Below are 144,179 nucleotides of genomic sequence, written 5' to 3'. Positions count from 1 at the left end.
AAGAAAACAATTCATGATGTGCTTGGTGTTCCGATTGGTGGATCAAAGATTCAAAGATTTGATTGAAGTGACCCAGACGATCCAATAACAATTTCCTGGAAAAATCAGTTTACAAAAATGAAACAAGGGATCCGATCAGGAGAAGTGGTTGAATATATGAAAGAACACGCAGAAGCTGACAGAATGTTTGTGTTAAATTTTCTTGTTGTTTTTGTAAGTACAATGGCTGAAGGGACGCAGCTTGGAATATGCAACACAAAATTCTTACCATGTATCAAAAGTGAAACAGATGTATCAAAACTAGATTGGTGTGAATATATCTACCAATCTCTACTTCAGAGCAAGGATGGATGGAGCAGAGAACAGTTTTATAACGGGCCATTAACGTTTCTTATTGTAAGTAAATATTTATAAAAAAATTGTTGAATATGATTGTGTAATTATATGATACATAAAAATGTAAAAATGACAAAATTAATTTTTGGATAACAGCTGCTATATTTGGACAGAGTCAAATGTACATGATTTGAATATAAATGCAAGGTGGCAGTGATTGAAAGATGGTCATCTGAAGACATAAAAAAAAGACTTGAAATGGAGATGGAAATGGTGAATTTGGTGAAGGTTTAATAGATGATGACGATGATGATAATGATGAGAGTGAAAATAAGTTGAATGAAGATTGTAATCAAGATTTGGGCCAACTGAATTATGAATGCCTACTAACACCAGATTCTGAACAGGTAAAAATATAGTTTTATTATTTAGTTGATGAATATGAATAATAACATTATTAATATGAATTTAAAAAATATACAGCAATACATCACATGCTTGGAGCTCAGATACGAACATATTATGGAAGAAATTGAAGGAATAAAGAAGGTTTTTGAAACTGCAAATAATATGTTTGGAAAGAGTAAAGAGATTGGTGAATGGAAAACAAAGATTACAAAATTGATTCAAGGAAATGCAAGTCATGAAAATGAAGTAACTGAACCAGTTGATCGAGATATTAAAATTCAAGATGAAGTTGAACCATTTACAGGAATTACAAAGACGGATTTGTATACACTTATGTATGCTGATAACAATACAAATTTGGAATCTAAAGGAAAATAAAAAATGATTGAAGATTCATGCATACCATCTTTTGACCTTGGAATCGACTTCAATTTGGTTCATAGCCCACATCAAGAACAAACCTGGGAAATAGTTGATGCACAACGTGAAATTACTATAATAGAGAATGATTTGTCAACATTCATGTACTGTTTTGTTGATCTACCAACGTAAGTATATATTATAAAAAGTATCAATATGTTTAATATAAATGCATTATAATTATATATTTGAAAATGACTAAATTTGATTTGAATAACAGCAAACAAGTATTCAAATCTGAAAAAGGCAAGGTGCTGAACAGAATTCAGATTGGAAGTTTGCTACACCCATCAAGAATCTCAGTCTCTATTATCGATTGCTGGACATTGATAATAAACCATGAAGAAAAAATGAACAAAACGAGAAAGCATAAAAGACATCTGATGGAGGCTTCAATCTTGGTAAGATACATATAATATATGTTATTTATTTTTATACATACATCAAATGTATACTGTTCTAATATATTTTTTAAATAATACATTGACTGAAGACCGGAGATATGCTGAATGAGAATGGGTACAAACATGAAACCTATATTAAATTAAGGGAAAATGTTATTCGACAATTAACATTGGAGGGCAAAGATTCGACATTTGCTGATACAGAACTGGTAAACTTTATACAAATTTTACATTATATAAAATATAGAAAATTAAATATAGATTATTTATTATTAATGAATAATAAGAACAATGAGAACATACACATACAGCTGACGTTTTGGAAAAATTGAAATTATTCTAGGTGATCATCCCCGTTGTGAAAAATGCAATGAATTTCATAATGTGTTTCAATCTGATGACATCAAAGATTGAGATCTTAGACCATTGCAGATCTGTACACTCAATTGAATTCAAATATGGTTGTTCTCCAAAAGTTTTGGTAAGAAATTATACTAATATGTAAGTTGATATCAACAAACTGTTTGCAGGGAAAAAAATCATAGAAAATTAACTAAGAAAAAAATCAAAGTGCATATATTTTTGTTTTCAAAGTATCTAAAAGAGTTTGGACACGTCAAAGCTGAATTGATCAAATATTCTGAACCGAAATGAAAGATGATGAAATGGGGAACAAGATCAGATAACTTGGGATATTCAGTGTTAATGATGAGGATTATTGAAAGCTACATGGGGGAAGAAAATTATGATTGTGATTTAATGGATGATGAATTACAACTGGATGCTCAAGTTGAAAAACTAAGAAAGAAATATGCAACGAAGATAATTCTTAGTGACAAAAATCTGCTTAAAGAAGAAGTATTCAAAGACATTCAGAGCTTTAATCTTCATAACACCGAAGGAAAAAAAAATTGCTTCGTGAACGCGCAAGAACGGAGAGTTATACCTACTTCCAAAACAAAAAATACTATTAGCAAAAGGTATGATACATCAGATGTAACATCTTCTTTAGTTTTACTAATACTCTCGTAACTCCTTGATTTGTTGTATAAAGATTTATCAATGAAGTTTGGTTTTAGTATGAATATTATGTTTTCAATCTTTTGGTTAGTTGAATAATATCTTTTGGTTAAGAATAATAAAAAAAAATGAACATGTAAAAAAGAATATATGATACATTTTATTATTAAAAGCTAGTATGTTATGAATCTTGTTTAACTTAATGTTAAATGTTATGAATTATGTGTAATGTTTTTTATTTTTTATTTAAAATTATAAAAAAAATATCATTAAATAACTAAACAAAAACATTAAGATACATCCAATTTATCTTTAAAAAGAACGAATATAAAAAAACATAACATATTTAAATAATAAAAAAGAAAAAGGTTAGAATTAGAAATAGAATTTAGAATTGCATTATATATATTATATATTATTTTTTTAACTAATCCCAACAAATATACCAAAACAAGTTCTATTTAAAGAGGAGATTAAAGATTAAAACTCACACATTACTTTCTTTACCAATCTCTCTCTATCAAAAAAGAAAACCCTAGAACCTAAAAATCCAAAAAAAATGAATGTAAACTGAACATCATCCAGCGATTCAGAACAACAAAAAAGAAAGAGAAACAGAGCCTCATCATCAACAGCAGCGCAGTCAGAATATCAACCACCACAACCATCAGTATCACCAACGCGACCACCACAGCAACAAGCACCACGTCTACAACCAGAATCGATACTGCCACGCTCGCCATCACCTTACGTTGTCATCCCACGACTTCCGATTTACATAGATCAAGATTCGGAGAGAGAGAGACTCACATACTTTGTTGGTAAATTGAACAGGGAGAAGTATGCCTACAACAAACTTTATCAAAAGTACAAAAACTCGAGGAAGAAAATGAGCACATACTCCGATTCCTTGTTGATTACAAGAAATACATCGAGAATTTGGATGATTGTGCTTGTATTTGATCTTTTATTGTAGGGTTTTATCTTTTGATATGGTTTAACATAATTCTATATTATCTTTTGCTAGTTGAATCTATGGATTCAAAATTTTACATATGTTCATTGTAAAAAAAAAATATTATATGAATGAATATTTGTTATCTTTTGTTATATTCAGTATTTTAGTCGTACAAAATTTGTTATTTTGTTACATAAAAAAATAGTACTATATTGGTAATAAAAAAAAATAAAGTAAATATTTAATAGTATTAAAAATGTAAAAAACATCAAATGTTTGTTAAAGATTAATATAATTAAGTTGTTAATAAATAATATACATTAAATGTATGTTACCTAATTTAATTAACTTTACTTGTGGAAATATTTGAAATGTGACATGTTATCATTACAAAAAGATTTTTTTCCCTTTCCCAATACATATATGACTGAAAAGGTTTGATAGAGTTGCTGTAGACTGAAAATATTTTCAGAGCATGCTTGTACTATCGAACAACACGTCATAAAAAAAAAATTTAATGTATGTTAATTTTTAAAATAAATAAAAAACGAAACAAATTTCCAATTTTTATATATATATATATATATATTTTTTTGTATTTTTTAACAACCACATTTGCCTATATATACATATACATAACAAATAAAACACACATAAAAACTCACTAAAAAAAAACCTACCTTATTTTATAAACAAACAAGTCAAACGCAATAAAAATGGATTCAAGCATTATACCACCACCAAACTTCATCCATCCAGCAACATTCCCTGAGAAAACAGAAAAAGACAGAGCTTTCATTAAAGAACATCTTGAGAAGGTAAACACAAACATTGCAAAAATGCAAGCACTTTGGAAAAAGATCAAAGAAAAAGAAATCGATATAATCCATTTGAAAGAAATTGTGGAAACCAGTGTCAGTGATTGTTTTGGACCTGATAACTAAGATGATAGTTAAAAGAACAAGTTTAATGTTGAAGTGTATGGTATTTTAAAGGATGTTTTAAGTTTAATATATGTTGTTGAATAAGTTGTATTTCAAAGCATCCTTAATAAGTTGTATTTCAAGGCATCCTTATTTTGAAGGATGTTTTAGTTATGTTAATTATAATGTTGGTTTATGTTATGAATCTTTACTATCTTGTTGTAGTGTTTATATATTTCTATATAGAAAATGTTTTGATACATCAACTGAATGTTAATATTAATCGTACAAAAAAGGATAACATTATAATACATCAAATGTTTGTTAAAAGTTTCATAATTGAATTCATAATTCATAATCTAATTAAAAGAGATTTATAGAAAGAACATTAACGTACATCAAATATTTTAAAAAATGAATTATAAAATTAAAAAAAAAAGGTAAAAATGTTTAAAAGGATGTAAAAAAAGGTATAGTATTTAAAAAAATATATATGTCCAACAAAAAAACTAAAAAAAAATAACTCACGCAACAAGCACCACTAAAGTACGGTATAACCAACTAAAAAACACCCAAAAACACCCAAAAAAATCTAACTCAGGCAAGAAGCACCACTACCGTTTAACCAATCAAAAACCCCCAAAAACACCCCCAAAATTTCAACACTTTGAAAAACATTTCAGTTAAGAAAACCCTAAAAAAAACAACTTCAGACAAACTCCCAGAAAAAGAAGAAGAAAAATGTCGAGTAACAATGACGGAAGCAAAATTGAAGGTATAAAATACAAAATTCCCTTGATTCATTGTTTTTTATTTTCATATATTCTGCAAAAATATAGATAGATAATTCATATACAAAAACTAAAATGACAGCTACAAATTAATCAAACATCAAATGTATTTTATATAACATGCATCAAATGTATGTGTATATATATAAAGATAGATCAAATAGATTATACAAACACACGTACAAATCAAATTCACTGCTATTAGAAAATAAAAATGAAATTAGACTGAAAAACTAGTATTGATTATACGTTAATGAATATTAAAGATGAACACTCTACAATGGACACATCATACAAAATCTGGTGAAACAGGTACCAGATCAAGCAAAAGAAAGTATGCAATATCTGAAATAAGAAAAAAAGCTGCAGAAAAGACACAAGTGGATGAAACAAATGAAGAAGAACAGATACGAACGACTGAGAAACCAACAAAAGAAGTGAATGAACAAGGTTAGATATACAAAAATATTTTTGTTAAAATTATATGAATTTTTTTGATAAACAAAAAATGTATAGATTTAGAATTGTTCAATTATATTAAATATACATTTAATGTATGTTATTAATAATTCCTCATTTAGTGTATGTTAATGATTCATTATTCATTTATAATGACAGAAAGAAATATAAATGTAGAAGAAGAAGAAAATGTATCTGATTCAGATGATATTACGATTATCTCAGAGAAGAAAGGTACAAGGAAAAGAATACCAACAAGATCGAGTACAAGACTGAGAGATTTAAAGAGATTAAAACAGTATAAAGGTAATAAAAAATTTAGAATTGTTAAATTATGTATAGATTTAGCATTGTTGAATTATATAAAAACATACATTTAATGTATGTTATTAAGAATTTTTCATTTCTTTTATATTATTGAAATATGGCAAAGAAAAAATATTAAAAAAAATAACAATTGCAGAAGAACAAATAACAAAGAAAAAAGGCTTGAAGAATCAAAACAATAATAGAAAATAAAAAAATGAAAAGAAGAGAAGAGCATCCTATTAAGATTGAAGAAGAAGAAGAAGAAGAAGAATGATGAGGAGGAGGAGGAGGAGGAGGAGGAGGAGGAGGAGGAGGAGGAGGAGGAGGAGGAGGAGAAGAAGAAGAAGAAGAAGACAACGAAGAAGATAACGATGCATTAGGAGATGAAACATACAAGGTAGCAAGCAAACAAACTAAAAATGAAGAAACACTAAAAACAAGAATGTCTCCAAAATCTTTCTACGAAACTATAAAAGTGTTGAATGAGGATCAAAGACAAGCAGTTACAAGAATTGGTTTTAGACAACTGCTAGAAATGAATTTTTGTGAATTGCCATCGAAGTTAGCATATTTCTGTTTCAAAAAATTTAACTATGAAACAAGCAAGATTGAGTTGCCAAATGGAAATATAAGTATAACAGAGGATAGTCTGCACAAGCTGTTTAGGGTACCCATGGGAAGAAAAAAATAGAAACAAGCATAAGGGTAAGGAAAAGAGAGAAGATGACTAAGATATTTAGAGATCAATACAAAGACAGAAAAATTACCACATCGAGTGTAGCAGAAATGATAAAGGACTCAAATGAAGCTGGATGGAAGTTTATATTAAATTTCTTAGTATTGTTCACAACAACAATGGTTGAAGGAAAGCAAAACACAAATGCCAACCAAACATTTCTGTCCAACATTGAAAATGAAAATCAAATCAAGGAGCTTAATTGGTGTGAATATATTTTAGAGAAATTGAGAGAAGGAACGAAAAACTACAGGGAAAAAACAATGTTTGTTGGAAGCATATCGACATTAATTGTAAGTTTGAAAAATAAATGCTATAATAATATGTTCATACACCTACAGTTTTACATATGACATGTTTTTATCACAGATGCATTATGTCCAATCAACAAGAATTGGAACAATGTATATACCTGATAAAGGTTTGACAATAAGCAAGTGGACATCAGCTATGTTAAAACAAAGAGAAGACAAGGAAAAAAAGCTTGAATTTGGTAATGTCATTGTGATTCTAGAGAGAAGCGTAAACAACGATGGATTAGAAGAAAATGAACCAGCTAAGGTAAGAAATGAAGAATAATAATATATATTTTAAAAGTAATTAATATAAAAAAATAGTTTCTAATATCTACAAATATGTATAGATTTTGATGATCGAATACAATATTGAAGGGAAAGAAGAGGAGCACGCAAGAGAAGAGGTAAAAACAAAAAAATTAAAAAAAAAAAAAATACTTTCTTACCATTATAAAGAAAATTAAAAATAATAACATACATATCATGTACTTTAAACTTGACTAAAATACATCAAAAAATTAAAAAAACAAAAAAACCGCAATTGCAGGAATTTAAAAGGGAATTGAAGAGGGGATATCTACCTGTTGAAAAATATCTCTTTAAAGCTTAAAGAAGCTTTTATCAAATTTCCAAATAGCGTCGAGATTAAGGAAATTTCAAGAAGCCTACGAAGTATTATTCTAGAAATGGGACCAACATGGAGTGAGGAGATGAATCCTACAGAATCAAGTGAAGCAAACAAATATGATGATCAAAATGAAGGAGAAACAGAGACAAAAGACGATATATTTGATGACGTTACTGAAGAAGTTAAAGTAGCATCATCTGTTTTAGAAAGTTTGAAAACAGGATGCTTGAACAAGGAGGATGAAGAAACTAGAAAAGATATTGCAGTTGTTTACAGATCACCATTTAACAAAAGGGAGGTTCATCTCAAACAAAAAGTTGAAATTGAAGAAGCAAACATTTCAAGGTACTTGATGAGCTTAGGAGAAGACAAAAGGTAATGTGATAAAATAAAAAATAGGTTATCATATATTTATCTCAAAAATACTATATTAATGTTCAAATACAACTAATGTATACTAATAGTTTTATATTTTATACAGTTCAACTGTGTACATGAATGAAGAAGAAGAATTCTGTTTTTATGAATGTCTATTGACCTTAATGTACCCAACATGGGTGAGTTCCACTATAATAGACATATGGTCAAGTATACTTAACGGGCAACAAGCTGATGCTGTACCAACAACACCAAAAAGATTTTTCATGCAGACAACTGTCGTGGTAAGTAAACTATATGAAACATATACAAAAAAATTATTGATGAAATCATTTACTAACTTATTTTTAAAAAAAATCATGTAATATAGGGACCGGTTATGTGTAAAGACCCGTCCTAATCCATCCGGACAAAGTCCATATCGCTTATAAACGATTCACAACAGTTGATTACATCGCGAGGTACTTGACCTCTATATGATACATTTTACAAACATTGCTTTCGTTTTTGAAAAGACAATCTTTCATTACATCGAAAATTGACGACAAGCATACCATTTCATAATATATCTAACTATAATTGACTTATTAGTAATCTTGATGAACGCAACGACTCGAATGCAACGTCTTTTAAATTATGTCATAAAATATTCCAAGTAATATCTTTAAAATGAGTAAATGTACAGCGGAAGATTTCTTTCGTACCTGAGAATAAACATGCTTTCAAGTGTCAACCAAAAGGTTGGTGAGTTCATTAGTTTAACATAAATAATCATTTCATAATTTTAATAGACCACAAGATTTCATATTTCCATTTCTCATAAACATACGTCCCATGCATAGAGACAAAAATATCATTCATATGGATTGAACACCTGGTAACCGACATTCACAATATGCATATAAGAATATCCCCATCATTCCGGGATCCTCCTTCGAACATGATATAAATTTTGAAGTACTAAAGCATCTGGTACTTTGGATGGGGCTTGTTGGGCCCGATAGATCTATCTTTAGGATTCGCGTCAATTAGGGTGTCTATTCCCTAATTCTTAGATTACCAGACTTAATAAAAAGGGCATATTCGATTTCGATAATTCAACCATAGAATGTAGTTTCACGTACTTGTGTCTATTTCGTAAAACATTTATAAAGCAGCGCATGTATTCTCAGTCCCAAAAATATATATAGCAAAAGCATTTAAAAAGGGAGCAAATGAAACTCACCATACTGTATTTTGTAGTAAAAATACATATAACGACATTGAACAAGTATAGGGTTGGCCTCGGATTCACGAACCTATATCAATTGTATATCTATTAAAACATAAATAGAACTATCACATAATTTCATTTATATATATATTATTTATATATTTGTAGTTATATAGAATTTATACTAAATTCCATTTAAAACATATACTTTTATTATATCTTAATTTTTATATTATGTGGATTTATTTTGTAAGTATTATTTAAAATAATTAGTATCCATACATTTAGTTATATTAATATATCTATATATATATATATATATATATATATATGATTAGTATTATATTTAAAAATCAATAGTTTGTTACATGTATATATTTATATATAAACATGTTAATAGGTTTGATATATGGTTATATGAGATATTAATATGATTATAATATAGTAATAAGTATATTTTTATATACAAGATATTTATCTGTTAAAAAGTATAGTTTTGATAATACTGATTCTTTTGATAAAACTAATAATAATAATAACTTTATTAATAATGATAATATAATACTAATAATAAAATAATAATGATAATAATAATACTAATAGTATTTATGTTACTAATAATAATAATACTTATCTCAATATTAATAATACTGATAATAATACTAATAATAATTAATGATGTTACTTAATAACAATAACAAAAGAAAAATGATACAATGCTAATATTTATGAGAATAATATTAATTTGTAATATGATAGTAATAATAATACTTATCTTAGTAATAATAATAATAATATTTATTTTTGTATTTATAATCGTAATAATAATATTAGATGATATTTACTACTTGTATTAAAAATAATAATAATAATGATAATAATAATATTTATAACATTAATAATAACACTAATAATAATAACACTAACAATCATGACAATAATAATAATAATAATAATAATAATAATAATAATAATAATAATAATAATAATAATAATAATAATAATAATGATAATGATAATAATAATAATAAGTATCAAATTATACCTTAGAAAGATTAAAAAGAGATTAACCGCCTGGGACGGGGCTCGAACCCGCGACCTCTCGCTCCCCAACAACACTCCCTACCATTCCTCCAGTTTTTGTTTTTCTGATATAAACGGATACCATTTATATATATATCCCGTGTAATTATATTTATCGGCCCAATCACTTTGTTTAATGGACTCAAGTATCACGGCCCATTAACTGTTTCATAAACCCGATTGTTTAGTCCAACATGCCCTACTAATCCACTAGGTTTAATTGTATATATGTTATTTATTTTGGTGGTATACAGCCGTGATAAAAAATCTCAATAATCAAACACGACAGTTTAACTTTACAGCTAATATTTATAAACATAATTGTCGTCCTCCATCTCCTTTAATCGACTTTATTTCATCATCAATCTATCACCACTTTTCTTTGTACAATCATCATCATCATCAATGTCGTGTATCTTTTCTTCATTGCTAAACAGGAATAGAAACAGAAAAATACAATTTGCAACTGCAGCGAATTGCAGTTTCGATGGGTTTGGAGGTTTTGTGTTGGTCTTCAACTAACAACAACAATCACAGTAAGGTATCGATTAAATGGATCCTCGTTGGGTTTCGGTTTGGATTATAGCAGGAAGGTGGTTGTACGTTGAGGGAATGATGGTGATTATTTTCGATAACAATGGTGATTAAAAGTGGTGGTTGAGGTGATAAACGGTGATCGATGGTGATCAAAACTAGATCAATAAATATCATTAGAAGATGACTAGTTGGTGATAGTTGTCGTGGTGGTGGGTTTGGGTCTCGAACAGGAAAAGAAAAATATAATCAATGGTTGTTGATTGTTCAAGCAACGAAGGTTTTGTTGCAGGTGGGTTGTGCTTAAATGGGTTTTGTTGGGTTGTGGTTTCGATGGTTTTCAAGTTTATAGTTTGGGTTTAACAATATAGAACAGAACACGAGTTCAATAATGGATAACAGACAAATTCGTAGGTTGTCAATGGTTGGTGAAATAAGAATTAAGGTGGTTGTTTGTTCTAAGGTGGAGGTTATGGGTGTTTGCGTTTAACAAAAAAAAATATAGTTGCATAAAGTAGTAGGCGAACGAACCTTAATTATGAAACAGAAACATGTAGAAGCAATTCAAGGTTGAGCTATTTTGGTTGGTTTAGGGTGGTGAATGGTGGTGATAGGTTTTCTCGGTTCAACAGCATAAGGAGAAGAGGATGATGGAATTGGTGGTGTCGAGTTTATAAAGTAACCAGGGACAACTTATGTTTTTGGTTTGAGAATTAGTAAATGAAGGTAGAAATAAGAATCTGAGTTGTTTACTTGAGGTCGACATACAACAAAAATCAGACAGGGAAAGAAAATATAGAAATTAAATAATTAAAAGCTGATGTTGATTGCAAACGATTTTTGTTCATATTGTGATTGAGATTTGATTTTGGAACAGAATTAGAGATAGTAAAACCAAAAATCAACTACAGCTGATTGAGATGGCAAATGGAATTTGATTCCTAAAGATTTTTCATACGTTAAATATATAAGTATTATTACTAATTAATAATTATAATTTTATTAATAATAATCCAAATATTAACATTATTAATAATATTATTAATAATAATAATAATGATACAAATAATAAGGGTAATGACAATAATAAATCACAATGATAATAACTTTAGTGAATTTGATGGTAATTATAATAATGATAATAATTATTTTAATATTGATCTTAATATTTATATATATATATATATATATATATATATATATATATATATATATATATATATATATATATATATATATCAAATTTCATATTTGTATTTTTAACATGATAATATTAATAACATCAGTATTGATATTAATATTAGAAGTAATAACAATATAACATCTAGATTTAATACATTGATATTACCTATTGTATATTATGTAATATAACTATATATTTTATATTATATAAAATTATATTATCCTATAATAATAGTTATTAATAAGAATCATATATACATATATTAATTAACATCTTATATATATATATATATATATATATATATATATATATATATATATATATATTTATTTATTTACATGCAATTGTTCGTGAATCATCGGGCACAGTCAAAAGGTAATTGATTATATGATCATAGTTTTAAAGTTTTCAAGACTCAACATTACACACTTTGCTTATCGTATCGGAAACATATAAAGATTAAAGTTTAAATTTGGTCGGAAATTCCCGGGTCATCACAGTACCTACCCGTTAAAGAAATTTCGTCCCGAAATTTAAGTGAGGTGGTCATGGCTAACAATAAAAATGTTTTCATGACGAATATGAGTTGATAATTTGAGTTTTATCATCATTGAGTAATATGGATAAAAATAATTCGATTATTCGAAGAGTACGAATGAAGCTATTACAAAAGATTGAAATAGGAAAAGTAAAGATTTGTCTTAACTTTTGACAGAGTTAGGGTTGAATTTAGAAAATAAGGTGCGTCTTAACTTTTGACGTAGTCTGGTTTGAATTCCGGAATTCAAGGGATTTAAAGAAAATCTTCGAAATCTAAAAGATTTGATTCTTCGGCGAGTAAGGAAATTAAGATCTTTATAATTAAATACGGTGATCTGCCTTGATTACTCTGTCTAATATTTCCGTTATAAATCAAACTTTTCCGTTCCATTATTCTCACCATTCCTATACTTTTCTTTCTTAATTCATACATCCAAAAGATTGTGAAAATACTTAATCTAATTCTAATCCTTGATATTTTTCTAATTATCATTTCTGCCATTCTTCTTTTCAATCTTCCACCAGAAGAATCTGTTTACTTCTACTATTACCTTGGGGTGATACTATTCTTAATTATAACGTGTCTTTATATTGCTATTCGTATTAATATCCACAGTTTGTAACCTCCGTGTTGTTATTGGGCTTTATATTTTCTATTATATTTTGGAGCTCTTTGCCTTTTTATTATCTTCTTGACTCCTAGTAATGCGAGTAACGGTCCAAAATTCGTAATTATGGAACTTCGAATGAACTTAATGTTCTAAATAAGAAGAAACGAAATCGCACGATTTGATTTGTCAAATTACCTGAATCACTGAGAATAGAACTATCAAGAATATACTTTCTTGATATGTTCAGAAGTTAAGCAGAATGAAAGAGTTATGTAACAAGGCACGTGATGACGTTATGATCTGTGAATCATCACATTCCATTAGAAACTCAGCATGACTTACTGTAATATAATCACGTAGATCAAGTGTCATTATATTATACTAACTCATGCATCAATTTCCCAACATTACTTCAATAACATTCATATTTTAAGCTTGAAAATTTACAGAATATAGAAACTAACAGTTTCTATATGATGAACACTGATAGCACGAAGAGATTAATGATTTCTGATAAGAATAGTTATAAAAATATATTCAAAAATATCGAGGATATTTATAATGAAAGATACGATAATATCTCGGAATATCTAAGATCAGAGGATGATAGAAACTATTGTCCGCAAGGGTTTAGAGTAAAGAGCAAGATGTTTCGCTAAAGACTTTAGCAGGCATGGAATCGTTTGGATTCTTTGAAGTCAAACTTATTCTTTGTGCTTTGTCCACGGCTTCCTTCATAGTTTTGCATAGTCCGCTTTTCGGTACTAAATTTGTCTATTGAATGTTTCCAATATTCCATTCTTTATCATCAAACTTTTGGTTGTTAAGGTCATTTACAGTTGTCTACGGCTTCTGCTGCTGCATTCAGCTTTTCCAACATTCAGAGTATTGATTTGTAGACTGAGTGCTTTTCAGAATTTCAGAAGGAAAGATCATAATTCTAAGAGATAAATGTTATATGTATACATATAACTATTGCTGTAGACATGCTGCGAGATTTCAAAATACTGATTGCTGATTCCCGGTAATTGGTATGGCAGTACTCGTTACAAGATGCGGATGAGTACATGATAGGGTTTCAATGGATAAATATAGTGATTTATCAGAGAGATTTAAGCCACAGAGTGATGAGGTTACTGATACGTCTGTGGTTATAAAGGTGGATTATAAAAGGTTCCCCGGTAACAATAAAAGAGTTCGCATATATATCAAAGTTATAATAAAGTTATTTCGAATGAAAACTCGAAGTTGTCTTACTGGAGCTGTGACAAAATTGGCTATTTTGAAAAAGAACTGCAGAGTTATTTTGGGTAATAATAACACCAAAGGAATTAGCACAGCTACCTGTTAAACATTTACTCAGTTTTCGAGAGTTTTTCAGTGTATAACTATATGCATAAATCTTTCCTTCTGTAGCTGAAGTGTCGTCGGTTCATCCTCTCGATTGAGGTGTTTTCAAGAATCATGAAAGGTTTGAACGCAGAATGTATTCATGAAGATACAAATGAGGTTTAAGACGAATCAAGTGGCAAACTTGAAGAATTTGTTTAGTTTCATATGTTATAATCAATATTTTAATTCATTTTAATTGTCTAATGTTATTAGTCCACAGTCGATAGTCCACAGTTGACAGTCCAATAATTCATATATAGTTTAATATATAATATTCGAATTAATTAATACGTGTCGTGACCCGTATACGTCTCAGACTCGATCACAACTCAAACTATATATTTTATTGTAGAATCAACCTCAACCCTGTATAGAGAACTCAATCATTACTGCATAAAGAGTGTCTATGGTTATTCCAAATAATATATATAGATGCGTCGATATGATATGTCAAAACCTTGTATACGTGTCCCGATATTTAAAATGCGTAAAATAAATAACAGAAATTAAATGACGGTAAATAAAGTGAGTAAAGTAAATAACAGAAATTAATTGACGATAAATAAAATTGCGATAATTAAATTGCGATAAATAAAATGTAATAAGGAATTAACAGTTAGCTAGGAATAGTTAGCTAGGATTTTGTTAGCGTGGTTTCTTAACAAAATTTCTCATAGTTAATTTGTTTGTTTCTAACAAATTTTATTTTGTCCAATGTTTTTCTTCATTATGCCACTTGTTGGATTCTGATAGATCAAAATCCAAATATGAAATTGAATGAAAATGGTTATTCTGCGGTGAACGGATACGTATATCGGTGGTTGTAAATAGAATAGTCAATGACTGTTGAATCAGATTCGAAGAATGTACAATGTAACTTATTAATATGAAATCTAAATATTCCTCGAGTATTACCTACCCGTTAAAATATTTTTACCATTAACAGTTTGTACGAAAGAATTTTTAAGTACAACCTTTATGAAAATATACTTACATATATATTTTCTTCAGATGTAATCATGGATTTAATGAGTCAATGTGATATTAAACTCATATGGTTTACCGTTAGAACTAGAATACATAATCTCTAAAATATTAAAGATTACATAATTGCTATGTAGAATGAAAATAAATGATGTGTAACGATACATAGAACGAAGATAATCGATGTAAAACGATATGTAGAATGAAGATCATGCTTGGGGTATAGATTGCGATGTTGAGGCATGTGATGTTGAAACTTGGGTTGTTGGTAGTACTGGTGTTGATATTGGTGATACTGTTGGTGCCGGTGATATTGCTGAAGCTGGTACGTTTTGCACCATATTTTCTAAAGTCACTACTCGAGCGCAAAGCTCATTGACTTCTTCTATTATGCCGGGATGAATGTCGGTTCGGACGAGCGAATGAATGAGGTTTAGAGTTTTAGATAGAATATACTCATGGCGAGATATTCGGGAAATGAGGGTGAAAATGGTGTTTCGGACTAGTTCACTGGTAAGTGCTTCGGGTTCTTAGTCAAGAGGTAAATTCGGTTGGTGAAAAGGATCGCCTTCTTCGCGTCTCCATTGATTAAGTCGGCTATGAACCCATCAGATGAATTGGGGGTGACTGATTGATGGATTCATTCTGATGACACCGCTTTTGGAGCTCGAGTGGAAATCCATATCGGAATAGTTGTCGGAATAACTATCGGAATAGCTATCGAAATTTGAGGGACTCGAACTGGGTGAGGGATTCATCTCGTACGATCAGATGAAGTATTTTTGAAAAAAATAGATTATAGGATATAGATTAGTACCCTGCAATACATAATTTACATATACATATATAATACTAAAATCCCATAAGTTATGGAGGAATCTACGAAAAATGACAGGCAAAGTTTACAATAACAGATATGCTAAGATATGAATTAGCAGATATGCTAAGATATGAATTTTTGTCTATACACTAATCATGCAATCAATGCAATAAGATGTATCTAGACTAAGGATGATAAGCAAGTGATTCTCTAAGAATGATAAGCAGGTAATTTTCGACACGAAATGATAAATAAAACTTTTGACATGCAGACACGGTCGAAGTCCAGACTCACTAATGCATCCCAACAACTTCTCAGTCAGACACACTAATGCAGACCTAGTTCGCTAAGACCACCGCTCTGATACCAACTGTAAAGACCCGTCCTAATCCATCCAGATGAAGTCCATATCGCTTATAAATGATTCACAATAGTTGATTACATCGCGAGGTAGTGGACCTCTATATGATACATTTTACAAACATTGCGTTCGTTTTTGAAAAGACAATCTTTCATTACATTGAAAATTGACGACAAGCATACCATTTCATAATATATCTAACTATAATTGACTTATTAGTAATCTTGATGAACGCAACGACTCGAATGCAACGTCTTTTGAATTATGTCATAAAATATTCCAAGTAATATCTTTAAAATGAGCAAATGCACAGCGGAAGATTTCTTTCGTACCTGAGAATAAACATGCTTTCAAGTGTCAACCAAAAGGTTGGTGAGTTCATTAGTTTAACATAAATAATCATTTCATAATTTTAATAGACCACAAGATTTCATATTTCCATTTCTCATAAACATACGTCCCATGCATAGAGACAAAAATATCATTCATATGGATTGAACACCTGGTAACCGACATTCACAATATGCATATAAGAATATCCCCATCATTCCGGGATCCTCCTTCGGACATGATATAAATTTCGAAGTACTAAAGCATCCGGTACTTTGGATGGGGCTTGTTGGCCCGATAGATCTATCTTTAGGATTCGCGTCAATTAGGGTGTCTGTTCCCTAATTCTTAGATTACCAGACTTAATAAAAAGGGCATATTCGATTTCGATAATTCAACCATAGAATGTAGTTTCACGTACTTGTGTCTATTTCGTAAAACATTTATAAAGCAGCGCATGTATTCTCAGTCCCAAAAATATATATAGCAAAAACATTTAAAAAGGGAGCAAATGAAACTCACCATACTGTATTTTGTAGTAAAAATACATATAACGACATTGAACAAGTATAGGGTTGGCCTCGGATTCACGAACCTATATCAATTGTATATCTATTAAAACATAAATAGAATAATTTCATTTATATATATTTTATTTATATATTTGTAGTTATATAGAATTTATACTAAATTCCATTTAAAACCTATACTTTTATTATATCTTAATTTTTATATTATGTGGATTTATTTTGTAAGTATTATTTAAAATAATTAGTATCCATACATTTAGTTATATTAATATATCTATATATATATGATTAGTATTATATTTAAAAATCAATAGTTTGTTACATGTATATATTTATATATAAACATGTGATAATGCTAAAAACGAACATATATTTCATAGCATTATCCCTCAAGAAAGACAAGCTTTTAGTTGCAATTGTTCTATTTACAAGTGATATTCGTTTAAATAATAAAAGGTGAAGACAAAAGACAGATTCGACGAATTGAAGACGCAAACGACCAAAAAGCTCAAAAGTACAAAATACAATCAAAGTGGATCCAATTATTGATGAGAAACGTCTCAAAATTACAAGAGTACAAGACTCGAAATGCAAAGTACAAGATATTAAATTATACGCAAGGACGTTCGAAAATCCGGAACCGGGACCAGAGTCAACTCTCAACGCTCGACGCAACGGACTAAAAATTACAAGTCAACTATGCACATGAATATAATATAATATATAATTAATTCTTAAAATTAATATATATATTATATTATATTATAAAACCGTCGGCAAGCTAGGAGCCAAGCTTGTGTGAGCTGGAATCCACAGCTCCGCACTCGCGGAGCTTATAAAGGCAAAAACCTCCGCACTCGCGGAGGTCAAATAGTATTACGTGGGCCTATAAAAGGCCGAGCATTCGGCCGAAATTTAGACATCTTTTTCTCCTCATTCATCAACGTATATGTATATATATTTATATTTTAATTTTAATTTTAATTTTAATTTCTAATAATAAGGGTATGTTAGCGAATATTGTAAGGGTGTAAGTCGAAATTCTGTCCGTGTAACGCTACGCTATTTTTAATCATTGTAAGTTATGTTCAACCTTTTTAATTTAATGTCTCGTAGCTAAGTTATTATTATGCTTATTTAAAACGAAGTAATCATGATGTTGGGATAAATACTAAAATTGGGTAATTGGGCTTTGTACCATAATTGGGGTTTGGACAAAAAAACGACACTTGTGGAAATTAGACTATGGGCTATTAATGGGCTTTATATTTGTTTAACTAAATGATAGTTTGTTAATTTTAATATAAAGATTTACAATTGGACGTACCTATAAATAATCATATACACTCGATCGGACACGATGGGCGGGATATTTATATGTACGAATAATCGTTCATTTAACCGAACATGGGAATGGATTAATAATTAATAGATTTATTAAAACAAGGGTGAAATTATGTATAAGGACACTTGGCGTAATTGTTAACAAAGTATTAAAACCTTGTTACAGTTTAAGTCCCCAATTAGTTGGAATATTTGACTTCGGGTATAAGGAAAATTTGACGAGGACACTCGCACTTTATATTTATGACTGATGGACTGTTATGGACAAAAACCAGACGGACATATTAAATAATCCAGGACAAAGAACAATTAACCCATGTGAATAAACTAAAATCAACACGTCAAACATCATGATTACGGAAGTTTAAATAAGCATAATTCCTTTATTTTCATATTTAATTGCACTTCTAATTATTGCACTTTTATTTATTGTTATTGTATTTAATTGCACTTTTAATTTTCGTACTCTTTAATTATTATAATTTTATTTTATCGCACTTTTATTTATTCGCAATTTCATTATCGTTATTTACTTTACGCTTTAAATTAAGTCTTTTATTTATTTAATATTTTACATTAGGTTTTAACTGCGACTAAAGTTTTAAAAATCGACAAACCGGTCATTAAACGGTAAAAACCCCCATTTATAATAATAATATTACTTATATATATTTGTATTTTTATAAATTAAAACTAATATAGCGTTAAGCTTTGTTTAAAAGATTTCCCTGCGGAACGAACCGGACTTACTAAAAACTACACTACTGTACGATTAGGTACACTGCCTATAAGTGTTGTAGCAAGATTTAAGTATATCCATTCTATAAATAAATATATATCTTGTGTAAAATTGTATAATATTTAATAGTTTTTCCTAGTAAAATATAAGCTATTTCATATACACCTCGCATAACATCAAGTATTTTTGTCGCCGCTGCCGGGGAACTTAAACGCCGAAAGCGCAATGCTAATGATATAAAAAAATAATAATAATAATATAATTTTGTAAAAGTTTTTATTAAGTCCTTCGTATAAAAATATAAGTTTTTTTTAAATATAAAAATATAAAAATACAAAAAGAGTTTGTTAAAAAAATATATAAAGTTTAAAAAAAAGTATTTTTACTTTTGAGTTTAAAAATAAGTATTTTATTGTTTTATAAAAATATTTAGTTATATTTATATTTTATATATATTTGATAAAACAGAAAAACATAAAAAAAAGTAAAAAGAAAAAAACTGAAACTGTGCAAAAACGAACCCCTTTTCAGCCTAAATTTGACCCTCCGCGACTCGCGGAGCTTTTGAACTGGACCTAACCGCACTCGCGGAGGTCAATCTGACAGGTCAACCTAGGACTGCAATTAATACGAAATTAGGGTTTAATTAATTTAATTATTTAGTTTTTAGGGTTTTATTTAATTAATTAGTTTAGTTATTTATTTAATTTGTATTATTAAGTTATAATTAGTTTAATTAATTTATAAAATTAATAGTTTTATTAAATAAATAATATAAAAATAATATTTTTATAAAAATTGTACTTTTTACAACTTTAAGTATATTTTTATATTTTGTATTTTTTTTTATTTATTCGATTTAGCGTAATATTTGCATTTTTCACTCGTATTTAGTTTTAAATCATAGTATTTGCCATAGTTATTTTTATTTTTAGATTTTTAGGCTTTGCCGTAAAATCCCTTAAGTGCTTTTTCTTTAGACTAAGATTTAGGTGCTTTAGAATTTTGTGACGCTGTTCTAAGTTTTTAGTACCTTTTTAAGATATTGTCATTTGGGATATAGAATTCCTTGTAAGCTTTAATATTTTTAGACGCAACTTTTAATTCTTAGTTTTTAGTTCCTTTTTAAGTTTCGACGCGCTACTTTCTTATTTTTATTTTTTGACGCCTATTATTTTTCAATCTTTTATTTTTTGACGTTTTTCGACGCGCTCTTTTTCTTTCTTATTTCTCGTCATCCTAGTTTTTAGGACTTAGAATTTTCTCTATTTCTTATCTAAATTTCTTTAAATTACGAAAATTTATTTTAAGTGGTTAAATTGATAGACATCAAAATTTTCTGGTTCGTAGTAATAGTTGGATTTGACGTGGACCGGGTTATTGGAGCCAAACAGTACTCAATTATATTGAGACCAAACGAATCCTGCCCCTCTGCTGCATCTTTTTTTTTTTTTTTTGAACGGCTGGTTAGCTGGTTAGACACACTCACACGTTAGGTAGAAACCCGGGATCGAACCTCACAACCATCGTCGGGAATTTCACCCTCACCCGGACTGCTTTGAACACGTGCAGCCCACCTGCATAGACAGAATGCGACTACACGTGTCCTGGATAGCCTGCTGGAAAACCCCCCCCCCCCCCCCCAAGAATCAAACCTGCGCCACTTCAGTGAGAGGTGAACACTGGCCCGCCCCCAAAGGAGCTGATACCACTCAAGCTGATGCCTCGGTGGTGCATCTTTTGGCTATTCGAAACGTGGGCAAAATCAGAAAAGTCTATTAATTGGATAACTTATATAATTTTTCTTTCTTTTTAAAAAACTAATAGGATATTCAGTGAATGCACCGAGCAAAACGTTCACCACCTTTTGTACGTTCACCACCTGTAACTCGATCAAGACATCTAGCAAATATTGTCGCCGTTGATTTTTCTTTAGAATCGTCATCCAGTCGACCAAGTACTCCAATTCAAATTTCCGATAATCCATTTTTTGAACCCGACCTTACAATTGAGAATCCGGAGAATATTCAGGGACAATTTATAGATCCTGAACTATTAATCTTTCCTCCGGAACCACCAATCATTCAAATAGAGATTGTTGAGGAACCAACCATTAAATCAGAATCCTATAGTGATTCAGATTCAACAAATTCAATTATGGAGAATCTGGAACCTTTAAGTATGGAAGACCGAATGAGAGCTAAACGCACTGGCCAAGGTCACGCAATTACTCAGCCTGACATTAATGCGCCAGATTATGAAATCAAAGGACAAATTCTACACATGGTAACTAATCAATGCCAATTTAGTGGTGCGCCGAAGGAAGATCCAAATGAACATCTTCGTACCTTTAATAGGATCTGCACTCTATTTAAAATAAGAGAAGTAGAGGATGAACAGATATATCTCATGTCATTTCCCTGGACTTTAAAGGGAGAAGCCAAAGATTGGTTAGAATCGTTACCTGAAGGGGCAATTGATACATGGGACATTTTAGTTGAAAAATTTCTTAAACAATTCTTTCCGGCATCTAAAGCCGTAAGACTTCAAGGAGAAATTGTTACGTTCACACAGAAGCCAAATGAAACTCTATATGAGGCGTGGACCAGATTTGGAAAGTTATTGAGAGGATGTCCGCAACATGGTTTAGACACCTGTCAAATAGTACAAATATTCTACCAAGGATGCGACATCACTACAAGGAAAGACATCGATATAGCAGCTGGTGGTTCCATTATGAAGAAAACAGAAACTGATGCTTACAAAATTATTGATAACACTGCTTCCCACTCACATGAGTGGCACCAAGAAAAAGATATCTTTAGATCATCTAAAGCAGCTAGAGCCGATTCTAGTCATGACTTAAATTCTATTTCTGCAAAGATAGATGCTGTCGAGAGACGAATGGAAAAGATGACTAAAGATATACACTCAATACGAATTAGTTGTGAGCAGTATGGAGGACCACATTTGACAAAAGATTGTCTCAGTATTGAACTAACAATGGAACAAAGAGAGAATGTTTCATACATAAACCAAAGGCCTGGAAATAATTATCAGAATAATTATCAACTGAAATGTCCCGTTCTTATTGATTAAAAACATTCCATATTAATTGATTTCGTTGCGAGGTTTTGACCTCTATATGAGACGTTTTTCAAAGACTGCATTCATTTTTAAAACAAACTATAACCTTTATTTCATAAATAAAGGTTTAAAAAGCTTTACGTAGATTATCAAATAATGATAATCTAAAATATCCTGTTTACACACGACCATTACATAATGGTTTACAATACAAATATGTTACATCGAAATCAGTTTCTTGAATGCAGTTTTTACACAATATCATACAAACATGAACTCCAAATCTTGTCCTTATTTTAGTATGCAACAGCGGAAGCTCTTAGTATTCACCTGAGAATAAACATGCTTTAAACATCAACAAAAATATTGGTGAGTTATAGGTTTAACCTATATATATCAAATCGTAACAATAGACCACAAGATTTCATATTTCAATACACATCTCATACATAGAGATAAAAATTATTCATATGGTGAACACCTGGTAACCGACATTAACAAGATGCATATATATAAGAATATCCCCATCATTCCGGGACACCCTTCGGATATGATATAAATTTCGAAGTACTAAAGCATCCGGTACTTTGGATGAGGTTTGTTAGGCCCAATAGATCTATCTTTAGGATTCGCGTCAATTAGGGTGTCTGTTCCCTAATTCTTAGATTACCAGACTTAATAAAAAGGGGCATATTCGATTTCGAAAATTCAACCATAGAATGTAGTTTCACGTACTTGTGTCTATTTTGTAAATCATTTATAAAACCTGCATGTATTCTCATCCCAAAAATATTAGATTTTAAAAGTGGGACTATAACTCACTTTCACAGATTTTTACTTCGTCGGGAAGTAAGACTTGGCCACTGGTTGATTCACGAACCTATAACAATATATACATATATATCAAAGTATGTTCAAAATATATTTACAACACTTTTAATATATTTTGATGTTTTAAGTTTATTAAGTCAGCTGTCCTCGTTAGTAACCTACAACTAGTTGTCCACAGTTAGATGTACAGAAATAAATCGATAAATATTATCTTGAATCAATCCACGACCCAGTGTATACGTATCTCAGTATTGATCACAACTCAAACTATATATATTTTGGAATCAACCTCAACCCTGTATAGCTAACTCCAACATTCACATATAGAGTGTCTATGGTTGTTCCGAAATATATATAGATGTGTCGACATGATAGGTTGAAACATTGTATACGTGTCTATGGTATCTCAAGATTACATAATATACAATACAAGTTGATTAAGTTATGGTTGGAATAGATTTGTTACCAATTTTCACGTAGCTAAAATGAGAAAAATTATCCAATCTTGTTTTACCCATAACTTCTTCATTTTAAATCCGTTTTGAGTGAATCAAATTGCTATGGTTTCATATTGAACTCTATTTTATGAATCTAAACAGAAAAAGTATAGGTTTATAGTCGGAAAAATAAGTTACAAGTCGTTTTTGTAAAGGTAGTCATTTCAGTCGAAAGAACGACGTCTAGATGACCATTTTAGAAAACATACTTACACTTTGAGTTTAACCATAATTTTTGGATATAGTTTCATGTTCATAATAAAAATCATTTTCCCATAATAACAACTTTTAAATCAAAGTTTATCATAGTTTTTAATTAACTAACCCAAAACAGCCCGCGGTGTTACTACGACGGCGTAAATCCGGGTTTACGGTGTTTTTCGTGTTTTCAGGTTTTAAATCATTAAGTTAGCATATCATATAGATATAGAACATGTGTTTAGTTGATTTTAAAAGTCAAGTTAGAAGGATTAACTTTTATTTGCGAACAAGTTTAGAATTAACTAAACTATGTTCTAGTGATTACAAGTTTAAATCTTCGAATAAGATAGCTTTATATGTATGAATCGAATGATGTTATGAACATCATTACTACCTCAAGTTCCTTGGATAAACCTACTGGAAATGAGAAAAATAGATCTAGCTTCAAAGGATCCTTGGATGGCTTGAAAGTTCTTGAAGCAGAATCATGACACGAAAACAATTTCAAGTAAGATTTCCACTCGAAATAAGATTGTTATAGTTATAGAAATTGAATTAAAGTTTGAATATGATTATTACCTTGTATTAGAAAGATAACCTACTGTAAGTAACAAAGGTTTCTTGATCTTGGATGATTACTTGGAATGGATTTAGAAAACTTGGAAGTAAACTTGCAATCTTGGAAGTATTCTTGATTTTATGAAACTAGAACTTTTGGAATTTATGAAGAACACTTAGAACTTGAAGATAGAACTTGAGAGAGATCAATTAGATGAAGAAAATTGAAGAATGAAAGTGTTTGTAGGTGTTTTTGGTCGTTGGTGTATGGATTAGATATAAAGGATATGTAATTTTGTTTTCATCTAAATAAGTCATGAATGATTACTCATATTTTTGTAATTTTATGAGATATTTCATGCTAGTTGCCAAATGATGGTTCCCACATGTTCTAGGTGACTCACATGGGCTGCTTAGAGCTGATCATTGGAGTGTATATACCAATAGTACATACATCTAAAAGCTGTGTATTGTACGAGTACGAATACGGGTGCATACGAGTAGATTTGTTGATGAAACTGAACGAGGATGTAATTGTAAGCATTTTTGTTAAGTAGAAGTATTTTGATAAGTGTCTTGAAGTCTTTCAAAAGTGTATGAATACATATTAAAACACTACATGTATATACATTTTAACTGAGTCGTTAAGTCATCGTTAGTCGTTACATGTAAATGTTGTTTTGAAACCTTTAGGTTAACGATCTTGTTGAATGTTGTTAACCCATTATTTATTATAACAAATGAGATGTTAAATTGTTATATTATCATGATATTATGATATATAATATATCTTAGTATGATATATATACAGTTAAATGTCGTTACAACGATAATCGTTACATATATGTCTCGTTTCGAAATCATTAAGTTAGTAGTCTTATTTTTACATATGTATTTCATTGTTAATACACTTAATAATATATTTACTTATCATTTAACATAATTAACCAATTGTATCAATATCTTAATATGATTCATATGTACCTAGTAAGACGTTGTTATAACGATAATCGTTATGTATATCGTTTTTGAGTTTCTTAAATTAATAGTCTCATTTTTATGTATATAACTCATTGTTAAAATACCTAATGAGATACATACTTATAATAAAATCATGTTAACTATATATATAACCATATATATGTCATCGTATAGTTTTTACAAGTTTTAACGTTCGTGAATCACCGGTCAACTTGGGTGGTCAATTGTCTATATGAAACCTATTTCAATTAATCAAGTCTTAACAAGTTTGATTGCTTAACATGTTGGAAACACTTAATCATGTAAATAATAATTTCATTTATATATATATAAACATGGAAAAGTTCGGGTCACTACAGTACCTACCCGTTAAATAAATTTCGTCCCGAAATTTTAAGCAGTTGGAGGTGTTGACGTATCTTCTGGAAATAAATGCGGGTATTTCTTCTTCATCTGATCTTCATGCTCCCAAGTGAACTCGGGTCCTCTACGAGCATTCCATCGAACCTTAACAATCGGTATCTTGTTTTGTTTAAGTCTCTTAACCTCACGATCCATTATTTCGACGGGTTCTTCAATGAATTGAAGTTTTTCATTGATTTGGATTTCGTCCAACGAAATAGTGAGATCTTCTTTAGCAAAACATTTCTTCAAATTTGAGATGTGGAAAGTGTTATGTACAGCCGCGAGTTGTTGAGGTAGCTCTAGTTGGTAAGCTACTGGTCCGACACGATCTATAATCTTGAATGGTCCAATGTACCTTGGATTTAGTTTCCCCCGTTTACCAAATCGAACAACGCCTTTCCAAGGTGAAACCTTAAGCATGACCATTTCTCCAATTTCAAACTCTATATCTTTTCTTTTACTGTCCGCGTAGCTCTTTTGTCGACTCTGGGCGGTTTTCAATCTTTGTTGAATTTGGATGATTTTCTCGGTAGTTTCTTGTATTATCTCCGGACCCGTAATCTGTCTATCCCCCACTTCACTCCAACAAATCGGAGACCTGCACTTTCTACCATAAAGTGCTTCAAACGACGCCATCTCAATGCTTGAATGGTAGCTGTTGTTGTAGGAAAATTCTGCTAACGGTAGATGTCGATCCCAACTGTTTCCGAAATCAATAACACAAGCTCGTAGCATGTCTTCAAGCATTTGTATCGTTCTTTCGCTCTGCCCATCAGTTTGTGGATGATAGGAAGTACTCATGTCTAGACGAGTTCCCAATGCTTGCTGTAATGTCTGCCAGAATCTTGAAATAAATCTGCCATCCCTATCAGAGATAATAGAGATTGGTATTCCATGTCTGGAGACGACTTCCTTCAAATACAGTCGTGCTAACTTCTCTATCTTGTCATCTTCTCTTATTGGCAGGAAGTGTGCTGACTTGGTGAGACGATCAACTATTACCCAAATAGTATCATAACCACTTGCAGTCCTTGGAAATTTAGTAATGAAATCCATGGTAATGTTTTCCCATTTTCATTCCGGGATTTCAGGTTGTTGTAGTAGACCTGATGGTTTCTGATGTTCAGCTTTGACCTTAGAACACGTCAAACATTCTCCTACATATTTAGCAATATCGGCTTTCATACCTGGCCACCAAAAATGTTTCTTAAGATCCTTGTACATCTTCCCCGTTCCAGGATGTATTGAGTACCAGGTTTTATGAGCTTCTCTAAGTACCATTTCTCTCATATCTCCAAATTTTGGTACCCAAATTCTTTCAGCCCTATACCGGGTTCCGTCTTCCCGAAAATTAAGATGCTTCTCCGATCCTTTGGGTATTTCATCCTTTAAATTTCCCTCTTTTAAAACTCCTTGTTTCACCTCCTTTATTTGAGTAGTAAGGTTAGTGTGAATCATTATATTCATAGATTTTACTCAAATAGGTTCTCTGTCCTTTCTGCTCAAGGCGTCGGCTACCACATTTGCCTTCCCCGGGTGGTAACGAATCTCAAAGTCGTAATCATTCAACAATTCAATCCACCTACGCTGCCTCATATTTAGTTGTTTCTGATTAAATATGTGTTGAAGACTTTTTTGGTCGGTATATATAATACTTTTGACCCCATATAAGTAGTGCCTCCAAGTCTTTAATGCAAAAACAACCGCGCCTAATTCCAAATCATGCGTCGTATAATTTTTCTCGTGAATCTTCAATTGTCTAGACGCATAAGCAATCACCTTCGTTCGTTGCATTAATACACAACCGAGACCTTGCTTTGATGCGTCACAATAAATCACAAATTCATCATTCCCTTCAGGCAATGACAATATAGGTGCCGTAGTTAGCTTTTTCTTCAATAACTGAAACGCTTTCTCTTGTTCATCCTTCCATTCAAATTTCTTCCCTTTATGCGTTAATGCAGTCAAGGGTTTTTCTATTCTGGAAAAGTCTTGGATGAACCTTCTGTAGTAACCAGCTAGTCCTAAAAACTGGCGTATGTGTTTCGGAGTTTTCGGGGTTTCCCACTTTTCAACAGTTTCTATCTTTGCCGGATCCACCTTAATACCTTTTTTGTTCACTATGTGACCGAGAAATTGAACTTCTTCCAACCAAAATGCACACTTTGAAAATTTAGCGTACAATTCTTCCTTCCTCAATACTTCTAACACCTTTCTCAAATGTTCACCGTGTTCTTGGTCATTCTTTGAGTAAATAAGTATGTCATCAATGAAAACAATGACAAACTTGTCAAGGTATGGTCCACACACTCGGTTCATAAGGTCCATGAACACAGCTGGTGCATTAGTTAAACCAAACGGCATGACCATAAACTCGTAATGACCGTAACGTGTTCTGAAAGCAGTCTTTGGAATATCATCTTCTTTCACCCGCATTTGATGATACCCGGAACGTAAGTCAATCTTTGAATAAACAGACGAGCCTTGTAGTTGATCAAATAAGTCATCGATTCTTGGTAGTGGGTAGCGGTTCTTGATGGTAAGTTTGTTCAACTCTCGGTAGTCGATACATAACCTGAATGTACCATCTTTATTCTTGACAAACAAAACAGGAGCTCCCCACGGTGATGTGCTTGGTCGAATGAAACCACGCTCTAAAAGTTCTTGTAATTGGCTTTGCAGTTCTTTCATCTCGCTGGGTGCGAGTCTGTAAGGAGAACGAGCTATTGGTGCAGCTCCTGGTACAAGATCTATTTGAAATTCAACGGATCGATGTGGGGGTAATCCCGGTAATTCTTTCGGAAATACATCGGGAAATTCTTTTGCGACGGGAACATCATTGATGCTCTTTTCTTCAGTTTGTACTTTCTCGACGTGTGCTAGAACAGCATAGCAACCTTTTCTTATTAGTTTTTGTGCCTTCAAATTACTAATAAGATGTAGCTTCGTGTTGCCCTTTTCTCCGTACACCATTAAGGGTTTTCCTTTTTCTCGTATAATGCGAATTGCATTTTTGTAACAAACGATCTCTGCTTTCACTTCTTTCAACCAGTCCATACCGATTATCACATCAAAACTCCCTAACTCTACTGGTATCAAGTCAATCTTAAATGTTTCTCTAACCAGTTTAATTTCTCAATTTTGACATATATTATCTGCTGAAATTAATTTACCATTTGCTAATTCGAGTAAAAATTTACTATCCAACGGCGTCAATGGATAACTTAATTTAGCACAAAAATCTCTACTCATATAGCTTCTATCCGCACCCGAATCAAATAAAACGTAAGCAGATTTATTGTCAATAAGAAACGTACCCGTAACAAGCTCCGGGTCTTCCTGTGCCTCTGCCGCATTAATATTGAAAACTCTTCCGCGGCCATGTCCATTCGTGTTCTCCTGGTTTGGGTAATTTCTAATAATGTGGCCCGGTTTTCCACATTTATAACAAACTACATTGGCATAACTTGCTCCGACACTACTTGCTCTGCCATTACTCATTCCGACACCATTTGTTCATTTCGTTCTGTTAACCCCTTTGCCACGCTATGACCATTTCTTTTACACTTGTTGCAAAATTTGGTGCAGAACCCCGAGTGATACTTTTCACACCTTTGGCATAGTTGCTTCTGATTGTTGTTGTTGTTGCGGTTGTTATTGTTGTTGGGATGATTGTTGTAGTTGCTGTTGTTATTGTTGTTGTTGTTGTTGGGCCGTTTGTTGTTGTTGCGATTGATGTTGCGATTGTTGGGATAATTGTTGCGATTATTATTGTAATTGCTTTTATTGTTGTATTGGTGATTCTTATCACCGTTTTCCTCCCACTTTCTTTTGAATTGCTTCACATTGGCCTCTTCAGCCGTCTGTTCTTTAATTCTTTCCTCAATCTGATTACTAGTTTGTGAGCCATTCTACATGCCTGTTGTATGGAGGCGGGCTCGTGTGAACTTATATCTTCTTGGATTCTTTCCGGTAATCCTTTCACAAACGCGTCGATCTTCTCTTCCTCATCTTCAAAAGCTCCCGGACACAATAGGTACAATTCTGTGAATCGTCTTTCGTACGTGGTAATATCAAATCCTTGGGTTCGTAACCCTCTAAGTTCTGTCTTGAGCTTATTGACCTCGGTTCTGGGACGGTACTTCTCGTTCATCAAGTGCTTAAATGCTGACCACGGTAGTGCGTACGCATCATCTTGTCCCACTTGCTCTAGATAGGTATTCCACCATGTTAACGCAGAACCTGTGAAGGTATGCGTAGCGTACTTCACTTTGTCCTCTTCAGTACACTTACTTATGGCAAACACCGATTCGACCTTCTCGGTCCACCGTTTCAATCCGATCGGTCCTTCGGTTCCATCAAATTCCAAAGGTTTGCAGGCAGTGAATTCTTTGTAGGTGCATCCTACACGATTTCCTGTACTGCTAGATCCAAGGTTATTGTTGGTATGTAGCGCAGCCTGTACTGCGGCTATGTTTGAAGCTAGAAAAGTACGGAATTCCTCTTCATTCATATTCACGGTGTGTCGAGTAGTCGGTGCCATTTCCTTCAAAATAGTCAAATGGAACAAGTTAATCATACAGAATATTAAGAGTAGTTAATAGTATTTCGTAGCATAATATGAACTCATTTATAAAAGCTTTTTCTTCATATTAGCATTTTATAAGTTTAAATTCGGGTAGTACCTACCCGTTAAGTTCATACTTAGTAGCTAATATACAATTCAACTACTACAATTCTATATGAAAAACTGATTATAATAATATTTCACGTTCCAACTTTTATACAATATTTTACAAACTTACAATACCGCTTATTTTACATAAAGCATGAAATATAGCACACAATAACTTTGATACAAGATAGTTGTGAAGATAATTCTAGCTAGTACACAAGTCATTCAGCAAAGGCAATAAAGACACGTAATTCATACGTCCAGAAACAAGTCATGCATTCTGGTTTTACTAGGACTACTTCCCATCCTTGGTCTTGTGGAACATAACCGTTATGGCCGTTGATAAGACAGCGTGTTGTAACGTCGTCAAAGGGACGAGGGTTACGTAATGACCAACAGTCTCGTAATAACCTAAAAACCTCATTTCTTACCCCAATTACCGACTCCGTCACTTGTGGAAATGTTTTGTTTAATAGTTGTAGCCCGATGTTCTTTTTCTCACTTTGGTGAGAAGCGAACATTACTAACCCGTAAGCATAGCATGCTTCTTTATGTTGCATGTTAGCCGCTTTTTCTAAATCATGAAGTCCTATATTCGGATACATTGAGTCAAAATAATTTCTTAACCCGTTGCGTAAAATAGCATTTGGGTTCCCCGCAATATATGCGTCAAAGTAAACACATCGTAACTTATGGGTTTCCCAATGTGATATCCCCCATCTTTCAAACGAAAGCCTTTTATAAACCAAGGAATTATTGGAACGTTCTTCGAATGTCTTACAAACTGATTTCGCCTTAAATAGTTGTGCCGAGGAATTCTGACCGACTCTAGACAAGATTTCATCAATCATGTCTCCGGGTAGGTCTCTTAAAATATTGAGTTGACTATCCATTTTGTGTTTTTAAACTGTAAAATAGACAAGAGTTAGAATAATAAAAAAAAATTACTTATTAGTACAAGCAATTTTTACATATATCATAAAGCATAAGCACACTATATTACATATATTACACCACACGAATACAACTATCTTATTCCGACTCGCTCGTTTCTTCTTCTTCGGTTTTGGTTCGTTTTGCCAAGTTTCTAGGGATATATGATGTTCCCCTAATACGAACCGTCGTTTTCCACATTGGTTTAGAAAAACCTGGTGGTTTAGAGGTTCCCGGGTCATTGTTACAACTTAAGGGCTTCGGGGGTTGACGATACATATAAAGTTCATCGGGGTTGGAATTAGATTTCTCTATTTTTATGCCCTTTCCCTTATAATTTTTTTTTGCCTTTTTAAATTCAGTTGGGGTAATTTCTATAACATCATCGGAATTCTCGTCGGAATCCGATTCATCGGAGAATTGGTAATCCTCCCAATATTTTGCTTCCTTGACGGAAACACCATTGACCATAATTAACCTTGGTCGGTTGGTTGAGGATTTTCTTTTACTTAACCGTTTTATTATTTCCCCCACCGGTTCTATTTCCTCCTCCGGTTCCTCCTCTTCCGGTTCTGATTCTTCTTCTGGTTCCGATTCTTCTTCCGGTTCTTCTTCGGGAACTTGTGAATCAGTCCAATATATATTCGACTCTTCGTTATTATTAGGTGAGTCAATGGGATTTGTGCTAGAGGTAGACATCTATCACACAATATCAAACATGTTAAGAGATTAATATATCACATAATATATACATGTTAATAATATATAGTTTCCAACAAAAATGTTAAGCAATCATTTTTTAAAAAAACACGGTCGAAGTCCAGACTCACTAATGCATCCTAACAACTCGATAAGACACACTAATGCAAATTTTCTGGTTCTCTAAGACCAACGCTCGGATACCAACTGAAATGTCCCGTTCTTATTGATTAAAAACGTTCCATATTAATTGATTTCGTTGCGAGGTTTTGACCTCTATATGAGACGTTTTTCAAAGACTGCATTCATTTTTAAAACAAACCATAACCTTTATTTCATAAATGAAGGTTTAAAAAGCTTTACGTAGATTATCAAATAATGATAATCTAAAATATCATGTTTACACACGACCATTACATAATGGTTTACAATACAAATATGTTACATCGAAATCAGTTTCTTGAATGCAGTTTTTACACAATATCATACAAACATGGACTCCAAATCTTGTCCTTATTTTAGTATGCAATAGCGGAAGCTCTTAGTATTCACCTGAGAATAAACATGCTTTAAACGTCAACAAAAATGTTGGTGAGTTATAGGTTTAACCTATATATATCAAATCGTAACAATAGACCACAAGATTTCATATTTCAATACACATCCCATACATAGAGATAAAAATCATTCATATGGTGAACACCTGGTAACCGACATTAACTAGATGCATATATATAAGAATATCCCCATCATTCCGGGACACCCTTCGGATATGATATAAATTTCGAAGTACTAAAGCATCCGGTACTTTGGATGGGCTTTGTTAGGCCCAATAGATCTATCTTTAGGATTCGCGTCAATTAGGGTGTCTGTTCCCTAATTCTTAAATTACCAGACTTAATAAAAATGGGCATATTCGATTTCGATAATTCAACCATAGAATGTAGTTTCACATACTTGTGTCTATTTTGTAAATCATTTATAAAACCTGCATGTATTCTCATCCCAAAAATATTAGATTTTAAAAGTGGGACTATAACTCACTTTCACAGATTTTTACTTCGTCGGGAAGTAAGACTTGACCACTGGTTGATTCACGAACCTATAACAATATATACATATATATCAAAGTATGTTCAAAATATATTTACAACACTTTTAATATATTTTGATGTTTTAAGTTTATTAAGTCAGCTGTCCTCGTTAGTAACCTACAACTAGTTGTCCACAGTTAGATGTACAGAAATAAATCGATAAATATTATCTTGAATCAATCCACGACCCAGTATATACGTAACTCAGTATTGATCACAACTCAAACTATATATATTTTGCAATCAACCTCAACCCTGTATAGCTAACTCCAACATTCACATATAGAGTGTCTATGGTTGTTCCGAAATATATATAGATGTGTCGACATGATAGGTCGAAACATTGTATACGTGTCTATGGTATCTCAAGATTACATAATATACAATACAAGTTGATTAAGTTATGGTTGTAATAGATTTGTTACCAATTTTCACGTAGCTAAAATGAGAAAAATTATCCAATCTTGTTTTACCCATAACTTCTTCATTTTAAATCCGTTTTGAGTGAATCAAATTGCTATGGTTTCATATTGAACTCTATTTTATGAATCTAAACAGAAAAAGTATAGGTTTATAGTCGGAAAAATAAGTTACAAGTCATTTTTTTAAAGGTAGTCATTTCAGTCGAAAGAACGACGTCTAGATGACCATTTTAGAAAACATACTTCCACTTTGAGTTTAACCATAATTTTTGGATATAGTTTCATGTTCATAATAAAAATCATTTTCCCAGAATAACAACTTTTAAATCAAAGTTTATCATAGTTTTTAATTAACTAACCCAAAACAGCCCGCGGTGTTACTACGACGGCGTAAATCCGGTTTTACGGTGTTTTTCGTGTTTCCAGGTTTTAAATAATTAAGTTAGCATATCATATAGATATATAACATGTGTTTAGTTGATTTTAAAAGTCAAGTTAGAAGGATTAACTTTTATTTGCGAACAAGTTTAGAATTAACTAAACTATGTTCTAGTGATTACAAGTTTAAACCTTCGAATAAGATAGCTTTATATGTATGAATCGAATGATGTTATGAACATCATTACTACCTTAAGTTCCTTGGATAAACCTACTGGAAATAAAAAAAATAGATCTAGCTTCAAAGGATCCTTGGATGGCTTGAAAGTTCTTGAAGCAGAATCATGACACGAAAACAATTTCAAGTAAGATTTCCACTCGAAATAAGATTGTTATAGTTATAGAAATTGAATTAAAGTTTGAATATGATTATTACATTGTATTAGAAAGATAACCTACTGTAAGTAACAAAGGTTTCTTGATCTTGGATGATTACTTGGAATGGATTTAGAAAACTTGGAAGTAAACTTGCAATCTTGGAAGTATTCTTGATTTTATGAAACTAGAACTTTTGGAATTTATGAAGAACACTTAGAACTTGAAGATAGAACTTGAGAGAGATCAATTAGATGAAGAAAATTGAAGAATGAAAGTGTTTGTAGGTGTTTTTGGTCGTTGGTGTATGGATTAGATATAAAGGATATGTAATTTTGTTTTCATGTAAATAAGTCATGAATGATTACTCATATTTTTGTAATTTTATGAGATATTTTATGCTAGTTGCCAAATGATGGTTCCCACTCAAATGGGCTGCTAAGAGCTGATCATTGGAGTGTATATACCCATAGTACATACATCTAAAAGATGTGTATTGTACGAGTACGAATACGGGTGCATACGAGTAGAATTGTTGATGAAACTGAACGAGGATGTAATTGTAAGCATTTTTGTTAAGTAGAAGTATTTTGATAAGTGTCTTGAAGTCTTTCAAAAGTGTATGAATACATATTAAAACACTACATGTATATACATTTTAACTGAGTCGTTAAGTCATCGTTAGTCGTTACATGTAAATGTTGTTTTGAAACCTTTAGGTTAACGATCTTGTTGAATGTTGTTAACCCATTATTTATTATAATAAATGAGATGTTAAATTGTTATATTATCATGATATTATGATATATAATATATCTTAGTATGATATATATACAGTTAAATGTCGTTACAACGATAATCGTTACATATATGTCTCGTTTCGAAATCATTAAGTTAGTAGTCTTATTTTTACATATGTATTTCATTGTTAATACACTTAATAATATATTTACTTATCATTTAACATAATTAACCAATTGTATCAATATCTTAATATGATTCATATGTACCTAGTAAGACGTTGTTATAACGATAATCGTTATGTATATCATTTTCGAGTTTCTTAAATTAATACTCTCATTTTTATGTATATAACTCATTGTTAAAATACCTAATGAGATACATACTTATAATAAAATCATGTTAACTATATATATAACCATATATATGTCATCGTATAGTTTTTACAAGTTTTAACGTTCGTGAATCACCGGTCAACTTGGGTGGTCAATTGTCTATATGAAACCTATTTCAATTAATCAAGTCTTAACAAGTTTGATTGCTTAACATGTTAGAAACACTTAATCATGTAAATAATAATTTCATTTAATATATATATATATATATATATATATATATATATATATATATATATATATATATATATATATATATATATATATATATATATATATAACATGGAAAAGTTAGGGTCACTACATCAACCGCCAAGACCAATTTACAATCAAAACCAGAATTATAACCGAAATGTTCCATACAACAACCAACAGGGTCCTAGTAATCAACAAGTATCCAATAATAGTTACCATCAGCAAAGACCTAATTTTCAAAACAAACCACCACAAACCGATGATAAAAAGCCAAATTTCGAAGACATGATGACGAAGCTAGTTGAATCTCAAACACAGTTTTTCACATCTCAGAAACAAACCAACGAACAAAATGCTCAAGCATTTAGAAATCAACAAGCTTCTATTCAAAATCTTGAACAAGAAGTAAGTAACCTAGCAAGGTTAGTAGGTGAAAGAAAATCGGGAAGTCTACCTAGTGATACAAATGCTAACCCCCGGAATGAAACAGCTAAAGCCATTACCACAAGAAGTGGTATTACACTTAAACCACCTGAAATACCTATAATTTCTGATGAAGCTATTCCTACTCCACAAGAACCACAACCTGAACAAGATAAGGAAAAAGAACCCGTAGTTGAAAAAGTTAATGAAGATAACACAGTTAAGGCAAAACCTTATGTTAAACCATACCAACCACCACTTCCTTACCCGAGTAAAATGAGAAAGGAGAGACTTGAAGCCGAGCAATCCAAATTCTTGGATATGTTTAAACAGATAAATGTAAATCTTCCTTTCATTGATGTGATTTCAGGAATGCCTAGATATACTAAATTTCTGAAAGATCTAATCATGAATAGAAAGAAAATGGAAGAACTCTCGGCTGTTACTATGAATGCTAATTGTTCAGCAGTGCTGTTGAATAAGATACCAGAAAAACTATCTGATCCAGGAAGTTTCACAATTCCATGTTTTCTGGGTAGTCTTAGTTCAATAGAAGCATTGGCAGACTTAGGTGCTAGTATAAATTTAATGCCGTATTCACTATACACTAAACTAGACCTTGGAGAATTGAAACCAACACGAATAAGCATACAACTAGCCGATAGATCAGTAAAATATCCTAGAGGGATAATGGAGAACATGCTAGTTAAAGTTGGTACTTTAGTATTTCCAGTAGATTTTGTTGTTCTGGACATGGAAGAAGATTCTCAAGTTCCTCTCATATTAGGAAGACCATTTTTAAACACGGCTAAAGCAATGATAGACGTGTTTGGTAAGAAACTAACCCTAAGTATAGAGGACGAGAGTGTTACCTTTTCAGTTGATAGAGCAATGCAACAACCGCAATCTGCAGATGATACATGTTATTATATTCAAACTATAGAATCACATGCAGAATTGTTAGAAGAATTTCCAGAATTACAAGGAACAGGAGAATGTTCTTTAGGAGAAGGAACTGAACCAATTGATGAAACTGAAATGTTAGCTACACTTATGGCTAATGGATATGAACCAATAACAGAAGAAATTCAAATGCTAAAAGAAGAAGACAGATATCGATATAAATCATCGATAGAAGAACCACCAAAATTAGAGTTAAAGCCACTTCCAAACCATTTGGAATACGCTTATTTACATGGTGAATCTGAATTACCTGTAATAATATCGTCTTCTCTTACTGAAAATGAAAAATCTCAACTCATTTCTGTGCTAAAAGCTCATAAACCAGCTATTGCATGGAAGATTCATGATATTAAAGGAATAAGTCCTTCGTATTGCACACATAAAATCCTTATGGAAGAAGGTCATAAAACGTATGTGCAACGCCAACGAAGACTAAATCCTAATATGCAAGATGTTGTTAAGAAAGAAATTATTAAACTGCTAGATGCAGGTTTAATTTATCCAATTTCTGATAGTCCATGGGTAAGCCCAGTTCAATGCGTGCCTAAGAAGGGTGGCATGACTGTCATCACAAATGAGAAAAATGAGCTTATTCCGACTAGGACTGTAACAGGATGGCGTGTATGTATTGATTATAGAAAATTAAATGACGCCACCAGAAAAGATCACTTTCCCTTACCTTTCATTGATCAAATGTTGGAAAGATTAGCCGAAAATAGTTACTATTGTTTTCTTGATGGTTTTTTCTGATATTTTCAAATTCCAATAGCACCCGAAGACCAAGAGAAAACCACATTCACGTGCCCTTATGGTACTTTTGCTTACACACGCATGCCATTTGGACTTTGCAACGCCCCTGCAACCTTTCAAAGGTGTATGATGGCGATTTTTCACGACATGATAGAAGAATGCATGGAAGTTTTCATGGATGACTTTTCAGTCTTCGGTGATACATTTGAATCATGTCTAGTTAATCTTGAACGAATGCTTATTAGATGTGAACAATCAAATCTAGTTCTTAATTGGGAAAAATGCCATTTCATGGTTAAAGAAGGCATCGTTCTTGGACATAAAATTTCAAAGGAAGGAATTGAAGTGGATAGAGCTAAAGTAGATGTAATTGCTAAACTTCCACATCCCACCAATGTTAGAGGAGTTAGGAGTTTTCTAGGGCATGCCGGTTTTTACCGACGTTTTATAAAAGATTTTTCTAAAATTGCCACTCCTATGAATAAACTCCTAGAAAAGGATGCTCCATTCATCTTTTCAGATGAATGTATCAAATCTTTTAATATTCTTAAAGAGAAACTCACTAATGCACCGATTATGATAACTCCAAATTGGAATTTACCGTTTGAACTTATGTGCGATGCAAGTGATTTTGCAATGGGAGCCGTTTTAGGACAAAGGATTGAAAAACGATTTCAACCTATATATTATGCTAGTAAGATGTTACAAGGAGCACAAACAAATTACACAACTACTGAAAAAAAACTCCTTGCTATTGTCTTTGCTTTTGACAAATTTCGATCATATCTCGTTCTAGCTAAAGCGGTGGTCTATACCGACCATTCTGCTCTTAGATACTTATTTTCGAAACAAGATGCTAAACCACGATTAATCCGTTGGATCTTACTCTTACAAGAGTTTGATATTTAAATCCGAGATAAAATGGGAGCAGAAAATCTCGCCGCTGATCATCTTTCTCGTCTTGAAAATCCCGAATTAGAAGTTCGAAATGAATCGGCCATACAAGATAACTTTCCTGATGAATATCTATTGAAGATAGATTATAATGAAATTCCATGGTTTGCAGACTATGCAAACTACTTAGTATGTGGATTCCTTGAAAAAGGATTATCGTACCAAAAACGAAAGAAATTCTTTAGTGATATAAAACACTATTTCTGGGAAGATCCACATTTGTTTAAAAGTTATCCAGATGGAATAATACGCCGATGTGTATTCGGAGATGAAGCTAGTAAAATCTTAAACCATTGTCATACAGGACCAACTAGAGGGCATTTTGGGCCTCAACTAACAGCAAGAAAAGTTTATGATGCTGGATTCTATTGGCCTACAATTTTCAAAGACGCACACCTTCTTTGCAAATCCTGTGATGCATGTCAAAGGGCCGGAAAAATAAGTCAACGTGATTAAATGCCACAAAATATTATTCAAGTATGTGAAGTATTTGACATTTGGGGTATTGACTTTATGGGTCCATTTCCAAAATCTCATAATAATCTCTATATTCTCGTAGCCATTGATTATGTATCTAAATGGGCGGAAGCACAAGCTCTCCCGACTAACGATGCACGAGTTGTAGTCAACTTTTTAAAACGTCTTTTTGCAAGGTTTGGAGCACCGAAAGCTTTAATAAGTGATCGGGGAACTCATTTTTGTAATAATCAACTTGAGAAAGTTCTTAAAAGATATGGAGTAACTCATAAAATCTCCACTGCTTATCATCCATAAACAAGTGGACAAGTTGAAAATACCAACCGAGCTTTAAAACATATTCTAGAGAAAACTGTAGGATCAAATCCGAAGGAATGGTCCATAAAATTGGAGGATGCACTCTGGGCTTTTAGAACAGCCTACAAAACTCCAATTGGAACCACACCTTTTAGACTCGTTTACGGAAAAGCATGTCATCTTCCAGTAGAAATTGAACATAAAGCATTTTGGGCTTTGAAGACATGTAATCTTGATTTACATGAAGCCGGACGTCTACGATTAAGTCAACTAAACGAATTAGAAGAATTAAGACAAGAAGCATACGAAAATTCATTAATCTATAAGGAAAGAACGAAAAAATGGCATGATAAAAGAATCAGAAGTTCAAAAGAATTTAAAGAAGGAGACAGAGTTCTTCTTTTCAATTCACGATTCAAGCTATTTCCTGGAAAATTGAAATCAAGATGGTCTGGACCATTCATAATCAAAAGAGTTTTCCCGTACGGAACAGTAGAATTGATAAATTCAAATGGGATTGAATTTAAGGTTAATGGTCACAGAGTTAAACATTACATAGATAGTCCGATGGAAGTTGACAACGAAGTTAATCACAATTTCGACACCACAGCTAACTAAGTGTGGGGAGAATCAAGTCTTTAAAGGATAATATGTATTTCTGTTAGAGTTAGATTTTCTGTTTTCATGTAGTTCTCGAAAATGGAACCCGAATGGTCTTTCCCTAGCAGACCCTAAAGAACTAGTCTTCTCCCCCCATTCTGAATTTTTATTTTTTTTAGGTTTTACGAGATGAAGACTTCCTGTGAACTAAACCATGGTCTAATGCTACACGCTTTGATCACTAAACGTAATAATGACACACTTCCAAGTGAAATAGTATCAGTAATCAGAGAAAAATTGGACGGAGTAAGAAAAGAATCCAGATGCGAAAATAATAAGTTACAATTTGGTAAAGGAAAATCAAAATCAACAGCGAAAAGAAGAGCACGACACCTTGAAAGATGTCACAAATGCGGAAAATGGTCACACGAAGGTAAATGTTCAAATAATCAAACCTATTCAAACACCGAATTTGTTACTTTATGCAGAGATGGACCGTTCATATGTTTAGAAAAAAAATGTTAAATGCTCGAGGTTACGCCTATGTAGCCATGGAAAATCAATTAGTCCGACTATCTTATGAATGGGCTAGAGCATATCACTAAGAAATATATTTCACAGGTAAGTTTGTACAGTTTTTATTTTTATTTTTATTTTTAACCTTTTGATAATAAACGCTAATTTGTTCGCTATAAAGTATTAAATTGGTATTCGATAAAATTAGGTCTTGCGACCGAAATTATTGATATCATACAAAAATTTATTACATCACTGCGAAATTTAACGTTTATTCTTAAGGTATAAATATCTTTAATCAATCAACCAAAAATATTTCAAAAATTCGTCATGAGTTAAATTAGGTCATGGAACCGAAATTACTTTACCGAAAAGAGGGGCGCATATTTTTGATAATATTTGATTGATTAAAGTGAGATAAAAGTCAAAAAGATTTTTAATTTTATTTTTACCATGTTTTTAAAATTAATATATAAATATTAAATTAATATTGTGAACTTTTTTTAAAATCAATATATTTAAGTTTGTAAATATTTGAAAATTTTAATATTTTTAATATAAGTTTGTATGTATAAAAACAAAAATATAATATAAGTTTGGTGTGAATTTTTAATTATTAATATGAATTTTCAATTTTATGCATTTTAAAAATAAGTTTGGTGTGAATTTAAAAAAAAAATTTACTTTATTTCGCTAAGTTAAAAATATGATTTTTAAAATTCGTCGTAAGTTGAAGACTGGGTCTTTGAACGAAATTGCTTTACCTGAGGGAGGGACGAGAACTTTTATTATCATTATTTTTAATCTTATTGAATTAAAATATGCCAAACACATTAAAAAACCCAAAAATCTTTGCTTTTAAAACCGTGCTTTGAATTGTGAATTTTAAAATTTTGTCGAAGGACGGACTAGGACATCGATCTGAAACGCCCTCATCCTAAAAAGAAACAAAATTTTAATTTTTAAATTAATTTTATGTTTTATAAAGTTATAAGGTTTTATTAAAAAAAAAAAAAAAAACCACCGCGACTCGCGGAGGTTTAAATGGCCCCACCACCGCACTCGCGGAGGTCAAAAAACCCAGAAAAAAATATAACTGGTCGAACAGACCAGTTTCTTCACCACCATACCCATTTTTCACGAAAAACCCACGAAAAAATCGCCCAAATTCGCAATTTTTCACCATAAATCGTCAAATTTGTTGCTAAAATCACAATGAGGAGACTATTATCAAGGAATTACTCAAGGAAATCGGTAAATTTCTACACCTAAACACCATTTAATCCGAATTTTTAGTGTTCTTGAACAATTTCATGCCTAATTCGATTTTGATGCTTTCTAGTGTAATAATGCTTCAATTGTTTGTGTATTATGTTTGTATAACCTAGATTGATGCTATTTAACATGATTAGAAGCTTTGAACTTCAATTTTTGAATAATCTAGGGTTTGTGTTCTTGAGCAAAATTAGGGCTTTTTGATATAAACAGGTTATGGCCGAATTTTGTTGTTAGTTTATGCTAAATTGAGTAGTGTAACATGTTTAGGTTGCTAAATGATCAAAACTTTGATCCTAAACATGATTTAAAGATTAAAGTGGACTTTTTGAACCAAAATTGCATAAACTTGATTTAATTGATATGAATGTCATGAGGAACTTGTTTAATTGTTATAATGATTGTTTTTGACATGTTTTAAAAGATAAATGCGAAGGAACTTTGTGTACATTTTTGTAAAAGTATATTTGTAAAAGTGTAGAATTGTTAATATTTTGAAAATGTGTATAGAGTTTAATATGGATTAAACATGTCATTGTAATTGTTTAGATTTATGATTTTGCTAAAACTAATGCATATTTGGATGCACAAAAATTGTGTTTGATATATTTTGCAGACTGAAAGGGATGAATCTTCATCCCAGGCTCGCAATGCTCCTCCGGAAGATGCAGATCAACAGGAAATTAATAACCAATACCGACAAGATATGCCTCACCCAATTGTTTCATATTCAAACATTCATGAGGCAGATTTACATCCGAATTTGAGATTTGATAGATATTGGATAGACTATCCAAAATATCAAAAGAACCTGCACAACCTTGTGTCTAATAATGTTGAGGTACCCAGAGTTATAGATTGGGAGTCATTAGAGGTAGTGGAATTGGCCGAGCCAATCAGGGAATTACTTACTCAAATGTATGGTAATTCTACTTTTAGTGATTGGGTACATTTATTCAACATGCGTAGACCTGTATATAGAGAATGGTGTATAGAGTTATTGTGTACTATTGAAATAAATGATCGGGTAGATACTTTAACCGATCGTAGTTTTATTAGATTTTTATTAGGAGGGGAGATGCGCCATATGTCCTTACTAGACATGGCTCGGGCTTTAGGTATATATACGCCCGAGGAGCTAGCATCTTATGATTGCCAGAGGTTAATAGTTTATGGTAGGAGGGTGGATGAGAATTTTGATACAAATGACGTATGGAGTAGGATGACTAGCCATCGCCGATTCCAGGGGGGATTATACTCTTATCTTGATATTGATAGAGCTGAATTAAGAGTAATCCATAGGTTTTTAGCCAATTCAATTACACAACGAGGTAAGAATAAGGAAAAGGTAAATGAACAGGATTTGTTTTACCACATGTGTATTCGAGACCCACATAGTGCTGTAAGTATACCTTTTTGTGTGGGTTATTATTTATTGACTATGGTTAGGGGTATGAGGCATGGTAGCATAATAGGAGGTGGTATATTTATTACTTTAATTGCTGAATATCTCGGTGTGGATAGAAGTCGGGGGGGGGGGGAGATTATTAATGGCAGAACCAGAACCCCACGATAGAATAGATTTGTGTGTTTATCATGGTGCTAAGGTCTTAAAGAAATGAAACAACGCGGCAGCACGTTATGATGGCAGGCATCCACAGGTTGAGAGAGATCAACAGCAAGGTCAACCGGGAGGGGGTAATCCAATGACGGAAATGCAAATTTTTATGGCTCGACACGAGTATGAAATGGCTAGACAAAAAGCATTTCAAGATTGGCAGTATCATCAAAGCCAAATCATAAGTCATTGTACGCACGTAGGTAGAGACTACATTCCTACCGTTATGCCCGAATTTACTCCTTGGACTTTAGAGAGCCGACCACCATATCCTACATATGACCCGGCCCAAGCATTTTACAGCATCTATGGATACGCTTGGGACCCATACTGGAACCATCCTCCTCATCCATAATTTTCTATTTTTGTTTATTTTATTATAATGTTACTAATTCTTAATTTTCTTATTTCTTATTTTATTATTATAATAGCTTTTATAATTTTCTAACTTTATTAGATTTTAATAATTTTTGAATGTGGTGTGAAAACCCAACTTCAAAAATATGTATATATGTGTTTGTAGTTTATCTCATGTACAAAACAGGGTAAAACAGCGCATTTTCAAAGACTGGCATTAAGTTCAGCAAAAGCTATTAATTTTGACGATAAAACGAAAAACAAATGTGATGTACCAACAAACGCAATGAACAAATGATGTGCACCATTTATCATTCAGCAAACAAACGCCAATATGTTTGGAAACTTTGGTAAAATTTAATCATTTTTCTACGCTAATCACCCTCAATAATTTAAATTGTTACTGATTTCTTGCAAATGAGGGCATTGCAAGATCTTAAGTGTGGGAAGGGGTTAAATTCTTTCGGATTTTTAAAATTTTTAACTTAAACACTTGGTTACCATTAAAAATACTAGTAACGTAGTAGTTGTATTAGAATCTAGTGCTCTCTGATAACAAAGAACAGCCATAGTCTTATATACTGACTACCCACTTCTAGTAAAATTTTTCAAAATTTTCAATTAAATGAACTCAAAATCATGTTTATACATATTTATGAAGGATAAAACTAGGTGTTAACACCGAAATTATTGTTACCTCGGAAAGGACATAAACTGAGAAACAAACCAAAATGTTAGAATTCATTTAAAATGGAATAGAGGACAATAAAAAGGCAAATAAAAGAAAATAAAAGCCAAGTGTGGGAAAATTTACCAAGTTATCTTAAACATATGTCACATATTTCTGTAACAAATAATTGAAGATACTTTTGCTTTGGACTAAACTAAACAGTTTTACCTGATTTACTGTAAGAAAGATGGATCTACACGATGAATCAATTCCATCACTTAAAGGAAGTAAAGTCTTCCGAAAAAGAAACGCGCTTCTTGATTTAGGTAATGAAGTTGTCGTCCAGACCAGCTGTAGGTTGACGAAAAATCTAGAAAAGTCATCACTAAAATCAGCAGGAAATCCACGGACCTCAGCATCAAACAGGGTCGCCAAGTGGTCAGACTTATCCTAACCATGAGAGGGTCTGTCTTGTAAAATGGGGAGGATGCCTTGCAAATTAGCTGGATAAGACTAATGAATCAGACCCCCAGAAAGGATAATCTCCTTAAAAGATCAAAAATCAGCTTTTAAGCCTGATATTACTCAATCCTAGAGATTGACCTTAAAGATTGAGAATTACAAACTCATGGAATTCGATGATATCTAAACTCGAGCTTGAACGAGAAAATATTTTGATCAAAATTACAAACCGATTTGTTTTCTGAAAGCCCATTTTCAATGCGTTTATTACCATTGAACGTAAAATCCTGAGAATTCACCTGGAATTCATTAGGTCACCTGAACCAAATCGGGTGTCAACCATAAGAACGGTGGTTGCATAGCATGGTCAAAGACAGGACCTTGTGCCAGACCAGAAAATTATAAGGGTGAGCTTTACTATTGCTCCTACAAAGGATAGTAATTGCGTCCGACACGTTATAGACCATAATTAAAAGCATGTCAGGGGACATTGCCTTAACAGTTGCTTGTTCAACACTTTCCTTTACAACCGGACGGTAGTTTACCGAAAGGTAATATTTGGAGCAAGTATACTGGACGTGTTGCTTTCCCAATACAAGGTTAGAAAGTGGGTGACATAAAATCACAAGTTTTGAGCTAAAATTTTCAAATCTGAAACCCACCAAACCCACAAAAATATTTTGCAAACATCGGTGAAGGGTTATTCCGGAAAACTTATCTAGGGTAAAAGCTAGATTTAATTTACAATAATACTTCCGTTGACAATGCAGTCAAAATAGATACATGATTATGGTTTTGTGAATGCAACATTTTCTTGAATAAAGCATGCAAGACTCCATGCACATAGCTTGTATAACATGTAAGCAAACAGCGGAAGACTTCTAGGGAACCTGAGAATAAACATGCTAACAAGTGTCAACACAAAGGTTGGTGAGTTCATAGTTTTAGAGTTTCGCATAATCTGTATATAAAAGTGGATCACAAGATTTCAGTTGTTTCATCCAGAAACGTTTATCAATAGATTCTACATAACAGAGCACCCTGGTAACTAAGCTTTAACGTTATAATAAGTACCCCTGTTTTAACATACATGCAACCAACATGTACAATACACGCAAATCAACGTGTACTAAACTCAAATAGCATACGTCTGTTTTATAGTTCAGGCTAGGGTTTCTATACCTGGAACAGACGGGGATGTCAAGCCCTATGGATCCATATACAACTACTCGCGCCCACCAGTTCTTATAACTGGCAGTTACTAGTTACCAAAGCTAAGGGATTTTTGGTTCAAACTCAGTGTAGAATTTAGTATGTACTTGTATCCATTGCGTTTAAAGTAAAGTGCATGTATTCTCAGCCCAAAATATAGATTGCAAAAGCAATTAAAAAGGGAGCAATGAAACTCACCTTAGCAGCACATAAAGTTGTTCATCGTAATGTGACCGAAACTCGAAATATTAAATAATCGTAGATCTCAATCTAGAGAACATATATTGGTCAATAAATGTCTATCAAGCTAGGTCAGGTCATAGTGTATCACAATCCTAATGCTCGAGATCGACATACAAAAGTTTATCAAAAGTCATTTCAAAAAGTCATTTTTGACAATAGTTCAACAAAACGAGACGTACCTTGTATAAGGATTCATTTACTCGGTTGGTAATATTCAAAAATCCGTTTTATCAATCTCGTAAACAAGTTGTTTAAATCTTAATTGCAGATTCAAAAGCAATTTCAATTAACGTCAGTCATAATTCAGTTGATCATATCTTTTAATCCGTTCATCGAAACTATTCGGTGTCTAAATGAAAAGTTAATGATTTTTCGCCAGCTTTCCAAAAACATGTATATCATATACCTTTTACCAGTAATATATGTATTTAATTCGTGATTCCTTATAAACTGTTTAACGACGAAATTTAGCATACAAACATGTATAAATATATATACTCGAGCACTAGACATGTATACACTATTAATTTATAAAAGATAAAATATAAATGCTTACGTATCAATATTGTGATTCAATATTTCAGAAAAGTACGTAGACGCAACAGAGATGATAAACATTAGGTTTAACTTGAGAACAATACCCATGAACATTACCCATAACCTCCATAGCTATAACCCATATTTTCCTTAGCTTTAATCCGTTTGAAAACCCATTTTGAAAGTAACACGTTCATAACCTCGTTGTAGTATTTTATGTATAATACTAATAATAAGAATATCTAAAAATACTTATAATAATAATAAGATTAATAATAATAATATTAATATTAATCTTAATAATAATAATAATAATAATAATAATAATAATAATAATAATAATAATAATAATAAATAATAAATAATAAATCTTATACGGAGTAATATAGATAAATATGTGTGTGTGAGAATTAAGCCAGAACTCGATCAATTTATAGAACCTTTTCTGAAAAAGCACCCCATGCGATCGCATGGGATTTGTGCTTCAAGGCCATGCGATCGCATGGCCCTCTGATCCAGCTCACATTCTTTTAACTTCTAGTTTGTCGACATATTTAAATATTAATATAATATATATAATTTAAATTAATTAATTATATATTATATTATATTCCCGTGCATAGTTGATTTGTAATTTTTGTTCCGATAAGTCGTACGACATCACGCAACTTATGTCCCAGTTTCGGTTTTTCGAACGTCCTTTCGTACGCTGAGAAAACTTGTACTTTATGTTTCGTGACTCGTACATTTGTCAAAATATAGTCTTAAATTATCCCTAAATTATTCCACTCAAAGTAGATCTTAATCTTTCGAGTGTATTAGTCATTTACTTCTATAAATCATCTTCTCGTTATCATAGTATATATAATTTTAAATCAAAACGTTTTATAACCAAATTAATATTACATTTTATCATATTATTAAATATATATTTTCAATATTCGTAAACACGTTTTTAAATTACACACCGCAAGTTATTCATATATCTAATTCTAACAGTTAATATTTCTTATTATTGTATGTGTACAAACACTTTAACATTTATTTCGAATATCGTTAAAAATGAATGATTTCCCAAATCAACGTGGACCTTACAACAGAGACCCGTAATAATATCATAATCCTTAAGGGACTCAGTAAATATCTTTTAATTCAATCGTTTAGCATAATCTTTTAACTTCGTAGTTAAATATATCAATCAGATAATCAAAACAATAAGTTTAATGCACAGTATCATATACTCAACACTTTGTTACGTTTTCAAGTTATAGTATGTATCTGTTTACATATAATTGTTCGCGAATCGTTGAGAACAATCGAAGGGTAATTGAATAGTTCAAAATTTTGAGATTCAACTTCATAGACTTTACTTATCGTGTCGGAAATGTTAAAGATTAAGTTTAAATTTGGTCAGAAATTTTCGGGCCGTCACAATATATATATATATATATATATATATATATATATATATATATATATATATATATATATATATATATATATATATATATATATATATATATATATATATATATATATATTAAATTTTAACACTTTTGAAAATCAAAGTAACCAAAATATGCTACTTTTCTTATTTATTTGTTATGAACACGATGAAGATGTTCATGAGTTTATAATAAAAGTTTTGAATATTCATATGGTTTAAGGAGTAAACCATGTAAATTTATATTGTTAATTGTCGTTATTCATGTTTTTGATCATATAAAAGTTATAATAAAAGTTTGTACGTTATGAATACCCATATATATATATATATATATATATATATATATATATATATATATATATATATATATATATATATATATATATATATATATATATATATATATATATATATTTAAGATCTTAACAAGATTAATGATGATGTGTAACCAAATTATGTAGTTTTTCATTAATTTTGTTCATGAAAATAAAAATAAAAATTAAAGAGTTAGGGTTTATTATGAATATCTTCGAATGAACGAAGAACAATATGAAGAACATTTTTTACAAAGTATTACTTTATCTAGTAGGTATAAAAATGTATTTCAATTTGTAATATAACAACGATACATCAATTTCGAAAAACAGCTATATTCGATCATTTTTTGAAAGTGTGTTTAAAGTTTATGTATACAAGGGATTATGACAAATTTGCAATTTTATTCAAAAATTTGGGACAAAATACACTTTTTACAGCAAAATTGCACATATACACCTTAGGTTCAAACATAGTGAAAATGCGAAAAAACTTCGCTGCCCGGACAAAGTTCAATTGCGTTCCCGTGCACTATATTCGAACACGACCTTGTTCGAACCTAGGTTCTTGTTCGAACTTCTCATTACAAACAAAGGGGCTCGAACCTGAACTGGTTCAAACATGTTCGAACCTTTATTTTCTTCTCATTTCGATTGCGTGTTAGCTTATTTGATACAAGTCAACTACAAGACATCTTACACAAGTTTAATCCACTAAACTTTGTAAAGAAATTACACAGATGCTAAACGAATAATGTTAAAGGAAATGTAACAACAAACATACAAGTTAATTATAACTTCTCCTAATTTATGATGATATACCATCTTTGATAAACACCTTTACCAAATTTTTCAAAGTAATATTAAGATAATTAAGTGATGAATAATGATGATAATAATTGGTTGAAAACAAGAAACATTTTGGAACAGTTCCTAAACATACCTTTGAGTTCTGCAAGAATTTTGTGATGAATAATCGAGAACAAAAATTGTAAGTATCCTAAAAATTAAAATAAATAAATAATTAAAATAAATAAATAAATAAATAAATATTAATTTATTAATGATAATAATCTATACATTATAGCATTGGGTTAAAATTATAAATACGCTATATATTTTCACTTTTGTTTCAATTTAGGCTATATACACGATAAATTAGTAGTGTATGTCACATAATTTCAAAAAATATTCTAATGTAGGCTATTGGTGACCGGTTACTTGCTGAACCGGTTAAATTAATTTTTTAACATTTTTTTAATTTTATATGGCTACAAATAAGTTATTACTTTCATTTGTGTTCCAATATAAGCTATATACAAAAATGATTTGTTCCGATTTGTACTATATATACTTTCACTTTTGTTTTTTCATTTTTATTTTATCCGGTTAACAAATTCAATGCTTTTATACTAGCTTACTTTTTACTTTTTGTATATAGTTTATATTGGTAATTTGGTATTTTATTACTATATAGCCTACATTAACTAAAAGTTTATACAAGGTATTTATCTTTTTAACCTATAGCATATTTTGAAGATACAAAAGCGCGGTTACAAATCCTAAACCTAAAATACTTGTGCAAAATCACAATTGCTGCTACTTTCATCAAACACTGCTCGTTTATTTCATCTTCGTTCGTTGCCATTTAAGCCCTAATTTCGAGCGCTAGCACTTTATTGCATTACAAACTTGTTTTCTGATTCGCGCCCTAATTTCAAGCCCAACGAGTCCAGGTCTTCATTTGTTGCGATTTAAACTCCATTCACTGCAATCTGTAAGTGTTTAGAGCTTCAATATGTTGATTCAATTTAATTTTCTCTTGATTGTGGTGTCAGCATTTTAATCTGATTCAATTGATTATGAATAATATAATATTTTTGCTATGTTATTTACATCTGATTCCTTTAGCTTAATTGTTACTTTATCATCTAATTTTTTTAGCTTCATTTTGTTACCATTCAAGCCCTAATATCATCTGTTTCAGCTGTGTGATGTTGATTACCTGAGGTTTTAGTTATCATCTTCTTCAATTTATTTTTATGAGTTTCCATGATGTAATATGTAACTGAAAATATCATTTGTTTTAGCTGTGTGATGTTGATTATGTGAAGACCTAATCCATTTCATATCATTTATCTGTTTCAATTGCTTAAGTGCATTGTAACAACTGAAAATCCTGACAAAGTTAAAGCTGAAAATGTCATGATGTAATATGAAAACTGAAACCGTCATCCGTTTTGTATGTATATTTGTATATGTATCTGTTAGATTAGATGTATTATATTTGTATTATATTGCTTTCTTTCTAGAAACTTGTTCTTGTATATTCACTGACTTTTGCTCTCTAATAGATCAATTTTAGCCTTGCCATTACCTAATGGAGCAGTCACCAGAGAAAACAATCGCTGCCTTTAAAGAAAAAGTGGAAAGAACGATTTACATCGACAACATCTCACCTCACGTTACAAAGTCCGTTTTAGAAACGGCATTTAACCAGTTTGGAACTGTAACCCGTGTCCATTTTATTCCCACATACACCGTGTATGTTTTTTCTGCATTGGTTGAAATGGAGACTAAAAAACAGGCAGATGATATCGCTAACGAGATGAATGACTCTCCTTTCATGGTATCCGGGATGCCAAGGCCCGTCAGGGCAAAAAAGGCCCGGGTTGAAATGTTTATGGATCAACCCAAGGAACGTGTTAACCCGATTATTTGTACCTGGATGGATCCTAACGATCCAAAGTATGAGGCGGCAAAGGCTATTAAAAAACTGACCAAAAGACATGCAGCTGAGGCCGCATTTCTCATGGAGGTAAGTCGTTTAACCTAAGTAATAATATAATTGTTTTAAGCTTGAAAAACAAAACTAGTTTATTCCTCATTTGTATATTGTGAAAGTGAAAAGAATTTAAGCTTATTCCTCATTTGCAGAGACAACTTGCAGAAGAAGGGAATCTGCATTTTCAGCAGAATGTGACGTTGAAAACAAATTACAAGAAGTACGAGCTGATTGATGGGGCACATGGTGATGGAACTATCAAACTATTGGCAGCCCGTTATAAGACAAAATATTAATGACCGTTGACAGGATCTTTTTAGACTGTAAGACATAGAAGTCTTGTACTTTTCCCTTTCTGTAATGATTCGTAACTCCCTAACACTCTAATTTAAAAAGTATCCTTGTAAAAATATGATTTAGGCTGGTTACACCCGTCTAAGATGCATTGATATGCCATTATATTCCGTGTTTTGTACATCTGTGTATATCTCTCATTTGAGTGTGTATGGTAGCTTCATAGCTTATGATTCATTGAGCTTGTCTTCCTACTTGGCTTGTAATTTTTATATTTTGTAGAATGGCCTTAAATCTATCCTGTATACTATTAGCCACCCGAAATGTTAGTCGTTTTAGTTTGCCAGGTCGTCGTTATATATATGTTATAAAAATTGTGTTTGGAGGTAGCTTGATTAGTATTTTCTGATTGTGTGTTTACTTAGTAACTCGAGTTCGATCCTTTCTTTTGTTGTTTTTTTCTCCCAACTATGTTACCACACGTGTGCTTAAATCTTTTTAGATGTGCCCACATGTCCTCTAACGCGTTCTACTTGAATGCAAAGTTTGCACAGGGTATTTCTGTTATATGTTAGGGTTAAGGTTCTTTAGTTTAGTTAGTAATTTATATTTATATTATATTTAATTGCTGACATGATTAAGAGAGTTTAAATGTATTATATTTGTATTGATATTGTTTGTGTCATATCTGAAACTATTAAATGTTGCAAAATTTAGTTGCCTATTTTGCAGTGTGATGCTATATTAGATTGTGGAGGTTAATATATATGCAACCAAGCATTTCTTACAAGTGTTCGATTCATTGTCCTGCGACCCTTGATCTGAAATTTGTGATTTCTTACAAAGTTTATCTGGAAACCTTTCAAACAAGTTTCAAATGTTAAGATTTTCCCCACGCAATCTAGACGATAAGCAACTATTTATGTGTTAGGATTCGTTAATTTTCAATAATCGCCTCGTTAGAAGTTTGGATTGTAACTACTGCTTTCTTTCTAGAAACAATTTGCTATAAATTCGCTGAATTTTGCTCTCTAATATTGACATGTTGTCTCTAATATCACAATTTTAGCTTGCCATTACCTATTGGAACAGTCATGCGTTTAAAGAAAAAGGACGATTTACATTGACAACCCCTCGTATCACGTTACAAAGTCCGTTTTAGAAACGGCTTTAAATCAGTTCGGGACTGTTACCAATATACAGTTTGTTCCCACATACTTCATGTCCTGTCCGGTTATTGCTGCATTGGTAGAAATGCAGACTATAAGACAGGCGGATGATATCGTCAATGAGATGAATGATTCTCCGTTGATGGTATCTGGGATGCCAAGGCCCGTAAGAGCACAAAAGGCTCGGGTCGATATGTTTCATGATTATCAAAAGGAGCAGGTTAGGCTGATTATTTGTCAGTTTATGGATCCTAACGATCCAAAATACGAGGTGGCGAAAAGTTTCAAGAAGCTTACCAAAAGACAGGCTGCTGAGGCCGCATTTTCCACTGAGGTAAGTCGCATTTGCCACTGAGGTAAGTTGTTTAACCTGTTAAACATAACAGTTTTAAGCTTTAATAACAATACTAGTTTGGTTCCACTTATATATTGTATAGGAATATAGGAATAATGTAGAAATAGGAATATACTTTATAATAATAAGTTAATTAACCAAACTGAACTGATTGGAGCTGGTTATGGTGCAGTTTGGGTCAGCTCTTTGTGGTATTTGACATTGAAAACTCTATGCGTAAAGCATATATTATTTAGAGCGGTTAGATTATACTTTTTAAGCCATATTATAATAGAATAGTTGAAAATAGTTGAATTTTTGGCTCTATGATGGTAATCCCGAATGTTTTTCTTTTTTTATTTTACGTTGCGTAGCACACAAAGATTAAATATGTTTGGACGCATTGTATATCATGAAACCGAGAAAATGAAAGCTCATTCCTCATTTGCAGCACGAACTTGCAGTAGAAGAGAAACTGCATAATCAGCAGAACGTGGCGTTCAAAGCAAATTACAAGAAGTACGAGCTGATTGATAGGGTACAACGTGATGGAATTATCGAGCTATTGGCAGACCGTTATAAGACAAGATTTAATAACCTTTGATGGGATCTCTTTAAACTGCAAGACTGGTAAGTTTTGTACTTTTGCCTTTTTGAACTCTTTAATCTGCTTGTCAGTCGCTTCATTGGCCGTGCAAATTATGCTTGTGGTTACACCCATCTATAATGCGTCGTTAAGCCATTATTTGTGCCACGGCATATTGTTGTACTCCATATGAGTTGCTAATCTTCTGTTGTTTGCACATTTGTGTATATTTCTTGTGTTCTGCGGCTTCCTAGCTTCGGTTTCATTGAGCTTTTCCTCCCAGTTGGCTTGTATTTTTCTCTTTTGTAGACTGAACTTAAATGACACACGGAGGACTAAATAGTAATAAACTACTCGTATTCAACGTGTAAATTGCACAGATGTATAGTGTTGGGCCATAAGCCCATAATGTCTTTAGCTGGCCGTATAGGGCTAACTTGTCACTTGGGCCATAATCACTTGGGGCTATGGTTCACGTCGTATGGTGCGTGAAATATGTTAAGAAATTCAACGTAAATTTTGTTTTTGTTTTTCTTTTTTAGTAAGTCCAGCGTGTATATTACATTTGATAAAAAAATTAGTTCTTTTAAAAGATAAGAGTAAGTCTTTTAATAGTTATTCCTATTCCTATTCCTATAAATACAACCTCAAATTTCAAATCACATCCAGTTATCAACTACTATATCTTCTTAATCTGTATAATTATCTTTTGCTTTCGTAAAATGTTGAACAACTTAACAACCTGAAGTACCCGTATCACATTTATAGATCCGCCACTGATCAGAGGCGGAACATAAGGTGTTCCAAAAGGGGCGCCGTCCCCCCTGGATTTAACGGGGAAAAAAAATTTACACTAAAATTTTGTTTTTACCGAAAAATAAGATTTTTTTTAGTGTTTGCCACTGCTGACAATGAAAAATTTATTAAAATTTTAAACTCGTCCACTCTATAGTCGGGTTCAAGTTCCGCCAATGCCACCGATCACATGCAATCTCATGAAACTTTTCCCCAAACAACCTTTAATAGGATCCAATCAAGGCATTTTCGGGTTTGGTCAACTTTATAAACAAATACGCCAACACAATACACAACCCAATGGGCCGGTCAACACAACATAACACAATCTTATACACACAACATTTTCGGTTTGGTCAATTTTATACACAAATACGCCAACACATCACAATCTATTCTATCTTAATTAATATTTTTGCAGAGCAATATTCTTTTTTCACTCTTAGAGAGCTCTCATCGGTTACACCCTGGGGGCTGCCCAGCCATCCGCGCTTTTGAGCGCCGATGGCAGCAAACCGCTCAGGGCTCCGCCCAGGTATCGTCCAGCATACCGTGCTCTCGATATTGTTTTCATAAAATATTTATGGACGAATGAAAAATGAAAAAAGTGACCGTTGGGAATTAAAAAAAAAAAAAAACTAACGGCTACATCTAACGTGACTTCTTTTTTATTTTTTTATTTTTTTCTTTTATAAACTCTATATAAACTACACTCTATTTTCTCATTTTACACAACTCAAATACACTCCATTTCTCTCTTTTAACTCAATTTCGTTCATTGTTACATTTTATACAATCTCCTTTTTTATACCAAACAATGAGTTCCAAAAAAAACCCCAAGCAAAGGCAAATCCAAACAACGCCCTCAAGTTCAAGATCCGAATGCGGTCGTTCGCGACATAATGCAAACGTTGCTTGAACAATCACAAAAAAATACTGGTTTTTTCTCGCTTTGCAAATGCTAATCCATCTAATGCAGTTGTGGGTATGTTTCCAAACGTTCACACTCAACATGGTCAATAACAACAATACTACACTAACCAACAATATCAACAACAATATCCCTACAATATGAACCAACAATCTCAACCATTTCCCATTTTCGCGAACCAACAATCTCAACAACAATCCCAACAAACACCATATTATCCAAGATTTCGTGACGAATCAGATGATGAAGAAGTTGGGGAAATTCCACGCCATGTCGAAGCCGATGTCGAACCAGTGGCCGATGTTCGAGGGAAAAAAGTGAGGTGTCCAAAAAGTTCCTTGGACCGACTTGGAAATTTTTTTTTAGCCGAGCGTTATGTGTATGTTTCCGAACATCCAGATGCGGGAAACGACCAAACTTATAATTCATTTTGGGGTGAAGTTCGAAGACAATACAATTCGTTAGTTTGAAGCTTCTCAACAAGCGGCGACTAAAACCATGGAAAAGCTTTGTGAAGAAAGCGAGACGAGAACAATGTTGAAAAGTTTGAAGCTTCTTTCCAAACCGATATCACGAGACTAGCCTCCCGACGAATATGAAATGATGATGAATTATCGAGCGAGACTTAAGAAAAAATATGCTAAGGAGTTGGCACGTCCGGACGACGATGACAAGTAGTTTATTTTTAGATTTTATTTTTATTTATGCCGCATTTTATTTAAATTATTGTAACATTTGTTTTTTATTTTTAATGAAATTTTAGTTTTATATTAATACCTTTTATGCTTAATTTTAATTATTTAATTGTTTAGAAAAAAATAAAAAGTAATTAAAATATGAAAGAAATGTGTAACTATGGGAGTGTTTAGTCCTGAGAAGGAAGTGCTGATGTGGCGCTGATGTGGCGTCTAGTCATGGAGGACTAAGACAAAACCATTGAGACCTCTATTATAGGCCTGTCAACAAATTTACGAATGGGCTTTTCTTTTAGTATCCTTTACTTTTAGTTACGCAAATTAATTATAACTTCAAAAAATGACTTTTTAATTAAAAGAAAATACAATACAAATTAAATAGCTGATGAATAGTAATGTATGCAATTAGCACATATCGAACTATTCTTTCGCCTTTTACTATAAAAAAAAGGTAAATGGGAACTTCTCATTTACTCTTATTAATTATTTACTCCATTCGTCCTTAATTTATTGTCCAGTATTCTATTTTTAAATGTTTTAAATTATTTTTCTATTTTCATTAAAAAATAAAAATACTGAACTAAAGTTATTTTATGCCATAGAGTATGAATGTAAAACGAAAAATATGTAAAAAGTAAAGGGTAAAGTTATAAAGTTACAATAATGATGTTTTTCGTTTGGTGATAATAAATATGGGGCGGAGGGAGTATTTGTTTTAAGGAGAATGCTAAACGTAGCTCTTAGAGCTACGTTTAATTATACTATATTTAAGTTTTTAAAGCTCCGTTGAATTACTTGTATAACATAAATATTTATTTTTTAATATCGAATTTATTTATATAAGTTTGACATTATTGTCATTCATAGAAACATTTAGCTATAAATATAAAATTAATTTATATATAGAATGCTCTTAAATGTTGTGATGACCCAAAAATTTCTGACTAAATTTAAACTTAATCTTTGTATGATTAACATTTCCGACACGATAAGCAAAGTCTGTAAAACTGAATCTCAAAATTTTTGAATTACTTTTATATATTTAAATACCCTTCGGTTGTTTTCGACGATTCGCGAACAATTATATGTAAATAGATACATATATACTATAACATGAAAAGGTAACAATGTATTAATTGTTTGATACCGTACATTAAACTTATTGGTTTAAATATCTATTCGAATGTATATGATAAGTTGAAATATTTATTATTAAAATTTATTTATAAATAACTTCCAATGTGTATTTAAAAACTGATTTATGTATATTAAAAAGATATATACATATATATAATAAACGATAGTAACATTCGTTTATTGATTCAATTGATATTTAGATAAGTTAACTAAAGCGTTTAAGATGAACCAGTTAAACACTAATTTGCTACAGTGTTTTCAAATTGCCACATTACTCAAAATGCTACAGTGTTTATCATAAATCACTATTTGCTACAGTGAAATTGACTTTGCTACAGTGAATTGCTACAGTAAAATTTGACTTTGCTACAGTAACTTTGCTACAGTAAAACACTATTTTAAAATGTATTTTTAACAAATAACGAGACGATGATTTATAGAAGTAAATGACCAAAATACTCGAAAGTTTAAGATATACTATGAGTGGTATAGTTTATGAATAACTTAAGGCTATATCTTGACAAAGGTACGTGTCACGAAACGTAAAATGCAAGTTTTCTCAGCGTACGAAAGGACATTCGAAAAACCAGAACAGGGACATAAGTCGAGTGATGACGTACGACTTATCGGAACAAAAATTACAAGTCAACTATGCACGTGAATTTAATATAATATATAATTAATTGTTTAAATTATATATATTATATTAATATTTAATTATGTCGACAAGCTAGGAGCCAAAACAATGTGAGCTGTCCCTGGTCCTCATGCGAGTCGCATGGCCAGAAGGCCATTTCCATGCGAGTCGCATGACTCCAGATTTCAGGCCACATCTATAAATTCGAGCGTTTCTCTGATTTTTTTTTATTCATTCTTCATTCTTCCTCCGTATTATTAGTTATATTTATATTATTATTATTATTATTAATAAGATTATTATTAATCTTATTATTTTTTTTTATTAGTGTTATTATTTTTGCGATACAAAAATAATAATGTACATAAAATATTACGACGGAGTGCTGTCCAAGTAATTTTCAAAATGAGTTTTCAAGCAAGCTAGAGCTAAGGAAATTATGGGTTATTGCCAAGGAGGTTATGGGTAATGTTCGGGGGTATTTTTTTGTGAATCAAACCTCGTGTTTATCATCTCCGATGCGTCTACGTGCTTTCCTGCAATATTGTATATCAATATTAAACAGTGAGTTTCATATGATCCCTTTTACCCTTTACATTTTTGGGCTGAGAATACATGCAAATGCTTTATTAACCGATATACAATATTTATATGCGTGAGTTCATTTGATCCCTTTATACATGCGCAGTTTTATAAACTGTTTTACTAAATGAATACAAATACTAAAACTGATTTTGTGTGAGTTTCATAAGATCCCTTTTACTCTCTACATTTTTGGGCTGAGAATACATGCAAATGCTTTATTAACCGATATACAATATTTATATGTGTGAGTTTCATTTGCTCCCTTTTTAATTGCTTTTGCAATATATATTTTTGGGCTGAGAATACATGCACTTTATTTTAAACGCAATGGATACAAGTACATACTAAATTCTACACTGAGTTTGAACCGAAAATCCCTTAGCTTTGGTAACTAGTAACTGCCAGTTATAAGAACTGGTGGGCGCGAGTAGTAGTATATGGATCCATAGGGCTTGATATCCCCTTCCGAGCTAGAGCGCTAGCCTTTTAACGGACGTATGCTATTTGAGAAGCGTACACGTTGGTTTGCGTGTATTATTAAGATGATTATACAGAGGGTACAAATTATATAAACGTTAAAGTTTAGTTACCAGGGTGCTCAATTTTGTAGAACCGATTGATAAACGTTTCGAATGAAACAACTGAAATCTTGTGATCCACCTTTTATGTAAAACCTATTGATAAACGTTTTGAATAAAACAACTGAACTTTTGTAATCCACATTGATATACGGATTATGTGTAATATTAAAACTATGAACTCACCAACCTTTGTGTTGACACTTGAAGCATGTTTATTCTCAGGTTTCTAGAAGTCTTCCGCTGTTTGCTTATACGTGATACAAGATATGTGCTTGGAGTCATACATGCTATATACAAGAAACTTGCATTCACCAAACCATTACCATGTATCTTATTTTGACTGTATTGTCAACAGATGTATTATTGTAAACCATTTAAATGGTGATTGTCTATACGTAGGAATCATCAGATGTTAGAAACCTGGAATTTATATATTCATTTATGAAATACCTTTCAAACGAATACAATGTTACAAAATGTATCACATAGAGGTCAAATACCTCGCAATGAAATCAATGAATGACGTGTTCGTCCATATGGATTTGGAGCGATCGTCACAAATGTATACATTTATCATTTTCCTTATTTCAAAAGGCATGACTCCAAATTTATAATTTTATGTAGATTGAGTTTGAGTCTCCTTCATCGAGCCTTTTTTTTTTTTTTTTTTTTTTTTTTTAACATCAGTTTGGGATCACCCAGGGAGAGTTAACCATCCACGCGTTTATCTCCCGTAATTGCATAACCCGCTCCAAACTACTGTTCCTTCATCGAGTTACTCCTTGACATGTATTAGGTTTGTTATTTTTAACTATCAACACATAAGATCAAAGATAATGGAGTAGGGATGACTATGGATATCTGATCTATTGGATGTTCATCCGATCTATTAAATGGAATGTATATGTTTACGAATTATGTAAAAAAATTAGTAAATCACATATGAGTGACAATTTATCATCCACGAATATATCCATTTATCACTCGAAATACATACATACATACTTACAAAAAATTATACACATATTTACGTATCCTTATACAGACACACTATAAACTCTTAAATGTCAAAAATATAGATGGTGAAGATACAACTATATGACTATTATTAGATTCATATATTTTATATGTCTAATATTATTTGAGTTTTTGTTTCCTTTTATGATCGACATCTAGCAATTAAAATGCTTACTCTAATCAAAATCAATTATAGTAACAATCAAAAGTAGCTCAAAGCATGTGCGAGTAATTACTTATCTTAGTGATTACACATAATATTAGATAATACATGTATATTTACTTATAAACGTAATATATCTTGCTCAAATAATGATAACGGTCACACATTTTTGTGTATTATTTTTATTTAATTATGTTATATTTATATTTGTAAAAAATACTTTAATAGTTTCATTTCATGATGAAAATATCTTATAAAAAAGTAAAAGAGTGGTAAACACTAAAATATCTTATTTTGTAGTACATTTTTTTTTATATTGTAATTTTTATTTTATTTTTAAAATCCGGATAGGGCGGAAAAAAAAGAAAGATTCAGGTGACTTTTTAGACTAAATTAATAGAATAAAATTCTTCTTTTTTTTTTTTTTTTTTTTTTTTTTTTTTTTTGAACAGCGATTGGAATAACCCGAGGGGACTAAACCACCCGTTGCGATCATCTCCCATTTCGACTATGCCGATGCAACGATAATAACTCCGCCCCCATCGCTGCCCAGGAGGAAACTTTGAAACCGATCCAAAGGCACAATCAAGTAAAACCCCCCCTCCCCTTTACCTACAAACGATATGGGAAATGTGCCATGGGTGGATACTTCATGGCAGAGATGAAGTTGTGTTTTTAATATGTATCCAACGGGGGTCGAACTCTTAACCTCCCCTAAAGGAGGCAGACCACCAACTGCTGGACCACATCGACAAACAAAAATAAAATTCTTCTACCTTTTGGTATGATTTTCGGTCAACATAAAAAAATGTAACTATCAAGTTATTTTTGGTTTGTTTACGTTTTTCAAATTACTTTTTAACTAAATATCGTCGGGCAATTAAATTCTATTTTACAAAATTCTTTCTTAATTAATAATTTTTTCTTATGATTGTTAATATTAACTGTTTTAAGTTGGCAATTCTTTTAATCTTTAGAAATTCAAAAATAATACTCCCTCCGTCTCATTTAAAGTGTCCATATTACTATTTTAGGACGTCTCATTTGAACTTTGAAGTGTCCACTTTAATTTTTGACCAGAGGAGGTTATTGTGGAGAGAGAAAGTTTATGATTGGTGGAATATGAAGTTAATGGAATTTTTTAAAACTATATGCAAAAAGTAAGTAGACATTTGTAATGGGACGGAAGGAGTATTATTTTAATTCAAGACACAATTCTAGATATTACTCTCACTCATCACTTTTTTCAAAATAATTTCTTCGTGAAAACACTGGAATTAACGTTTTCACCGCAGGTGGGTTGGTGTGTATTTACGAAGAGTAAAATGTTAAATTTTCCATTTGATGTTTCACAAATACAGCAACAAAAACAAATTTGAATAGCAAATGTGGTATGTGAATGTTTTTTTTTTTTTTTTTTTTTTTTTTTTTTTTTTTTTTTACAATATTGTGCAAGCCCCACATAAATATTTATTCGCATACAAGTATGATTGCTTTTGCCTTTCATGAACATGTATCTTCAGAACGATGCAACGCATCTTAATTTTATTTTGTTGGTTCAACTTCATCGTTCTAAGATAGCACATGTATAGACACAGTTGGTAGCCTTTCGGTATACATATCCAAAATCATAATTAAGATGATTAATTGAATGTTTATCACTTTCCATTATTCTCATCTTGAAAGAAACAATAATAGCAAAAAGTATTAGTGTCAATAGTGAAATATGTTTTGTTTGAATGGTGAATCACTTATGTTCAGTTTATTCTTGTGAGAAAGAAAGTGTTGACCATGTGCTAATTAGTCACAAACATACATACATTGATTCAAAGTTCATGTATGTATGTTAATGTTTCCCCAAATGGCAAATTTTGAAGCAGAGGACAATACCCACTTTGCATAAAAGGAAATACTACAATTTGAACATCAAATGCAACCTAGTTTAAGTGTTCCAAACTTCCATATAACAAGTTTCCACTAATATAAATATGACAAACCACTAGTACCTAATTGCAATGAATTGAGACCAAATGTTTCCATCATGGATAGACGCATCATTCATTGTAACACCCATGTGTTATTGTATTTGCAGTGACGATTTATTGGAATGGACATTTACCAATTCATATATGAGAAAAGCTTTTTTCCTAAATAATTGCTTGTATAAACTACGTACGGAACTTTTTCACTTTTCTTATTCCTTAAAGAAAACATGTTACAAACAAAAACAAAAACAAAAAGTTACAAACTTACCTACCATGTGCCTTGTAATAGTTGTTGATTCACAAGGTAAGCAATTTTTATTTTTCTATTATAGTTATTTCTTCTTTTTGTCAAGGTGTATATGTTGAGTATTGACACTTGTTAATAATAGCAAGTTACTTCATACATACAACACCAAATGCAATAAATTTATTTAATATATAAGATAACAAAAGAACAAATTTAAAATATACAAGAAAATACTCACTTACGCATATACCAGTGGACCCGAATTTTCTGTGAAACAGGAGATCCATGTTTGAATCTTGAAAATGAAAAGATCGAAATAAAATGGGCTCTTGACCGGAGGAGGTGCGGATGTGCACAATAATAATAATAATAATAATCATAATAATAATAATAATAATAATAATAATAATAATAATCTCTTTATATTATAATAACAAAAGTAAAAATAGATCATCTAAAAATTTAGCCACTAATCCTAGCCTTTTATTATCATTAACATCCTTAATCTTAACCATCCAATTTTTTTATTTAAAATTATGACCTCATAATCACCTAACTTAATTGTTTGATTACTTTATTACACTCTTAACACCTTTTCACACACACACACACAGACAAAAATACGTCTAAAAAACACGGGACTTTGAATAATCCTAATATTTAGGAAAACACGCTTCTTTATTGCAATCGCCTCCTCCTACAATCGTCTTCAATCATCTTCAATCGCCTTTAGGAAAACACGCTTCTTTATATGAAGTTGTTTTGTGAAGTTGTTTGTTTTTTGATTTCGTGAAATCAATTGTTGAATTATATTGTCAATTGTGATTTCATCAGATTAGGGTTCTTATATTAGGTTTTTTCCTGTATGAAACTAATAACCTCTTTATATGAACATATTTTGTAGTTTTGATTTGTATGTATTGTATAATTAGTAGAGAATTATTATCTATCTACAATATTATACATCAGCGTTGAGTGTATATTGTTGTGATAAATTTATCAATCTGTATTTTAATTAATTTGTGATTTCGGATATCGTGAAATTAGGGTGATTTCGGATATCGTGAAAGAGGTATGCTTTTGTCTCATTTTGATAACATTGTTTAAGTTTTAAAATCAATCAATGAGTACTTACTTGAAAAAGAAGTGCAGGATGTAGATTGGAGAGCGAAGTTGGCTTTACAGCATGTTCGATCCCTGTTCACAAAAAGGCATGATAATGAAATTTTGTAAAAGTACTGATCCAGATATTATGTTTAATGTCACCTTATATCTTATTATATTTATTTATAATTTATAATTTAGGTTATTGACGTTATCAAGGCTAACACGGATGATTTAGGACCTTTTAGTCTTGATTCTTTTCGGAAAAACAACCTGTCAGCTTCTATTGGAAGATTTCAGGGCAAGAAAATGGGATCGGTAATAAATATGTTCCTGATGAGGATAGTACTTCATTATGCATTTTATGTATTTTAAGGTTGCAAAAATCGCTACTTTGTGTAGTGCTTGGGATATATCTCAAAACCAAGATTAACAAAATTAATCCCAGTCTGAAGGAAGCAAAACGAGCATAAGTGTCGATACATGATTATCAATTTTGGGTGACTCTTATTCAGGATCAGCTGCAACGGGCTGTGATTAATAGAGAAAGAATACGATCTAGACTTGCTACTATTTAAATAACCGAGGTAAAGTAATTCTACATTTTTTTATTTATGAAGAATGTAATGTGATATATTCAATAGGATCTCACAGCTCCCTCTTTACTTGATGTGGCATCTAATATGAATACAAATCAATGTAGGACCTAATTTTAATTTATGTTAACTATTTCATGGTTTATTAATTTCATGGATAGTCTTGCATTGACTGTGTCAGTTTCTATACACTGTAATGTACCTGTAAGATGATGAAGTAAATGAGCTGGTCATCTATTCTTGCAACCTTAACTATATGCAATTCTATGGTTGATATATATATAAAATTTGAAATAGAAAAAAAATTGGTCACTAACTTTTTATTTTTATGATTCTGAATGCAGGATCAATTACTAACTCACCCCTGAACCCCGAAGCAGCAGAACATTAGGATAATCAAGAAGATAGTGCATTGATGGAATAAATATCTTGTGATAGTTGTATCATTATTAAATATTTGTATTTATTATGATTTTGATTTGATTATTATTGTAATTGTATTGTATGTTGTATATGATGTTTTTGCGTTTGCAGAATACAGGTTCGTGGTGGAGATGCTGGTCAAATGGCAAAATCAATAAAGATGTGTTTGTGGGATCCGATTCCATTGTTCAGGTAAATGTTGTTGCAAAATAGATGAGACTTTAGATTTATTTTATTTATTTTACCTGTCATATGAATGTGTTGGGCTTTTATAGTGCAAGTTATGGTTTTTGTGTGGGTAAAAGCTTTTGTAACCCACATGGTAAAATTTATTAGTCTATGTATCGATTTCTCAATTTGTAGTTTTGTACAAGTCTATTAATTTTTTTGTTGACAAGAACTGAATCTTAAAATCTTATTAAGTAGAGAAAGTTTATATTTTAAAGTACATTTATGGACAATTTACCTTCTCTTCTTAAAAAATGGTGGAAATCCAGGAGCTGTTCCACTTCTAAAAACATTCCTTGAGGGTGTAGAGATGACTGAAATAAAATTAACAGATGTAACATCCTCAGACAGGGCTTAGATGTAAGATGACTATTTTGCCCTTAGGCATAATTGTGTGGTTAATTATGCTTTTTATTTTAGTTGAATAGTTTATATTATTTTATTATTTGGTTAAGACCAGTTTGTGACAAGGGTCACAGAACAGGTCCGCTTATTTAATTTGGACTCCGTTAAGGTAGTCAAATTAAGTACGAAAGATATCAGATAATTGGTAAATACCCATGTGTGATGGGGTATGAGATAATAACCCCAATTAAGTGTATTGTGCAGCTTCCTTCTCTCATTTTTCTCCATCTCTCTAGAAAATTCCTAAAACAAAACGTACCCATTTCTTCTTCATTCTCAAACCCTAGATTCTTATTTGGTGTTCTAGAGCTCAAATCTTTTGTATTATCTTGTTCTTTACGATTTACTGAATCTATTGAGGTAAGAATCAAAGTGTTTCAAGCTTTAATCTTTGAGAAAATGAGGTTTTTGTGTTAAGTTTATTAAAAGTGCAATTTGGGTCAAAATGGTTGATTTTGATGTTGTTAGTGTCAAAATCTTGTGGGTTTGTGTTTATTGATGTTTAGTGTACTTGATTTGGTCAGTTTTGAGGTAAGAAACGAGCTCTAGAGCAAGAAATGGCGAATTCTGGGTTAAACCCGTAGCTGTGTTCATCTTCTTCATCAGATGAACACACTAGCCGAGTGTCTCCTGACACTCGACCGACTGTGTAGACGATCGACCGATTGAGTGACACACTAGACCGAGTGTGTCTGAGTTCTGACCTGATGACTTATTATACTCAGTCGACCGTGTGAGAGGACACTCGACCGAGTGTGTGGACACAGTCGACCGACTGTGTGAGTCAGTCGACTGAGTATCTTTGTGGGCAGAATATTTTACTAAGTGTTGATGTCTAGCCTTTATGCTGTCCGTGTGACTTATGATGGTCAGGATGTAAATTCTGAAAATGCATAAGTGTTAGGTGGACTTTTAGTGACACTTTTTATGACTGGTTTTCTGTACTGTGCTGTTTTGTGTTAACGAACAGAAACTAACTTGATTTGCCTTACGTTCAGGTGATAAGGATAAGGAAGCCACTCAGTGATAGATTATCTGAGTTAGTTGCTGGTATTCGGTGAGTGGGTCTATTGTGAAGACCCGAAAATTTTCGACCAAATTTAAACTTAATCTTTGTATGATTTCGATACGATAAGCAAAGTATGTAATGATGAATCTAGAAAATTTGAAACGATGTTCATATATTCAATTGACCTTCGACTGCTCTCGACGATTCACGAACAATTAATTGTAAATAGATATGTGTGTATGTATATATAAATAATAGTTTGAAATATAATTTGAAGTATTATATGTTGTTGTTATTAAAAATTAATTTAATAAAAATAGGATATTATAATAATCATTATTTAAAATATATCTATATATATAAATAAAGTATGTTAAAAATAAATATTAAATGATTGTAATACTCGTTTGATGTTTTGATTGATAATAAACGAGTTAAAAAGAAACTTATGTAATTTTAAAATAAACGGTGATCCGAAAATGAGTTCTATAAATTTTAGGCTTACTAAAAATGTATTTAGAAGCTAATTAATAAATTTTAACACTTTTTATATTTTACCTATAAATGAGAGGGACAATTGATGTAATTTTTATTTATTAAATTAATGATTGAATTTCATACCATAATGACCAAAATAAATAAATATAGTTAATCTAAAAATTTGAGATTTTTCCGAAGACTTTTATCCGCCATCGATTATTAACGGAGCACGAGATATCACCCGTGTAAAGTGTCGACACAAATATTATATATGAATACTAACAACTTCTTTGCACACGTTTTTTTTATTTCTTTAATTATTATTATTATTAACTAATATTATTATATTATTGCTTTATGTATTATAATATATATTATATTTATGCAATCATGCATTTTCCAGTAACCATTCATCTACATTATTACTAATAGTCTACCACTATAGATGGCATCTTAAGATTTGATGTTTGAGGATGAGCAAATTGAAAATAAACGCATTCCACTCCTAATAGTCTATCAATCGGCCCCTTTATTTGTACTCATGACACTTGATATTTTTTTATTGTTAATTTTACACTAAGCATATTTTGACTTTAAAATGATAATATTCGATATCGGTAATAATCACGTGGAACATGAATGTTACATATACACCTGCACACAACCATTAATTGTTTGCTTTAAGTTGCAATACAAACCCACCTCAGTTTTATATATTCGAAGAACACCACAAAACAACTATCCAACACCAATCATCACCATCACCATCATAATGAAACCCTCACATGTTTCCTGTTTCTAAAATGAACCCTTACAACCACGACCATCCTCCCCCTTTCACTCTATCACCTTGATTGCCGATTAACCATATTGTCCATTTGATCACCATGAACGTCACCATAATCAAACCGTCACCCTTGCCACCGTAGACCGCCACCATCCTCTACTAACGCCACCACCCTTGACTCATCACCACCATCTAAACATCATCTCGATCCTTCTCTCTAGCTCTCTCTCTCTCTCTCTCTCTCTCTCTCTTAACCTTGAATCACCACCACCTCCCACGGTGAGCAACCATTTAATCACCATCTTCTTTGTTGTTCGTTCGGACCATAGTATCACCATTGACACCATCGCAACCCACCTTCATCCACCACCGCCATTTTTCTTTTATGTTTCGGTTCCTGCTACAACCGAGACCCACAACACCAGCCACCTTTTCTATCTTCCCTATACTCTTTATCTATCCATCTCCTCTCGGACTTACCCCACCCAATTCTACTCGAATCAACCTTATATCTCGCAACCTCACAGGTTCGTGAATCCGAGGCCAACCCTGCATTGTTCAGTTTAGTCGAATGGATATTTTTACTACAAAATATTGTATTGTGAGTTCATTTGATTCCCTTTTACTCTTTACATTTTTGGGACTGAGAATACATGCGCTTCTTTTACAACTGCTTTATTAAATACTTTTGAAATACATTTTAAACTGCGAATACATGAAATGCTTTTATAAATGTTTGACGAGATAGACACAAGCAAAACATTCCTCGAATGAATTATGTGGACGTGATAATTGCCACCATTGAATTATGTGGACGTGATAATTGCCACAATTGATATGAATATTTTTCCCCTGATTATTATTGCTTAGTAACCTAAGAATTAGGGAACATCACTAATTTTGAGAATTAGTGCACGCCTAATTAACGCGAATCCTAAAGGTAGCTACCGGGTTTAACACCCCCACCCAGAATGTTCACTAGATGGAAGGGTTAGTGGGCGTGGTGTTTAGTACTTCGAAGTTTATATGATTATTATACAGACGAGATGTTCTGTTTTGGGGATATTATTATGCGCATTATATGTTAAGGTCGGTTACCAAGCCAAGCTATGAAAGCAATGAAAAGTGAATGTTATGTATCGAGAGAATGATTTTATACACAGGTAATGTGTATGTTATTTTTGTGCACAAAATATGTGTACGGTTACTAAGATTTATGAAAGATGATTTCGTACACTAGAAATATGTACTGTATTTAAAAGATATCGTATATACATTACAGGTGGGTATAGGATTCGGGCCCATTTGTACCATGCATGATTTAAATCTTGTGGTCTATCAAAATGATGAATTTTATTGTTTTATGATAAACCTATGAACTCACCAACCTTTTGGTTGACACTTGAAAGCATGTTTATTCTCAGGTATGAAAGAAATCTTCCGCTGTGCATTTGCTCATTTTAAAGACATTATTTGGAGTCGATCATTGCAATGGGACCAGATGTTGGTGACTTCGTCCAGATGGATTAGGACGGGGTATGACATGTGGTATCAGAGCGGTGATCTTAGCGAACCAGGTCTTGCATTAGTGTGTCTAACTGATAGTTGTTTAGATGCATTAGTGAGTCTGGACTTCGACCGTGTCTGCATGTCAAAAGTTTTGCTTATCATTTCATGTCGAAAATCTTCTACTTATCATCCTTAGGAAATTGCCTGCTTATTATTCCTTGTCTAGACATATCTTACTGCATTGATTGCATGAATAGTGTATAGACAAATCCATATCTTAGCGTATCTGTTACTGTAGACTTTATCTGACACGTTTCCTTAATTTCCTCCGTAATCTACGGGATCTTCTGTACTATATTAGATATTCTATATACTTAGAATATTATCCGATAACCGAAAATCATTTCATATCAAAAATCCTCTAACTGATCATAAGAGATGGATCCTACACCTAGTTTGGATTCCATTAGTTCCGGAAGCAATTTCGAGATTTGTATTGAAGTAGACTCCGAAGTCAATGAACCCGAAGTGTCTCCACCATTTAGCTATTTTTCTTTCTGGAGGAGATGGGGGTGGGTCCGAGACTTACTCACTCGATGGAGAAATGAAGAAGGCGAGCCCTACCGCGATCCAAACTTACCTCCTAACATCGGAGAAAATGATGTACTCACCGGTGAACCTATGCGCAACACTGTATTCACCCTTCTTGCTAAAGTTTTCCACCTCGAAGGTCGCGTTACTGCAATCTCAGAAAATATTCTACCTCTACTTCCGAATACCAATCGAAGGGGAATATTAGAAGAAGTTAGGGAACTTCGAATTGATAATCAAGATCTATCGAATCAGATGAGTGGATGGATAGAAATGATAGAGGGTAGGATAGAAACCCTGACAAGAATGGTGCGTGATTTACAAGCTATACTTACTACACCAACATCATCACCAACCTCAACACCAACAACACTTGTAGCACCAACATCAACACAAGTACCACCGATAACATAAGCGTCAACATCACACGCCTCAATATCACTATCTGTACTTCGAGTATGATCTTCATTCTACGTATCGTTATACATCATTTATCTTCGTTCGACATGATGGTTATGTAACCACTAATGTTTTAGAGATTATGTACTCTAGTTTAAACCATAAACCAAATGAGTTTAATATCATATTGACTCATTAAATCCATGATTATATCTGAAGAAAATATATATGTACATATATTTTCATAAAGATTGTAATTAAAAATTCTTTTGTACAAAGTGTTAATGGTGAAAATATTTTAACGGGTAGGTAATACCCGAGGAATATTTAGATTTCACATTAATAAGTTACACTGTACATTCTTCCAATCTGATTCAACAGTCATTTACTATGCTACTTACATCCACAGATATACGAATCTGTTCACCGTAGAATAACCATTTTCATTCAGTTTCATGTTTGGATTTTGACCTATCAGAATCCAACAAAGTGGCATAATGAAGAACACATTTGACGAAATAAAAATTTGATAGAAACAAACAAATTAACTATAAAAAAAAATAAAAATTTGTTAAGAATCCACGCTAACTGTTTCCAGCTAACTGTTCCTAGCTAACTGATTACATTTTATTTATCGCAGTTTATTTATCGCAATTTAATTATCGCAATTTAATTATCGCAATTTAATTATCTTAATTTTATTTATCGTCATTTAATTTCTATTATTTATTTTACGCACTTTAAATATCGGGACACGTATACAAGGTTTTGACATATCATATCGACGCAACTATATATATTATTTGGAATAACCATAGACACTCTATATGCAGTAATGCTGGAGTTAGCTATACAGGGTTGAGGTTGATTCTACAATAATATATATACTTTGAGTTGTGATCGAGTCTGAGACATGTACACGGGTCACGATATGTATTAATTAGTTTGAATATTATATATTAAACTATATATGAATGATTGGACTGTTAACTGTGGACTATCGACTGTGGACGAATAATATTGGACAATTAAAAAGAATTAAAATACTGATTATAACATATGAAACTAAATAATTCTTCAAGTTTGCCAATTGATTTCATCTTAAACCTCATTTGTATCTTGACGATTACAATCCGCGTTCAAACCTTTCATGATTCCTGAAAACACCTTAACCGAGAGTATGAACCAACCGCACTTCATCTAAGGAAGAAAAGATTTATGCATATAGTTATGCACCTGAAAAACACTTGGAACCTGAGTAAACGTTTAACACGTATCTGCGCTAGCTTCTTTGGCGTTGTTATTACCGACAATAGCCGTACAATCCCTTTCCAAATTAGCCAATTTTATCACAGCTCCAGCAAATCAACTTCGACTTTTCGTTCGAAACAACCATATTATAACCTTGATATATATGTGCTCTTTTATTGTTACCGGGGAACCTTTTATATTCCACCATATTACCATCAGCGTTTAATCATCTAAAAACACAATTCTCCTGAAACTACCACGGATTGATAACCGATGATTCAGATATCATAGCATTAGATGCAGATGAAACGGAAAAATTGTAGATGGTCTAAACGGCCAAAAGTTTGATAATAAAGAAGGGAGTGTTAGGAGCGCTCGATAGAAAATTTGGTACTGAAAAATAGATTGAGCAAACCATGAAGGAGACCAAGGCCAAATACAAGGACCATACCATATATTCAAAGAAACCAGGTAATTCTGGGTCCGATGAAACCTTCAACGAATATCTTGCTCCATACACATATTAAAATCTTGCAGAAAATCTTTCTCCATTAACCATCGAACTTAGAAATTTCAAAGTATCATCATAAATATCTTCGATATTTCTGAAGATATTTTCATAAATATTCTCGTCCGAAATTATTTATCTCTTCGTGCTATCTACATTACATCATAAAGGAAACTACTTTAGTTTCTAAATTTCTTTAAAATTTGAGTTTGAATTATGAATGATTTTGAAGTAGTGTTGGAAATTGATGCATGAGTTAGTATAATATAATGACACTTGTTCAACGTAATTATATTATAGTAAGTCAGGATGAGTTTCTAATGGAACGTGATGATTCATAGATTATAACATCATCATGTGTCATGGTACACGACTCTTACATTCTACTTCATCTTCAAACATATCAAGAATGTATTTTCTTGATAGTCCTATCTTACTCTTGAATTCTGGTAATTTAACCAATCAAAATCGTGCTATTACAAACTCTCTCTTAGAACATTAGTCATGTTCATTTGAACTTCGTACTTACGAAATTCTGAACCATTATTCGCTTGACTTAAAGTCGGGAAGAGGAAAAACAAAAGGATGGGACTCCAAAATATAAAGGAAACGAAGGGAGTGGATTTATAGTGAAATACCCGATAGAGAAAATCGAGACAGATCACCGCATTTAATTAAAGAGATCCTAATTTCCTCATGTACCGAAGAATCAGATCTTATAGATCTCATAGATTTTCTTTAAATCCCTTGAATTCCAAAAATCTACCGTGACTACGTCAAAAGTTAAATCTCGATCTCAATCTTTTGAGACAGCTTCATTCGTACTCTTCGAGTAATCAAAATATTTCATCTATACTACTCTATGATAATAAAGCTCTAATTTCGTCTTGAAAATATTTTTATTGTTAGCTATGACGACCTCGATCAAATTTCGGGACGAAATTTCTTTAACGGGTAGGTACTGTGACGACCCGGAAATTTCTGACCAAATTTAAACTTAATCTTTGTATGATTTTGATACGATAAGCAAAGTATGTAATGATGAGTCTAGAAAATTTTGAAACGATGTTCATATATTCAATTGACCTTCGACTGCTCTCTACGATTCAGGAACAATTAATTGTAAATAGATATGTGTGTATGTATATATAAATAATAATTCGAAATATAATTTGAAGTATTATATGTTGTTGTTATTAAACATTAATAAAATAAAAATAGGATATTATAATAATCATAACTTAAAATATATCTATATATATAAATAAAGTATGTTAAAAATAAATATTAAATGATGGTAATACTCGTTTGATGTTTCGATTGATAATAAACGAGTTAAAAAGAAACTTATGTAATTTTAAAATAAACGGTGATCCGAAAATGAGTTCTATAAATTTTAGGCTTTCTAAAAATGTATTTAGAAGCTAATTAATAAATTTCAACACTTTTTATATTTTACCTATAAATGAGAGGGACAATTGATGTAATTTTTATTTATTAAATTAATGATTGAATTTCATACCATAATGACCAAAATAAATAAATATAGTTAATCTAAAAATTTGAGATTTTTCCGAAGACTTTTATCCGCCATCGATTATTAACGGAGCACGAGATATCACCCGTGTAAAGTGTCGACACAAATATTATATATGAATACTAACAACTTCTTTTCACACGTTTTTTTTATTTCTTTAATTATTATTATTATTAACTAATATTATTATATTATTGCTTTATGTATTATAATATATATTATATTTATGTAATCATGCATTTTCCAGTAACCATTCATCTACATTATTACTAATAGTCTACCACTATAGATGGCATCTTAAGATTTGATGTTTGAGGATGAGCAAATTGAAAATAAACGCATTCCACTCCTAATAGTCTATCAATCGGCCCCTTTATTTGTACTCATGACACTTGATATTTTTTATTGTTAATTTTACACTAAGCATATTTTGACTTTAAAATGATAATATTCGATATCGACAAAAATCACGTGGAACATGAATGTTACATATACACCTACACACAACCATTAATTGTTTGCTTTAAGTTGCAATACAAACCCACCTCAGTTTTATATATTCGAAGAACACCACAAAACAACTATCTAACACCAATCATCACCATCACCATCATAATGAAACCCTCACATGTTTCCTATTTCTAAAATGAACCCTTACAACCACGACCATCCTCCCCCTTTCACTCTATCACCTTGATTGCCGATTAACCATCTTGTCCATTTGATCACCATGAACGTCACCATAATCAAACCGTCACCCTTGCCACCGTAGACCGCCACCATCCTCTACTAACGCCACCACCCTTGACTCATCACCACCATCTAAACATCATCTCGATCCTTCTCTCTAGCTCTCTCTCTCTCTCTCTCTCTCTCTCTCTCTCTCTCTTTTAACCTTGAATCACCACCACCTCCCACCGTGAGCAACCATTTAATCACCATCTTCTTTGTTGTTCATTCGGACCATAGTATCACCATTGACACCATCGCAACCCACCTTCATCCACCACCACCATTTTTCTTTTATGTTTCGGTTCCTGCTACAACCGAGACCCACAACACCGGCCACCTTTTCTATCTTCCCTATACTCTTTATCTATCCATCTCCTCTCGAACTTACCCCACCCAATTCTACTCGGATCAACCTTATATCTTGTAACCTCACAGGTTCGTGAATCCGAGGCCAACCCTGCATTGTTCAGTTCAGTCGAATGAATATTTTTACTACAAAATATTGTATTGTGAGTTCATTTGATTCCCTTTTACTCTTTACATTTTTGGGACTGAGAATACATGCGCTACTTTTACAACTGCTTTATTAAATGCTTTTGAAATACATTTTGAACTGCGAATACATGAAATTCTTTTATAAATGTTTGACGAGATAGACACAAGCAAAACATTCCTCGAATGAATTATGTGGACGTGATAATTACCACCATTGAATTATGTGGACTTGATAATTGTCATAATTGATATGAATATTTTTCCCCTGATTATTATTGCTTGGTAACCTAAGAATTAGGGAACATCACTAATTTTGAGAATTAGTGCACGCCTAATTGACACGAATCCTAAAGGTAGCTACCGGGTTTAACACCCCCACCCAGAATGTTCACTAGATGGAAGGGTTAGTGGGCATGGTGTTTAGTACTTCGAAGTTTATATGATTATTATACAGACGAGATGTTCTGTTTTAGGGATATTATTATGCGCATTATATGTTAAGGTCGGTTACCAAGCCAAGCTATGAAAGCAATGAAAAATGAATGTTATGTATCGAGAGAATGATTTTATACACAGGTTATGTGTATGTTATTTTTGTGTACAAAATATGTGTACGGTTACTAAGATTTATGAAAGATGATTTCGTACACGAGAAATGTGTACTGTATTTAAAAGATATCACATGTACATTACAGGTGGGTATAGGATTCGGGCCCATTTGTACCATGCAGGATTTAAATCTTGTGGTCTATCAAAGTGATGAATTTTATTGTTTTATGATAAACCTATGAACTCACCATCCTTTTGGTTGACACTTGAAAGCATGTTTATTCTCAGGTATGAAAGAAATCTTCCGCTGTGCATTTGCTCATTTTAAAGACATTATTTGGAGTCGATCATCGCAATGGGACTAGATGTTGGTGACTTCGTCCAGATGGATTAGGACGGGGTGTGACATCTATCTCCGGATAGAGTATTAAGTAGCTGACACGCTACTTGTTCTGACTCTTTATTACTATGTTTATGTTCAGTATGACTACCATGAGTAGTTAGATATTGCCTCACTAGTTAGGACGATTGCATGAATGTATAGCTGTGATCTTATGTGCGCACTGTTAGTTGGACACCAACCGAGGTGTCAAGGTTGGGAACCCACCGAGGCGGTAAGGTAGGGTTGGTGTGAGGTCGACCGTGGTAGCCTGGTCGGGTCTTGATGTTACTGATTGTTCAGTATAGCATAGAAGGACGCATGTGTTGCATCTGGACGGTTATGAAGTGGATTCAGTAAAGCGGACTATCGGTAGACTGTAGCATGATCAGCTAAGTCGTGTGCTCGTACAAGCCGCCGGTCCTCATATTGTCAGTTGTTGTTTTATGCTAGTTCAGGACGTTAGCATATCTGTGACCTTTGCATGTTCAGTTACTTATGCTTAGTCTGTTAGATAGTATCCATTCACTTAGCAGTTGAGCTAATTCCCCCACATTTCCACCCATTGTGTGACGACCCGGAAATTTCCGACCAAATTTAAACTTAATCTTTATATGATTCCGACACGATAAGCAAAGTCTGTAATGTTGAATCTTAAAATTTTGGAACTACATTCATGTAATCAATTAACCTTGGACCGTACCCGACGATTTACTAACATTGATATGTATATAAATATATATATTATATGGTTATATTAATTAAAAATGTTAACAAAGTATTAGATGTATAATACGTTACATGAACATAATTGTTTCAATATATGTTTAATATATTTATCGGCGGAATTAAAAGATAATATCAAATGATTGAATTATCAGATACATTGTGATATGATTACGGGTCTCTGTTGTGAGGTCCACTGTGATTTGAGAAATCTGTTCTTTTTAACGGTATTAAGAAATAATGGTTAAGTGATCTTCAAGTGAGGACAAAGTGTCAATTAACGGGAACTAGATAAGGGTTAGTGGAGTTTCCTGTTCGATTTTCTATATAGGTATTAACTAGTTAACTTTCATATTATTTAGGGTGAAAGTGAAATTTGGGAGTGTAAATAATTAAGAAAATAGATATCGATGTTTTACCGTAAATGATTTCATACGTTCATTTAACCTTTGGACTTTATATCATGCTTCATCAACATTTAGTAATTTAAAAACTTGAAACCTATTATATATAATTTTACTTTTCAAATACGTTTTATGATATAACGATTTCCATTATTTCAACCTTTTTAACAAATTGATTCTTAAATATATATTAGTTTTGGAAAACAAAAGTTATCATATTTATTTGATTTTGTACTAAAACGTTTTCAGCTTAGAAAGAATTTTATTATCAAAACATTTTATAAGATAATTTGTTAATGAATTTTGAAGAACTTAATTAAAGCTTTATATTATAAATTACAAATATATATATATATATGTATATATATATATATATATATATATATATATATATATATATATATATATATATATATATATATATATATATATATATATATATATATATATATATATATATATATATATATATATAGTGTTTCAAAAACATAAATGTGATACGACATAATATTATTCTATTATTTAAAAGAATATAAATGAACTTTGAGATATAACTACTTTTGAAAAACTAAAATATTATATTACTAAATAAATATTTCGATCCTATACAATATGTACAAATGTATATTGAGAATATATATATATATATATATATATATATTACAAGTGATTAAATATAATATTAACTAAATACAAAACATTTTGGATTTAAATTAATCATATGTATACATAATGAGACGTTGATTCATAGGAGCAAATGACCGTAATACTCAAAGGTATAGGTTCCATTTCTTATAATATAAATTATTGGAATATAAGTCAAATTATTGTTAAGGGTACGTGCCACGAAACATAAAGTACTACTTTTCTAAGCGTACGAAAACGCGTTCGAGAAACCAGAACCGGGACATAAATTGAGTGACAACGTACGAGTCATCAGAACAAAAATTACAAACTAACTATGCATGTAAATATTATATAATATATAAATAATTATATAAATTAAATATATTATATATTAAAAATTATAAAATAAAAACCGTCGACAGAAAATGTTAAAAACTAGTGAGTGCTGGCCAGGTAACCCATGCGATCGCATGAGATTTACCCTTCACAGCCATGCGATCGCATGGCAGGGGGAATCAGGACACACCTTTAAAGCTCGATCGTTCTGTGTACTGAATTAATTCATTCTTTCACTCGTTTCTCAGTTTCTCTCAATATATACATATATATAAATTATGAAGTATTATTATTACTAAACTTATGATTATTAGTAATATTAAGAAACGGTCTTAGTAGTATTATTACATACAATACTATGACAAGGTTCTGCTCGCGTGTTTTCAAAACGAGTTTTTCGAGCGGGATAGAGCTAAGGAAATTATGGGTTATGGCTATGGAGGTTATGGGTATTGTTTGGGGGTATAGCTTGTGAGGTCAAACTAGTGTTTATCATCTCCGTTGCGTCTACGTACTTTCCTGCAATATTGAATCACAATATTGATACGTGAGCATTAATATCTTATCTTTTATATATTAAATAGTGTATCCCTGACCAGTGGTCGAGTATATATGTTTATGCATGCTTGTATGCTTAATTTCGTCATTAGATAGTTTTGATGAATCATAAATTTGATACATATGCTACTGAGATAAGGTATATGATATGCATGTCGTTAGAAAGCTGACGAAAAATTAATAACTTTTCATTTAGAAAGCGTATAGTTTCGATGAATGGATTAAAAGATATCGTCAACTGAATTATCATTAATTTTAGTATTATTATTAAAAATGATTATTATTATTACTATCGTCGTTATTATTACTATCTAATAACTAGTATTATTATTATTATTATTTTCATTATCGTTATTAATATATGTATTATCATTAAAATTGTTATTGTTATTATTAATACTATCGTTATTATCACTAAAGGTTATTATTATTATTATTATTATTATTATTATTATTATTATTATTATTATTATTATTATTATTATTATTATTATTATAATTATTAACATTGATATTATGACTGAAATTATCGTTATTATTAAAAATTAACATTTTTATAAAAACTATCATTTTATTATTTTTATCATTATTATTATTAAAATTATTATTAATATTAAAATTAGCACTTTTATTAAAATTATCATTTCTAATAGAATTATTTTTATAACATATTATTATTACTATTCTTATTTTGATAATTATTATATATAGAAAATATTATTATTAAGATAAATTATATTATTTTTTTTACTAATATTAAAGTATCAATACTATCAATTATCATTTAAAATTTATTATTGTTATTAAAACTATCATTCTATTAAAATTATTATTATTATTAAAATTATCATTTTTATTAGAATATATTATCATTAAAAAGTATAAAATTTAAAACTATCGTTTTATCTAAAATTATCGTTACTATCAATTTTATTAATATTATCATTATTATTACCATTATTATTTATATTAAAATACTTTTAATAACATTATCGTTATTATTATTATCATTATTATTATTATTACAAAATAATACAACTTTTACTCATTATTATTATTATTATCAATATTATTTTATCAAATAAATATGTGATACAAAGATATTTTTACCACACGTAATATAATTACATTAATAATACATACCACTATATGTTTATGATTTTTGAGTGAACTATATAAATTTTATTACTCGAGATATATAAAAGTATATTTTTATCATATATAAATTTTATTATAAATTTTTATTTATTAATATATGACTTGTATTATTTACTCTAATAAAATCTGATAAATATAATAAAATATATAAAATGACTATATTTATGTAATATAATAAACATGTTTAGATTTTTAAAGTCATTTTGCTCAAATTGACTTTTGCATGATAATCTCGAGCATTAGGATTGTGATACAATACGGCTTGACCTAAATTGTTAGACAGATATTGACCAACATATAAATATATATATATATACTTAATATAGGTTCGTGAATCCGAGACCAACCATGCACTTGTTCAGTGTCGTCATATGCATAATTGCTATGAAATACAGTATTGTGAGTTTCATTTGCTCCCTTTTTAAATGCTTTTGCAATATATATTTTTGGGACTGAGAATACATGCGTTGCTTTTATAAATGTTTCACGAAATAGACACAAGTAATCGAAACTACATTCTATGGTTGGATTATCGAAATCGAATATCACCCTTTTTAGTCAGGTAATATAAGAATTAGGGAACAGAAACCCTAATTGAAGCGATCCTAAAGATAGATCTATTGGGCCTAACAAACCCCATCCGAGATACGGATGCTTTAGTACTTCGATTTTATCATATCCGATGAGAGTCCCGGAATGATGGGGATATTCTAGACGCGTTTTGTTAATGTCGATTACCAGGTGGTCACCATATGTATGATTTTTATCTCTATGCAGTTTTTGCGAAATGCCTGATATGAGATGATATTTATAAGAAATGGAAATGAAAATCTTGTGGTCTATTAAAATAATGGAAATGAATGTTTATGATAAACTAATGAACTCACCAACCTTTTGGTTGACACTTGAAAGCATGTTTATTCTCAGGTTTGAAAGAAATCTTCCGCTGTGCATTTGCTCATTTTAAAGATATTACTTGGAGTCATTCATGGCATATTTCAAAAGACGTTGCAATCAAGTCATTGTGTTCAATAAAGATTATTATTAAGTAAATGACAGATTAGGTCATTTATAGTTTGGATATTATAAAATGGTATGCATGCCTGTCAACTTTCAATGTAATGAAAGTCTATCTTTTAAAAACGAATGCAATGTTTGTAAAATGTATCATATAGAGGTCAAATACCTCGCAATATAACCATATGTTATTGTGTTCGTCCTTATGGATTTGGACGTGTCGTCTCATGTGGTATCAGAGCGGTGGTCTTAGCGAACCAGGTCTTGCATTAGTATGTCTAACTGATAAATATTAAGATGCATTAATGAGTCTGGACTTCGACCGTGTCTGCATGTCAAAAGTTTTGCTTATGATTTTTGTCGAAAATTACATGCTTATCATCCTTAGTCTAGACACATCTTACTGTAGTGATTGCATGAATAGTGTATAGACAAAATTCATATCTTAGTATATCCGCTAATTCATATCTTAGCATATCTGTTACTGTAAACTTTGTCTGACATATTCCGTAAATTCCTCCGTAATCAATGAAATCTCTTGTTCTATATATATGGATATTCTATGTAATTAGAATACCATCCGATAGCCGAAAATCATTTCATATCGAAAAATCCTTTATTCAATCGTACGAAATGAAACTCGCCACTAGTTCAAGTCCCTCAGATTTCGATATGGAGTTTCACTCGAGCTCCGAAAGCAGTGTTACCGGAATGGATCAACTGATAAGCCATCATCTATTCTGGATGAATTGGGGATGGGTTCGTAGCCTACTTAATCACTGGAGACAAGAAGAAGGTGATCCCTTCCATCCACCACATTGCCCTCTTGGCGATGAACCTGAAGCACTTACCGCCGAACCTGTTCGAGACACCATTTTCTCTCTCATTTCTAGAGTATCTCGTCATGATTATATACTATCTCATATTCTAGATCTTATTCATCCGCTCGTTCAAACCGACAACCACCCCATTGTAATAGAAGAAGTCAATGAGCTTCGCTCTCGGGTAGTGGCTTTAGAGAATATGGTGCAAAAGTTATAAGCACCAGCAGCACCACCGGCATCAACAGTATCACAATTATTAACGCCAACAATACCATTACCACTACCAACCACAACCGCGTCGTAAACCTCAACTTTACAATCTGTCCCACAAGCACCAATGTCATACGCCTTATAGATACAAAGGAATACCAACAACAACAAACGATGAAGTATTAATTCATAACTTCATTGGAGAAACATTCTGTGGTGATTATGTAATCTCCAAAGTGTTAGAGATTATTTATTCAAACCGCAAATCAGATGAATGGTGTCACAACCCCAAATAGGGCCTGGGGTATTTGTGACTAATTATATCAAATCACAGTTGTATAAACGAGATCGACTCTATATGAGACGTTTTATTGAGTTTTGCAGCGGAAGATAAATAGATTACATTGTATTTAAAGCATTAAATGTTCTTTAATTAATATAATATGTAATGAAGACTCCAAGCATAGCAAGCAATCATCATCAAAGCAGCAGATATACAACGGAAGCAATATTTAAGTACCTGAGAATAAACATGCTTAAAAAGTCAACACGAGGTTGAGTGAGTTCATAGGTTTATTATAAATCAATAGTTCAGTATAGTATTAGACCACAAGATCTAAGTTTAAAGTTGATTGATACCCATCATATCAATCTAAAGAGTTGCTGTAGTTTGTAATATCGCGACTAAACCGAATTTTACCCCGAGACACCTTGAACAGTCAGTATCAGTTTGAATCATTATTATGTAACCAAAGACCAGAGGTCAAATGATTTGAGACACCTTGAACAGTCAGTGTCTGTTTGAATTCATAATAACTAAGTTTGCGTTCACCAAGCAATTAACGATATTACGGAAGGGATTTAGCATGACAAAGCACGTATTCAGCATAAAAGTTTGAGTACTTGTGTCTAACATGTAAAATAGTTATAAAAGTTGCGCATGTATTCTCAGCCCAAAAATATAGATAAAAAGGGAGCAAATGAACTCACGATACGATACGATAGTTTGTAGTAAATATGCATAGGATGACACTGAACAAGTGCAGAGTTGACCTCGGATTCACGAACCTATATCAGTTTTATATATATTAAAACATGTAATCGTAATGGAACAATTTCACATATTATAACTTATATTATATATTATATATATATTTAATTTGTCTATATGTATTTAAAATGATAAATATTTATATAGTTATATTAATATATATTTGGTTTGTATTAAAAATACCTAATTTTTTATATATGAATAGTCGTATAACAATTGTTAATATGGTTAATACATACTTATATGTAATATTACTTATAAATACGTTTTTATATACATAATATCTACTTAGTAAAATAATATTAATATTGGTAATCAAAAGTTGTATTTGATTATAAGGGTAATATTAATAATAAAATACTGATAGTAATGATAATTATAACAATAATAATAGTAATAATAATAATAATAATAATAATAATAATAATAATAATAATAATAATACTAGTAGTAAAAATGATAAAAATAATAATTTTTATTGTTTTTAAAATAATAATAATAATAAGTCTTAATCATAATCATAATAGTAATAATAATAATATATATATTAGTGATAACAAAATAATTTAGTAAGAATGATAATAATGGTAATGCTAGTAATTATAATAATATTGGTGGTAATAATAATAATAATTATAATCTTAATAATGATAATAATATTTAAAATGACAATAATAATACTACTAATAATAATATTATTAGATAATACTAATAATTTTTAAATGATTAGTATTTGTAATAATAATAATAATAATAATAATAATAATAATAATAATAATAATAATAATAATAATAATAATAATAATAATAATAAGAAAAACTACCTTCAAATAAGCCCTTAAAAAGAAAAATGCCCCAAGCCAGGCTCGAACCCGTGACCCCTCGCTACCCCGCTAACAAACCATGCCTCTGTTCTTTCATATCTGATTTATATCACTATTAAATTTTATTTAAACTGTTTCTGTGTTTCATTCTTCTTCTTCCTTCTTTTAATCGACCCAAAACCAGAACCCATTCTTACATCGAACTAGTCATTTAAATTAGGATGTATATTCGAAACAGAAACGTATTTATAATTGCTTTAGTTAATTAAAATAGAAAAATAAAATAAAAATATCCTGCTGTTATATCGCGATGAACAAAAAAAAATAGAACTTGATTTTGAAATTAGGACCGATTTAGACAATATTTTCTACATGAACTATGTATTAAATTGTTCCTAAAAAATTCTAAACTCATTAATTTAACCAAAAACATCAACATGACGTCGAATTTCTTGATGAACAATTAGTTGACTTTTAAATTCAAAAACTTTGACTTCAAAATTCGAATTCGATAGGAAGATTTGGGATTTGAAACTTTGTAGGTAGTTTAGGTAGGAGATTTCTAACACAACTGCATTTAAGGTTTTTGAAATGGATTACGAATTCGTGTTTTTGGAAAAATAAAAAGAAACAGAGGTATCGAGCTTGTTAGAAAAATAAATAAATAAATATTTCTGTTTTCGCTTTGTCCGAATAGTAGAGCAAGCAGAGGGTTTTATAATGGTAATTGAATGATTAATCTAACAATCATAATTGATAATTGTGGTTTTGTATCTACGAGTGGTCGACTAGTGTATCGTGAGCAAGCAGCAACAAAAAAAAAAAAAAACAGAAAGAAATATAAAAAAATAAGAGCTGAAAGGGATGTTAACCAGATTTTAGGTATCTGTTTGTATCAATTAATTAGTATTAATAATTAATAATTATATTAATAATAATCCTAATAATAATTATATTAATGATAATAATCCTAATAATAATAATAATTATATTAATAATAATAACAATGAATAATAATGATAATAAAAATAAAATGATAATAATAATTATGAAAATGATAAATTGTGTTAATATAACAATAATGATATTTATAATAATTTTAATAATTTTTGTAATAGTGATAATACTAATAATAATAACATTAATACAAATTATATTAATGATATTAATAATCATTTTAATCATAATAATAATTAATGATAAATGATAATAGTAATAATTTTGATAATAATATTAATAACAATAATAATAATGATATTTCATTATTTTAATATTAATGTTAAGTATTAATACTAATAATATTAATAATATATAAGTAATTATATTAATGATAATGATAATTAATAATAATAATAATTATAATACTGATAATAATAATGATTGTAATTGATATAATTAATGATAATATTGTTTAAAACAATGTTAATAATAATACTAATACGTAATTATTTTCAAATAATTGTTCGTAAATCGTTGGAATTACATAAAAGTTAGGTTTAAATTTTGTCGGAAATTTTTGGGTTGTTATAAATGGATAGAAATAACAGAGAATAGAAACCCTGACAAGAAAGGAGCGTGAATTAAAAACTAGACTTGTTTTACCAGCAGCATCAACAGTACCGTCAACATCGTCAGCATCAGCAGCACTTACAACATCACAAGTTCAACCAGATCCATAATTACCGCAAACATCATCACTAATCAACAATGAGTATATTGTATCAACAAATTATGAAGTATTAACTCACTCCCACTGAAGAATTTATATGTATATCATACATATATAGAGTTTTGAAACCACAATAAATCTTTTCGTACTAAGCTATTACGCGTGAATTTTAAAGAGTAGATACTCCGATAATTCATGTTACTAATATGCTATGATGTACATCCTTCATTAATAACTTAACCATCGTTAGCTACAATATCCGTTTCAACTCGACAAATTCCATTTCATAATAAACCAAGTGTATTATTCAATTATAAGTTTGATTTTACACTTTCATTTTCGATATACTCGAAAATTTCTAAGAATCATCATTCGTGTCTTGCGAAGTTCACAAGAATTTCCACAAACACCAACATCATTCATCGAAGAAATATCAATAGATGAATAATGAAATGGTAATTCATAATTTCATTCAAATAGAAGAAATACTCAGTGAAGATTACGTAACTTCTGAAGTTTTAGGAATTTCTCAATCATAATTCCAACCATAAATCAAATGAGTTTAATGAAATATTAACTTATTAAATCTGTATTACATCTGAAGAGAATATACATATATTTTCATAAAGACTGTAATGCAAATTCTCTTGTACAAAATATTACTTGTGAAACTTTTAACGGGTAGGTAATACCCGAGAGAATATATAAATTCACAATTGATATGTTACATTCTTCGATTCTGATTCAGAAATCATTAACTATACTCACTACTTTCACAACTATACATTCCTTCATAGAAATCAAAACAACCATTCGCATCCAAATTCGATTACATATTCTGATTTTAACAGAACGGAATTCAAAATCGAAATATAACCAATATCATCCCTCTTAAATCCCTACATCTTTCAAAGCTATAATTTGACTTCAAAACTGTGATAGAACATCACTTACATTCATAAAACTCAGAAAAATATTCATGTCGTTCAAAATTCTAGAACATCATATGTATATTGACGATTACAATCTACGTTCAAACTCTTCGTGATTCTTGAAAACCTATCAATTAAGAAACAATCGAGATGATGATCCAACCACATGTTATATACAGTCATGCACCTTGAAAACTCCCAGAACCTAAGTAGAAGTTTAACACAAATCCGTGAGCCATTAGTGTTGTTATTACCGAAAATAACTTTGCAATTTCTCTTCAAAGTAGCCAGTTTTGTCACAACTCCAGTAAGTCAACTTCGACTTTTCAGTCGGACTAGTCTTATTATAACATCGATATATACGTTGCCCTTTCGCCATCGTTACCGGGGAACCTTTTATATTCCACCACATTATCAGCAGATGTACCAGCCACTTCGTTACTCTTTGGCGAAAGCCTCTCCGAAAAATCATTATATGTACTCATTAAAACCCCATCATCTACTCATCTTCATCTTGTAACGATAATTGCCATACCAATTACTGAAAATTAGCAATCAGTATTTCAAATCTAGCAGCAATTCTACGCCAACAGTTATATATATATATATATATATATATATATATATATATATATATATATATATATATATATATATATATATATATATATATGTACGTATAACGTCTATCTTCTAGACTTACATACTTCGAATGTGAAGTTTCTGAAAAACACCCTAAACTGCGAACTAGTTCTCCGAATTTTGGAAAAATGCTGATGAAGCAGCAGAAACTGTAGACAACCGTAACAGTCAAAAGTTTGATGATAAAGAATATTGTGTTGGCAAAGCTCAGAAAAAAGAAGGTTTGGTACTGAAAAACGAATTGAGCAAACTATGAAAGAGGTTGTGGACAAATCACAAAGACAAAAACTACCTTCAAAGAATCCAAATGATTCAGTGTCTGCTGAAGTCTTTAGCGAATACCTTGCTCCTTACTCTAGAACCCTTGCGGACAATATTCTTTATCATCCTCTGATATTAGATATTCTAATATATCATCATATCTTTCATTATAAATGTCCTCGATATCTCTGAAGATATATTCATAACTATTCTTATCTGAGATTATTTATCTCTTCGCGCTATCTGTGTTACATCATAAAAGAAGCTATTTTAGTTTCTAAATTCTGAATCCTTCGAGTTTAAAATATGAATGATTTTGAAGTAGTGATGGAAACTGAAGCATGAGTTAGTATAATATAATGACACTTGATCAACGTGATTATATTATAGTAAGTCATGCTGAGTTTCTAATGGGACATGATGATTCACAGACCATACCGTTATCATGTGCCATGTTACACGACTCTTGTATTCTATTTAAACCTCTAAAAATATCAAGAAAATATTTTCTTGATGATTCAGTATTTTTTGGATATTCTGGTAATTTGACAAATCAAATCACGCTATTACCTTTCCTTTCTACTTTGTATATTATGATCATTCGAAACTATATACATACGAATTCTGGACCATTATTTGCTTGACTTAAAGTCGGGAAGAGGAGACAAAAGCATGGAACTATTAAATATAAAAGAAAATATAAAACCTGACAACAACAAATAAATTACAAATCGTGCCTATCAATACGTATTGCAACGTAAAGGTACGAGAGAATTAAGAACACTATAGCCCCAAGGTAATAATAGAAGAAGATAGATTCCTCCGGTGGAAGATGAAAAAGAAGAATGAAAGATACGATAGCCAGAAAAATATCAAGAATCAGAACTGGATGAAGCATTTTCACAATCTTTTAAAAGTATGAAATGAGGAAGAAGATGTGGGGGTGATGAAAATAATGGAACGGAAGAGGGTGGATTTATAGTGAAATATCAGACAGAGCAATTAAGACAGATTATCGCATTTAATCAAAGAGGATCCTAATTTTCTTAATTACCGAAGAATCAAATCTTATTACGAAGATTTCCTTCGAATCCCTTGATATTCGGAAATCAACCGTGACTACGCCACCGGTTAAGACAAACCTACATTTATTCATTCACTCTTTTGTGATAGCTTCACTTATACTCTTCGCGTAATCGAGTTGTTTTATCAATACTACTCAATGATGATAAAACTCTATTTATCCACACATATTCGTCATGAAAACATTTTTATTGTTAGCCATGATGACCTCGATTAAATTTCGGGACGAAATTTCTTTAACTGGTAGGTACTGTGACGACCCGAAAATTTTCGACCAAATTTAAACTTAATCTTTATATGATTCCGACACGATAAGCAAAGTCTGTAATGTTGAATCTTAAAATTTTGGAACTACGTTCATGTAATCAATTAACCTTTGACCGTGCCCGACGATTCACGAACATTGATATGTATATAAATATATATATTATATGGTTATATTAATTAAAAATGTTAACAAAGTAATAGATGTATAATACGTTACAGGAACATAATTGTTTCAATATATGTTTAATATATTTATCGGCGGAATTAAAGATAATATCAAATGATTGAATTATCAGATACATTGTGATATGATTATGGGTCTCTGTTGTGAGGTCCACTGTGATTTAAGAAATCTGTTCTTTTTAACGGTATTCAGAAATAATGGTTAAGTGATCTTCAAGTGAGGACAAAGTGTCAATTAACGGGAACTAGACAAGGGTTAGTGGAGTTTCCTATTCGATTTCCTATATAGGTATTAACTAGTTAACTTTCATATTATTTAGGGTGAAAGTGAAATTTGGGAGTGTAAATAATTAAGAAAATAGATATCGACGTTTTACCTTAAATGATTTCATACGTTCATTTAACCTTTGGACTTTATATCACGCTTCATTAACATTTAGTAATTTAAAAACTTGAAACCTATTATATATAATTTTACTTTTCAAATACGTTTTATGATATAACGATTTCCATTATTTTAACCTTTTTAACAAAATGATTCTTAAATATATATTAGTTTTGGAAAACAAAAGTTATCATATTTATTTGATTTTGTACTAAAACGTTTTCAGCTTAGAAAGAATTTTATTATCAAAACATTTTATAAGATACTTTGTTAATGAATTTTGAAGAACTTAATTAAAGCTTTATATTATAAATTACATATATATATAGTGTTTCAAAAACGTAAATGTGATACGACATAATATTATTCTATTATTTAAACGAATATAAATGAACTTTGAGATATAACTACTTTTGAAAAATTAAAATATTATATTACTAAATAAATATTTCGATCCTATACAATATGTAAAAATTTATATTGAGAATATATATATATATATATATATATATATATATATATATATATATATATATATATATATATATATATATATATATATATATATATATATATATATATATATAAAATCAAGAGGGAAGCACTTTTTTGGGGGGAAGTGGGGGGAAGTAATTTTTTTTCTTTTTTTTTTACAAAACTTTGTTCACGAACATTATAGATTAGATAAAAATATGAACATTTAAAAAAGACACTTTGTGATGAATGTCATTATTTTGGCGGGAAAACGCTCGAAGAAAAAAATAAAAATATTCAGTGCATTGAATGTTTTGCTGCTAAGTTTTTTTTAAGGGGTTAGAAATTAGGGTTTAGAAATTAGGGGGTTATAAATTAGGGTTTAGCTATTAGGGTTTATAAATTAGGGTTTTGAGTTTAGAAATTAGGGTTTAGGGTTTAGAAATTAGGGTTTAGATTGAATATTTTAACACGAACGGTTTAGAGTTTAGGGTTTTGGGTTGAGGGTTTACTGAGTAAACCCGAAAACCCAAAACCCTAAACCTCAAACCCTAAACTCTAAATCAGGCTAAATTCAAAAAAAAACACTTCACACAAGATGAAAACAAAACGATGCAAATAAACTCAGCAGCAAAACATTCAATGCATTGAATGTTTTAATTTTTTTATTCGAGCATTTTCCCGTCAAAATAATGACATTCATCACAAAGTGTCTTTTTTAAATGTTCATATTTTCATCTAATCTATAATGTTCGTGAACAAAGTTTTTTCAAAAAACGAAAAAAAAAAAAATTATTTGCTTCCCCCTTCCCCCCAAAAAAGTGATATATATATATATATATATATATATATATATATATATATATATATATATATATATATATATATATATATATATTACAAGTGATTAAATATAATATTAACTAGATACAAAACGTTTTGGATTTAAATTAATCATATGTATACATAACGAGACGTCGATTCATAGGAGCAAATGACCATAATACTCAAAGGTATAGGTTCCATTTCTTATAATATAAATTATTGGAATATAAGTCTAATTATTGTTAAGGGTACGTTCCGCGAAACGTAAAGTACTAGTTTTCTAAGCGTACAAAAATGTGTTCGAGAAACCAGAACCGGGACATAAGTCGAGTGACAATGTACGAGTCATCGGAACAAAAATTACAAGCTAACTATGCATGTAAATATTATATAATATATAAATAATTATATAAATTAAATATATTATATATTAAAAATTATAAAATAAAAACCGTCGGCAGAAAATGTTAAAAACTAGTGAGTGCTGGCCAGGTAACCCATGCGATCGCATGGGATTTACCCTTCACAGCCATGCGATCGCATGGCAGGGGGAATCAGGACACACCTTTAAAGCTCGATCGTTCTGTGTACCGAATTAATTCATTCTTTCACTCGTTTCTCAGTTTCTCTCAATATATACATATATATAAATTATGAAATATTATTATTACTAAACTTATGATTATTTTTAATATTAAGAAACGGTCTTAGTAGTATTATTACATACAATACTACGACGAGGTTCTGCTCGCATGTTTTCAAAACGAGTTTTTTGAGCGGGATAGAGCTAAGGAAATTATGGGTTATGGCTATGGAGGTTATGGGTATTGTTTGGGGGTATAACTCGTGAGGTTAAGCTAGTGTTTATCATCTTCGTTGCATCTACGTACTTTCCTGCAATATTGAATCACAATATTGATACGTGAGCATTCATATCTTATCTTTTATATATTAAATAGTGTATCAGTGACTAGTGCTCGAGTATATATGTTTATGCATGCTTGTATGCTTAATTTCGTCGTTAGATAGTTTTGATGAATCATGAATTTGATACATATGCTACTGAGATAAGGTATATGATATGCATGTCGTTAGAAAGCTGACGAAAAATTAATAACTTTTCATTTAGAAAGCGTATGATTTCGATGAATGGATTAAAAGATATCGTCAACTGAATTATCATTAATTTTAGTATTATTACTAAAAATGATTATTATTATTACTATCGTCGTTATTATTACTATCTAATAACTATTATTATTATTGTTGTTATTATTATTATTATTATTATTATTATTATTATTATTATTATTATTATTATTATTATTATTATTATTATTATTATTATTATTATTATTATTATCATTATCGTTATTAATATATGCATTATCATTAAAATTGTTATTGTTATTATTAATACTATCGTTATTATCATTAAAGGTTATTATTATTATTATTATTATTATTATTATTATTATTATTATTATTATTAAAATTATTAACATTGATATTATGACTGAAATTATCGTTATTATTAAAAATTAACATTTTTATAAAAACTATCATTTTATTATTTTTATCATTATTATTATTAAAAGTATCATTAATATTAAAATTAGAACTTTTATTCAAATTATCATTTCTAATAGAAATATCTTTTTTATTATAAAATATTATCATTATTATCATATTAGGATTATTATTATTAAAAATTATTATTTGATAGAATTATTTTTATAACATATTATTATTACTATTCTCATTATGATAATTATTATATATAGTAAATATTATTATTAAGATAAATTATATTTTTTACTAATATTAAAGTATCAATACTATCAATTATCATTTAAAATTTATTATTGTTATTAAAACTATCATTCTATTAAAATTATTATTATTATTATTATTAAAATTATCATTTTTGTTAGAATATATTATCATTAAAAAGTATAGAATTTAAAACTATCGTTTTATCTAAAATTATCGTTACTATCAATTTTATTAGTATTATTAATATCATCATTATTATCATCATTATTATTTATATTAAAATACTTTTAATAACATTATCGTTATTATTATTATCATTATTATTATTACAAAATAATACAACTTTTACTCATTATTATTATTATCAATATTATTTTATCAAATAAATATGTGATACAAAGATATTTTTACCACACGTAATATAATTACGTTAATAATACATACCACTATATTTTTATGATTTTGGAGTGAACTATATAATTTTTATTACTCGAGATATATAAAAGTATATTTTTATCATATATAAATTTTATTATAAATTTTTATTTATTAATATATGACTTGTATTATTTACTCTAATAAAATCTGATAAATATAATAAAATATATAAAATGACTATATTTATGTAATATAAAAAACATGCTTAGATTTTTAAAGTCATTTTGGTCAAATTGACTTTATTGACTTTTGCATGATAATCTCGGGCATTAGGATTGTGGTACACTACGACTTGACCTAAATTGTTAGACAGATATTGACCAACACACACACACACACACACACATATATATATATATATATATATATATATATATATATATATACACACACACACACACTTAATATAGGTTCGTGAATCCGAGGCCAACCCTGCACTTGTTCAGTGCCGTCATATATATAATTGCTACGAAATACAGTATTGTGAGTTTCATTTGCTCCCTTTTTAAATGCTTTTGCAATATATATTTTTGGGACTGAGAATACATGCGTTTCTTTTATAAATGTTTTACGAAATAGACACAAGTAATCGAAACTACATTCTATGGTTGGATTATCGAAATTGAATATCACCCTTTTTAGTCTGGTAATCTAAGAATTTGGGAACAGAAACCCTAATTGACATGAATCCTAAAGATAGATCTATTGGGCGTAACAAACCCCATCCGAGATACAGATGCTTTAGTACTTCGATTTTATCATGTTCGATGAGAGTCCCAGAATGATGGAGATATTCTAGAAGCGTTTTGTTAATGTCGATTACCAAGTGTTCACCATATGAATAATTTTTCTCTCTATGCAGTTTTTGCGAAATGCCTGATATGAGATGATATTTATAAGAAATGGAAATGAAAATCTTGTGGTCTATTAAAATAATGGAAATGAATGTTTATGATAAACTAATGAACTCACCAACCTTTTGGTTGACACTTGAAAGCATGTTTATTCTCAGGTTTGAAAGAAATCTTCCGCTGTGCATTTGCTCATTTTAAAGATATTACTTGGAGTCATTCATGGCATATTTCAAGAGATGTTGCATTCAAGTCATTGAGTTCAATAAAGATTATTATTAAGTAAATGACAGATTAGGTCATTTATAGTTTGGATATTATGAAATGGTATGCATGCCTGTCAACTTTCAATGTAATGAAAGTCTGTCTTTTAAAAACGAATGCAATGTTTGTAAAATATATCATATAGAGGTCAAATACCTTACAATGTAACCATATGTTATTGTATTCGTCCTTATAGATTTGGACGGGTCGTCTCATATTGCAGGTTTAGGTACTGCTGGTTAGAAGGGTGTTACGGACGGGATGAAGATATGTTTGACTATACGCTAAACTCTGATGTTTTCTCTTTTGTACTATTTTATGTAACACCGATGTTTTGAGAAGTTGTAAAGGATGATAACTAGATTGATTTCTTAACTATGGTTTGTGAATATTAAATAAGGTTATTTTGGTAATTAAATGTACTTCCGCTGTGATAAAAAAAAATCAGGGTGTTACAACTTGGTATCAGAGCGTGGTTTAGCAGCAAGTACGTACGCGTATTTGTTCCTAAACCCAAACATGCCAGTGGGATAGAGGCTACGTGAATGTAGGATGTTTGTTCATGTTAGTGTTTAGTAAACTAAGAGTTATCCACTAAGCTTTTGTGCGAGTGTTTTGTAGCACAGATGGCAGATAATAGGGATGCGAACGCTACAAACCCGATCCACCCCAGAACATTCAGTGCTCCAGATGTGGAGGATGAGGCAGAGGTTTACGATGTTGAATATGTGCATGAGCTTGAAAGTAAGTTTAAGGAAGCTCGGGAAAAGATTGCTGAGCTTGAGTTAGCTAGAAATTCGGGTATTGAGGATACACTACTGGGTTTTACCACTGCTTAATCACACACCGTACCACAGATAAACCAGAACCAGTACCAATACCCACTCCAGAATCAATTCCATCAATACGTCATGCCACCACAGAATTACTATCAGTACCAAAATCCCATGATAATGAACCAAGTTCAGCCACCTATATATCACCAATCATTTCCACAACAGCAATTCCAACAACAATACTAGCCACCAAAAAGATGCACCTTTAAACAATTCAGAGATTGTGGACCATCTCCGTTCTCGGGAAGTCCTGACCCAACTGTGACTCTCAATTGGTTACGAGAGGTTGAAAAATCATTTGAGGCTTGTCAGTGTGAGCCAGAATTAAAGGTGACTTATGCGAGTAGTTTATTGAAAGACAGGGCTATGGTGTGGTGGGATTCAGTAATAACAAGTGTTCCTCTAGAACAAGTTCGAATGATCACTTGGGAGCAATTTTACGGAAAGGTATGTGAGCAGTACTGTAATGTGTTTAACATGAACATAATCAAGATGGAGTTTTTGGAGATGCGGATGACGCCGCAGAAGTCAATTGATGAGGTGATTGAGAAATATATGGACAAGTTGAGATTTGCACAACAATGGGTGCCTGATGAACAATCAAGAATCCAGCATTTTGTGAATATGATCTTGCCGGAGTACAGGACTTTTGTGAGGTCAGAACTGATGTTATCTCAGGCTTTTGTGATGGCAAAGATGGTAGAAAGTGGTGTTAGAGCATAAAGAGGTATGAATTTGGGAAACATTATATATCAGGGTAGTCAGGCTACCAGTCAGTCAGGTTCTAAGTCTAAGAAATCTTTTGGGTTTAGACAGAAGGGTAAAGGTAATCAAGCAAGTTCAGGGTCTGGTTCAGGAAGGAGAGAATGGTGTAAAGGTTGCAAGTCTTCTCACAGTGGGCAGTGTTCAGAGGCAACAAGAAGGTGTTTAAGATGTGGTATGGTAGGTCATGAATCTCAGGGGTGTTCCTTCAGGGAGAATGTGTGTTGGAGTTATCATCAACCAGGTCATCATTCAGGAAGTTATCAGGCGTCAAAGGGCGCAAGTTCCGGGGAAGGGTCAGGGGCGCGTTCCGCATCTGTCGGGGGTTCCACGGCCTTAAGTGGACAGAACAGAAAGAACCCTCTGAGTGCGGAAGCCAGGGCCTTTCATATGACAGTGGAGGCCGCAACTAATAATGATGATGTCATAACCGGTATGTTCTTAATTAACTCAATACCTGCTAGAGTATTGTTTGATTCGGGTGAAAATAGGACGTTTATGTCTATAGATTTCTATACTAAGTTAGGGTTACCTGATTCTATGCTGCCTGAGCCTGTTAGAGTAGAGGTAGCTAATGGTAAGACGGTTCCAGTCACCACGTATGTAACGACTCAACCCGTTATCCAACAAAATACGCAGCAAATTTTTTATTTATTTTTATATAACAGAAGGGTGCGCGATGCGCTCCACTGCCTGTGTGGGGCACGCACAAGGCCTGGTCAGCTTCTGTCCTAAATTTCAAATTTTCAATTAAAGATCTCCCACTTCCCGACACTTTTAGACGAAACGATTTTCACAACATATAATATTAGATAAAACTAACACGTTCCAATAACAAAACGAGTTTTAAAACACCGGGCCCACATCGGCCATTTTACGACTTTTGTACAAAATACAAGTTTTAATCCCAATTTACATTTAGACGAGTTAGGACTCTATAACCCAACCCGATACCAAGAGCATAATCCCGGGGACTACCAAATCCCTAATCCGCGTCCGTATATCCAAAAGCTACCCCATCGAGCCCAAGCGCTCCTACGCAACTAGTCTAACAACTAGCTAGCCTCACAACACAATACCTGAAAATGGTAAACAATGAGAGGGGTAAGCTAACGCTTAGTGAGTGCAATAAGTATACACATACATATATAACCTACTTACTTGCAATCACTTACACAATTTACCTCATACACGCTAGCAATATAATTAACATACCATCGCAAAGTATAACGCTAAATCTCCAATACGCAAGCTAGCAACAACAATAACATATAACTCGAACAATATAATATGCTACACTACAACACATAACCATGGTTACCCAAAACACAAAGGGAACGATTCTCGCGAATGAACCGTTAGCCACGCAGACGTCACTAGTATGCATCGCTAGTCCCTTGGGTGGTATCGACGCCCGAACTTATGACCACCCGTTATTCTCAATGTGGTATTGATCGCCCGAACTTAAAACCCACATATCACGCCACACATACATGAGGATATGGTATCGAACGCCCGAACTTTAAAACCCGTATCCCACGCATTACTCATGATAATAAGGTATCGACGCTCGAACTTTAAACCCTTATTACATGAAAAGTACAATGTGGTATCGATCGCCCGAACTTTAAACCCACATTACACCCATACACATGCACATAATGATATGGTATCGAACGCTCGAACTTTAAACCCATATCATAAGTCAACACGATGTGGTATCGCATACCTGAACTTAAAAACCACCTCGCATTTCGTACAAGTAAATACATTACATACACACATGTATAATTATTCCACTCACCTCGAAATGCCCGCACAAGTCATGTATGTAAATCGCCTCCAAACGCAACCGAGCAAACCTTTACCTATAATACGCATATAGATATACACACAATCAACATACATTCTCTACAAGAGAATTCGACTCCAACACCCTTAACCAAGTGTTTCCATCTAACATAACGATCCGCCCATTTAGTCACCTAAAATGGACTTCACCAATTACTACTACGGGTGGTAATTTCGACCCATTCAAATAAGTACAATTTAACCAAAATTATACTTGACACCATTTAACCCAAAATCACTACCCACGATTACTTCATTCAAAAATGTCATTTAACACTTTAACAAAAGCGTTTAACATCCATTTAATCCAAATTAGTGTCATTACCAAATTCGACCCAATCCAATTCACCCATTTTTCCCGAAAACGCCCAAAATCACTAACGGCTAGTGATTATATTTTCAAAACACCAATTAACTCCTAAATCAAGTATTTACACACTTGATTCACCAAAACTTGACTCAAAACTCATTTCGACCCCAAACCAAGTCAATACCCATTTTGACTAGCAAACTTGTTCTTTAAGAACATCAAAATACTAACACGTTATATTCTAGTGATTTAACACCCAAACTATGACAAATACTTCCAAATTCGTCATCAAACCCTAAACCCACAATAATCGGGTTTACTAACACTAGCAATACAACAAAACCCCCAATTTCATGAGGTGGGGTTTAGAACCCCAACAAGCTCAAACCCTAAACAAAACAAGAATCTTACAATTAAATTCGGAATTAGGGCTTACCAAAACTACCAAAACGTAGCCAAGAACAAGATGAACAACTTTAACACCCGAGCATTTGATCGATTCAAGCTTCTTCTTCTCCAAAACCCTAAATCTCTCTCTAGAACTCTCTCTCTCTCTCTCTCTCTAAGATAGATGAGAGTGTTTGTGGATGTGAAAGTGATCCAAAATTGGATCCAAGTCTGATAATAAGGCTACAGATCCGTCCTCAAGTGAAAAGACCAAAAAGCCCTTCATTTAACTCAAAATAGAAAAAGGCAGAAAACTGTCCCAGGTGGGGTGCGCGGCGCGCACCCTTGAATGTGCGCGGCGGGCACTAGGGTCTAAACAGATTCTGAAGTTCAGGGACTGATTCTGACTAATCCTGATTCTGATGTAAATTCTGAAAATGCATAAGTGTTAGGTAGACCTTTTGTGGCGCTTTCTGATGCACACATTTACTGACACTTTCAGGAACATTTTCTGATGCACAAAATTCAGGATCTTACAACGTATGTGTCTGGAGCTAGTATAGAAATTGATAGTAGACCACTTGCTATGTCCTGTTTAGTGTTACCTATCCCTAGTTTCGATGTAGTGTTAGGGTTGAACTAGATGAGCCTACATAAGGCCCACATTAAGTGTGATAAGAAGATTGTGACTTTTTATTTGACCGATGAAACCCGTATTGTGGCCCGAGGAGAACAAAGTGGGTTCAGTTTTCCATTGATCTCTATGATGAAGACGAAGAAGTCACTTTCTAAAGGGTGTGAGTCTTTTATGGCTTATGTTATTGACGCTAAGATAGAGAAGAGATAGGTTATTGATATTCCAGTGGTTTCAGAATTTCCTGAGGTATTTCCTGACGAATTATCGGGTTGCCTCCAATAAGAGAAGTAGAGTATAAGATTGAGTTGGTTCCGGGAACAACTACAGTAGAGAAGGCTCCTTATAGGTTAGCTCCTTCTGAAATCAGAGAGATGATGTCTCAGATACAAGAATTGTTAGACAGAGGGTTTACAAGACCGATTTCCTCGCCGTGGGGTGCGCCGATGTTGTTTGTAAATAAGAAAGACGGTACTCTGAGAATGTGAATAGATTATCGAGAATTGAATAAGAGAACGGTTAAGAATAAGTATCCGTTACCTAGAATCGATGATCTGTTCGATCAGCTTCAGGGTGCGTCATATTTTTCAAAAATAGATCTTAGATCCGGATATCATCAGGTTTGGGTTGCAGAATCAGATATACCAAAGACATCGTTCAGAATGAGATATGGGCATTACGAGTTCTTGGTTATGCCATTTGGGTTGACGAATGCTCCGACAGTCTTCATGGATCTGATGAACAAGGTTTGTAAACCGTATTTAGATCAGTTTGTTATTGTGTTTATCGATGATATATTGGTGTATTCAAAGACAGAGGCCGAACATGCGACACATCTTCGATTAGTGTTGGAGTTATTAAAGAAAGAGCAGTTATACGCTAAGTTCTCGAAGTGTGAGTTTTGGCTTCGAGAGGTGCAGTTTCTGGGTCATGTTATCTGTGAGATAGGCATTAAAGTGGATCCGTCGAAAATAGAAACGGTAATGGGTTGGAATTCACCGAAGACGCCGACAGAAGTTAAGAGTTTCTTAGGTCTTGCGGGTTATTATCGTCGATTTATAAAAGATTTTTCTAAAATAGCGGGTCCGTTGACTAAATTGACTAGAAAAGACGTAAGTTTTCGATGGAGTGACCAACAGGAACAGGCTTTTCAGACGCTCAAATAGTTGTTATGTCAGGCACCAGTGTTAGCATTACCAGAGGGTTCAGACAACTTCGTAGTTTATTGTGATGCGTCAATTGCCGGGTTAGGGTGTGTACTGATGCAGAGAGATAAAGTTATCGCGTACGCTTCTCGTCAGTTAAAGACGCACGAACGTAATTATCCAGTTCATGATTTAGAAATGGCCGCAGTGGTATTTGCATTAAATTTATGGGAACACTACTTATACGGTACAAAGTGTGTAATATGTACAGACCATAAGAGCCTCCAGTATATTTTCACGCAGAAAGAGCTAAATATGTGACAGAGACGGTGGATTGAGCTTATAAAAGATTACGATTGTGAAATAAAGTATCATCCGGGCAAAGCGAATGTTGTTGCTGATGCTTTGAGTCGTAAAAAGACTGTGGAGACCGTGAAATTTATGAGAACCGAAATAGTTTCAGATCTTATTGAAAAGATAAGACACGTTCAAGCCCAAACTTTATTGGAGGAGAATTTAAAGACTAAATTGATGACCAAAATAAAAGACCAATTGACTGCCAATTCTAGAGGACTTAAGACATTTAAGAACCGAATTTGGGTGCCTTTGCTTGGAGATTTAAGGAAATTGATCTTAAATGAAGCGCACAAATCGAGGTTGACTGTCCATCCGGGTAGTACCAAGATGTATAACGACTTGAAACCAATGTATTGGTGGCCAACGATGAAGAAAGATGTTGCTCAATTGGTAGAAAGGTGTCATATTTGTGTTCAAGTTAAAGCTGGACACCAGAAACCCTATGGTTCATTACAGCAGTTGAAAACTCCAGAGTGGAAATGGGATCATATTACGATAGATTTTGTAACCAAATTACCTAGATCTCAGAGAGGTAATGATATGATATGGGTAATTGTTGATCGACTGACGAAGAATGCACACTTTTAGCAACAAAAGAGACAGCTTCGTTGAGTACTTTGGCAGAGTTGTACTTGAAAGAGATAGTTAGTCGATATGGGGTACCATTGTCTATCGTATCCGATAGGGATTCTAGATTTGTGTCTAATTTCTGAAACAGTTTACAGAAAAGTTTGGGAACGAGGGTAAATCTGAGTACAACATATCATCCACAAACCGACAGTCAGAGTGAGCGTACAATACAGACACTAGAGGATATGCTTAGGTCCTGCGTGTTGTATGGTGGTCCGTGGGATATACATCTACCTTTGATCGAGTTCGCCTACAACAATACATACCATTCGAGTATTGGTATGCTGCCTTATGAGATGTTGTATGGTCGCAAATGTAGAACGCCAACTTGTTGGTTAGAAGCCGGTGAGAAATAGTTTGCAGGTCCAGAATTGGTTCAGATAACAGCAGACAAGGTAGCGATAGCATGTGAAAAGTTAAAAGCAGCACGTGACAGACAGAAAATGTATGCTGATCCACTTAGACGTCCGATAAACTTTGAGGAAGGTAATCATGTTTAATTGAAAGTTTCACCATGGAAGGGAGTTATCAGATTTGGTAAGTGAGGTAAGTTAGCTCCAAGGTATATTGGGTCGTTCAAGATTATTCAAAGGTATATTGGACTCCGTTAGGGTAGTAAAATTAAGTACGAAAGATATCAGATAACTGGTAAATACCTGTGTGTGATGGGGTATGGGATAATAACCCCAATTAAGTGTATTGTGCAGCTTCCTTCTCTCATTTTTCTCCATCTCTCTAGAAAATTCCTAAAACAAACCGTACACATTTCTTCTTCATTCTCAAACCCTAGATTCTTATTTGGTGTTCTAGAGCTCAAATCTTTTATATTATCTTGTTCTTTACGATTTACTGAATCTATTGAGGTAAGAATCAAAGTGTTTCAAGCTTTAATCTTTGAGAAAATGAGGTTTTTGTGTTAAGTTTATTAAAAGTGCAATTTGGGTCAAAATAGTTGATTTTGATGTTGTTAGTTTCAAGATCTTGTGGGTTTGTGTTTATTGATGTTTAGTGTACTTGATTTGGTCAGTTTTGAGGTAAGAAATGAGCTCTAGAGCAAGAAATGGTGAATTTTGGGTTAAACCCGAAGCTGTGTTCATCTTCTTCATCGGATGAACACACTCGGCCGAGTGTCTCCTGACACTCGACCGACTGTGTAGACGATCGACCGGTTGAGTGACACACTCGATCGAGTGTGTCTGAGTTCTGACCTGATGACTTATTATACTCAGTCGACCGTGTGAGAGGACACTCAACCGAGTGTGTGGACACAATTGACCGAATGTGTGAGTCAGTTGACCGAGTGTCTTTGTGGGCATAATATTTTACTAGTTGTTGATGTCTAGCCGTTATGCTGTCCGTGTGACTTATGATAATCAGGATGTAAATTCTGAAAATGCATAAGTGTTAGGTGGACTTTTAGTGACACTTTTTATGACTAGTTTTCTGTACTGTGCTGTTTTGTGTTAACGGACATAAACTAACTTGATTTGCCTTATGTTCAGGTGATAAGGATAAGGAAGCCGCTCAGTGATAGATTATCTGAGCTAGTTGCTAGTATTAGGTGAGTGGGTCTATCTCTGGATAGAGTATTAAGTAGCTGACACCGATGTTTTGAGAAGTTGTAAAGGATGATAACTAGATTGATTTCTTAACTATGGTTTGTGAATATTAAATAAGGTTATTTTGGTAATTAAATGTACTTTCGCTGTGATATAAAAAAAATCAGGGTGTTACAACAGAGGTAACATATTCGTGTAGCTCTAAGTTGGCAAAATGAGTAGTTAATTAGGTTCGTTGTTTGAGTCCTTCATGATGGTGTTGCCATTTGGTAGGTCATTTGAAACCTTTTTGTAACACCCTATTTTTCTAAACATGACGCTTGTGGCATCCTACAGAGTCCAAGAATGAGTATTTGATAGTTTGGATGTAATGAATTGGCCACGTTTGACTTTGGGATGTTTTAAGAGTGAAATTAGAGTACATCAGGTAAACTGTCGAGTTTGAAGGGGGTTTGTAGCGTTCTGGTGTGTCGCGAACCGTGACAAATGGGGTCAAAACGCATCAACTTTTGATGATGACTTATCTCCTTTTATCGCATTTAAAACAGGGATGTCGCGTATTGGTGTCGCGAAACGCGACATAGTGTCGCGAAACGCGATAAAAGTCGCTGTAATGTCATTTTTAACCCATTTTAATGGAATCTTTTGAGGGTGTTTTGGTAAATTCACGTATGGCCGGTTATAGAGCCATAAGACTGATTCAAGGCTCATCTTATCCTCATTTTCACACATCAACACTCTCATCTTCTAACCCTAGAGAGAGAGAGAGGAGAGATTTTAGAGAGAGAGAGTGAAATGTCCCGTTCATATTGATTATAAACGTTCCATATTAATTGATTTCGTCGCGAGGTTTTGACCTCTATATGAGACGTTTTTTAAAGACTGCATTCATTTTTATAACAACCATAACCTTTATTTTATCGATAAAGGTTTAAAAAGCATTACGTAGATTATCAAATAATGATAATCTAAAATATACCGTTTACACACGACCATTACATAATGGTTTACAATAAAAATATATTACATCAAAGTAAGTTTCTTGAATGCAGTTTTTTTACACAATATCATACAAGCATGGACTCCAAATCTTGTCCTTATTTTAGTATGCAACAGCGAAAGCTCTTAATCATCACCTGAGAATAAACATGCTTAAAACGTCAACAAAAATGTTGGTGAGTTATAGGTTTAACCTATATATTATCAAATCATAATAATAGACCACAAGATTTCTCATTTTTCATAAATATCATTACACTCGCAAGTGCATAAAAATCTTTCATATGTTGAACACCTGGTAACCGACGTTAACTTAATGCATAGAATATCCCCAAAACAGAACCTCTCGTCTGCATAATAATCTCAAAGTACTAAACCATCCATAACCTGAATGGGGGTTGTTAAGCCCAATAGATATATCTTTAGGATTCGCGTCAATTAGGAGCCATTTCCCTAATTCTTAGGCTACCAGACTTGAAGGGCGATATTCGGTTTAATAATCCAACCATAGAATGTAGTTTCGCATACTTGTGTCTATTTTGTAAAACATTTATAAAACTGCATGTATTCTCATCCCAAAAATATTAGATTTTAAAAATGGGACTATAACTCAATTTCACAGATTTTTACTTCGTCGGGAAGTAAGACTTGGCCACTGGTCGATTCAAGAGCCTATAACAAATATGTACATATATATCAAAGTATGTTCAAAATATATTTACAACATTTTTAATACGTTTTACTATTTTAAATTTATTAAGTCAGCTTTCCTCGTTAGTAACCTACAACTAGTTGTCCACAGTTAGATGTACATAAATAAATCGATATATATTATCTTGAATCAATTCACGACCCAGTGTATACACGTCTCAGGCTAGATCACAACTCAAAGTATATATATTTTTGGAATCAACCTCAACCCTGTATAGCTAACTCCAACATTACTGCATATAGAGTGTCTATGGTTGTTCCAAATAATATATATACATGGGTCGATATGATATGTCAAAACATTTGCATAAGTGTCTATGGTATCCCAAGATTACATAATATATTAGAATACATGTATAATACAATATAAGTTAGCTAGGATATGATTAATATAGATTTGTTACAATATTTCCCGTAGCTACAACAATCAAAAAAATATCCAATCTTGTTTTACCCATAACTTCTTCGTTTTAAATCCGTTTTGAGTGAATCAAATTGCTATGGTTTCATATTGAACTCTATTTTATGAATCTAAATAGAAAATGTATAGGTTTATAGTTGGAAATATAAGTTACAAGTCGTTTTTGTAAGAGGTAGTCATTTCAGTCGAAAGAACGACGTCTTGATGACCATTTTGAAAAACATACTTCCACTTTGAGTTTAACCATGATTTTTGGATATAGTTTCATGTTTATAAGAAAAATCATTTTCCCAGAAGAACAACTTTTAAATCAAAGTTTATCGTAGTTTTTAATTATCAAACCCAAAACAGCCCGCGGTGTTACTACGACGGCGTATGTCCGGTTTTACAGTGTTCATTGTGTTTCCAGGTTTTAAATCATTAAGTTAGCATATCATATAGATATAGAACATGTGTTTAGTTAATTTTAAAAGTCAAGTTAGAAAGATTAACTTCTGTTTGCGAACTAGTTTAGAATTAACTAAACTATGTTATAGTGATTACAAGTTTAAACCTTCGAATAAGATATCTTTATATGTATGAATCGAATGATGTTATGAACATAATTACTACCTCAAGTTTTGTTGATAAACCTACTGGAAAATAGAAAAATGGATCTAGCTTCAAAGGATCCTTGGATGGCTTGAAAGTTCTTGAAGCAGAATCATGACACGAAAACAAGTTCAAGTAAGGTTTTCACTCGAAATAAGATTGTTATAGTTATAGAAATTGAATCAAATTTTGAATATGAGTATTACCTTGAATTAGAAAGATATCTTACTGTAAATAAGAAAGATTTCTTGAGATTGGATGATCACTTGAAATGGATTTGCAAGATTGGAAGTAAGCTAGCAAGATTTCTTGAAGTGTTCTTGAATGGTTGTTTTTATGATGATTAAAGCTTGTAATTGAAGCTAAAAGATGGTGAAAATACTTGGAGATGATCAAGTATGATGTTAGGAGTATTTTGAGAGAGAATTTGGAGTGTAAGTATGAAAAAATGGAATGGAAAAATGGGGTGAAATGATAAAAACGAAATTACTTGTTATAAAGAAAAAAAAAGATCCTTCAGTTTGTTTTTATCTCATTAGTCATACAAGTTGTTAAATAATGGTTCCAAATGTTTTTGACTCTAAGATGGCTGCTAAGAATGAATGATTAAAGATGTATATATCAATAGTAAATACATCTAGAAGCTGTGTATTGTACGAGTAAAAATACGGGTGTACACGAGTAGAATTGTTGACGGAAACGAATGAGAATGTAATTTTGAGCATTTATGCTACGTAGAAATACTTTGATATATGTCTTAAAGTCTTTAAAAAGTGTATTAATACATCTTAATACACTACATGTATATATATTTTAACTGAGTCGTTAAGTCACCGTTAGTCATTACATGTAAGTGCTGTTTTAAGACCTTTAAGTTAACGATCTTGTTAAATATAATTAATCCATTGTTATTATACTTAAATGATATGTTAAATTATTACATTATCATGATATTATAATGAATGAATATATCTTAATATGATATATATACATTAAAATGTCGTTACAACGATAATCGTTACATATATGCCTCGTTTCGAAATTCTTAAGTTAGTAGTCTTGTTTTACATATGTAGTTCATTGTTAACACACTTAATGATATACTTAATTATCATTTTATCATGTTAAACATAGTGTATCAATATCTTAATATGATTCATATGTAATTAGTAAGACGTTGTTATAACGATAATCGTTATATATATCGTTTCGAGTTTCTTAATTCAATTAACTCATTTTTATGTATATCACTCATTGTTAATATACTTAGTGATATACTTACTTATCATAATCTCATGTTAACCATATATATATATATACTTAGTGATATACTTATATATATATATATATATATATATATATATATATATATATATATATATATATATATATATATCCATATATATATCATCATGTAGTTTTTACAAATTTTTAACGTTCGTGAATCGCCGGTCAACTTGGGTGGTCAATTGTCTATATGAAGCATATTTCAAATAATCAAGTCTTAACAAGTTTGATTGCTTAACATGTTGGAAACATTTAATCATACAAATATAGTTTTCATTTAATATATAACATGGAAAAGTTCGGGTCACTACAGAGAGCTCCATTTGGAGAAGAAGAAGGGTGTTTCGGGTCAAACCTCAAGTATATAAGTTGTTCAACTCGTCAACGACATCATTTTGGCGGTATTGGTAAGTTCTAACTTTGAGTTTCATTGTTTGATTTGAGATTCAATGTTGGGGTTTTGAGATTGTTAGTTGTAAAACCAATTTAGATGATGAAGAGGGTTTATGGAAACTTGTTATTTTGATATTTGGAGAGTTTTGGGTTGGTTGATGATTTAAACGTGTTTAAGGCTTGTAAATGGTGTATAATCACTAGTGTTAGTGATTATGGAAGTATTGGAAACCATTTGGGTGTATTTGGGTTGACTAAATTTGAAATGGGTCAAAATTAGGGTTTAGGTGTCATATTGGGCAAGATTGGTGTTTAACACTTATGATTGGGTTTAATTGGTGTATTAGGACCATTCTCACTTGTGTTAGTGATTATTGGTTAGTTTGGGCGCGGTTTGTGCTTGAAAGTGCATTTGGGCCGAAATTGCACTAGTTATCAATATGGGTTGGTTTGTAATCCACCCTAATTGTGTTATTTGTTATGTGATAATGGAATATGTACGTTCCATTGGCGTTTGCAGATTTTAGTTTGACATCCATCAAGACTTCAAGGTGAGTGTTAATATACTATGTGCATATGTATGTATAGGATGGGTGCGGGTCGAGTGAAGTGATTCTCGGCTATATAGCTCACTTCACATATAGGTGGATTTGATGGACTTGTGTATAGGTCCAATGGGCACGGTTGTACGTCTTGGTTGACCACCTTTGGCGAGGTGCACACTTTGTATGTACGCTATCACATGGACTTGTGATGTAGAGTTATATAATCCTGATGTAGTGGGATTAGTATTGAGTTACGGTTGAGGAACCCCGATGATGTGGGTTTTGATTTGGAAAGTGAATCACATATGGATACGAATTCACGATGACGCGTGTAGTTCGGTCATCTTATTGAGGTAGTGATCTCGTGTAGATGCGGATTCACTAAGGCTCATGTAGTTCGGCCAACCTCGATGTTGTTGTGGTATTGAAGATAGTAATCTCGTGTGGATGCGGATTTACTAAGGCTCGTGTAGTTCGGCCAATCTTCATTTTGGTATTTTGGTAATTGACTTTTGGTATTGGGTTAAGGGGTTAACCTTGGACGTTTTACGCTTTATTGTTATATATATATCGTCATATTGGTGATGCAGCTAGCCCTCCGGGTGTAGCTTGATGGCGTTGTTCATATCGTTGTTGGTGAAATTATATTGTTGATGTTATTAGCTTGTTGTATAGCGATCGTACGATATGCTTAGATTAGCTTGCCTTTATGCTTGGATGCTCCGGTATGTGCTATTTGTTTATTATTGTGTGGCATGTCCATTTTATGCATATATACGTATGCAGTATACTTTCACTCACTAAACGTTAGCTTACACTCTCGTTGTTTACATTTTTATAGATTTGCATGGAGGCGGTGGCTCGGGTAAGCGTGGGGACTAGTGGACTCGCGTAGTTTGCTTTAGAAGATGTGCTTTTGGATTTATTAGGATTGGGTAGCGTATCCCCAATCACCATGCTCGGTTTTGTTGGAAATTAATTTAGTCGGGTCGTGTATGCCCGTTTGGATATTTAACTCATGTATTAAATGTTTTAAAGTTTATTAAACTTACTATTGTATTAAAGATGTTTTTGGAAACATAATTGGGGCCAAAACGTTAACGATATTAATGTATTATAAAGAAAAAAATTTATGGGCCGGTTTAAATACGGGTTAGGTTGTTTCAAGTGGTATCAGAGCATGTCTAAGGGATTTAGGTGACTTGAGATAGGTGCCTAGACTTAGACTTTTATGTGTGCTTAATTATTGCGGGACTTGTAGGTGAACGGGTTGGACGGGGACTTGGTTAGTGTCTTAGCGTGTAGGTGAACTAACTAGGATTGTGGCTTGTGTTGTGATGTAATTCTTGCGTGTGTTATATCGCGTAGAATTTTTGTTGTGTTGGTTTATATCATCGAGCGAGGCGGTCGTTGTACTAACGAGTTGATACGGCCTGTGTGCATAATAAGGACTTGCAAACCTTATTACGGGTGCAAATCGTGTCTAACAAGCGATGTACGATGAGTGTTTAGCAAGATGGGGCGGTGTTGTGCGTGTGGTTTTATACGTTCATGGACTAATCGTTTTGCATTCTTTAGAATTGCGACGGGAAACGGGATCGAGACGAACGCCATTGAGTTTAATGCTAGAGTTGCGGCCGCCGTTGCGGAACAAATGAGTGCATTTCGAGAAGAAATGGATAGGAAGTATTCCGAATTTTAAAGTAGTTGTGAAATAGAGCGTTGTCATAAGAGCTTCATGAGGACTAAACCTCTGATGTATGATGGGAAACCGGATCCTTTGATAAGTACAACATGAATCTCGGATGTCGAAGGGTGTTTTCGTACTATTGAATGCCCTCCCGAGAAGAGGACAAGACTCGTTACTAGTTTGTTGCGGGGTAGGGCGAAGGCTTGGTTGGATGGTAAAATTGATATTATTAGTGGTGAAGCGTTTATGGGGTTATCGTGGGACGATTTTAAGAAGGAATTCTTTGAGGAGTTCCGGACTCAAGCGTATTTGTCGGATTTGTGTGAAGAGTTGCGAAATTTGCAACAAGGATCTATGGATTTGAATACTCTCAAGACGACCTTTATGGCGAAGGATCGTTTTTTCCCAGAGTATAAAGGACGAGATAGTTTGTTGATGGGGTATTTCTATCGAACTTTGAATGAAGATTTGTGGAGCAAGATAAGCCTTGGTCAAGTGAAATCGTTTGCTAACTTATTCGTCATGGCTAGGGGTTTTGAATCGTATTCGCAATCGAAGGTTAGTGAACCTTCAAGTAAGAAAAGAGTTATTTCGTATGGTTCTCCAAGTAAGAGGACTAAGGATGCAAGCGTGAGCACGGGTGGTATACGGACGAGTATATCAGATTCTAGTACGTCTAGGTGTTACAATTGTTGCTTGAGAGGTCACAAGTCTTGGGAATGTTCGGTGCCAAAGGGTGATGGCACGGTGTGCTTCAATTGCCAAGAAGAAGGACATCGTAAGTCAGAGTGTCCCAAGTTAGCGGGGACGGGTGTGGCGAGAAGACCTTAAGGTACTTTTCATTTTAATAAATATGTCCTTTGATTATTTACTATGTGCCAACGAGTTCAGGTTTGTTAAATGCCTTGTGTTGTGCATAATATTGTTATGGGTGACGTTCCTAATAGAATTACCCTACGGTGACGTTTTGATTAATGGGCGAAGGGCATAAGACATGGTGCAACCAAGCATTCCTTGGTGTTTGGGAAATGTTTCTACCAAGCCTTAGGAATGGGCTTTGGTGTTCGGTTGCTGAGAGCGTGTTCGCTTTTGTGTTGGGGGTGGTGAGCCATGAGGTTCATCGGGTGGATAAACTCTAAAGATCGAGTGTTGATCTCGATGTGTGTTGGTAATGGAGTCTACGTGATGCGATGTTAGGTGCCTCTTTCATACCTACTAGCGTGGTATTCGACTCCGCTGGTGTTGCGGTTACATTGTACTTAGGGTACCGAAGAGAAACCCTTAGGTACATGAGTGACTAGGTGGAAATGTGACAAGCTATGGCAATCGGAGGATTGCAATAATAAAGTTTGGGTAAATTGTGGTGAACTTTTCGTTCGAAGTGTTTAAGGATAGGTTAAAATCCTTCGTGTGCTCAAGGATGGATCAAGGTATTGTGATGTGGTTATGGAACGGAGTTCTAAGTGGGGGAGTTTGAACTCTCGCACGAAGATGTTCTAGTGTATTGATATTGGACGATGCTCGTATGGATTCGGAGCTAGCGTTGAGACCTACGTTGGTCGATTGTGGTAAAAGTACGATTTGGAATAAATTGTACTTATGGTTTTAAATTTAAATTATCACCGAGGTGGTAATATGGTGAATCTCATTTAGAGATAATGGACGTGTTTGACCAGCAAGTGAGATCCCTCGGTTAAGGGATGTGCGTGCCGGATTCTCTTTTAGAGAATTACTGTTTTGTGCCTATGTGCGATATAGGTGGTTCTTGCTCGATTGTGTTGGCGTTGTGTACGCGTACGTATGATGCGCGTATGTGTATGATGGATTTACTTGGGTGGGTTAGTCGCGCTGTTAAGACGCCACCTGGGGGTTAGTGTTACGCAGTATTAAGTACACTAATGGATATTTATTTGGTGTTGATGGTTAGTATATTATGTTAGGATTCACAATGGTGTAGCAGTGCGCGATGTTACACTACTCGATGTATGAGGCCAAAAGAGCGTGTGTGATTGGTAGGTTATGGTCATTGACTCGGTCCGCTAACTTCACCATGGGAGTAGTGTTATATCGGTCTAATATAACATTATCGGAAAATGCGAGTACCGATGGGGAATGGGAGTACCATTCATGTGTTGAGATTTGGGAGGTGAATCACGTGTGGATGCGGATTAATGATGACGCGTGTAGTTTCGGTCATCTTATTGAGAAAGTGAGTCTCGTGTAGTTCGGATTCACAATGACACGTGTGTATGCGGTCATTATATTGGGAAGTGAGTCTCGTGTAGTTCGGATTCACAATGACACGTGTGGATGCGGTCATTCTATTGGGATTGTGACTCTCGTGTAGTTCGGATTCACTAGGGCGCGTGTAGTTCGGCCAATCCCGATTATTGTGCGGTGGAGGTGGTGAATCGCGTGTGGTGCGGATTCACTAAGGCACGTGTAGTTTCGGCCAGCCTTCATGTGGTTAGTGTGGATATCTATTGGGTGTTTTATACGCCGATGGTGGGGTCTTGAGGACCATGTTGTGTGGTTAGTGATGCGATAGCCGTGTTTCGCTCACATGTTGTTACGGGTGTGACAATAGTCGATTTTGTACACCTTGGGTTTAGCGTTGCCATAGTCGTTTGGGACGCTAGCGGTTTTAGTCGTTTGCTTACGATTTTATTATAGTTGCGTATTAGCCGTGTTGCGCACTACAAGGGATGTTGAGCGGTAAGTGTTATCCGTAAGGATTCGCTTTGATTCGGTCTTCATCGGCTAGATGGTTGACTTTATTTTGGTATGTGGTTGTTACTAGCGATGTACTTGGTATGGTGCGCTAGGATTTGATATCTCGGTACGAGATTGGTTGAGTTTTTCCGATATGTGGAATTGAGCAAGTATTAGTGCTTGGATTGTGGAATTGTTAAACCGCGGGTGACGATTTAGTTGTTAAAGGTGGCTCTTTGAGAGGAATTTCCTAGAGGAGTTGGAAGAATACATGGTGATTCCGTGTATTCTAGGTGACCGTTATAGACTTCGGATGTTGCGTGTATTGCACAGCTCGGAACGCGTGCAAGGGTGTATCTAGTTAATGAATTAATTTTTGGGTTAATGAGTAATGTGATGGAAGTCGGATTGAAATGTTTGTTGAGAACCATAGCGTGTAGGTTCGGATCTGTTAAGTGACTAGGATCATGAGGACGTGATTGAATTTAAATGGGGGAGATTTGTAACACTCCGTTTTTCTAAACATGACTCTTGTGGCGTCCTACGGAGTCCAAGAATGAGTATTTGATAGTTTGGATGTAATGAATTGACCACGTTTGACTTTGGGATGTTTTAAAAGTGAAATTGGAGTACATCAGGTAAACTGTCGAGTTTGAAGGGGGTTTGTCGCGTTCTGGTGTGTCGTGAACCGTGACAAATAGGGTCAAAACTCGACAACTTCTGATGATGACTTCTCTCCTTTTATCACGTTTAAAACAGGGACGTCGCGTATTGGTGGCGCGAAACGCGACATAGTGTCGCGAAACGCGACAAAAGTCGATGTAATGTCATTTTTAACCCATTTTAATGGAATCTTTTGAGGGTGTTTTGGTAAATTCACGTATGGCCGGTTCGAGAGCCATAAGACTGATTCAAGGCTCATCGTATCCTCATTTTCACACATCAACACTCTCATCTTTAAACCCTAGAGAGAGAGGAGAGAGTTTAGAGAGAGGAGAGAGTTTAGAGAGAGAGAGCTCCATTTGGAGAAGAATAAGGGTGTTTCGGGTCAAACCTCAAGTATATAAGTTGTTCTACTCGTCAACGACATCATTTGGCGGTATTGGTAAGTTCTAACTCCGAGTTTCATTGTTTGATTTGAGATTCAATGTTAGGGTTTTGAGATTGTTAGTTATAAAACCCATTTAGATGATGAAGAGGGTTTATGGAAACTTGTTATTTTGATATTTGGCGGGTTTTGGGTTGGTTGAGGATTTAACCGTGTTTAAGGCTTGTAAATGGTGTATAATCACTAGTGTTAGTGATTATGGAAGTATTGGAAACCATTTGGGTGTATTTGGGTTGACTAATTTTGAAATGGGTCAAAATTAGGGTTTAGGTGTCATTTTGGGCAAGATTGGTCTTTAACACTTATGATTGGGTTTAATTGGCGTATTAGGACCATTCTCACTTGTGTTAGTGATTATTGGTTAGTTTGGGCGTGGTTTGTGCTTGGAAGTGCATTTGGGTCGAATTTGCACTAGATGTCAATATGGGTTTGTTTGTAATCCACCCTAATTGTGTTATTTGTTATGTGATAATGGAATAGGTACGTTCCATTGGCATTTGCGGATTTTGGTTTGGCATCCATCAAGACTCCAAGGTGAATGTTAATATACTATGTGCATATGTATGTATAGGATGGGTGCGGGTCGAGTGAAGTGATTTTCGGTTATAGAGCTCACTTCACATATAGGTGGATTTGATGGACTTGTGTATAGGTCCAATGGGCACGCTTGTGCATCTTGGTGGACCACCTTTGGCGAAGTGCACACTTTGTGTGTACGTTATCACATGGACTTGTGATGTGGAGTTATATAATCCCGATGTAGTGGGATTGGTATTGAGTTGCGGTTGAGTAACCCCGATGATGTGGGTTTTGATTTGGGAATTGAATCACGTGTGGATGCGGATTCACGATGACGCGTGTAGTTCGGTCATCTTATTGAGGTAGTGATCTCGTGTGGATGCGAATTCACTAAGGCTCGTGTAGTTCGGCCAACCTCGATGTTGTTGTGGTATTGAAGATAGTAATCTCGTGTGGATGCGGATTTACTAAGGCTCGTGTAGTTCGGCCAATCTTCATTTTGGTATTTTGGTAATTGACTTTTGGTATTGGGTTAAGGGGTTAACCTTGGGCGTTTTACGCTTTATTGTTATATATATATATGGTCGTATTGGTGATGCAGCTAGCTCTCCGGGTGTAGCTTGATGGCGTTGTTCATATCGTTGTTGGTGAACTTATATTGTTGATGTTATTAGCTTGTTGTATAGCGATCGTACGGTATGCTTAGATTAGCTTGCCTTTATTCTTAGATGCTCCGGTATGTGCTATTTGTTTATTATCGTGTGGCGTGTCCATTTTATGCATATATACGTATGTAGTATACTTTCACTCACTAAGCGTTAGCTTACCCTCTCGTTGTTTACAATTTTATAGATTTGCATGGAGGCGGTGGCTCGGGTAAGCGTGTGGACTAGTGAACTCGCGTAGTTTGCTTTAGAAGATGTGGTTTTGGATTTATTAGGATTGGGTAGCGTATCCCCAATCACCATGCTCGGTTTTGTTGGAAATTAAATTTGTCGGGTCGTGTATGCCCGTTTGGATATTTAACTCATGTATTAAATGTTTTAAAGTTTATTAAACTTACTATTGTATTAAAGATGTTTTTGAAAACATAATTGGGACCAAAATATTAACGATATTAATGTATTATAAAGAAAAAATTTTATGTGCCGGTTTAAATACGGGTTGAGTTGTTTCACTTTTATGCACTAATTAATTAATGATCTGACCGACTTTTAAAAGTAACACGTGCACTAGGCGTGGTGAATAACGAATCATAAGATCAAATCAATACTTCCATCCATAAGGTTCAGGGTAAGTTTACAAGATATAGGTTTGGTGTGTTGAAACTTTATCTTTATCTATATATATTATACATCTTCCAACTAACATGGTTTGCTCTCGCAGCCTGTCTCTCTATATATTATACATCATTTACTCTCACGTGCAAGAAAGATCTTTCACATGTTCGATATTTCGAGTTGTGTCATAAATTGTGTTTAGAGTTTTCCATTTACTTGCATCAATTGTCGAAATTTGGCGTCTTTTATTGATAAATATCTCAAATTAGGTTATGTTTGATAGACTATTTACGTGCGATTTATTACTAAACTAGGTTATCAAGTTATTATTAGTGAAGGAAGTGTTTTGAATACTGAAGTCGGCGGACGTCTACCATAGGCGGATTCATTTGAATGTGAAGCATAATGCCCTCTCAGATCTTAAAGGTGCAGGAATGCATGAAGAGCTAAGAACATTAACTGGATAACATTGAACCACACCTTTCAAATATCTCATAGGTACATTTTAATACCATCTTTAAGAAGGAGCTTCAAGCAAGGCAAGCAATTTTTCAAATATTTATAGCATTGCTCTGTGTACTTATATACTCCACATGTCTTTAAAAGGTATCGTGAGGCAGTTGATGAGAATTTTGAATTTGGCAAATTTATTTCAAAGTGGGCGTAGATAGTAAAAAGGTGTGTTATGAGATACTGTAATTTAACAAATGCTTATTCGATTTTTTCAGATGTTTTTACAAACTACTGCTATAGAAGTTGTTTACACACATTTTTCACTGATTGCACAAAGTTGAACATTGAAATTTGTTTATTTTTTTCTTCGTATTTCAATTATTGTGCTTTATTTGTCATTAAATACATCTTCTATCAGCAAACTCTTCATCTAATATATAGTTATATATGTTTCTATTTGGTATGTTGTTCGTATAGTTATATGTTTCTATTTGGTCTGTAGTTCATGCAGAGGCTTTCTCAAAAATGCTTAACATTATATTAACCATTTGTTTTATGCATTCCATTTGTTTCTTATACATAATTTATGGCGCATTTGCATGAGCTAATACATAATTTATTATTTTCAAAAATTTTATTAACGAAACCCGCGAATTCGCGGGTCTTAAGTTAATAATAATAATAATAATAATAATAATAATAATGATAATAATAATAATGATAATGATAATGATAATAATAATAATACTAATAATAATAATAATAATAATAATAATAATAATAATAATAATAATGATGATGGAGTGGATGTTAAAAGATTTCAACAATGAAACCAATGAGATATTTTTAGATTTTTGTAACATATAGTAGGAATCTTTTATGTAAGCACTAATTTACCATAAATAGTACTCCGTACATGACATGATTGACCCGTGGCCATCTCCTAAGATTTTTTTATTTGTTTTGAAAAGAATGAAAACTACACTCGGTATAAATTTTTTTCTTTCGACGAATATATATATATATATATATATATATATATATATATATATATATATATATATATATATATATATATATATATATATATATATATATATATAGAACTCTAGGAACCCTAATTAGAACAAAAAAAATTAGGGTGAAAAAAATTGAATGTATTAGAACAAAATTAGAGGTATTAGACAAAAAAAAAAAAAACAACGGTGAACAAAATTGGATGTATTAGAACAAAATTGACAATTAAACCCTAAATTCTAAACCCTAAACCCTAAACTCTAAACCGTTCGTGTAAAAAACTAAATCTAAACCCTAAATCTAAACCATAAACCCTAAAATCTAAACTCTAAACCCTAAACTCAATTTGAAGAAAATTGATGTAGAAACGAGTGTAGAAAGAGTGTAGAACATGTCGTACTACAAAAATTGTAGAAACAAAGCAAATGCATCTAAAATTGTAGAATTGTTCTAATAGCTCAAAAATTGCTCGCCCTTCTTTTTTTGTTCTAATTCAAACTTTTTTGTTCTAATTCAATAATTTTTGTTCTAATACAAAAACATGCTTGCCGTTCCTTTTTTTTTTTCTTCTTGAATTTTCTTTTTTTTGTTCGCCCTTCTTAGTTCTCAGAGTTCTCAATGCAAAATTGGTTTTCATTTGATCCCTGGACTATATATATATATATATATATATATATATATATATATATATATATATATATATATATATATATATATATATATATAGTAGGGGGATCAAATGAGAATTTTTTGACCGTGAGAACCCTGAAAATTCAAAAATACACTGAAATTCGAATAAAAAAAGGGAAATTCGAACAAAAAAGTGGGCGGGCGAACAACAAACGTGATATTCGAACAAAAAAAGGGGCGGGCGAACAAAAATGTGTAATTCAAACAAAAAAAATGAAATTTGAACAAATTTGTGTTATACATTTTTGAAATTCGAACAAAAAAATGTAGGAGACGTGATAGTCGAACAAAAAAAAATAAATTTTTTTCGTCCGTGTTTTTTTTGCTCGCCCACCACTTTTTTTTGTCGAATTTCAATGTATTTTTGAGTTCCTAGAGTTCTCACACTAAAAAAGTTCTCACTGGATCCTCTCCTTATATATATATATATATATATATATATATATATATATATATATATATATATATATATATATACTAGTGAAATGACCTGTATAATTACGGGTTTATTTAAACAAAATAATTTAATAATATGTTTTAGGTATTAAGTGAATATAAATAATAAAGTCATTTAGTTTAATGATCAGTAGAATCATAAATTTCAACTAAGAAACTGTGAAGAGAATCCATATTTAAATATTAATAATATAATAATTATAAATATAATTATAATTATAATAATTAAACATAAATAATAATAATAAAGTTTGCTTAAAAATTGAATATTTCTATTTTCAATAATAATTAGTAGTAATATAAAAAAAATGTCTTTTGGAGTTTTTTTAAAAATTAAAATACAATTATTATAAGAAAGTTGTACAATATGATTCAAAATTTGTACAATATGTTTTAAAGTTTGTACATATGATCATGTTGGTGTTTTATAATAAGGTTGTACATAATGCTTCAAATATTATACATATTGTCATGGGGGTGTTTTAACATAAGATTGTACATAATGCTTTAAATATTGTACATATGATCATGAGAGTGTTTTATCATAAGATTGTACATAATGCTTCATATATTACTCCGTATACAATTAACATGTTAATAGTTTTATTGAATATAATTAATTATTGTAATGACATTATCATGCGGGGCTTAAAAATTTTCATTTTATTTTTGATTTTTTTTAAAACTAGATAATCATTATTTATGAAATCATTATATATATATATATATATATATATATATATATATATATATATATATATATATATATATATATATATATATATATCCCGTAAAATTCCGGCGAATACAATTTAAGGAGCTTTGAATGATAAAAAGAATTAGGTGACACTTTTATGAAAAAAACCAAAAACAACAATTACAACCAAACAATACGAAAAAGCTACATAAACCGAACTAATACCTACCGCTATCTAAAGACGATCTTAACTGGAGTAAAGCCGAACTTAAAACTTAACACAAAGCTACAATAAACGCGAACCTCGAGTCAAAATAACTAGCTAAAATAAACAGGACCTCGAACCATAACAACAACAAGAACCTCGAGTCAAAATAACTAGCTAAAATAAACAGGACCTCGAACCATAACAACAACAAGCCCAAACTATAGAAACCAAAATACCAAAAACTTGCAAACAAATAAACTAAAAATGAGGGAGCAAACAATACAAGCAAAGATCAAACCACGCCAAGGTCATCCCCTGCAAAAGCTAACTTCTGACTTTTACAACCTGGCTTGAAAAACTTCCCAGTAACTTTAGCAAAATGTACCTACTCCCCTAATTTAGAAGCAAATTTATAAGATACCACATTGAAGGAAACATTATCAACAAGAGAAGCTGAAGACGAAAGTAGAAGACCTCTCTCCGACAACCCTTCAAAGAAACCTTGAGCACTATTGGCTAACGCGAGATCATCTCATGGTCCCACAACGAAAAATCACCATCATCAATCGCTGCCTTTTTTTTTGTTCTTTAGCTCGCTAATTCTTATTGTGCTTCCAATTTCATTTGAGGATGACACGTTTGTAGCAATGTGATTCTGAAGCTTGCACAATTCACCTCGACAAGAACGTTAACAAGACCTACTAAAGGAAAGAAAATTAATTATTCTGCTACCCAGTTCATCCACCGAATCTCCAACCAATACATGGTATCAACTAAAGAAGCTTTAAAACCCGACACAAGTTCGCAAAATCTAAAACTGGCAGAGTAAACTTACTATTAGCAATTAACACGTCCTCACCAATTAACACGTCTCGGCCTCCAATAGGACACCCAACAACTCGTGATTTAGCCAATGAGATTACATCACCAAAATGAGAAACGATTTCATTAGCATAATCCTCTAAGGCATATTAGGCAGGAATAACACATATCTCCAACCAAACATGTCTAAAAAATTTGTCCGTTTTGTCCACCAACCGAACAACCAAAGGAAACTCGTTGGGATAGTTTGAAGAAGCTAGAATATGATCCATAGTCTATTCATCTGTGCAAACCTGAATGCACTCAAATGGACATATCTTACAAACAATGGCCAACATAGCCTTTCAGTTAAAATAGAAACGTTTCAACTTGCACTACAAGAAAAATGGGTTTTAGTGACGAGGGCTTTTTGGTCACTAATCATACAAAAATGGTCGCTAAGTTAATTTAGTGACCAAAATTATTTGGTCACTCTTCGTCACTATAGGTCCGTCACAAAATTTAATTAGAGACCAAAATCTCAAATTGGTCACTATAGTGACTAATATATCATGGTCACTTTTTATGGTCACTATTATTAGTGACTAAAATATGGTCACTCACCTCGGCCGTTTGTGACCAAAAAGTGGTCACTCATATTGACGGTTTGTGACCAAAAAATGGTCACTCACATTGAACATTTATGACCAAAAATTGGTCACACACATTGAACGTTTGTGACTAAAAAGTGGTCGCTAATTTTGATCTTTATGACTAAAAAGTGGTCATTCATATTGACCGTTTGTGACCAAAAAGTGGTCACTCACGTTGAACGTTTGTGACCAAAAAATGGTCACTCATTTTTGACCATTTGTGACTAAAACATGGTCCCTGATTTTAATCACTTGACTAAATAATGGTCACTCATATCACTATATGTGATCAAATATACTTATAAATAATGGTCACTCATCACTATTTGATTCATCATTTTCTACAGCCTGGTAACAAATATATATAACAAATCATTTAAACATAAAAACCCAAACTAATAAGTATTCATATAACCAAGTTTATCAACTAATACAACTAGTTGTAGAACCAAGCATGTACTTGCTAATCCCTCATCGAATAGTTTTTCAACTTCAATTACAAAATCACAAAACCATCGACAATAATAAAGAAGAAAGATATAAGACTACGCTGCACTAGATCTCTTCTTGGCCAAGCTTTTACTACGCTTCTCCCACTGATGTTTAGTACCCTGCAGACAATATTAAAAAGCTGATAAAAACAGGGGTTTGATTCATCATAAAACTACACAGCATACATAAAAAATAATACAATCAAGAAGTAGACTATGCAATCATATTGACTATGACTAATATTTACTATTAAGCACCAACAACACCTTGAATTGAGCTTCAATGATTATGCAATCTGATGTTATATGATAAGCACCTGGAATTATATGATGGGGTTTTGGTACCTAATGGTCAATGCCCTTATAAAGCATAAAGCATACCTGATGTTCTTTAAACAAAATTTTCACTACACCCACTATAAGGTGAATTTCAAGAACTAGTGTAAGCCAAGCTTCCTAAGCTCTAAATAATTACGCCATACAAGCCATTTCTACACATAATTCAAAGTAAAAATGCAAATTTTTAAGATTTATTTGAACTTACAGTATCTTGAGGTTGCAATTTAGTTAACCGGACTAACTCCTCTCTCATAAATTTCATTTCCTCCTTCATGTACTTTTGCTCCTCGAGAAATTGAGATTGCTCTTGTTGAAACCCCCAAACTAATCCCTCTAAAGCTGTTGACCGTTCCTCCAAAGCTGTTGATCTTTTCTTTTCAGACTCTACCTCCATTCTTAAATTCTCTATAGCCAAAACCTGTTTTGTAGAAGTTGAACGCCCTTTTATGTATCCAGGAATACGTTTTAGATTTTTCAAGCATATCTCTGCTGCAGTACATGAAGAATTAGCTTCCTCAATATGCAATTGTTTCTGCATAGCATATCAGCTTGTTATTATAACAAATTAATTAATTAAAATACAAACTTAGTTCTAATTATGCTCTAGTAAAAATTACCAAAGTGTTTTCTGCCTCTTCATTTATCATCTTTTGTTTCTTTTTTGAAAAGTGAGCAATTTTGTATCTATCAATTGCTGAAACTTCATGTCCTTCTCTCCTTTTCTGTTTCATATGAACATCTTAAAAGAGGACAAAACAATGAAAAATGCAATTTATACGGTTTACAAAAGCTACTCACCATATCAACTATCCTTGCAATTGAAACCGTGCCAATAGCCGGTGGAACTTTATTAAATGCTCTGTTTTTCTTGTTTTTGGCACTCACCTTCTGCAAAAACATACATATAATTGTAGTCTGAATTCATTATATCTAGTCATGAATCTTCTATAAACAACATACGAGATCTTGCTAGTAAAAAAGAATGAGCATTCATAGTTTGATATAAAAGTAAGTTGTCGTTCAAACCTGAAAATCCTCACTTGCAAACCTCTCACAAAGAAGTACCCAATCCTGAACTTTAATACCCTTTGGGGGATGAGTAAGTGCATCGGCTTTTGTTGGAAATGTATCATAATAACAATGAAGCCTCCACTGTTTATTCTTATGTTGGTTTCCTAGTTGTGTCTGCATAACGCGTTCCATAGTCGAACAATTTGGATCATAACTTGAATTTTCCTAAAAAAAAAATTGTTATTATTATTACTATTACATGAGTAATTAAAGATGTAAACTGCAGTATAATAAAAACTTACCATAACTTTTTTTATGATATCCGTCTTCAATAAAGGTGGTTGATTTTTCCAAGTGGTTCCATCAAACTTTGCATGCTCTCGCATTAAACATCCGCCCTTGGTGATAAAAAATTGGCTATCATCACCAACTATTCGTCTTGAAAATTCATCAAATTCAAATACTAATTTTCTCTCTTTCATGCGCCTCTTTCTATTTTGTCTCAAAGCCCTAGACTCTTTCCGGGTAAAAGATGTTTCTGAATAGATTCATTAAAGAAAAACACAACAACAGACTAACAAATCAGACTTTAATTAATTTAACACATGAAACAAACTTTATTTAAATTAACTACATACCATGTGAAGTTGAACTAATATTCTCATCTTGTTGAGGATCCATTGTGTCGGTCTCAGAATCAGAATCAAAATCAACTTCCTGCTCTTGTTCATCATTTTCGTCCATTGTCACACTAGAATATGCTCTTCTCACATGTCTTGGAGAAAAAGAATGCATTGTATCTTGTGTATACAACTCATCATCTTGGAACCGGATATTGTTATTTCTTGGAAAGTCACCGGTACTACTTGACTTTTGAAGACCAGACCTTATCAATACACAAGCAAAGTACTACTTGACTTTTGAAGACCAGACCTTTTCAAAAAAGTACTGCATGTTTAATGATGACATACAGGTTAGCTTATCTATCATTTTGAGTTTTGATTTTGTAAAAAAAAACATCTGAATATACATTCATGTTAATATCAAGGATTATTTTAATTGTAATTTTAGGGGACTGCCGGTGTTGCGTTAGCTGGACTGCTCGGAACTGTTAGAGCACAAGGTCAATCATTGTCTGACTTTGTAAACCAAAAGATTGTTGTTGTTGGAGCTGGAAGGTAGTGCAAAACTCGATTTTGTTAGTATTTTATGTTAATTATTAAGACTATTGGTGTTATATAGAAGTGTACAAAACCTCTTATTGTGTATGTTGTTTTTTCAGTGCAGGGCTTGGTGTTCTTAATATGGTGTATCAGGCTGTTTCAAGAATGGAAGGAACAAAAGCAAGACCCCAGTTTTACTTAATTGATAAAGATGTATGCTTCCAAATTTCCATCATTCATTAATTGCAAAATTGAAATAAATATATAATAAAATAAACACACTGCATGTCACAAAAATGAGCGTTTTCTGGATTAATTATGGATCGTTCACGAAACTAGTGTTCACTTCTGATAAGTTCTAGTTTTGATTCCAGGGTTTAATCACAAAACAGAGAAGTGGTGTTAACCCATCAGCTGCACCATTTGCGAAAGCCGTCGAAGAGGTTGAAAGCGTAGGTCTTCGGGAGGGATCTGGTATCCTTGAAGTGGTACATGTTTTCAAATAATCGATTTTTTTTTTCTTTTTTACAAATTCTTCTGCATACGGGGACTTTAACATTTGATGATTCACAGGTAAAAAAGGTCAAGCCTCATGTCCTTGTTGGCTTATCTGGAGTTGGAGGTATTTTCAATGAACAGGTGCTTACTTTTTTTCTGTCTTTTTCTCTTGATAATTCTAAGTTTAGTGTCTTGCTTCTTTAAAAGAGTATTCTGAATCTTTATAAACCACAATTAATGAGTTAAGATCAGGATTACATGTAGTTATAATCTTCTGTTTATTTCATTAAAAATCAGATCTTTGCTTCTTGTCATACATTCAGGTGCTGAAAGCCATGCGAGATTCTGACTCCCCTAAACCGGCTATCTTTGCCATGTCAAATCCAACAAATAACGGCCTCACTATCTGCAGGATGTCTAGCTATGTTATTATCATTCACTCTCTTCTCTTTATGCCACCTCATGTCACAAGCAAGTTCTTTATCTATGAACAACCTTTGAAGCCTCGGTTTAAGTGGAAAGTATCGGAGCACTTTTCGTGGTACCTTTGAATCACTTCCACTATAACGAGGCTCTTTACACTCAGAATTGGGACATACAGTATGATATTTATACTCATTTCGATATAAAATGCAATCATTAACACATGCATGTATTTTTTCTCCATGAAATCCCAACTCACGTCTATATTTTTTTGCTTCGTAGAAATTCTTTGGAATTAATGATGGAGTTGGCAAAACTTTTCTAAAGATATCAAGCAAGGCATCAAAGGATTTGATAGACCAACCACTCATTGTCTTTAAATGTAAAATAGCAACAATGAAGGAAAATTTTGAATAATTTTTACAACCTCTATAGAGTTCTTGACGTGACTCATCAAATAACTTACGAAGATTTTCTAAATCTTTTTCATCAGAGGATGAAGATCCATCACTATTCTTCCAGTTATTTCCCCACATACCGTTACCTATGTTTTCTAACATTTCATCAAGGTCGTTATCGCTATCATCAGTAGCCCTATCACCTTCCTCAAATGGTATATCATTATCGCTATCATCAGATACATCACAAGACTCACCATGATACACCCATGTATCATAACCATGAGTAATCCCTTTTTGCATTAAATGCGAAAAAACACTACTCCTATTATGATGGCGGAAATTATTGCAAATTTTGCAAGGGCATGGAATTTTAGATGACTTACTCTTTCCACGATATGCAAAATTAAGAAATTCATTGACACCAGATTCAAATCGTGGATCCTTTGTCCTATGAACTATATTCATCCAAGACTTGTCCATACTATCAGTTAAAACAAAATTTCCTGGAAAAATCCCTATGCAAACAATTAAACACAAGTATTTATTTAGTGATTAAAGTAGAAATTAATTGAAAATGTATCAAGTAGTCAAACAATCAGATAAACTAATACAAACTACAAAATTAATAGACAATATATCAAGTAGTCAAACAATCAGATAAATTAATACAAACTACAAAAACGCTAATGAAGAAGAACAGCTAAAAAATGATAATAACTTATTATATATATACATATATAAACGAAATTGATACAGAGACACCATAGAATATACCAGCTTCAACAGAGAATGGTTGAGTAAGCTTCCACAAGAGGCGACCGGGTGATTAAGTGGCGGAGAAAGCTTCAACAGCTGAAAAAGAGTCATAATACCTACTAGATCAGCTATTTATGATTACAATTGTTATGTAACATCAGAGATTTACTTTTGCCCTAATTGTAAAAATATTAGGGCAAAAGAAAAGAAGCGAATCAGAAATTACCAGAATCCGGCTATTTATGCCGTCGGAGATGATAAGCAATTCATTCCGTCGGAGTTGATAAGCGATTTATGCCGTCAGATCGATGTACGTCTTCGGAGATCGATTCACGAAGATGAAGTGTTTAGGTGAATCTAAAAGGGAAGGAAACGAGCAGTTGGTCAAACAAAATTTTATAATAAAGTTATAATAAAGTTAGGGAGTGATAAGCTATAAACGACGGAGTAGTTATTAGTCAAACAAATTTATACTCCGTTAAATATTAAATTTTATCTCTGTAAATGTTAAATTAGTAAGTACTGTATGTAATAATATTGTTTCTTGGCAAAAAAAACTCAAACTATATGTTATGCATACGGAGTATATTTTTATTAAGTAGCGGTTGAGAAAAATAATTTGTTATACCTATTTTTTCAAATAAGTGACCATTGTTTGGTCTTTATATGTAAATTTTATGTGGTTACTAATGGTTACTAATGATATCTATTTTTTTTTTAAATAAGTGACCACTTTTTGGTCACTATATGTGAATTTTAGTGACAAGTATTTATTTGGTCACTAATATTATTTAGTGACCAATAGTTAATGACCACTTTTTTATGGTAACTAATATTGAATTATTAGTGACTAAAAAATAAGTGGTCACTAAAAATTGGTCACTAATGGCCATTTTTCTTGTAGTGTTGGCTCCATCGAAAAGAATTACATAAACTAAAACCTACGCTACGACCCAAACAAGAAATGGCAGATCTCTTGGGGAAATATTAACATACCGGCACTTGGGTATAGTTTTACGGATGAAAGAGGAACTAAAAGATCGCCATTTGGGCCACCCATCATAAATAGGTTGATCAAAAATCCTTGTCCCGTTCATATTAGAAACTACAGCTTGAGCACAACTCGGAGAGGAAAATATCGCACCTACACGCATAAAACCATCATTTTTATACGGAAGGAACGCTCGAAATGCATAAGATACAACAGTAATATCAATTTTCATTAAACAGTCATTCAACGTTCTACGATTTTACCAGACCACCCAGCGTCATGCATTAGCCCTGAAGGCAGCTTCTATGCTTAAGCCCTTAAATAAGCTCGTGAGCAACACACATGCCATGTCAGCGCCAAGCCCAAGTCGGTTACATATATTTTGCATAATTGAATCAACCAGCATCTGACACATATATCCAAAAATTATGAAGGATCTACGCCTATAAATAGACCCCTTGGGTCACCACATTACAGAGTTCAGTCACTTGTGGCGGAGAACACACTTTCTCTCTCACACAATACTTTTTCACTCTATAACTTCACCGCTTAGCAACATCACTGTAACATCCCGCCTTTTTCCGTTTAACTATTTAAATCCCGTTATATGTTTATAACATCTCCGGTTAATACGTGTTTTAAAAATATCTCGTCTAGGTATTTCACGCACCCGCAAACGAACTTGAGGGACTAGTTTCGCTAAAATGCCAAAGAGGTGACTAGCCTTTGACTAGTCAACCCCCACCCCCATCTTTTCTTTTTCATTTCCCTTTTCTTCTTCTACTTCCATATTTTCTCTCAATTCTCCAATTTCAAGAATCATCATCTAAATCAAATCGAGCAAGCATCCATCTAAACAAATTGCATATTCGGAATCCTCTCATCTTCCTCTTTGATTCCATACCGATTTCATCAAGTTTGGGTAACTTTCTAAAATCACTAGATTTTGTGTTCTTGATGTTTTTAACTTATAAAGTTGTTAATTAGTGTCTATGGCTCAAGTCTAACATGATTATATGATTTATATGCTCGATTTCGTTATTTGAAGTAACTAGCTTGAAATGAACTTTTGATGCTTTGAATGACATGAAACGTTATTTGTAAGTGTTAGGTTGTATTGTATGCTTGATCACCTTCGAAACGGCATATCATTCATGTAAATTGGTTGCCGAATCATCGAATTTCATTTATAAACTTGAGTGCATTTAATGAGGAGCTTTGAATGTGATTTTAGTTGTTGTAAAAGTAAATGTGATGGATGAAATGTGTTTAGTTGTTTTCCTTGTCAAAATACCTTTCCGATGATATAAGATACATGCTTTGGTTGTTTGCGGGTCATAAATGGTGATTGGTTGAAGTTAGGTTCGTGCATAAAACTTAAAAACTGCCAGAATTTTCTGCAAAGGTAATGGCGCGGCGCGCCATATACCCGCGCGGCGCTCCAAAGTGGTCTGTCCAACTTTGTCGATTTTCGAATAATGTTTGCTATGCTACGCACCTCTGATTCACATGTAACTTGTTCTAACATGCTCATATATGATTAAAAACCTCAGAAAAATAGTTCGAGACCCGACCCGAACGTGTTGACTTTTTCGTTGACTTTGACCGACCAAAGTTTGACTTTTTGTCATACTTAACCAAATGATTATGCAACCTTCCTAACTTGTTTCTATACTTGTATCTTGCATGAAACTTGACAATTTGATTTCACATGCAACATAATCGAGTCGTAACGAGCCATAGGACTAATTGAACATCTTTGACCTATCGTGTTTACCGTTATTGATACGACCTATTTGTTTAGGTCAAGACTAGCACTATCCTTCGCACACGTTACTTTGTGAAGTACTTTTCATATGTGCACTCAAGGTGAGATCATAGTCCCATCTTTCAAACAACTTTTATGCTTTAAACTATGGGATGAGAAACATATACGTATCATACTTTTATACATTGAACACATGTACGAAAATGAACATTCCACGTACGGGTTTGAACAAAAATACTCAATTCAATTATCATTAGTTACACTTGCAGGGTGTAAACTTGAACTTATATTATGTGATCACATGGGCTTGACGAGCCTCATTCGGACGGTTCGCTACCGTTAGCGGATGAAATATATTTTCGGGTCTAGTGTATGTTCTAACACTACGCAAAGGGTGCAAAACAGTTAAGTTTGATAATTGGGTGCCCGCGAAACAAATAACAACTTTGGAATGCAAATGATTTTGATAATCATATTATATTAAATCTTGTGGTTCAAATGCAACGTTTACTAAAACACCTATGATTTCACCAACGTTTTCGTTGACAGTTTTCTATATGTTTTCTCAGGTCCTTGAAAGCTACTTGATACATGCTTCCGCACTCTTTTTGATACTTGCTTGGATGTCGAGTATGCATGCATAGTTGGAGCGTCTTTTGACTACTTTAAATTGTGTCGCATAGGTTTCATTCGTACGTTAAACTTTGTTTTGTAACTAATCTTTTAAACTACATTTGTAAACTTGAAACATCCTTTTTCTTATGAAATGAATGCGACATATTTTGGTCAAACGTCATAATAAAGACTTATGACCACGCAACGGGACCGAAGTAGTCGGCGCCGTCAAACATGATTTGGTCAGGTCGCTACAGATGGTATCAGAGCGTTGGTTGTAGGGATTTAGAGTTCATTGGTGTCAACCCCGAGTCATAGGGTACATTGGTGAGTCTAGACTACAACCAGCATATAGATATGAAGTAGGAATTACTTGACTACTTGTGCATTATACTCGAACTCGTCTATCACATCAATTTCTTATTCAACCTTAATCTCACGTTACTTAATTTAATTGACGCACCACCTTGACTATATGAATTAGTGTCGAATGCACATATGAATTAGGGTAATATAATTTCCGGGATTATATTACGGTGACTCATATGAACATTCTGACATTATGACATAAAGAATTTAAGGCGAGTCAAGGAAAATTTTTCTCTATCCTTATTCCATATCATGGTTAGTATTATTAAGAATACTAATCAACGGTATTCTTGTGTTTTGAAGTAACAATGCCTCCTCGTCGTGTGCCACGCCATGAGACTCCCGAACAAGCTCTACAACGAATGATAGCCACCGCCGTGGAAGCGACCATGGCCGATCACTCCTCCAACAATAACAACAACCACAACAACAACAACAATGGAGCCGGTAACTCAAACGAAGGGTGCTCCTACAAATCCTTCATGGGGTGCAAACCTCACACTTTTGATGGAACTGGGGGACCGGTTACTCTTACTCGATGGTTCGAACAAACGGAGGCCGTCTTTAGCATAAGCGGTTGTCGGGACCAAGACAAGGTCAAATACTCCACTCACACCTTCGCCGGTGTCGCTCTTACATGGTGGAATACTTATGTACAATCAGTGGGTACCGATGAAGCTCACGCCCTCTCTTGGGCTGATTTAAGGGAAAAGATGGTCATCGAATATTTCCCTCGCGAAGAAACCCGAAAGCTCGAACAAGAGCTAAGAACCTTAGAGGCGGTCGAAAATGATCTCAAGGCCTATAATCAACGATTCGCCGAACTATCCTTGATGTGTCCCAACCTCGTGAACCCCGAATCTCAAAGGGTCGAACTTTATATGTATGGTCTTCCAAAGAGCATCAAACAAGGGGTGATGTCATCCAAACCCGCTAACCTACAACAGGCATTGAACATGGCCCGCCAATTGATCAAAACGGTTGACGAAATCGTAGTTCTGGCACCTAAGGCTGAGGATAAATCGGGCGGCAACAAAAGAAAGTGGGAACCCTCCCAATCAAGCAACAACAACTTTGCTAAGAAGCCTTACACCTCCGACGCCAAGAAAAGTGATAGTTATGCGGGGTGTATATGAAATAGCTTATAATTTTACTAGGAAATACTATTAAATACAATACAATTTTACACAAGATATTTATTTATTTATAGAATGGATATACTTAAACCTTGCTACAACACTTATAGGTAGTGTACCTAATCGTACAGTAGTGTAGTTTTTAGTAAGTCCGGTTCGTTCCACAGAGAATCTTTTAACAAAGCTTAACGCTATATTAGTTTTATTTTATAAAAACACAAATATATATATAAGTAATATTATTATTATAAAGGGGGGTTTTTACCGTTTAATGACCGGTTTGTCGATTTTAAAAACTTTAGTCGCAGTTAAAACCTAATGTAAAATATTAAAAATAAATACAAGACTTAATTTAAAGCGTAAAGTAAATAACGATAAGGAAATTGCGATAAATAAAAGTGCGATAAAATTGCGATAATTAAAAAGTACGATAATTAAAAGTTCAATTAAATACAATAACAATAAATAAAAGTGCGATAATTAGAAGTGCAATTAAATATAAAATAAAGGAAATTAAATATGAAATAAAAGAATTATGCTTATTTAAACTTCCGTAATCATGATGTTTGATGTGTTAATTTTAATTTTATGCCCATGGGTTAATTGTCCTTTGTCCTGGATTATTTAATATGTCTGTCTGGTTTTTGTCCATAACAGTCCATCAGTCATAAATATAAAGTGCGAGTATCCTCGTCAAATTATCCTTATACCCGAAGTTAAATATTCCAACTAATTGGGGACTTAAACTGTAACAAGATTTTAATACTTTGTTTAATAATTACACCAGATTATCGACTGCGTGTAACCCAAGGTTTTAATACTTTGTTAAAAATTATGCCAAGTGTCCTTGTACATAATTTCACCCCTATTTTAATAATTCTAGTGACTATTAATCCATTCCCGTGTCCGGTTAAATGAACGATTATTCGTACATATAAATACCCCGCCCATCGTATCCGATCGAGTGTATATGGTTATTTATAGGGACGTCCAATTGTAAATCTTTATATTAAAATTAACAAACTATCATTTAGTTAAACAAATATAAAGCCCATTAATAGCCCATAGTCTAATTTCCACAAGTGTCGTTCTTTTGTCCAAACCCCAATTATGGTACAAAGCCCAATTACCCAATTTTAGTAATTAGCCCAACATCATGATTACTTCGGATTAAATAAGCATAATAATAACTTAGCTATGAGACATTAAATTAAAAAGGTTGAACATAACTTACAATGATTAAAAATAGCGTAGCGTTACACGGACAGAATTTTGACTTACACCCTTACAACATTCGCTAACATACCCTTATTATTAGAATTAAAATTAAAATTAAAATATAAATATATATATATATATATATATATATATATATATATATATATATATATATATATATATATATATATATATATATATATATATTACGTATATATTGAGAGAGAGATAGATTATATGATGATTTTTACGATCAAACTGCGTTTGATTTTATAGGGATTTGAGTCCAAGGAAGCTCCGCAACTCGCGGCATTTTCCTTCTTCAAACTCCGCAACTCGCGGAGTTTGATTTTACAGCTCACACAGCTTTGGCTCTTTGTTTGCCGACGGATTTTTAATATAAATATAATATATAAATAATTTTAAGAATTATTTAAATATTATATTATATTTATGTGCATAGTTGACTCGTAATTTTTAGTCCGTTGCGTCGAGCGTTGAGAGTTGACTCATGTCCCGGTTCCGGATTTTCGAACGTCCTTGCGTACAATTTAATATCTTCTACTTTGCGTTTTGAATCTTGTACTCTTGTAATTTCGAGATGTTTCTTATCAATAATTGGAACCTCTTTGATTGTATTTTGTACTTTTGAGCTTTTTGGTCGTTTGCGTCTTCAATTCGTCGAGTCTGTCTTTTGTCTTCACCTTTTATTATTTAAACGAATATCACTTGTAAATAGAACAATTGCAACTAAAAGCTTGTCTTTCTTGAGGAATAATGCTATGAAATATATGTTCGTTTTTAGCATTATCAAATATTCCCACACTTGAGCGTTGCTTGTCCTCAAGCAATATAGTCTTGAAATACTAGAATCACTTCTTTATTCTTCACACTTTGTACATCAGTGATTTCTTTACGGCGGTATAAACAATGGTAGTAACGATGTGGTTTACAGTCCCACATGACTATAAAATTTAGATCCTTTAAGGAAATTGGATCTTTATGAAAACATTTGATCTTTTTGAAAATTCAATCTAGCTTTTATCCTAGATAAGTTTTCCGGAATAACCTTTCACCGGTGTTTGCAAATTCTTTTTGTGGGTTTGGTGGATTTCATATTTGAAAATTTAGCTCAAAACTTGTGGTTTTGTGTCACCCACTTGCTAACCTTGTATTGGGAAAGCAACACATCCAGTTTACTTGTTCTGTATATTACCTTTCGGTAAACTACCGTCCGGTTGTAAAGGAAAGCGTTGAACAAGCAACTGTTAAGGCAATGTCCCCTGACATGCTTTTGATTATGGTCTATAACGTGTCGGACGCAATTACTATCCTTTGTAGGAGCAATAGTAAAGCTCACCCTTATAATTTTTCGGTCTGGCACAAGGTCCTGTCTTTGACCATGCTATGCAACCACCGTTCTTACAGTTGACACCTGATTTGGTTCGGGTGACCTAATGAATTCCAGGTGAATTCCTAGGATTTTACGTTCAATGGTAATGAACGCATTGAAAATAGGTTTTCAGAAAACAAATCGGTTTGTAATTTTGATCAAAATATTTTCTCGTTCAAGCTCGAGTTTAGATATCATTGAATTCCATGAGTTTGTAATTCTCAATCTTTAAGGTCAATCTCAAGGATTGAGTAATATCAGTCTTAAAAGCTGATTTTTGATCTTTAAGGATATTATCCTTTCTGGGGATCTGATTCATTAGTCTTATCCAGATAATTTTCACGGTGCCCCCCATTGTAAGAGATAAATCCTTCTCATGGTTAGGATAAATCTGACCACTTGGCGACCCTGTTTTATGCTGAGGTCCGTGGATTTCCTGCTGATTTTAGAGATGACCTTTCTAAATTTTTCATCAACCTACAGCTGGTCTGGACGACAACTTCATGACCTAAATCAAGAAGCGCGTGTCTTTTTCGGAAGACTTTACTTCCTTTTAATGATGGAATTGATTCATCGTGTAGATCCATCTTTCATTACAGTAAATCGGGTAAAACAGTTAATTTAGTCCAAAACAAAAGTATTTTCAATTATTTGTTACAGAAATATGTTACATATGTTTAAGATAACTTGGTAATTTTTCCCACACTTGGCTTTTATTTTCCTTTTTATTGTCCTCTATTCCATTTTAAATGAATTTTAACATTTTGGTTTGTTTCTCAATTTATGTCCTTTTCGAGGTAACAATAATTTCGGTGTTAATACCTAATTTTATCATTCATAAATATGTATAAATATGATTTTGAGTTCATTTAATTGAAAATTTTGAAAAATTTTACTAGAATTGGGTAGTCTGTATATAAGACTAGGACTGTTCTTTATTATCAGAGAGCACTAGATTCTAATACAACTACTGCTTTACTAGTATTTTTAATGGTAACCAAGTGTTTAAGATAAAAATTTTAAAAATCCGAAAGAATTTAACCCCTTCCCACACTTAAGATCTTGCAATGCCCTCATTTGCAAGAAATCAGTAACAATTTAAATTATTGAGGGTGATTAGCGTAGAAATGATTAAATTTTACCAAAGTTCCCAAACATATTGTTGTTTGTGTTGAATGATAAATGGTGCACATCATTTGTTCATTCCGTGTTGTTGTTATTTCACATATATTTTGCATCTTGTCGTCAAAATTAGTTGCTTTTGCTGTACTTAATGCCAGTCTTTGAAAATGCGTTGTTTTACCCTGTTGTGTACATAAGATAAACTGTAAACATATATACATATTTTTGAAGTTTGGTATATTACCCCACATTCAAAAATTATTAAAACCTAATAATAAAAGTTAGAAAATTATAAAAACTATTACAATATTAACATAAGTATTAAATGTATCAACATTACAAATTATAAAATAAATAAAACTAAGTAGACTAGGGAAGATACTGATACCAGTAGGGGTTCCATACATAACCGTATGTGTTATAGAATGCTTCGGCTGGGTTATACGTAGGATACGGTGGTTGGATCTCTATAGACCAGGGAGGAAATACGGGCGATGGAGTAGGAATATAGTTTCTACCTACATGTTGGCAATGAGCTATGATTTGCTTTTGATGAACTTGCCAATCTTCAAATGCTCGATGTCTAGCATTTTCATACTCTTGTGAAGCTATAAACCTTTGCATTTCTGTCATTTCATTTCCCCCTCCCACATTACCTGGCTGTTGGTTTCTCTCAACCTGTGAATGTCTACCATTATATCGTACTGCGGCGTTATTTCACCTCTTCAAAACTTTAGCACCATGGTATACATTTAAACCAATTGTATCGTGGGGTTCTGGTTCTTCGACTAATAATCCCCCCGACTTATATCCACATTGAGATACTCAGCAATTAGTGTAATAAATATACCACCTCCTATTATACTGTGCGGTCTCATCCCCCTAACCATAGCTGATAAATAATAACCCACACAATAAGGTATACTTACAGCGCTTTGTGGGTCTCGAATACACATGTGGTAAAACAAATCCTGTTCATTTACATTTTCCTTATTCTTACCTCGTTGTGTAATCGAATTGGCTAAAAACCTATGAATTACTCTTAACTCTGCTCTATCTATATCCAAATAAGAGTAATTTCCCCCTTTAAATCGGTGATGGCTAGTCATTTGACTCCATACACCATGTGTATCAAAATTTTCATCAATTTTCCTACCGTTCAATATCAACCCTCTACAATCGGCAGATGCTAACTCCTCAGGCGTATATATACGTAAGGCCTGAGCCATGTCTAGTAAAGACATGTGGCGCATCGAACCTCCTAACAAAAATCTAATAAAAGATCGATCGGTTAAACTAACTACCCGATCATTTATTTCTATACTACACAATAATTCTTCACACCATACTTTATATACAGGTCTACGCATGCTGAATAATCATACCCAATCGTTAAAAGTAGAATTACCATACCTCTGTGTAAGTAATTCTCTAATTGGCTTAGCCAATTCTACAGCTTCTAATGGTGCCTATTCTATTACCCTAGGTACTTCAACAGCTTTAGAATGAAGAGTATGCAAGCCCCTTTGGTATTTTGGATAATCTATCCAACGTCTGTTAAATCTCAAGTTCGGGTGCAAATCTTCCAAGTGCATATCTGAAAATGTCATAACTGGATGAGGTATATCTTGTTTATAATAGCTATCAACATCCTGTTGTTCCGCATTCTCAGGAGGAGCATTGCGAGCTTGAGATGAAGGTTCACCCCTTTCAGTCTGCAAAACACATCAAACACAATTTTTGTGCATCCAAATATGCATTAGTGTCAGCAAAATCATCAATCAAAATAATTACAATGACATGTCCAAATTATATCAAACTTATGCTCATTTTCATATTTTTATCAAATCTCACTTTTTCAAATAAGCATATACGAAAATGTTCGCCAAGTTCATAAGCATTCAACTCAAATAACATGTCAAAATAATCATTACTAGCAATTAAACAAGTTTCAAATGACATTATCTCTCAAAAATCAAATTCATGAATTTTAGACTTGAAAAAGTCCACTTTAATTCTCAAAAATCATGTTTAGGCTCAAAGTTTGGATCATTTAACTACCTAAACATGTTACACTACTTAAATTAGCAATAATTCATGACAAAAATCGGCCATAACCTGTTTATATCAAAAAGCCCCAAATTGCTCAAGAACACAAACCCTAGATTACTCAAAATTTGAAGTTTAAGGCTTCTAATCATGTTAAATAGTATCAATCTAGGTTATACAAGCATAATACACAAGCAATTTAAGCATAATTACACTAAAAAGCATTAAAATCGAATTGGGGAAAAAATTGCTCAAGAACACTAATTTTCGGATTAAATGATGTTTAGGTGTAGAAATTTACCATTTTTATTGAGTAATTCCTTGATAGCATCCTTCTCAACATGATTTTAGTAAAAGATTTGATGATTTTCGGTGAAAAAATTCGATTTTGGGAGTAATTTTTCGGTATTTTTCGCAGTTTATGTGGGTGTTGTGTGTGGACTGAGCTGATTCCAGCGTTTTTATTTTTTTTTCTGTAATTTCGGTCCTCCGCGAGTCGCGCTGTTTGATTCTTTCAAACTCCGCGAGTCGCGGCGTTTGTTTTTTTTTTTTTGTTTTTTTATATAAAAACCTTAACTTATAAAACAATTAATTAATTAATTTTAAAATTTTGTTTTCCTTTGTTTTAGGACGAGGTCATTTCAGAACGATGTCCTAGTCCGTCCTTCGACAAAATTTTAAAATTTGTCTTTTTGTAGCGATTGTTTTAAAAGCTAAGATTTTTGGGTTTTTTTTTAATGTTTTTGGCATACTTTAATTCAATAAGATTAAAAATAATGATAATAAAAATTCTCGTCCCTCCCTCGGGTAAAGCAATTTCGGTTCAAAGACCTAGTCTTCAACTTACGACGAATTTTTAAAAATCATATTTTTAACTTAGCGAAATAAAGTAAATTTTTGTTTTTAAATTCACACCAAACTTAAATTTAAAATGCATAAAAATAAAATTCATATTTTAAAAATTAAAAATTCACACCAAACTTAATTTAAAAATTCATATTATAAATTCACACCAAACTTATATTATATTTTTGTTGTTATACATACAAACTTAAAAATATTAATTTTTCAAATATTTACAATTTTAAATATATTAATTTAAAAAGTTTACAATATTAATTTAAGATTTATATATTAATTTTAAAAACATGGTAAAAATAAAATTAAAAATCTTTTTGGCTTTTATCCCACTTTAATCAATCAAATATTATCAAAAATATGCGCCCCTCTTTTCGGTAAAGTAATTTCGGTTCCATGACCTAATTTAACTCATGACGAATTTTTGAAATATTTTGGGTTGATTGATTAAAGATATTTATACCTTAAGAATAAACGTTAAATTTCGCAGTGATGTAATAAATTTTTGTATGATATCAATAATTTCGGTCGCCAAACCTAATTTTATTGAATACCAATTTAATACTTTATAGCGAACAAATTAGCGTTTATTATCAAAAGGTTAAAAATAAAAAAATAAATACTGTACAGACTTACCTGTGAGATAGTATTCTTAGTTATATGATCTATCCCACTCATAAGATAGTCGGTTTAATTGGTTTTCCATAGCTACAAAGGCGTAACCTCGAGCATTCAATGATTTTTCTTCTAAACATATGAACGTTCCGTCTCTGCATAAAGTAACAAATTCGGTATTTGAATAGGTTTGATTATTTGAACATTTACCTCCGTGTGACCATTTTCCTCATTTGTGACATCTTTCAAGGTGTCGTGCTCTTCTTTTCGCTGCGGATTTTGATTTTCCTTTACCAAATTGTAACTTATTATCTTCGCATCTGGATTCTTTTCTTACTTCGTCCAATCTTTCTCTGATTACTAATACTAGATCACTCGGAAGTGTGTCATTATTACGTTTAGTCATCAAAGCGTGTAGCATTAGACCATGGTTTAGTTCACAGGCAGTCTTCATTTCGTAAAAACCTAAAAAAATAAAAATTCAGAATGGGGGGAGAAGACTAGTTCTTTAGGGTCTGCTAGGGAAAGACCATTCGGGTTCCATTTTCGAGAACTACACGAAAACAGATAATCTAACTCTAACAGAAATACATATTATCCTTTAAAGACTTGATTCTCCCCACACTTAGTTAGCTATGGTATCGAAATTGTGATTAACTTCGTTGTCGACTTCCATCGGACTATCTATGTAATGTTTAACTCTGTGACCATTAACCTTAAATTCAATCCCATTTGAATTTATTAATTCTATCGTTCCGTATGGGAAAACTCTTTTGACTATGAATGGTCCAGACCATCTTGATTTCAATTTTTCAGGAAATAGCTTGAATCGTGAATTGAAAAGAAGAACTCTGTCTCCTTCTTTAAATTCTTTTGAACTTCTGATTCTTTTATCATGCCATTTCTTCATTCTTTCCTTATAGATTAACGAATTTTCGTATGCTTCTTGTCTTAATTCTTCTAATTCATTTAATTGACTTAACCGTAGACGTCCAGCTTCATGTAAGTCAAGATTACATGTCTTCAAAGCCCAAAATGCTTTGTGTTCAATTTCTACTGGAAGATGACATGCTTTTCCATAAACGAGTCTAAAAGGTGTGGTTCCAATTGGAGTTTTGTAGGCTGTTCTAAAAGCCCAGAGTGCATCCTCCAATTTTATGAACCATTCCTTCGGATTTGATCCTACGGTTTTCTCTAGAATATGTTTTAAAGCTCGGTTGGTATTTTCAACTTGTCCACTTGTTTGTGGATGATATGCGGTGGAGATTTTATGAGTTACTCCATATCTTTTAAGAACTTTCTCAAGTTGATTATTACAGAAAGGAGTTCCCCGATCACTTATTAAAGCTTTTGGTGTTCCAAACCTTGCAAAAAGACATTTTAAAAAGTTGACTACAACTCGTGCATCGTTAGTTGGGAGAGCTTGTACTTCCGCCCATTTAGATACATAATCAATGGCTACGAGAATATAGAGATTATTATGAGATTTTGGAAATGGACCCATAAAGTCAATACCCCAAATGTCAAATACTTCACATACTTGAATGACATTTTGTGGCATTTCATCACGTTGACTTATTTTTCCGGCCCTTTGACAAGCATCACAGGATTTGCAAAGAAGGTGTGCGTCTTTGTAAATTGTAGGCCAATAGAATCCAGCATCGTAAACTTTTCTTGCTGTTAGTTGAGGCCCATAATGCCCTCCTGTTGGTCCTGTGTGACAATGGTTTAAAATTTTACTAGCTTCATTTCCAAATACACATCGGCGTATTATTCCATCTGGACAACTTTTAAACAAATGTGGATCTTCCCAGAAATAGTGTTTTATATCACTGAAGAATTTCTTTCGTTTTTGGTACGACAATCCTTTTTCAAGGAATCCACATACTAAGTAGTTTGCATAGTCTGCAAACCATGGAATTTCATTATAATCTATCTTCAATAGATATTCATCAGGAAAGTTGTCTTGTATGGCCGATTCATTTAGAACTTCTAATTCGGGATTTTCAAGACGAGAAAGATGATCAGCGGCGAGATTTTCTGCTCCTATTTTATCTTGGATTTCAATATCGAACTCTTGTAAGAGTAAGATCCAACGGATTAATCTTGGTTTGGCATCTTGTTTCGAAAATAGGTATCTGAGAGCAGAATGGTCGGTATAGACCACCGTTTTTGCTAGAACGAGACATGATCGAAATTTGTCAAAAGCAAAGACAATAGCAAGGAGTTCTTTTTCAGTAGTTGTGTAATTCATTTGTGCTCCTTGTAATGTCTTACTAGAGTAATATATAGGTTGAAATCTTTTTTCAATCCTTTGTCCTAAAACGGCTCCCATTGCAAAATCACTTGCATCGCACATTAGTTCAAATGGTAGATTCCAATTCGGTGTTATCATGATCGGCGCATTAGTGAGTTTCTCTTTAAGAATATTAAAAGATTTGATACATTCATCTGAAAAAATGAATGGAGCATCCTTTTCTAGGAGTTTATTCATAGGAGTGGCAATTTTAGAAAAATCTTTTATGAAACGTCGGTAAAAACCGGCATGCCCTAGAAAACTCCTAACTCCTCTAACATTGGTGGGATGTGGAAGTTTAGCAATTACATCTACTTTAGCTCTATCCACTTCAATTCCTTCCTTTGAAATTTTATGACCAAGAACGATGCCTTCTTTAACCATGAAATGACATTTCTCCCAACTAAGTACTAGATTTGATTGTTCGCATCTAATAAGCATTCGTTCCAGATTAACTAGACATGATTCAAATGTATCACCGAAAACTGAAAAGTAATCCATGAAAACTTCCATGCATTCTTCTATCATGTCGTGAAAAATCGCCATCATGCACCTTTGAAAGGTTGCAGGGGCGTTGCAAAGTCCAAATGGCATGCGTTTGTAAGCAAAAGTACCATAAGGTCACGTGAATGTGGTTTTTTCTTGGTCTTCGGGTGCTATTGGAATTTGAAAATATCCAGAAAATCCATCAAGAAAACAATAATAACTATTTCCGGCTAATCTTTCCAACATTTGATCAATGAAAGGTAAGGGAAAGTGATCTTTTCTGGTGGCGTCATTTAATTTTCTATAATCAATACATACACGCCATCATGTTACAGTCCTAGTAGGAATAAGCTCATTTTTTTTCATTTGTGATGACAGTCATGCCACCCTTCTTAGGCACGCATTGAACTGGGCTTACCCATGGACTATCAGAAATTGGATAAATTAAACCTGCATCTAGCAGTTTAATAATTTCTTTTTTAACAACATCTTGCATATTAGGATTTAGTCTTCATTGACGTTGCACATACGTTTTATGACCTTCTTCCATAAGGATTTTATGTGTGCAATACGAAGGACTTATTCCTTTAATATTATGAATCTTCCATGCAATAGCTGGTTTATGTGCTTTCAACACAGAAATGAGTTGTGATTTTTCATTTTCAGTAAGAGAAGACGATATTATTACATGTAATTCAGATTCACCATGTAAATAAGCGTATTCCAAATGGTTTGGAAGTGGCTTTAACTCTAATGTTGGATGTTCTTCTATCGATGATTTATATTGATATCTGTCTTCTTCTTTTAGCATTTGAATTTCTTCTGTTGTTGGTTCATATCCATTAGCTATTAGTGTAGCTAACATTTCAACTTCATCAATTGGTTCAGTTCCTTCTCCTAAAGAACATTCTCCTGTTCCTTGTAATTCTAGAAATTCTTCTAATAATTCTGCATGTGAATCTATAGTTTGAATATAATAACATGTATCATCTGCAGATTGCGGTTGTTGCATTGCTCTATCAACTGAAAAGGTAACACTCTCGTCCTCTATACTTAGGGTCAGTTTCTTACCAAACACGTCTATCATTGCTTTAGCCGTGTTTAAGAATGGTCTTCTTAATATGAGAGGAACTTGAGAATCTTCTTCCATGTCCAGAACAACAAAATCTACTGGAAATACTAAAGTACCAACTTTAACTAGCATGTTCTCCATTATCCCTCTAGGATATTTTATTGATCTATCGGCTAGTTGTATACTTATTCTGGTTGGTTTCAATTCTCCAAGGTCTAGTTTAGCGTATAATGAATACGGCATTAAATTTATACTAGCACCTAAGTCTGCCAATGCTTCTATTGAACTAAGACTACCCAGAAAACATGGAATTGTGAAACTTCCTGGATTAGATAGTTTTTCTGGTATCTTATTCAACAGCACTGCTGAACAATTAGCATTCATAGTAACAGCCGAGAGTTCTTCTATTTTCTTTCTATTCGAGATTAGATCTTTCAGAAATTTAGCATATCTAGGCATTCCTGAAATTACATCAATGAAAGGTAGATTTACATTTATCTGTTTAAACATATCCAAGAATTTGGATTGCTCGGCTTCAATTTTCTCTTTTTTCATTTTACTCGGGTAAGGAAGTGGTGGTTGGTATGGTTTAACATAAGGTTTAGCCTTAACTGTGTTATCTTCATTAACCTTTTCAACTACCGGTTCTTTTTCCTTATCTTGATCAGGTTGTGGTTCTTGTGGAGTAGGAATAGCTTCATCAGAAGTTACAGGTATTTCAGGTGGTTTAAGTGTTGTACCACTTCTTGTGGTAATGGCTTTAGCTGTTTCATTCCGGGGGTTAGCATTTGTATCACTAGGTAAACTTTCCGGTTTTCTTTCACCTATTAACCTTGCTAGGTTACTTACTTCTTGTTCCAAATTTTGAATAGAAGCTTGTTGATTTTTAAATGCTTGAGCATTTTGTTCATTGGTTTGTTTTTGAGATGTGAAAAACTGCGTTTGAGTTTCAACTAGCTTTGTCATCATATCTTCTAAATTCGGCTTTTTATCATAGGGTTGTGGTGGTTTGTTTTGAAAATTAGGTCTTTGGTGGTTGTAAGTATTGTTGGATACTTGTTGATTACTAGGACCTTGTTGGTTGTTGTGTGGAATATTTCGGTTATAATTCTGATTTTGATTGTAAATCGGTCTTGGCGGTTGATAATTATTCTGATAATTATTTCCAGGCCTTTGGTTTAGATATGAAACATTCTCTCTTTGTTCCATTGTTAATTCAATACTGAGACAATCTTTTGTCAAATGTGGTCCTCCACACTGCTCACAACTAATTCGTATTGAGTGTATATCTTTAGTCATCTTTTCCATTCGTCTCTCGACAGCATCTATCTTTGCGGAAATGGAATCTAAGTCATGGCTAGAATCGGCTCTAGCTGCTTTAGATGATCTAACGATATCTTTTTCTTGGTGCCACTCATGTGAGTGGGAAGCAGTGTTATCAATAATTTTGTAAGCATCAGTTTCGGTTTTCTTCATAATAGAACCACCAGCTGCTATATCGATGTGTTTCCTTGTAGTGATGTCGCATCCTTGGTAGAATATTTGTACAATTTGACAGGTGTCTAAACCATGTTGCGGGCATCCTCTTAATAACTCTCCAAATCTTGTCCATGCCTCATATAGAGTTTCATTTGGTTTCTGTGTGAACGTAACAATTTCTCCTTGAAGTCTTACGGCTTTAGATGCCGGAAATAATTGTTTAAGAAATTTTTCAACTAAAACGTCCCATGTATCAATCGCCCCTTCAGGTAACGATTCCAACCAATCTTTGGCTTCTCCCTTTAAAGTCCAGGGAAATAACATGAGATATATCTATTCATCCTCAACTTCTCTTATTTTAAATAGTGTGCAGATCCTATTAAAGGTACGAAGATGTTCGTTTGGATCTTCCTTCGGCCCACCACTAAATTGGCATTGATTAGTCACCATGTGTAGAATTTGTCCTTTGATTTCATAATCTGGCGCATTAATGTCTGGATGAGTAATTGCGTGACCTTGGCCAGTGCGTTTAGCTCTCATTCGATCTTCCATACTTAAAGGTTCCAGATTTTCCATAATTGAATTTGTTGAATCTGAATCACTAGAGGATTCTGATTTAATGGTTCGTTCCTCAACAATCTCTGTTTGAATGATTGGTGGTTCCGGAGGAAAGATTAATGGTTCAGGATCTATGAATCGTCCCTGAATATTCTCCGGATTCTCAATTGTGAGGTCGGTTTCAAAAAATGGATTATCGGAAATTTGAATTGGAGTACTTGGTTGACTGGATGACGATTCTAAAGAAAAATCAAAGGCGGTAGTATTTGCTAGATGTCTTGATCTAGTTACAGGTGATGAACGTACAAAAGGTGGTGAACGTCTTGCTTGGTGCATTCACTGAATATCCTATTAGTTTTAAAAGAAAAGAAAAATTATATAAGTTATCCAATTAATAGACTTTTCTGATTTTGCCCACGTTTCGAATAGCCAAAAGATGCAGCAGAGGGGCAGGATTCGTTTGGTCTCAATATAATTGAGGACTGTTTGGCTCCAATAACCCGGTCCACGTACAAATCCAACTATTACTACGAACCAGAAAATTTTGATGTCTATCAATTTAACCACTTAAAACAATTTTTCGTAATTTTAAGAAATATTAGATAAGAAGTAGAATAAAAATCTATGTCCTAAAAACTAGAATGGCGAGAAATAAGAAAGAAAAAGAGCGCGTCAAAAAAGGTCGAAAAAGAAAAAAAACTGAAAAAGGCGTCGAAAAATGAAAGAAACAGAGAATGACTATAAAACTTAAAAACACTCGACTAACCCAACTTTATTACTATCATTAACTTAAAATTATAATCGCAAATTGAGATTACTAATTGGAATGATAATTGATACATAGGTAAAAGGCGTCGAAAAATATTAAAGCTTACAAGTAAAACTATATCCCAAGTGGCAATATCTTAAAAAGGTACTAAAATATAAAAACGGCGTCGCAAAATTCTAAAGCACCTAAATCTTAGTCTAAAGAAAAAGCACTTAAGGGATTTTACGACAAAGCCTAAAAATCTAGAAATAAAAAATAACTATGGCAAAAACTATGGATTAAAACTAAATATGAGCGAAAAATACAAATATTACGCTAAAACAATTAAAAAGGGACAAAATATAAAAATATACTAAAAGTGGTAAAAAGTACAATTTTTATAAAAAAATTATTTTTATATTATTTATTTTATAAAACTATTAATTTTATATTTTAATTAAACTAATTTAACTAAATATACAAATTAAATAAATAAACTAAACTTAATAATAAATTAACAAAACTAATTAGGGTTTAATTAAAAATTAATAATAATAATTACTCCGTAATAAATGCTGATTAGGGTTCTGTCAGGCGCGTCA

General features: G+C 32.4%; 3 protein-coding genes, 2 long non-coding RNA genes and 1 other non-coding gene across 7 annotated transcripts; all 6 read left to right on the top strand.

The window, feature by feature from the left end:
- Positions 1–50,958: 50,958 nt before the first annotated feature.
- On the top strand, positions 50,959–52,548 carry LOC139861306 (ASI1-immunoprecipitated protein 1-like). The gene is made up of 3 exons (XM_071849683.1): positions 50,959–51,089; positions 51,667–52,130; positions 52,250–52,548. Exons 2-3 carry the CDS (start codon positions 51,693–51,695, stop codon positions 52,391–52,393), a joined length of 582 nt encoding a protein of 193 aa, XP_071705784.1. The 5' UTR covers positions 50,959–51,089; positions 51,667–51,692; the 3' UTR covers positions 52,394–52,548.
- A 355-nt stretch (positions 52,549–52,903) lies between these two features.
- Positions 52,904–61,499, top strand: LOC139863718 (ASI1-immunoprecipitated protein 1-like). The gene is made up of 6 exons (XM_071852323.1): positions 52,904–52,935; positions 53,498–53,894; positions 54,346–54,432; positions 55,697–55,810; positions 60,529–60,574; positions 61,474–61,499. Exons 1-6 carry the CDS (start codon positions 52,904–52,906, stop codon positions 61,497–61,499), a joined length of 702 nt encoding a protein of 233 aa, XP_071708424.1.
- A 2,381-nt stretch (positions 61,500–63,880) lies between these two features.
- Positions 63,881–67,293, top strand: LOC139862475 (uncharacterized). 2 transcript variants are annotated; one of them, XR_011764196.1, is made up of 4 exons: positions 63,881–64,675; positions 64,760–64,944; positions 65,298–65,568; positions 67,008–67,293. It is a non-coding gene; the product is annotated as an uncharacterized lncRNA (long non-coding RNA). The 2 variants fall into 2 exon arrangements; XR_011764195.1 differs by having other exon boundaries at positions 63,881–64,944.
- Positions 67,294–94,931: 27,638 nt separating this feature from the next.
- On the top strand, positions 94,932–95,579 carry LOC139863717 (uncharacterized). Its single transcript, XM_071852322.1, has 2 exons — positions 94,932–94,954; positions 95,075–95,579. The coding sequence occupies exons 1-2, from the start codon at positions 94,932–94,934 to the stop codon at positions 95,577–95,579; spliced, it is 528 nt and encodes a 175-aa protein (XP_071708423.1).
- A 27,547-nt stretch (positions 95,580–123,126) lies between these two features.
- Positions 123,127–123,620, top strand: LOC139862282 (uncharacterized). The gene is made up of 3 exons (XR_011764118.1): positions 123,127–123,214; positions 123,300–123,365; positions 123,548–123,620. It is a non-coding gene; the product is annotated as an uncharacterized lncRNA (long non-coding RNA).
- Positions 123,621–142,356: 18,736 nt separating this feature from the next.
- LOC139865321 (small nucleolar RNA R71) lies at positions 142,357–142,463 on the top strand. The gene has a single exon (XR_011764849.1). It is a non-coding gene; the product is annotated as a small nucleolar RNA R71 (small nucleolar RNA).
- Positions 142,464–144,179: the final 1,716 nt, after the last annotated feature.

The sequence above is a fragment of the Rutidosis leptorrhynchoides genome, chromosome 8 (genome assembly GCF_046630445.1).
Source record: "Rutidosis leptorrhynchoides isolate AG116_Rl617_1_P2 chromosome 8, CSIRO_AGI_Rlap_v1, whole genome shotgun sequence".
In the NCBI taxonomy this organism is placed as follows: domain Eukaryota; kingdom Viridiplantae; phylum Streptophyta; class Magnoliopsida; order Asterales; family Asteraceae; genus Rutidosis; species Rutidosis leptorrhynchoides.
The sequence above is the reverse complement of the archived record's forward strand: the minus strand, read 5'-3'. Positions and strand labels throughout refer to the sequence as shown.

Excerpts from the sequence above, each read along its gene's own strand:
- LOC139863717 (XM_071852322.1), top strand. The coding sequence starts at position 94,932 with ATGCCACCACAGAATTACTATCA. Across the intron at positions 94,955-95,074 it reads CCACCACAGAATTACTATCA|AGATTGTGGACCATCTCCGT; the intron begins GTACCAAAATCC and ends TAAACAATTCAG.
- LOC139861306 (XM_071849683.1), top strand. The coding sequence starts at position 51,693 with ATGGAGCAGTCACCAGAGAAAACAATCGCTGCCTTTAAAGAAAAAGTG. Across the intron at positions 52,131-52,249 it reads AGGCCGCATTTCTCATGGAG|AGACAACTTGCAGAAGAAGG; the intron begins GTAAGTCGTTTA and ends CCTCATTTGCAG.
- LOC139863718 (XM_071852323.1), top strand. The coding sequence starts at position 52,904 with ATGTCCTCTAACGCGTTCTACTTGAATGCAAA. Across the intron at positions 54,433-55,696 it reads AGTACGAGCTGATTGATAGG|AGCAATATTCTTTTTTCACT; the intron begins GTACAACGTGAT and ends ATATTTTTGCAG. Across the intron at positions 60,575-61,473 it reads CATCCACGCGTTTATCTCCC|CGATTGGAATAACCCGAGGG; the intron begins GTAATTGCATAA and ends TTTTTTGAACAG.